Genomic DNA, 144,179 nt, shown 5'->3' with positions numbered 1-144,179 from the left:
CCACTGGCTCGCAAATGTTATCAAGACAAGTTATGCCTTAAAACCCAGGAGTGAAAGTTATTAAAATATGTATGTGGGTAAATCCAAGGTATCCTGAACTTGCTTGTTGCCCACGTGGACTTGTTTTAGATGCAACTGAGCCATGAAAGTAAGGAATAGTAGAAATGAAATCTCCTAAAATTCTGGAACACAAGATTATATCTTCTTTCCAGAATGAACTAAAAAATGACCGGTTAAACGAGTTCTGTATGCATTATAATAAGACAGGTACACTTACTCAAAGGAAAAACCATCAATACCATTATCAGATACATATGCAGATGGCTGTGATGAATGTTCCCTGGTGTGACTTTGTGGTTTGGTCAGATGTAGACTGCGTAATGCATTGGATCAGATTTGATGAATCTTTTTGCAACAGTATAATGCACAAGTTGATTAAATTTAATGACCAATCTATAGGCCATGAATATTCTTAGATGAAAATTCCAAGAGAACTGCCACCAGTTGAATTATCTGAATAAAGTGTTGTTATATGTGATTGATGTTGTGAACATGTAAAGAATGTGGAATGTACATGCAGGATATTAACTATTTCTTTTTTGCTTTGTGCATCAATTTAAACTCTGCTTAGTGAATGTTTCGTAATGCATGTAGGTATAAAAAGGTTTAATTAAATATGGCTCATGCATCATTCTACAAACTTTGCATATATATTCAAGATAGTTGATCAAAAAATATATCAATGTAGATTGTTCTGGTAATATGCATTAGTGATTTCAATACCCTTTTTATGAATCTCATGTGTAGATTGGTAACTGTTAACAAATGAGAGAAAATTTATGTTTATTTTCATGTCTTATATTTATGATATGTGCATAACACATTTGCTTAATTGTAAAAGTTTATAATGTTTGTCTGGAAGTATAATTGTATGAATGTACTGATAGAAACTGTAATACGAAAACAGCTGTCTCTAACAATGACAGCTAGCCTTAAAATGATTCACATTTTACATACAACAGGGAAGCACATGTCAAAATAACTTTATTGTCTGTATATCTATGTTAAATTTCAGAACAATACAAACTTTTTAGATTGTAATTACTGCACAAGAGGATTTGGAAAATTGACTAAACAACCTATAATAAATACACATTGAGAAAAGACAGGCTGAATACTGTATGGGATTACTTTCTGTAACAGTCTAAATTTCTTAATTTTCTCAATGGACCGTTCAACGTGCACCATATGCTTGGCAATATCTTTAGTTAGTGATTCTTCCTAAAGAGCAGTTTCATTCTACTTCTTAGAAATGGTAGGGATTATTAGGGAGATCTTTTTTTCATTTGGTATGTCATTAATAAAAAATCTACTATCAGCCATTATTTTATCACCCATCTAAAGCATGTCTAAAACTCCAGTTGTACTACAATTTCCTTATCCGAAATGCTTCCTTCAAATGCATCTGATATAAACATAATGGCACTATTTGGGGCAGCTACCACCCGAAATTTGAATGTTGTGTGACCTTTGTATGCCGAATACGTGTTTCCCTGTGATCCAAAGTTTCCTGGTTGCTGTACACGTATATTTATTAAAGCTCTTGGGTAAATGTTTTCTGATTAAATGTCTGCTTGCAAATATTGTCCTCTTCAATGGCTTGAATCTTTAATATAAGAACTAAGTCCACGTGAGCAAAATTGTGGATACTTTCCTGGTGCGTAGGTCAAAGCGGTATAAAAGATCTGTATTTAGAGGCCAAACCTAGGTCTGATCAAAGTGAGAAGCAGTTCACTTATGGGACTAATTATTCTCTTTTTCCCATGTCGCTTACTTGGTGTTTTCTCTCGGCATGAAACAGATGAGTTCCAATAATTTAGTTTCAAAGCAGAAGCACCAAGAAACTTCCCTGGCATAGAAACATTTTATACGGTAAGCCAGTGTTAAAAGGAAACATAATGTCATCATCTCTCACAAAATATTTGATAAAGTTTTACTCGTCCTTCAGGTAATTCATTTTTGTCGCTGGTCTTTGGTTCATGTCCTTTAGGTGGTGACTTAAACAGGTCAAGTTCAGTGAGTGTCACTTTCAAATCATTATCAAGAATCTTGTTCTGGACACTCAGTTGCAGTGTTTCAGATGCCACATATCTACTGGTCTGTGTTGATGCTTCGTATGTTGCACTTCTACTGTTTTCTGACATGAAAAATCATTCCCATTGTTACACCATACATATCTGTGCCTGCACCTTCCTCACCATCCTCTAAAACACTGTTCAAGGAAACGTCTTCTTTTGATCATTTTGATGTGGGTTTCACGCAACTCTTTGGTGGGTTTCTGTTCTGCTGCATCTGAACAATAAAAAGTAAAAGAGAAAATAACTAAAAAGGTTAATGATGAAAATAATAAAAAGCACTCACTTTATTAATACTGATGCTCTTCTTGATATTCCATAAATCTGTAAGTATATGCATAATGTGCATGGTAAAAATGTAAAGTGTGGTCAATTTGTAAATTTAAAAATAACATTTGTCTTCATATTTTATTCTAGTCACTGACTGCAGAACCAAATGATTTTTTTCTTCTTCTGGCAAGTCAACATTTCTCAAAATAATTTGTAAAATTAAGTTAACATTTAAATTTTATTGCATTATAAAATATATCATCTTGATATTTTTAAACAAAAATAGATGTATACCCCCTTCTGCTATTGCATTGTTGAGTTTATGAGCTTATTTGTAGTTGTTTTAATTAACTAATAAATAAATTTATTATTATTATTATTATTATTATTATTGATGGTATCCAGGTTGTTTGACTTGAGAAACTGTGCCGATTCCTCTAATGATACAAACTCTGTAGAAGAAATTACAGAGATAGAAAGAAAACAAATAATACGTACTATGAATCCCAGTTTAATTGGGTTAGGATGTTTCTTGGTGGGTCCATTTACACAAAGTGCAAGCTACCTATATATGTATCCTTCGTCACAATTTTTTATGGTAAAATCACGTCGGCTGCAATGATGTACCCGTCGCATTCACCTTTCTCTTTTCTTGTCAGGCTTTGGAAAACCGTTTCCAAATCCAGTGAACCAAGCACCATCTTTCTGGCATCTCGAATCACTTGTCCATGAACCATAGCAACAATGCTTAGTGGTTACCATATTAAATAATTACTTTTACGGAAGAATATATAGCTTGTTTATAACTTTCAAAATATTGCCAGCATCCGTGTTATAACGCGTCGCTAGCGGCTTTGTCCGAAAACAATATGGCCGCAGCCTGGTGCAATGATGTCATGGTTTATTTTTAGCACAAGGCTGAATTAAGTACAAGCTCCATAAACTATCACTGATAGAACGTCAACTCAGGCACTTCAGTCAAGACGGGTGGTATATTTCCACTTGTTGCAGCTATGCCAATGTTGGTAGCAGCTGCCTCCGAAGCTGGTGAAAAAGCAGCTGCAATTGGTGTTGTTGGAACTGATGCCGGGATGACATTAAAGAACGCAGCAGGTCACGGAATAAAGAGTTCCCAAACATTCAACAGGGAAAGGTCTAAGACTGCCAGGAACTGCCCACTCGTGGTACGGTCAAGGGCTGAGACCTTCCGGGATACTTCGCTGATTATTCCAATGTCACATTTCGATTTACTTAATGCCGCTAAAAATTAAGCATAAAAAACTTCAGAGGTGCTTTATGCGCGATCAATTACCAAAACAACCAAACAATGATGAAAACTTGTATCATTAATCTAGATGGAAGTTCTGCTAAAGGTAGTTATTGGGTTCATACGCTATTGATCCACGTGTAGTTGTTTGTTTCGATTCGTATGGACTGGCATCACCAAAAGAAATTTTAAAATAACTGAACACTAGAATACGTAGTATTCCTGCAATCTGGTGTTCAACATTACCAACACAGACAGTAACAGATCCGCCAATATGTGGCTGAGAAGTAATTGCTATACTCGACGCTGTGACATCATCAACAATACCACCTCATAAAGTCGTGCATGAGTATACAAGTAGACCATATAGCCGTCCACCGTCGTATTAAACAGGTCTTAAAGTATAATGGTAGATATTTACGGAAGATCTACTCTGACTGAGACTCAGGGCAAACCGCAAGGCGACTTTTCTAAATTGCGACCCGTGATGAGGTCAAAGATGAACTCGCTCATCTTTTGAGTCTCGCAAATGTGTCTCAGAATAAACAATGACGATTATAGACTAGCAATATCCCTTTGACAGATATTCTGCGGTTTCCAGATCCGACCGAAGATAACTTAGTGGTATTTGTTAGAAAGGCAAAAATTAAAAACTCGGAGGAATAACTCTTAACACTCATGGGAGATGTTACTGGACACATCAGAAGAACTGGATATATTACGTACGGCGATCTCAATATAATTGTAAATGTGAGAGAACCAAAATCAGACGATGATGAGGCAACAAAATGATGCGTTAAGCATCGCGCTGAGGTTACCGGCATATACAGGTTCTCAGTATTTGGTGTTACAACATTTACGATATCGACCACAATTCAACGGCGTTACCCAGTTAACGAATTTACTGTATGTGTGTTAGTTACGCTTGATCAAACCGACGAGGAAACAATCGTGGTGCAACCCGAAGAAAAAACATTCGGCTTGTTTTATAGTTGGTGTCTTGAATTAGTCGGTAAACTACCACCTACTTAAAATATAATAAACCCCAATCAACGTTCAACATTACATATACCATCAAGTATGAGAGTGGCAAACCAAATTGACAAATATCGTTGACGAGATTACAGTAAAAGTAAAACAAATATCACAGACGTGTAGTTGTCGTTCAAATAATTGTGTATTCGGCGTCTGCTGTTATCGATGAGACCGACGTATTGCTATCAACAATAACAATGACATCGCAGGCAGGTGTAACAACTTGTGATTCAGCTGTAATAAAAATTTCTGGTATTCTTAATATCATCCAAAAAAATATATACGTGCACAAATACAAAATTGCATACAAAATTGCATTAGCATATAATAAACTCCACGCGGCGACGTTAACAAACTCCAAATTATAATTGTTGATTTCATCATATTTCAGTGATGGAATACTATCAGATAGCGAGTTCACAGAAATGATTAAGATTGACAACGAGGCATTTGAAGTAAATATAGAAAACCCTATTCAATACTTAGATATGGAAATGATGAAATCATCGACGTTTAAGATGAGAACTGGAACAAAAAGCGATATTATACCTCCGATTTAACAAATAATAATGATGATGTCTTCATCGCAAGAATTACTGTAACAGATCGTCGCTAATACAACTTCGTCAAAAGCCACATGATATCAGCAAGCTCAACCAATCCTGAATTTAGCGTTAGCTTACAATTATAATTTCAGCAAGAGAAATAGCATTTTCACAATTACGAGTATATCATTGTTGGCCAAATATTAAATCAACGTCATTCGGTGGGTTGCAAGCAAATAATTCACTGGTATTTGCTTTTAAAAATAAGCCCGATGGCACCTCAGACTAGAATGTTGTTAGTATACCTACAGGCAACTATCAAATCGAACAGATAAATTATGAGTTTCAGCGGGGAATTAAATCCAAAATCGCTATTACGGTTCATAAGCCAACATTATCTGCCGGGATAGAAATAATTTCGCTAGAATACCCCGTCGATATATATAAGTTGTCGATCCGAAGTGTGTTATGATGGTCAGAGATAGCACCTGTTCATCAGAGATTACCACAGACTCACAAATCCAATTACACCACTGTTGGAAAATCGTAATTCAACGGAGTGTAACCGAACTAAGAAAAGTCCTATATCGAACCAACATTGCCAAGAGATGAGATATACAAGAATTAAACGTTAACTCGTTATCTAATTATATCAAGAGCGAACATGCGAATACAGCATCGAATCTACGCCGGTTATTCCAGAGCTACGGATAAGAATACCCCAACGACAAAACTGAATAACAAAAATCATCGAAACTATACAACATTTAAATCAAATTGCACTTGACATTTACAAGACCAACACAATTGTTATCCAAGGTGGTCTTGTGCTTGATGAGATGAAAAAGTTATTTCTAGTGCATTATAAAATTACCGAGCCAGATTTGTCCAATTTCACTTTACCAGGATTTAACTATAATGAACTTAAGAAAAACGTCAATGATATCATCGAGGAAAACAAACCAAAATTATTGCCGCATGGAGAAAAATAGCCCCTTTTGCAAACATTCTCAAGTACAACAATGATCAATACCGCGGATGCCGTCTTATTTCTCCAGGTGTTGTTAATATAACATCAACAATCGCAGTCAACCTTTTATGTGGCAGCTATCAAGTAGATCTTCAAAAATCCAGTCAGGCCCAGCAGGGATATATTTTATATACATTTACGTCTCAAGCACCCGCTGAATTTTTATTGTATCAGAACCCGTTAATCCGTTTTATCTGCGATGCCATAATCCGCTATTATCAAAGATCCATTTCAAACTTACTGACCAAACCGGACACTTGCTTGATTTAAGGGGATATTCTTTAATATAAATATGTATGTGCGGTCGCATGTTCGTAGAACGTCTATGCCGAAAACACCAAGATGAGTATTTTGTTATATATACAAAAATCTGTCAGTTTTTCAGATTATCAAACAATTTCATCAAATTGATGGGTATATTACCCTTAATTTTTCAGATTATCAAACAATTTCACAGATGTGACGGGTATATTTCCCATAATTTGTGGGATTATCAAATTATATCACAGATTTGATGGGGATTGTACCCATAATTCTTCGTATTATCAAAAATTTCAAAGATTAGACCTGTATAGTGCCCATAATTTGTAAGATTATCAACAAATTTTATCAAATTGATGGCGTAATTGGTACTCGAAATAATAAATATCTCATCCCATTAACTAAGTCAAGGCATAACATTTTGGTTACATATAATATTTTCACAAACAACACATAAATATAACACTATTTTTTACTGATTCTCGTCTAGATTACATAATTTATTAGGGAAAATGGTCCTCAAAATAATATAAATCTCACCGTCTTGACAACGTCAAGGCATAACATATAAAAAAATTATATATTAATAATTTCTCAAATAGAAAAAATATAATCTGAATCAGAATAAATAATAGACACATTATTATTCGGTATTAACACTTTCACAATCACTAATGACTTTGTCTAATGACTCTTGATTTCGTCAAGGACGTTGTCACCGTTTTTACAATGGATCGTTTCACGATCGGACATAATCTCTCTCAACTGCCTTACGCGCGTATTCACAGTCGTTTTTGTATCGTATTCGTGAGACAATTCTGATCTAATTTTCTCAATCATGGATGCGAGTGAAACGAATTGTTGAACTTGTGTATCTTTGACTGTCGCCAAGGATCGCAACATAGACTGCTGAATAAGCTTAATGAATCGGTACTCTGCTGGTAATGTATATCTATCTTCCAACTGTCCTTGTTGTAATGATTCAAAATCACAAATAATTTTTTCAGGATCGCGTTGATGAGAAATTGTTATACCGTCATATTTTAATTTTTTAATTGCAGAAATAATAACATTAATATTTTCGAAAATCATTATATATATTATTGAATTTATAATTTAAAAAAATATTTACACAGCACATAATCTTAACTATGGTAGAGTATTTACAGCATTATATCACGTTATTTACAGCGTTTTTATAATCTTAGATCTAAGGAAGACACAACACATAATCTTAACTATAGTAGCATATTTACAGCATTATATCAAGCAATTTACAGCATTATATATAATCTTAGATCTAAGGACGGCACAACATACAATCTTAACTATAGCAGCATATTTATAGCTTTATATCGTAACAAGCTATTTACAATATTCTATACAATCTTCCCTCTAAGGACGGTACTACCCCCATGCGAATCTCAAGCTTGCCGAAAGACAGTCTAGCAGGTCCAGAGGGTATAGATATACAGTATACATAATCTTAATTATGTGGACAACACAGCATTCAATCTTAACTAACTTAATTATATGTACCGCACAACACATACAAACGGGGGTCTTCTCTACGTTCTGCACACCCTCCCACGATCAACCCCGGAAAGTACAAAAGAGCACCCACCACGTGGTGACATTGTGGGAGGGTGTACTTTTTCTGCTGAGCTTCGAGATAATGGGGCGGACCCCACTTTCAATTAAAACTTGCGAAAGTTTCGCCACCGTTGACATTTGTCAGTCACGGGATTGGAACGCCAGACATCGAGTATGACAATCCGCCACGCTAACTTTGCACCACCAACCATCCTTGCAGATAGATGTTTCAGAAATTATTATGAAGTTACCTATACTGGATTCCTACAAATGATTATTATACTGCAATAAAATCATCATTTCAATTTCCAAATACACCGTATAAAATAATCGCACATACATTTCTGTCGACTTTTCATCTTAATGGAGCGGGAGTTCTGGTAAAAACGACACGTGTGGTTGAATTATTCCTGAGCAGTTGTTCAGAATTGGTTGTTTTGACACCTACACATAGACTCGCCAGAACGAGGAGTTAAATCTCGTATTTATCACAGCTTCTTCCGATAGAAGGGAGATACGTGGACTCCTGAACGAATGGGTGAAAATTATATTCCAGTGATTATCATCTGGGATGAAATATGTACAGTGTCGCTGGAGACATTAAAAATATTTCTTGATTGGATGTTGACAAAATAACTTGTGATAATGTGTGGCGATCATGGTCAACCACCGCCTTTTATTGGAATGTCTCCGCATGAATGGCTGAAATAATTCGTGGATTATTATGAGGAGATAACTGATGATCATAGAGCGCTTGATCCAGAATTAAGAAAGCTTAAGTAATTAATCAGACCACAGTCAGATAAAGTTCAGCGTGAAATAATACGCGAGATAATTTCAGAAACACATATGAGATTTTAGGAATATGTGGAGACCAGATGATTTGATAGTTGCAAGTAGAAAGATAGTTCGTGATACACTTTAATAACAATTATTTCTCTTACATAAATCTACCTGTACCATTGTGTTATCGCCCAGCATATACACGACGGCAAAATATCGAAGTTGAAATTCCAGGTTGCCGTAGTAAACAAAATCTTGTGTTAAATGATATTTTTTTATGTTCCTGTGAGTGTTGTTGAGAGTGTGTTAACAATGTAAAAAACTCCATGGACGTTAGGATATGCTATAATGATTCATTCGTCACATGAATTAACTATTTCGGATACTAATATTTGGATTGTTGATGATCGTATTGAATGGTCCAATTTAGTTTTTCTCACAGTATCTCGAGTCATAACAATATCTCAGCTGTGGACGGTTGTCATAGACTTCGCAGAAAAAAATCAAACTGCTAGAAATGGCGATGGTACACTTAGAAAAAAAGATAGTTATAAGCAGTGTGACAAACAAATTAAACGGACTTTGATCTCGATGCTGAATTTATCATGACATTGAAAAATAGAATAATCATTATGTGAGCTGTAACACGGTAATGTTGTGGCAGTATTCAAATAATAATCCAAGACAATTTACCTTAGATAGAAGTAATAGTAGTCTTAGTCACACAAGCAAAATGTGATGCTGACCTGTCTTGAATGATATCGACGCCAGTTCACAAAAGTGAAGGCGGTGGTAATTGTGTCTTAGGAATTACTTTTAATTGTTCTTGTACAAATTCACGTTGATGAGAAGTTAAATCTAGTCTGTAGATTGCAGGTCTACCTTAGATCTTACTACCTGGAACATTTATGTGTGGTTACACTTGTAAATCCTCTGCTAAAGAAACCAACACTCGACCAAAACGATTTAAAGAACTACCGCCCAGTTTCTAATCTCCCATTCACTTAAAAACTCTTAGAATGGTTATTCTAACCCAGCTTGTATCTCATCTGAATGCAAACAATCTTTTCAGCAATATACAATCTGCATGTCCTCCTTGCCACAGTACTGAAACTACTCTTCTAAAAATAGTAATGACATTCTCTCTGCTTTGGATAGCGGAAAGATTACAGTCCTCGACCTCCTTGATTTGTATGCAGCATTTGACACAATATACCATGATATATTACTTCACCGTCTCCAGATTGAATTTGGCATTCATGACACAGCCTTACTGTGCTTCAAGTCCTACTTAGTCAACAGGGCACAAATTGTGCCTGCAAATGGAATACACACCAGCCCAGTTAATCTATGTTGTGGCTTTCCACAGGGGTCTGTTCTTGGACCTGTTCTCTTTATTCTATACACTCAGTCGCTCTCAAATATCATATATCATCATCCAGTGCCTCACCAACTGTACGCTGATGACACCCAAATATACAAATCTAGCCACCCAACTGAAGTTGATACTACCATCCAAGGTGTAGAGAGGTGCATTTCTGATGTGAAATCATGGATGACATGTAAACAAGCTGCAGATGAATGATGATAAAACTGAGGCCATTCTGATCACAACACAAAGACTTTCTCATTTACATCCTTTGCATCAAACAATAAATATCAGCAACACCAACATTAAATGCACACAGTCAGTGCGAAACCAAGGTGTTACTCTGGACAGTACTCTCACACTGCGCCAACATGTCATGAACATATGCAAAGCTGTATATTTTGAGCTGAGACAAGGATGGTAATGCTATTGTTGATTTTATCACCGATATCGATGAAGCCCCATCTGTAGATGACCTCGATGGATTTATTAATGTGATGTTGGACGAACAATCAAATCCAGCTCGGATATTTTTCTCGAGGCAGACACAAAAACACAGGCGTGATTTCTCTTACTCAGTGATATACACAAATATCTAAAGTGATCAGAGATATCTGCAATATTTTAATTGTGTTTAATGGAATTGATACACATGCTCTGCGAAACATTCATCAGACTTGGTGTAGTTGGGACATGGATATGATTAAGTTTAAAAACTTCTTTCCACATGCGCAAGTTACCCCACACGGATTTATCACGATAAATTTACATGATAATCGGTCACAATGTCGCGTAGGTCTTGATAAAATGTTCTGTTAAGAGACAGCAGCAGGGACGATGACGACAAAAATTGAGTGGGCAGGTGGGTAAACAAAGACGCATTAAAATTTGAAAACACGAGTGTCAAAATAAAGTAACAAAATGCAAAATGAACTAACCAAATTAGAGAAATCTCGGTTGGTTAATAGCTCCGGTTAGGCGTTATTGACCATGTATTTTCATTTTTAGCAGGAAGCTTTATTTTTGCGAACTGGCCCTCCTAAAATGTTGTAGGGTTCATCGTCCCTGCTGCTAACGTTAACGTCTCCCTCTCTCTCTCTCTCTCTCTGACACACACACACACACACACACACACACACACACATCTAAATGTGCGCTATGTAAATTGTCATTAGCAGGGCCTGTGCGTGGCTATTTTGTGCCCTAGGCCAACATTCAACTGTGCGTCCCCCCCCCCCCTTCGCATCAGATCATCACTTATTTTAAAGTTCTCATTGTTATTAATAAAAGTTCGGTTTGGTAATTTTTTAATTTCTTGATTTATTCTATATTTTTAATAAATGATTAACCTGCTTTTAAAAAAGTACACACAAATGTACAGCAACTTGTCGCTTGAAATTTGACCATAGTTTTATTCTAGCGCACATTCATTGGGTATTTTGCACACTTTGAGTAAATAGATACATAGACTTTTGTTTTGGTGCCCTTTCAAGAAAAATCAGAACTCTTTGGAAGCCATGGACACCAAACCCGCAAACACGTGACCTCATCCGGCCCTGGGTTCTTCGGAAAGCTTAGCATGGGGGCCCCCCTCAGGGTCCAAAAATTCAAGCTACACCAAATTACTCCTTCCGTCTGTTATCATTAATTAAAATATAATGTTATGTTGGGTTTATTTTAAATCAAATTGCCTAAATACATGGTGTAATAATCAAAAAGAGTACGTAAGTGGAACTACTTGTGTTGCTCAGATGGAAGAACAAAAATATTTTGTAAATAATATCATTAAAAAAAGGACGGAGTAGAGGAAAATACAGATAATCACTAAAGCTAACGCAGTGTAACTAAGATCGATCTATTTTTTGAGTGAATAGCGTCAATGGTTGTGACCGTTGTGATGGGTGCGTCTTAATGTGGATAGCAGTCCAAACGAGCAAAAGTCCAAGGACGGTCAGTGACCCCAGAAAAGAACACACTACTGCTACAACCACGAGAACATTGCTTTGAATGAAAACCCGCATTACTCTCGTGACGTCAATGAACATCTGGGTATAAATACATGTTCGAGGGTTGAAGCTGATCAGAAGGAATCTTAACTCAATGAATGAACAATGAATGATCAATTGGATAATTCAAACAGGCAGGTGGATGTTTCAAACAGGGAGGTGGATGATTCAAACAGGGAAGTGGATGATTTAAACAGGGAGGTGGATGATTTAAACAGGGAGGTGGATGATTCAAACAGGGAAGTGGATGTTTCAAACAGGGAGGTGGATGTTTCAAACAGGGAGGTGGATGATTCAAACAGGGATGTGGAAAAGGAAGGTAGGTAACGATCTTAATTAGTGTAAGACATTGGTATGATAATGTACATTATGATACGCTTATTAAAGCTGTCCAATAGTGAAATAATAGCATCATTGTTTTCACCCATCGAATCTGCAGATGTAAAATTCGTGTATAAGTAGAACCAGAAACTGCTGTTGCAGTAATGGTAGTAAATCATACAGTGTTTTAATGATAAATGTAAACCTATGTATTACTGCTACTGATTGTTATTGAATTTGTCATCGTTGTTGTTTTCATTAGGATAACGATGACGACAATAATAACGATGTGTAAATAATACTGATTTCGAAACGTGTGTCGGGGACGTCAGAAGTTGTTCAATTCTTGTTGAAGAAGTGGATGAATTATTGTGAAAACTGGGACAATGAGGTAAATACCATTAAACTGAAATATTGTGACGACTGGGACAATGAGGTAAATACCGATAAACTGAAATATTGTGACGACTGGGACAATGAGGTAAATACCGATAAACTGAAATATTGTGACGACTGGGACAATGAGGTAAATACCATTAAACTGAAATATTGTGACGAATGGGACAATGAGGTTAATTACTAGCAAAAGATAAGGAATCATTTTTAAGGGACATAAATGTCAAAACATGTCATTTTTATGATTGAGTGGTTAATAAGTTTACTATATATATATATATATATATATATATATATATATATATATATATATATATATATATATATATATTATTTGACATGATGGTTTTGTTACGAATTCCTTATGGTTGAGAGATATGGGTTCTTTGTAGTACAAATGATTTGGACAATAGCAATCTGACATTTCTGTAAAATATCTATGCTGTGAAATTTAGATATTTTTCTCTCTAGGTTTTCTCTCAGTTTTTATCTTATAGATTGATATGATGGGTACGATTGTTTTTTTTGTTTTTTTTAAATGATTATAAGAGTTGAAAAAAAAACAAACAATAAACTTGGTTTTCTGATTTAGATATTTCGTCAAAAATTGAAGCTTACAAAGTATTAAATAGAAAATAAAAAAACAATTAACTTGTATTCCGTTAAGGAAATAAAGACAAGCCCTTGACTAGATTCTGATGCGTTCAAGCTTTATATTCTACATCAAATAGAGAATGAATACCAGTATTTAATTGTATGTCTACCTATGAGTTAATATATAAATTATTACCGCGATATTGCCATATTAATCCCATATCAGAAATGACTCAATAATCATTGATAAATGCATTAACTGGATTAATTAATGCTTAGTGAAATTTTTATACACTTGTATGGAAACAAGAAAAGCATAACTTCATAGATCATTGGTAGATAATGATGGGCTTTTACAATTGAAAATTGTACTTCTTCCTCTTCTTCTCCCTCATAAAATAATGAAAAATGTACTACTTTAATACATTAAAATTTGTAGCCATCTAAGGGTTATATATATATATATATATATATATATATATATATATATATATATATATATATATATATATTGATCTCTATTTGAAGACTTTCAAATTTTTAAGTACTTCTTTATTTTAAAAATATAAATATTCAACTATACATCTTTTGAAGCCTGGTCCTTGCAAACATACACCAATCTTGCAAATATACACCAGTCTTAAAGAAAACTTCCTGGCCACAATTTTAAGAAGCATGGTTAATCGTTGTGTTGCTGAGGTGAATGTTTATTTCGAGTAACAGCATCATGAAGAACGGACGGATAGTAGGAACATAAAGACATTAACAAAAACCAAGGTAGTGCAATTAAAGTTCGATCTATTCTGAGTTTATAGCGACAAAGGTTGTGACCATGGGTGCTCACATATAAGATTAGAAGCGGGGTTGGGCATTTGCAACCCGCCACTCCCCATCCCGCACCCATGATTTCACCTATAAACATATTTGGGCCTACATTATTAAAACGTAATAGCTGACCACTACAAGAAAATTATCCCGGGGGCGCCCCCTGGTTGTGACCGATTTTAAACATTAGATGTGTGCGGTCATTCGACCTTGTACGTCAAACGTTCTGGTGGGTGCGACTTAATATAAGCGAGCAATAGTCCAATGACCAGTCAGTGACCCCATACGAGTAAACAGTGCTTCCATTGATTACAATCACGCTCCAAGCGCGTGAAGGAAAATATGTGTCTATTCTCCATATCAACGAGCATTCAACTATAAATATATGTTTGAATGCTGAGGAAAACAAAATCAGTTAAAATAAACAAATGTACACATGGGTTGTTCACTCAGAAAAGTGAATAAGGATGGGGGATTAATTAATTAGTGTACAGTAAGATGTATTGTTCTATTAGATTCTTTCCTCAAAACGTTGTTTCATTTACACTTATGTACAATAAAATGTATATATTAGCAAGATATTTTAATCTGCTAAACATGTGCATCTGCAACCCTACCATGTACAATTTCCTAATTATTGTAATTATTATTGTAGTAGAAGTATAATAGCTGATTAATATAGCTTTCTATAATTATTTATCCATTTGTGTGTCGTACTAATTATTTTTATCAAATAATGTTGCATGGCTTACAATGTAGTTTTCATATATGTACACGTATAATGTTATGCTACCAGTATTTCTTGCATGAGTGTTATAATATTTGTCATATTGCTGTAGTATTAAACACAGTTAAATGCAAATGATTTGGATTTAACATATGTACAAGGGCATTATACTTTAATTTAAATATTTTAAAGAATAAAATGGTATTATTGTGGCGGTTTTATCGTTGTTGCTTTTTTTGTTGCTTTATTGTTGCAATTGTATTTAAGTTAGTCACTGTAGTAGTTGTCTCGTTGCATCTAATAATGTTGACGAGAACGAACTTGACGATGACGACAATAATTAAGGCCGGAATAAATGAAGAGCAAGCGAAGCAGTTGTTTCAGGGCCCCGCCCGGCTCTCTGTGGGTGGGTGTGCGCAACGTAGTGAATTTACTTCTTGTAAGGGTGAGGGGACGAATATTAAAATTTCTTGAGGGTTTCCTATTGCCGTTATCTGGTACGGATGGTAATAATGATGTATATTAAAAGCAAATTTGTATTTCCTAACACGCGCCGGAATGCGGATCCCCGACGACTCCATTTGACACAAAGCTCCAAAACCGTACATTGCTTGTAGTAGCGATTGATCTAAGACGCTCGCTTTTTGGGTTTACTCACCTAGGTACGATTGGGTTCGAGTCTCTGCTCGTCAAATGTTGCTACGTAAGAAATCTTGTCAGTAGACTCTCGTCGGTCGGGGTTCTTTTCAGGGTTTTCTCCAATAAATATACTGGACGCCATGAAGAGCCTATCATGTGTTGAAAATGGCGTTAAACTCGCAAGCACGAAACAAATATTAGTTCATTTGGACGCCAAACAGTCCTATTAGATTTTTCGCATGTGGAAGTGAGAGAGCGGTATACCATATGAGGCGCCATATAGGTCAAAAATGCAGGTCCAGTGAGAAAGTTGCAATTGAAATTTCGAGATATCGTATGTCGAGAAATCCGATATCACGCGTTAGATCAAACTGCATGTCCTTAAAGTTCCATTTTCAAGATCGAGATTTTAGATTTTATATGCTGTATATTTTTAATTACACAGCGGTGGTTGAAATTTTAATATACATCGAGAATCCCTATTTTACACGTCGTATGTAACTGTTGTTGAAGAAAGTTTCATTTCATATGGCGAGTATTTATTTTTCATCTGTTAAATTTCATAGGAATGATAAGCAGCCTCCTTGTTTAAAAATAACGCGGACCGTTCACGAGAGCGACGTCTAGCAAAGAAATTCATAGTAATTCTCGACATATAAATGGTAACTTTCAAACTGTAAATGCATGCAATGTAATGGCGCCTTATAATTGAGTACACATACAATGTATCTTTATGCTGTATATTATTTTGAATTGTTAAAGTGGGCATTGTGTAATGTTACTTTTAACACGAACACATCATTTCACCATATAAAACTAACAATTCTTACAAGCACAATAAAATGTCCAATCACCGCTGTGTAATTCAACAGATACAATATGAAAACTCAAGATACGAAACGGAACTTTCAGCACAATCAATGATTCAACATGTTAAATTGAAACTCTCGACTTGTGTAATTCAGAAGATACAATCATAAAACTCGACATGGGACATGGAATTTTCAATCAGCGATGTGTATATGAAATAAACTTTCAACATAAACTCGTTGAAGTAATACGTAAATTAGGAATTCTCGACGTGTGACATCGAAATTTCAACCACCGCCGTGTAATTCAAACAACACAATCCAAAACCTAGACAAAGGCAATATAACTTTCAACCACTACTGTTTAATTCAACAGATATATTCTAAAATCTCAACCTAGAAAATGGAACTTTAAGGACAAGCATTTCTGATACAACAAGTGAAATTGGAATTCTGGACATGCGAGTAAAATTTCAATGGCAGCATTCTGATTGGACCAGCTTTGGCCGCTACGGCGCCTCATAATACCCAACAAGAGGCCCAGCTCTAGGATGTGCAGGGCCCAATGCATCAAGCAATAAGCGCGAGGCCCCAAGCAAAAAATTGCATTGCTGAATAGCGTGAGGCCCAAAGCTGCCTCGTTCGCCTTGCCCTTGGGCCGGCCCTGCCCAACAAGAATAACTTTCAATCGATTATATCATTTCATATATCATACACGTACCATGCAGTATCACAAGGGAGGACATTTCTATCCTTTCACGCGGGACCTATTTAAGAATCAAAGCTGTTATTTCAAGCTACATTTCGCATAGCATAAAAGGTTATACCGGTGAATAACTGAAGTATTCGAATTTTTATGCCTGCACGAAGTTTAACTTATTACCAGACTTTTAAGGGATGCCGCACCATTTTCCCACGTTATCGGTCACCATGTTCATGATCGCTCCCGTTAATACGCAAGTTCAATGCACTGAATGGTGTGTGTTTACTGATGTGGACATATATATTTTAAGTACGTACTAATTGCCCTTCTTAGAATGGGAGCCATCCAAGAAAATTTCAGCATAAAAATCAAAAAGACGTTAAAAAGAAATAAAACGAAATTGAAATGATCAGTTTATTTTTAAAGTATGAGCATGAAGAAAAAAAAACAAATTTAAAAAAAATTAAAAATCAAACAAATTGAGCTCACTACCTCTTGTCATCAGGGTCACATGCAGAAAGAATGGCAAATGTGGATGTGTATATATAAAATTAAATGGAGAGCCAAGGTGTCTGTGTGGACTGTGACGCTTCACCTATCTCAGCTCGACGCGCATGAGTTATAATTTGAGAACGACCAATATGAGAATGTGAGAAAGGTTGCAAATTGTTCCCCTGAGACGGTACGTGGTTCTTATAAGACTAGCGGTACTCATTCAGTTCACTATATGTACACCTATGCAATTAAAAAGCTTACTATTGTAACTTTACAATGTGTTTTGAAACATGTGTTTCAATTCCGCATCATAATCAGGTGCTAATTTCAGTAACGAGTTTACCAAACTAAAGTCTGAATAAAGATTTTAAAATCCGTCAATAAAACGATGTCGCGACTTTTTTCCGTTACCGTTAGGATAAGCTCTAGTTCATTCCGGGATTTTCGGGAGTTCTTCCTCCACAAGTTATACTGGCCGCCATGCATGGCATATCTTGCGCAAAATCTTTGCGTTAAACCACATAAACGACAACTTTTCATTATCAGCATATCATGGCCAGCCAAACATATATATATATATATATATATATATATATATATATATATATATATATATATATATATATATATATATATATATATATATACTTGTTTTATCATCATCCATTTCTAGATTGGTTCCCATTCTTCAATATCATTTTTGCTGCGAGTCCCATTGAGGTCTTTCCGGGTTTTCCTCCACCAAATATATACTGGTCTCCATGTATAATCTATGACGTGCTGAAAAATGACATGAAGCCTATGAAAAGTAAACCAAATATGTTAAATCCCATTTCTGAGTTAGATTATGCTTGGAAATGAAACAATTTACGACATGGATACACTAATCAAATGGAAAACTTGCCTAATGACACTTTATTTCTCAAGTAAATTCATTGTTGCATAACAATTTTTGTTCTTATAAATGGCAGTTGAGGCACTGTGTGATTTATGAAGTGAAATAGAACGCCGCGCAAAGTTACATTATAAAGGGTTTAAAACGAGTCTTGTATGGGGCATATACGGATTTATATATTTTCAGTTTTAGAAAGGGTATTATATGTCCCGAATAAAAGCCTTATACGGCATAATAGCCTTTCCAACCTTGGTTATGTCTTCAGGGTAGTAAATAGTCTTACTAAAGCGAAATATCACACCTGCTCAGCATTAGTGTTATGTTAATATCATGTACTTGGTAAGCTAACGTTAGTACTTGATGCTTTTTTTGTACGCTAGGGATGGATAATAAAACCAGAACGGATATTCTTACGGAGATGACTGCGAAACTCAGCAGCCTCAAGTACACTGACCGGAAAGATATAGTTCAAACGTACAACAAGTGGGCAGAGACCGGTTATGAAAAGGTAATTAAAACAGAATTAGCTATATTGTGGGATTTTTTATTTTTTATTTTTTTATTTTTTTTTGTGCAAGTTATCGCTTTCAACACACATATGAGGACAAACATCTAAACTATCTATATAATTCAGTTATGTTTAAACGGAACTGATATAACACTCTGTGGCAATTCTCCTTTAAGCCATGAAATGACATAATTTACTGAGTTTGTCATTAGATTAGCCTTATTGCTACTTAAATAATGCATACATACATACACACACACAGGCATGCGTGCGTACGTACGTACATGCATGCATGCATGCATGCATACATACATACATACATACATACATAGGTTGTTACTAAAATCTGTAAAGCATTAGCTTTTAATCAGTGAATCAATTTAGTCTCTGTTGATGGGAGGCGGAAGGTAAAAATTATACTTTTTCTATACACCATTATTATCTTGACAGTCAACCGCCCTTAATTTTACAGGTGTTTAGCAGTGACGTGTTTAACGCCCCTAGGAGGACTGCTGAGGTTTTGGAAGAATTGTATCCCTTTGAGATCGATAAAAAGGGCGTCAAGGTCTTAGATGTTGGAGCTGGCACTGGTCTATGTGGAATCGAGGTATATATTTTATTTATGTATTTATGTGATTTTGATTTTGTTATGCGTATGTTAGAGGCAGCCACATGTACAAACTAAGATTTTGTTTGAAAAAAGAAATACAATATATGTGGCCGCCTATTCGTAACTGTTTCATGTGATTTGTAATTTTTATATATCAAGATTCCCTATATACCTGCTTGATTTAAGAAATATTCCTTGTCAAGAAAAGATTTGCCTAAAACAGGGAAGACTGCTGCATTACTACACGGTAGAGTGTAGTACTGATACCTCCCAAAAATGGTATCTTGTAAGAACCTAAAGCTTCGCTCATAACTGTTCATGATTACGATATTTAACGATTCCCAGGTTTTTGTGACCTGTCTCTGATATTCACTATCACAACGAGGTAATGCCATGAAAGTTTCGGTCAGACTTTCTGAAACCTTTACATCCCGATTCATCGCCTGCAACTTGGCCCACCTGCCAAAATACAATTGAATTCAGAAGTAACACTACCACAAAAACTGTACTGACTTAAGATTCTGTATCGACCTTGAAATGAAAATGACGCGTTGAGTTGGCCAATATAAATTCGCACGTAGAACATAGGGGTGGGGTGGAGAGATGATTCCAAGAGAAACATACACTTCCTTGCTAATCGTTTTCCTGGAATTTTAGACTTCAAAGACATAACAACACGGATTTTTGGATCCAAAATCTTGATCCAAAATCATGATCCAAAATCTGGATCCAAAATCTTGATCCAAAATCTTGATCATCTTGTACGCTCAAATGATTAGCCATATCAACATGGGGTTTTCACGAATAGACTTCATATGATAATTGGTTGGTCAGAAATAGGAATAGTGCTTGCCGTACGTACAAAATAGCGGCTTTGACTGATGTCGTGAAACTCTTGTTGTTACTATTACTCATGAATGGATGACAATTTGACGTGGAGGGTGTCTCCAAAAGACGTCGTGTGATGTCTTTATTGTCATAAATTAAATTGGTGCCAGTCTGACATCCATTAAAGCATTGATATGTATATAATTCTCATATTTGCAAAGCATCGATTTCCATAAATAACACAACAATATTCGTTTCATATTTCGGTAGATAAGCAGTCTGGGATACAAAAAATATGGAAATAGGTTTGTTTATCGAAAAATATTATTTTTCATCCCACAAAACATATATACGTACGTGCGTGCGTACGTACGTACATACATACATTCATGACATTCATCCAAATGTGTGTGCATATATATATATATATATATATATATATATATATATATATATATATATATATATATATATATATATATATATATATAGCAAAAATGAACCTTACTGCTTAACCCATTATAGCTTCGGAAGCTTGGATTCAAAAACATAGATGGACTTGAACCATCGAAGAAAATGATGGCAGAGGCAATGGAAAAGGACGTATATGATAGATACATCATAGAGTTGATCTCCGATGTCAAGCTTGGCATTCAGGATAGTAAGTATAAAACTATTGAAAAACATTCTGATACTTAAAGGAGTACTTTTACCTGTACTACTGTCATCCTACTATCATCTAATCCACATCCCCCTACTTCTTGAAAGAGCTAGGAGAGGGGTCATAAAAAATATTGGCTGCATGGTATTGCCCAAAAAGGTGTAACAGCTGGGCATTAAAAGCTTGCGTTTCTTTCATAGATAACCCTATGTGATCTCGGGTGAATTAAACATTCAAGAACATTGTCGATTAATTTGCACTTTGCCCTGTGTTTTATTTCCCACGGTAAGCATCTAATTAGTCCAAGAATATTCTAGACTTTTGCAATATTGATTTTAAGCACCCAGGTCGACTGGCCACGAGCGTTGTTATAGCTCTGCAAACAGGTGGGTGGGTGGTCCATTGAACAATCGTGTGCTCCAGTTCATCACCTTTGTTTTAATTTGCAATCATAATGTTTCTTAATAAAAAGTAATAATAAAACGTAGGTGAAAAACATTTTTTTTTGTTATGAAACGCAAACAAAACTATTTTAAAACCATTACTGACATTGTTATTTATTTGGAATTAGTTATGAGCTAGTTGCAAGGAGAAACAATTATTTGTTTGTTGTTAATTTTACCATTACGAGAGTCTTGACACTTTTTGAGCTTGTTAGCGGGGAAGATGAACGATACGAAAAAATTAAAGCTCGTGTAAAAGGAACTCCATTTCTAAAGTCTATGTTGCGTTTCCACGAGCAATGCCGTATGATTTTCGCTGCGGCAAATATCCGTGAAACAATGTTTTGACTAGAATTATCACCTTGTGTTATTTACCAATTACCGAGTTTAAAATAATACATCAAGACAAATTTAAAAAGTTGCAAAGTTTTTTTTTTTTTCAGCAATAAATTTATAGAATAGTAAATGAATAAAGACTGCAATGTTTATATTTGAATAATAATTTTCCAATTTAAATATTAAGGAACTATCCCGCGGCATAGGAAAGTCAACTTAATTTGTGTCGTGTTGGATTTACAATACTTATTTTCTAGATAACTTCGGAACTACTGTCTTTACAGTCATGCTACAGTGGAGGACGGAAGAATAGCGTTCATTCATATATACAAGGTACGATTTGTGAAAATGTTTTGAAACGTATCGAAAATTTTAGCAAATTTTAATAGTGTACCCCTTTTAACCTAGAGGCTGTATTACCAAACTTTATTCATTTTACAACTACAGTGATAAAATTTCATTGTCTGCGTTTTGACCTATTTGTGTTAATGTGCCATAAAAAAACTAAATCAAACCGCACCATTCCTTTTCAGATTACTACGATGTAATTACTGCTTGCAGCTGCGCCAGGCATTTTTCAGACGGCTTCCCAGAAATAGCCCGGATTGTGAGACCAGGTAAATTCTGATAGATTCCAATAGCAAACAGACGGACAGCATTAGGTTGTTGTTGTTCTACGGTTTAACGACATTTTGTTTAGCACAAAATAGGCTATACATGGCGACCAGTATCAATGGTGGAGAAAGGACCCGAAGAAAACGGGAAAGAACCACCGACCCACGAGAAGCTACTGGCAAACTTTCTCACGTACCCACAATGGCCGAGCCCGAGACTCGAACCTACGCAGACAGAGGTGAGACGGCAGTGATCTGTAACGGTGAGCGCTTTAGACCACTCGGCCACTAAAGGCCCCGAAAGGTACGGGTAATTTCTTTAAGTTACAATTGGCCTTCATAAGTAAGGTAGACGGGGGCAAAACGCCCCATTTAACAACTTTTGTTACTTTATGGCATGATTTACATGATTGTGTTCGCAATTGGACAATTTATTTAAAGTATGCGTTACGTCTAACTTAATGGAATAATGTTTGGTTACAATGAAGAAACTATTTACAATAAAAATGAAAAAGTTAAAACTTTATAAAGGGGCATTTTGCCCCTATGGTGGGGCAACACGCCCCCTCCGGGGCATTTTGGCCCACACTGTATTCGACATCTGTAAAAGTCTGTAAAACTACAGTGATACTATTGAGCTGTAAAATCAAGTAGTATTCCTATATGGACATTTTATATATGGCAAAGATGATAAAACTTCATACTGTTGTTTCATTCAAATTAGGGGCCCCGAGTGGCCGAGTGGTCTACAGCGCTCTCCGCTACGGATCACTGCCATCTCACCATTGTCTGTGTGGGTTCGAGTCTCGGATTCAGCCAATGTGGGTATGTGAGAAAGCTTGCCAGTAGCTTCTCGTGGGTCGGTGGTTCTTTCCGGATTTTTTTTCCGGGTTCTCCCTTCATCATTAATACTGGCCGCCATGTATAGCCTATCGTGTACTGAAAAATGGCTTTAAACCCTACAACAGCAACAACAAAAATTCAAATTAGCACAACAGAGCGGATAAGCAAGCAGCTACAACAATGCTTAAATCTAAATAGTCCCTAATTTCCATAGTTAAAGAAGAAAAAGACAAAGCCCAAAAGTCGTGAATGTTCCTGGTCAATTCTTTATTACTCACACTTAGCACAGCAAAATTGCATATTGAGGGTTCATGGCACCACCTTGAACATTCCTTGCACTGCGATCAGGAATCTTCTACTATCTTTTTGTCATCTCCAGATGTCTGATTCTTTTTCTTCTGCATTTCTTTCTGTTTTGAAACTTTGGTTTCATTCCGTTTGCTCTAACTTGCCTGTACAGTCCTGTCACATTTGCCTTTTGTAATTGTTATCGTCTTTCTTTGCTTTTCAATAAGCATTGTTTATACGGTGATGATGTTAAGTTCATGGCTGATTCTGCCTTTCGCTTTCTTGTGCGCTGACTGGATATTCTACGCTCTGGAGAAAGTGTAAGCAATATGTTCGTAAATGCTGAATCGTCTGCACGTTTGCATTCGATATGAGATACCCACAAGTTAGCACTTTCCGTTCTTCCAGCAAGAATAGCATCGTCAAACATTTTTCGATTGCCTGTCTCCTCGACAGTGATGGCAGAGTGATGTGTTTGTTGATTATCACATGACTGAGCATTATTTGTTTGTCTGTCTCTGGATTACCCGACCCATCCACAGTGGCTGTAGAACTACCAGTTAGCAGAAACTCAACCGTCTTGCTTGGTTCAGTCAGTGTTTCTGCATTGTCAGAAGGGATCATAACGTTACTAAGCGATTGATCATCAACTGACCTATTTCCATCATTCAGTGTTTTTGTATCGCCTGCCCCACCTGCAATAGCTATAGGAATGCCAGCTGATTTTCAGCTGTCTTGTCCTCTTGAACGGATGTTTCTGCATCACCTGACCCGTCCTACATATATATGCAGCTAGTAACCGACAGGTGATCAGCTGTCGTATTTGATTCAATCAGTTGTGATGACATAGGTAGTATTTGTTGACACGCATTAGGCCTATCTAATACTGGCTGAGGTTCACCAGTTACCACAGAAGGAGCGAAATCGTCATCTGTGAACTTATTTGGATTAAAAGCCAAAGTCCGCAGGCTTCAGAACCAGTGACAGCTTGGCAGATCGGTTATATGCTGCAGAAAAAGTTGTAGCAACTTCAAAATGCACTTATTCTCTTTCCTGGATTGCTTGTAATCCAGTTTCCAGACTCCAGATTGAAAGCACATTTTAGTGCCTTGAAAAATGTGACATCAAGAGGCTGGAGCCGATGTTTGCAATGGGGTGGATAGGTTATCAACACAATCCATTTCTCGCGTGCACAGCGAACAGCTTCCAACGTTTTATGGCTATGGTGCCCATCAAGAAGAAGAATGTGTGGAGAGTCATTCGTACATTTCACTAAATAAGTGAAATGTTCCAGCCATTGCAAGAAAATATGACTGTTCACCCACTTGGGCTACACTAACCCAGTGCTCCGGCTGGTGTGCCATTCATCAGTGACGGAACCATTCGTTTACGTGGGTAGATAAAAGCTGGCGGTGCAAAGGTACCGGCCGCATTCATGGCACATATTACAGTAATAGTTTGACCACGTTCACCGCTTGTAACTTTACTAACACCTTTTGATGCAATGATGTTTGCTGGCTTGCGGACAGTACTAATGCCTGTTTCATCCATGTTCCATATTCTGAGACCATCAGCAAGTGTTGCGTCAACAGATTTCTTATATACTTGGTACAAATTGACTACCTGTGACCGCTTAAAGCCCACGGCTCTGCTGCCACTGGTTGCTTAGGAGCTCTAATGGCTAGATTTGGATGCCTTTTTATAAAGCCTTTCAGCCAATCAATACATGCTGCATTACCTTGAAATGGATGGTTTTTAATATTCAGATGAACTGCTAAGTCGTATGCCAAATGCCGTACTTCAATTGTGGTAAGTCCAAATAATGCCTTTTCCATGGACAGGATCTGCTCAACTAGAAGTAACTCATAATCAGGATTGAAAACAGAAGTCTTACTTCCCAGTTTTGACACTCCAGGTTGCGAATCCATCAAATCTCTTTGTCTGCACAAAGTTTAATCTGGATTTACATAAGTCCGTCTTCAGAACATGTGTACGGGAGGAATTCATTCCGCAAAATAAACTAATGATGCAAGGGCGGATCCATGTTGGGGCAAAACAAATTCCCCCATCCCATTGATATTTCTCGAGCTGCCTTTAGCATGATGTATATGGTCTCTATACTTTTAAAATTATAACGCAATTAAATTATGTGTGTCATTGGTAATATATGCAAGGTAAATTTTTGTTCTGTGGTCTTATCTTTTAGTGTTTAAACACAGCGACATCATACATTTTAGTCTACGCTAAAAATGTATATACCTGTCAACAATAATCATGATTGCACTGAAAATGACGGAAAGGGAGACAAATCAGCCTGTAAAAGAAACGTATGTAAAGATCGACTGAGATCAATCGGCAATATGTTTTTATAAATGTTATTGTTGAAAGAAGATTGTATGACTAAATTTAAGTTATACACAAATGTGCCTTTCGAAAATTATTTGTCTGAATATTTTTATTTCATTTGTAAAGAGATTTCTTTACCACATGCATTAACAGTAGCTTCACGTTTCATAGATTAGGAAAACGTAATAGGAAAACCTTGCTAATTATACATTATTACAATTTCCCATGACTAATGTGTCTCCATAAAAGATAAGTGACGATAACGATTATATTGAAGAGCCTCCTCTATAGATGTAATGATGAAATGTATAATTGTATTATTTAAGGTGTTTGTTTCAGATGTTGTTATTGACTTGCATATCTAAGTTCTTGTAATACACATTGATTAATTCATTGATTGATAACGGCATATAATTACATAAAACATCACATCTACGTTTGTCAACAATCTTAGTACATACGCTCCACAAGGAAGAGGAAACTGCAGACTTTATGGTCCTTGCAAAAATATCAACTCTGTGTGGGATATACGGAAACGAAACTGAATCCGTTCAGCATGATTAAGAAGTTCGACTTACCGTTTCATTGAGATCCAGAAGGAGAAATGCAAGTTGATGACGTCTTCATAAGCTGGAGAGAATCCAATTCAGTTGGATGTTATCGAAATTAAGTTTAGCGGTGGTATGTCTAATTTTAACGAATCTATAAAAATCGACACTTCTAGATCTGGGAGATCGGGAATCATGCGAACATTTGTTCGTCTTGAACTGTAATGTTAACTGAATATCCGGGAAGCCGAGCATCTCAAGGCGGCAGTCGTCTTTACAAATCATTCACACATTTCTCATCTGTCGGATAAGTTCGAGTCTCGGTCGATGGTCCTTCCCGGTTTCTTCTCCCAACAAATATATTGATCGTCTTGTACAACCCAGTACGTGCTGGAAATGACGTACGATCCCACAAAATAGAACAAAAAACTTGATGCTAACAAGAAATGTCCAAAAACTAAAAGGTAAAAGGTCGAGCTTTAGTGCTAGCTAATTTTTCCCATATTTCTGATCGTAATACTATGGATGACGTTGGCGATAAAATAATTGATACATGACCTATTTTCAGGTGGACACATCGTAATCCTCAGCAACTTTGATGACCAGGAGGACAAGGAAATGGAAACCATGATTCAAAAGCTGGAGGATGAAGGACTGTGGAGGGTTGTTCGAATGGAAATCGTAGAGGAATTTTTTAGTGTCGCGAATCAACGGGGCATTCTCATTCTGCTAGAAGTTTTGACTGATGGAAATGGCAATTATCCAGAAAAATCCGTAATATCTAATAGAACAAAAGTATTGAGAAAATACAGTATCAGCAATTTGTGATCGTAACCACTGATACTTATTTATTAACATATCCAGTGTAAATCACCATGCGTTAACACACGTGTTACACGATAATTTTATGTATGCGTGTACATAAATGAATGTATGCATTGATTGCTGTATGGATAAATGCGAATGCTGTTATTAATTCGTTTCCTTTTGGATATTATACTTCTTGTTTCGCAAAAAAACTTGACACTTTTATTGGTGATTTTTGTCGGTAGTATTCTCAGGGGAAAATATTTGTTGTTTTGGGTCCTAAAACCTGAAAATCGTCATTTCTAGCAGCACAAAATCCCAAAATATTGGTTCTCCACTAAAAAGAGTGAACGTACAATAACCAAATGGACAGATGGATTTTAAAAGTATGTGCATTATATTTAGTGCGTTTTTCTAAGAATAAATATTTCAAATGCTATGAGACTTTACTATTTTCACTTAAATGTTATAATGACATGTATAAATAAATTTAGATGTATAAATCCAAAGATCCAATAATATTTCTGGTTTAAACTCCGTATCCGTATACCACTCGAGTTTGTAAATTGCACATGCCTTAAGAATAAGGTGAAAAGTTGGAAGAATTTATCTGCAATATTGTTCGTCTCACGAAATGTCATTGGCTACAACTGCTGTAATGTTACTCGTAGCCACAATAGGGTGGCAAATACATTTGTTTTTGTATTTACTGATGTGTTACAATAGGTTGTAGATTGTGTCTCAATAAAAAAACAACCAAACAAAACTTATATGTTAGCCTTCTCCGGCCCAGGGTTAAATGACGTATTTAAATCAAGCTAATTACCATACATAAATTGTACAACCTGGGAGTGTACATGTTGATAATAATAGTATATTTTGTCGGTTTCGAGTTCTTTACCAAAATATTAATTCCGAAAGGTATTCGCGATTCATTTTGTTGATATTATTGCTTCTGTTTGTTTGGGGCATTTTTATTATGTTTTTGATCAGTTATAAATTGTAAACACGTCATTTCCGGGAAATTTATTTGTTCAAGACCAGTGATCAATTGTAAAAACGTCACTTCCGGGGAAATTAATTTGTTCCAGACCAGCGATTTAAGGGAATTAATTTATTCAAGACCAGTGATAAATTGTAAAGAAAAAATCACTTCAAGGAGATTAATATGTTCTAGATTAGTGGCAAACTAAAATTTAAATCACATAAGGGGGATTACTTTCTTCAATATAAGTGATACGTTGTACAATAATTCACTTTGGTGGAATTAATTTTGTTTTAGACCAGTGATACATTGAAAACTAATTCACATCAGAGGAAATAGAATGTTCTGGAACAGTAATCAATTGTGTAACAAATTTCACAACAGGGGAATTAACATTTTCTTCAGTGATAAACTGTAACAAAATTTACCTCATGGGAATTTACACGTTCTAGCCCAGTGATAAATTATTTTTAAAACATCACTTCATCTTAAATTTAAGGGAGATTCATATGTCCTACACCCTGACCCTAACCCCACTGATAAATTCTACAAAAATTCACTATTCAGCCAATGTCGGTATGTGAGAAAGCTTGCCAGTAGCTTCTCGTGGGTCGGTGGTTCTTTCCGGGTTTTCCCGGGTTCTTCCTCCACCATTAATACTGGCCGCCATGTATAGCCTATCGTGTGCTGAAAAATGGCGTTAAACACTACAACAACAACAACAACAACAACAACAAAAATTCACTTCAGGAGGATAAACATGTCCTCGACCAGGCCTGTGATGCATTCTAACAGATTCTTCTTAATTAAGTGGATGTAGAAACAAAGTCGCACAAGTAGAAAAATCGGGCTTGATGATTCAATGCTTCATGAAATTCATTGTTCATCGTTGCGTTTTTGTAAGCAGCAAGCAAACGTACATTGTTGTTTTCCAGATGAGGATTGCTTGGGTTACATTATTTATTTACCTAAATTGGAGTGGATGAACGAATCAGCGAACGAAGAAAACAAAAATGAAATAGTATTTCATTAGAACTAATCAAAGAAAGAGAAGGGAAATGATATGATAAACAAGACATGTGCAGCCCGTCGCTCAATATTTACAAGCCAATGTACAGGGATGTGATAACGTTGATATTCGGACTATTGCTATCCAACAACCACACTTACAAACACACATGTGTATGTAGGTAATCTATATGCGATTACTGACGACAGACACTCGTTGTTACAAGCCAACAAGATTTACAATCTAACACTCATCCTTACAAACTAATGTCAACAGGTATGTTCTTATGAGATGATTACAAACACTCGTACTTCGAAACAAACACACGCTTGCAAATATTCGTACGTACAAACTAACAAGTTGCACTGAACGATGTAGATGTATTAGATCGTGTCTCTCTATACATATAGCGAATACGATGGAGTAAAGGGATGTCCGACTGATGTGGTTAGACTCTATACGAAACCCAATCGAACACAGCCGTATATTACTATATTCAGTCATCCTGAAATAATGTTAAAACTTTATAGAAAAGCCATAAGTGAAGCGACGGCGAAGTTGACTCCGTTTTCTGTCGTACTACACAAATAAATCAGCACAAGTGTACCCTACCGATTCTCCGATGAGATTTCTATGTCTCACCACAACCACTAAAACCACCAGCACCCCTAGTATCACCTCGACCGTGAGAGTCAAAATCGTTAAAGAGTGACATCACATTATTACCCGTGTATTATCCTCATATCCATCCCTCGAGCAAGTTGACTTCTTGACATTTAGGAACCACAGCATACACAAACACTGCTGGTTACAAGGATTTTTAAACTCAGAAGTCCCTGCATTCAAATCAGCCGCATTAGTAATTGATTCTATATCGATGAGTTGAAACGACATCGTCGGATTAAAGAATGAGGTTGTTTACGATGTTCGATCACACATGACAGTTTGAAGTATTTTGTATAGATCGAAATCCAGTCTTGATGAATCAGCGGATTCCAAGATCATCGAAAAGACTAAAAACGTGCAGCAACCGAACGGACGAAGTCGACGACACGGATGGAAATCGGCCTTTTATGTGACTCGTTATGATTTTTTCGGTCACGTGACCACGTTGATTAGCATTACCCGTGGGTCTGCTCCTGACCATCAAATCAGTATAGCCAGATTGAAAACGGCAAAAAAAAGAGTGTGTTTATGGCGCTATTATCGTAGCCAGAACTCTAGCTGAGAAAACGGATACATTAGAACGAAAACTATTGTGAAGTTCTATGTGACCCACTATTATGCGTTGGGGTGGGATGCTCCCAATATTTATTTGAATTACTGTGGAATTCCCACCCTGGCTCGTATTGTAGGAAGTGAAATTAGTGATAGAGAGATGTAAAGCTCCGAGCCCCCAGTCAGCAATACCGACAATTAAATTATTAAGAACACAAAGGTGAAATTCAAAGAATAACACTTTAATACAAATTAAACGATATTAATTTCTCAACCAATCTTCCTCTCGACCATGTAACAAGCTATTTCATCACGTGATTATAGTGTGAGATGGCTTTCCCCTGTACTTGGTTTCTACTCATCTGTTTACTCCGTCAATTCCTTTCTTCCTTCCGGCGTTCGCCGTACTCCGACTACTATCCTCTTCCCCTTTTGTCTCCTTTTCTCCTCCTCCTTCTCTCTCTCTTCCTCCCGCAACTAGGCTTGTTCTCGGCCTACTGCCTTGTTCTATCCTGTCTTTCTGAGACTCGGGACTTGACTACCCGGTAGTTCTGTCTCCAAAAGCTTCCTACAAAAAACACAAGGGCGTTAGCATGTTTTGTTAGCCATCTCGCCTCACACTACATCAACAATCAAGCATCAGATAAAGGCTATCTACATCTTCGGTCACGCATTCGTGCACATCGAAAATCACACACGTTCTTATAGAAAACAACGTTGCAATAAAGAGCGGTAACCTACTTAACATACAGACATCACTAAATTGCGTCACAATATATATATATATATATATATATATATATATATATATATATATATATATATATATATATATATATATATATATATATATAATCTCATTATCCTCAACAATATCACAACAATCCGACGCATTTCTGTACATTACACTGCCGCAAGTGTACACAAATATTCAAATATCCTTATTACTTAATTTTACACACTGCAACCGTTTCTAAAGTTACAATTTAATTCAACAATTGCAAATTCTAGAATATCACATAAATAAATACACTAGTTTACCACGAAGTAACTAAATAGCGAATTAGAATATTAATTCTGACGAGCGAGCAATCTACATAATCATAGCTCATTTCTCAAGTACGCATGTAAATTAAACAATGCAAAGGTAATTCTACGTACTAACGATTCTAGTAAGTAAATATACATACTGCACATAATTACAATTACAATGCCGTAACATTCTGCAACAATCGAGCAAATAACTCACTGACCTTTACGAAGCTTTCTGTCCTTGAATGTACCAAGGTTTCTTTTCCCGCCAAATCACGAGTGGCTCCCGGAGTTATTGCTACAACTTGTCAGCACGATGCTTCACAATGACTAATTCGTTCCCAGCCCAAATGACTGTTAAATTCTGGTTCGAATTGATGGCCCCACCCTTCCTCAGTTCCGATTGGATATCAATTCTACACCAGTCGGTCCAGATTAACAGACGAGCCTCAGGCCATCGGTCAAAATGGGGAGATTTAAAACAGCATCGAGGGTCCTTTGTTCTAGAACAAAGCTTCTAACGTCTACATGTTAGTTTTGACACCTAACGAAGAGAACTCTTGTACAAACACGAATCGCCACGACAGTGCAAGGTCGACATACTCATGGCGCTAACCCATTCCTTTGTTCCTGACTTACGTAATCGCGGGCAGGCAAATGTGACAACTATGGAGAAATACTAGATAATCATACAAACCGAAACAACGAATAAAAGCAGAGACACGTCGGAACAAGCAGCAGGAATTTGTACAGAGACCAAGTGCAGCAGGCCCAGCCCTATGATGTGCGGGGCCCAATGCACCATGTAGAACCCAAGCAAACAAAATTGGACTGCGGAGTTGATTTCCTGAAAGCGCGGGGCCCAAGGCGGTTACCTCGTTTGCCCTGCTCTAAGGCATGGCTTGAATTGCGAGAATCATGAGCTGCCGAAATTTCAAATGGTATTATTGTCGCTATACTTGTGAAGTACATCCACACGTGATGCGCGGAGGTATGTTTCGAGGGTCCAGTTTTCCAGCTGGAAAAATATCCACGTGTATCATCACCTAAATAATTTCCAACATCAAAGGATTTCTCAACATATATAGTATTGCGAATAATGTGACGAAGGATTCAACAACGAGGAAAAACATATACATTGTAGAGAAAAATTTCGTCACTACTGGGAGCCGAGTACACGTGTTCCCAAACGGAAAAGTATGACTTTGTGTTCCACAAGCAGACTCAAATTTGTGAGTCGAGCTATTTACGATCAAAATAGAATGTAGCAGTGTTATATTTCAGTTATATTTAAACGAACTAAGACGAAGGGTTGGATATCAACTAGCACAAAAAGAAGATAAAGAAACAAACCAAGAACTTCATAATATTTAACTTTGAATAATTCAACGAACAAAATAAAAGAAGATTAAAACGGCATTCGCATACCTATCTTTGTGCGCCACATTGGTTTTGCAGCTACAGTACAGAGTAACCTCTGATGTGAAACTTCTGCAACTATAGTGATAAGAGTTATTCGTGGACGCAACGCTTTTTCCGATTTCGCTGTGTGGCTACTCGATTCATTTAAAGACTGGGAGGACGATTTAGACTGTTACAGCAGTTGTCATAAATACGCTTCACCGATCGCTTACAATATGTCTGGTACGACGGACAGGTTTTCTTGAGATATTTACAGAAAAGTAACCGAATCCCCGCAATTGATCATCTATGAATTAAATCGTTTATATGGAAAAAGGGACGGTAGAGCTCAAAGATTCCAAGAGTTACTTGGCTACGCCATTTGGTAAAATGACTAGAATTTTTCAAACCACCGATATACATATATATATATATATATATATATATATATATATATATATATATATATATATATATATATATATATATATATATATATATATATATATAATATTTTGCTCTTTTTTAAATCGAGGAAAATCAACAAGTACGAAAGTGCTACCACATTCACCCAAGGCACGATACAATAACCCGAGCGGTAGGCGAACGTAGTGGTTGTGTTTTTTTAATACATATTATACTTATAATTATCATTATTCTGACAACTTTGACATTCAACAAGAAATACTCAATTATTGTCTATCTGACGTCGCCAGTGTATGAATTTCGTACTGAAAATGTGCATAATTGTTTATCAAGCACATTGATATCGATCACTGAAGGAAGCATCTACCATTCCCAACGCAATGTCAGTTTTTAATTAAGTTTTATAAACTATCAAAACATATATTGTTAGTTTAAATTAATATCTTTTATCAGTTATCAAATACTACCAGAAGTTAAAATTCCTTGCAATGTTTAGTTTTTGCTGTATACATTCGAAGTCATGCAGCAAAATTCCTTAATTGGCAGTTCTGTCTGTGCAACCAGTTGTTGAAGCTGCATATGTACGTGATGAGAAGGACAAAATATTTTAAATTCAAACTTCCCACAAAATTGCAACATTTACAACAGCACATGCCAGTGCTAGTATTCATGATCCGATTAATATAGCCTTTTAAATAATTAGATTTCGATGGTAGTATATCATACATTGTTTTAATCTTTAATGTAAGCACACACACACACACACACACACACACACACACACACGTATAAAGTTTGATTACGAATACTCATTTATTCCAATACAGACAATAGTTTCTTCAGCTTAGCTTTTCACTTCGGTGGCCTAGTGGTTAGAGTGTACGCCTCGGATGCGGAAGGTCGCGAGTTCGATCCCCGGCTGAGACATGCCACAGATTTGTAACACTGGTACTCGCAGCTGCCTCGCTTGGCGCCCAGCATTAAGTGGTTAATGTTAGGACTGGTTGGTTTGGTGTCACAACAATGTGACTGGGTGGGTCATCATGTTACATGGCTGAGGCATGATGCCCCAGTGCTAGACATCACTGTAAACTGACACACTGCAGACATCGTAGCGTTATGAGTGCAAAATATGATAAATCTACGTTAAAAATACAAATCACATACGCACACACACTTAGCTTTTGCTCTCCTCGTCGTTACCTTGGCATCTTAAGGGTACAAGAGACGGTATTTATGCACTAAGATGATGTCGCATCAACCTGTCTAAACTTGACATAAATACAATATGGGGTGAAGTCACAAATGTCCATATTTTAATAGATATAATACATCAAAGCCTAAACACATCAATCACGTGACCGACAAGTCAATCAAAGCTCATAGCATCGACGTTTATGCTCTCCAGCCCCAAATTCACACGTACATTCTTCATGTTTGAGGTCATTTTTGACACATATGGATCATCGAAAAGCGAATGCAAATCATTTCCCGATGTGATGGTTCAGAATCAAAAGTTTTCATCTAGACCGTTGTTTTCTAGATTTTCTACTTCCCTTGAACCCAGCGGGTCTATTGCTCAGGGGCCGAGCTCTGTTCCTGGTTGATTATTTTTATTTCAGTGTCTCTGCAGTGTGCTGTAATCTGAGGGAGGTGTACATGCCTCATCAGTTTCAAGAAAAGTCTGAAACACCAAATTCACAGATAACGATATGTCTATATATTTCATTATCAAATAGATAGCAGAGTATCTGCATATTAACCATAAATTGATAATATCCACAGGGGCCAATTTACGAAACTAACCTTTGATAACTAATGAATATAATGCTGAGAAGGTCTGTGTGCAATGTACGCATGCAATACACATGTATATATGACCTGGTTAAGAGCTAGGGCATCGCTAGTTTAGACTACATCTTGTATGTTCATATTATAGATACAGGCAGTTAAAGAGACTCTATGCCTGCTTCTCATATCAGTCTAATCTACCGCGTGAAACTCGCAGTGTTAATGCTTCTCGACGGGTTTTATGTAAGTTACAAAACAAACAAAAAATGAACATTATAAAAAGGCATTTGATGCACTTTTGGAAAACTGGGAAACGGAACTGTCTCGGACAAGAATAAGACGATATAAAATGTCGGCTGTGTGGAGCAGACGATAACCTGCTTTCGTGGAGTTTTTTTTTTTATGTAGCTCGAATTATCTCCTTAACAGCCAACAACAACAAAATCACGGAAACAGAGCTAATAGGATCTTTGTTGGCAAGATTTCGGAAAGCGGACTTTCAATCTTGATGGTGCACACCCCAGGGTACGAACAGGTAATGATTGAAAATTAGCTAGTAAGCACCATTGGCCTTTTTAGACATATGGAATATTTTAGATATGGAACATGCAAAGACGAATAGATATAAAGATATTTAATGTTCTACACGGTTAAGCTATTTACTGGGCCAAAGAACTGAACAATGCAAGAAAAGAAGTAAAAGTTGAACAGATTTCGCGTAATTCTTGCTGAAAGAAGAATATACTTTATAACATTGCTAATGACACGTTTGTTAGGTAAAATTATTGTTTTATCACTTACAAATATCATACGATTATCTATTATTGTGCGAACAGCGAGGATTATTTTCTTCATGTAATTGTATGGTATCGCATACAAACAAATTCACCGATAACATGACTTAAACACGTGCTAGGGACAGCCTTAATTTGGCGGTGTACGACTGGTTTGTATCTGTAGTGTATGAATGGTAGCAATTTTCTGTCCATTAGGAACTACTTGAAATGGGTTACATTGGTGTTATCTAAATTGTCAAGCATATTGTGTTTATACTTGTAACACCAAATGTTTGGCGGTCGTCACAACTACATTGATGGAGAAGATATATGATTGCGGAAAGTTGAGCATAATTATTTTTAGTGGAGTCGTGAGACGATTTTGCTTCATTATAACCCTTGTATGTGTCCAACGTTCAAAATGTGTGAAAACTCATAAGTCTTCAAATGGGCACAAAACGTAGCAGCAGGGGGGGGGGGGGCGAATCCGACATTTTGTCCAAACGTCATTTGGTTTAATTGTTACTTTCTGCACTCAGCGGATCCGGTGTCGTCAGCGCCCGGTAAAAAAAAAACGACGTCGTCGTCGTTGTCATCGTCGAGGGGCCAAATCGACAATTGTCCGGACGTCATTTGGTTTAATTAATGCCTTCTGCGCGCCGATCCTAGCGTCGTCAGCGTTCGGTAAACACATCGACGACCGCGTCGATGTCATCGCCCCCCCTGCTGCTATGATCTTACAAACAGAGTGATCACTAACTCCTCCTCTTGTAGATCAATTAGGTTATTTGACTGATCGGTAAGTCTGAAATTAATTCTCGTTAAAAACCGATTATGGCATCGCATATAGACCGGATTAATCGGACTCTCAACGATTAAGAATCCCGGAGGGGCTGTTGGTGAGAATGAATAAAGGATATACCCCTGTTGAGCCTGATTTGATTGCTTGGTATTCACCTGGTAACTCCCTTCGATAACATCGCACACTAGATTGATTGATATCACCGATGCGATATTTACGTTGTACGGGGCAATATGCCTACCACCATCTCCGTTATCGTGTCTGAGGATAGTTGATGGACTGAGAAAATCATTAAGAGACTTTCTTAGTTCTGGCGCGTTGTATCCTGGAAACTTGAAATCGGGTAAATCGGCTTCTGTGATATTATACTCGGTTAGGAATTTTTGTTTATTATCATCGCTGCTATCGGATATTGTTTTAACGATTCGTTCATTGATATATTCCATGTCTGATATAAGTTGATTTAACACCTCAACGTGTTTTTGTGCTTTTGTTTTCCGTAGCTGTTCTAGTTGTGATTGGCAAATACGATTAATCTCGGCAAACATATCAATGATATCATTTAAACTAACTGTGATCACGACGGATGATTCAGAAGTTTTCTCATGCTGAAAATACCATTGCATGGTATTTCTGTTTTGAAATATAAACCAACTGGGCAATAACGTGCTTTTCATAATAGACAAATTATCTTGATGCCGGGGGGTAATCTCATGATACGATTGCTCGTCCGCGGCGATTTCATGAGGTGGATTCTTAGGCCATCCTAGTATGGTTCTTATTGAACTGTTATAGATATCAACCATATACCCCGGTGTGCTTATTTCAATCGTTGACGATAACGTCGGTTCATGAACCGTAATAGCGATTTTTGATTCTTTTCCTGTGATCGATTTTATCCTGCGTTGAAATTCTTCATTGATTTGTTCTATTTGGTATGACCCAGTTGGTATTGTAACCTCCTTCCAGTCTGGGGTCCCATCGGGCTTATTTGTCCATGCAAAAACCAGCGAGTTATTAGGTTGTTGTCCGTTAAATGCGTCCGCTCGAATATTAGGCCAACTGTGATATACTCGCAATTTTGCCAGCGCTATTTCCTTCACTGGAACCGGCGACGGGAAGTTCACACTGAATTCTGGCTTCGTTGACGTTATCGATATCATATTTGTTTGTACCGGAGTGGTGTTCTCCGCGATCCGCTGAAGTAATTGAAACCCTTCGGGGTTCAGCGACATTATTATTATTCGTTGTTTTTAGTGTTTAATTTTGACACCGAATCTTGTTTTAAGCCATTGAAGTGGTTCCGGCTTCCAGTTGAAAATCCTCGATTTTTGACATCGCGGAGCTATACAACTGGACCATCGTGGAGAATTCAACATCGGATATGAACAAATTATCAATCGACAACGAGATCAACCCGGATAATTTCGAGTACGCGTCGGATACTATTTGATGTTTTACTGTATACTCGTCGAGTTTTTTCTGAGAACACGATGATATCTTTCTGGTGATTGCGTTGGCGACTCCAGCAATTGTTGTTGCCGCGGAGATAGCGATTGAAACGGTGATCGGGGCCATCATGGTCATTGTGGATGAAATGACACCGGCACCAGCTACTATACCGGACACCGAGTACACGGCCACGTCGATGGCGGTTATTCTTCGGCGGTATTTTTTTATTTTTGCGCGGTATTGTTCGGAAAGCGTTTTTAAGCTCGCGGAGAATTCTTTTGCGGTATCGAATCGATATTGATGTGACGTCGGTGATACCTCTGATTCAATTACCTTGGTGGTCATTTTTATTTTAAAAGAGCTAGTGTTTTTAATTAATTAGATTCGCTACAAATTCCACATACCATGTGATGTTTGCCTGGGCTAAATTTCTATCAACGGCATAAATTGTAAACTGTTCAGTTGCGTTCCTGTCTATAATTGTTGATATTGTATTGTTAAACCCGAATGAACTCGACGATAATATATTAAACTGCATCATTGAAACCAGTGTCAATCGATAAATGCCCTTAACAGTTGCGGTAATATTTACTGTATTCTGTGTAGGAGTCCAATCGAATGATCCATGCCGAATTGTGTATACTGTGTTGATGATGTTCTCATGAGGGGTTTTTATTTTTTCGAATTGCTCTGCTACTCTCGGTAGTCCGTCTTTAATCGCTTCAACATCAGTTTTGATTATTTCTATTTCCCGCCGACTCGCGTCTATATTATTCTTGTTCGCTGTAACCTTAGTAATGAGTGTATTTATTTCCCCTCCATACGCGTCTACATTTTTTTTGTTCGCTGCAACCTTAGTAATGAGTGTACTTATTTCCCCTCCATACGCGTCTACATTTTTTTTGTTCGCTGCAACCTTAGTAATGAGTGTATTTATTTCCTGTGTATTCTCGGTTATACTTTTTTTGTTCGCTGCAACATCAGTTTTGATCGTTCCTATTTCCCCTCCATACACGTCTATACTTTTTTTGTTCGCTGCAACATCAGTTTTGACTGTTTCTATTTCCCCTGTATTCGCGTCTATACTTTTTTTGTTCGCTGCAACATCAGTTTTGACTGTTTCTATTTCCCCTGTATTCGCGTCTATATTCCTTTTGTTCGCTGCAACATCAGTTTTGACTGTTTCTATTCTCCATCCATGCGCGTCTATATTATTCTTGTTCGCTACAATATCAGTTTTGATCGTTCCTATTCTCTGTTCATGCACGTCTATACTTTTTTTGTTCGCTACAATATCAGTTTTGATCGTTCCTATTTCCCCTGTATGCGCGTCTATATTTCTTTTGTTCGCTGCAACATCAGTTTTGATCGTTCCTATTTCCCCTGTATGCGCGTCTATATTTCTTTTGTTCGCTGCAACATCAGTTTTGATTGTTTTTATTTCCCCTCCATACGCGTCTATACTTTTTTTGTTCGCTGCAACATCAGTTTTGATCGTTCCTATTTCCCCTGTATTCGCGTCTATATTTCTTTTGTTCGTTGCAACATCAGTTTTGATCGTTCCTATTTCCCCTGTATTCGCGTCTATATTCCCCTTGTTCGCTGCAACATCAGTTTTGATTGTTCTTATTTCCCCTCTATACGCGTCTATATTCCCTTTGTTCGCTGCAACATCAGTTTTGATTGTTCTTATTTCCCCTCCATACGCGTCTACATTTTTTTTTGTTCGCTTCAACATCAGTTTTGATTGTTTTTATTTCCTGTCCATACGCAGTGATATCATTTATAGTTGTTGTAATCTCATCCAGCTTGGTATTTTTTTTTACCAAAGAATTTATCAAAGTTGTCATCGATCCTGTTAACATTTTTTCGTAACGTGTAAAATTGGCCCGACAGCGTTGTAAACTCCGAAATAGTAGTTTTTATCCCCGCAAGATTCGGTTCGGTTACCGTCGGTGTCCCAAAAAAACTAGCGGTAGTGAGTTGTATATCGGTGACAGATTTTTTCACCTGCGCGTTGAGTTCGGTCACCGATCTATCTAACCTTGTAAAACCGTCTTGGACTAATGTTACCCTATCCGTCACCGTCGACAGATGTTCACCCGGTTTGAGTCGTCCATCGCTGGTATACAGCGCGATAGCGTTCTCGGCGGCATCACGCTGTCGTGTTAAAACGTCATCCAGCGACACATTACTGGATTTCAATTTACCCTGGCGGTCTTGAAATACAACTATTTCACCTGGGTCAACACTTGTTAAATTCAACGTATCGGCGATTTCATCCTCGATTAGTTTTTTTATGTCATCGGTGGCGGGCGTTTTTGTGGATTCTTTCAGCGCCGAAACCGGTCGTCCCCAAATATCAATCATCGTTATTGTAAAAAAAACGGTGTTTTTAATTAACCCGCCGGGCCTCTACGACCCCACTAGTGTATTCGTTTACAACCACATGAGGTGGTTTCCGCGATGATGAAATCGCCGCGTGTACGTTCAATACCTCACGGCCACATATCGGTGGGTCGCTTAATCGCTGTGTTGGCAGCGTGGAATAAAAAACCCGGGCTGAACACGCCCGGGCTGAACACGCCCGGATATACCGCATGAACTCGTTCGGCGGGGCTAACCCGTATGAATCAAAATAGACGATCGCGCGCGGATCAATCACGTATGCAACCCAATGAGTTTCCGCTCCGGAGGACCCATCGAGGTTAATTATGCCTGTTTCAATATTCCTTGGTGCCGCCGGTAATTGATCCCTCATAAAAACACCTCTGAAGTTTTTTATCGCTAGCGCGTTTGCGGCGTCTATTAAATCAAAATTAGACATAGGAGTCATAGACTCTTGAGTTAATAAACGGTTCCCGGTAGTCTTAGACCCTTTCCCGAGTACCATGAATACGGGGTTCCCGGTAGTCTTAGACCCTTTCCGGCCACGGATCGTTTCTTTTTATAGCCTTTCCCGGTTGCCTTTTTCAGTGCCATTCCCGCCGCGGTACCAACGGCCCCCAACGCAGCCGCCTTAGCCACTGCTGGTGCGGCCGCGGCAATCAACGCTGGAATCGCAGCTAACAGCGGAAATATCCCACCGGTCTTTTCCATGTTTTTAATCGCTGCGGCCGAGAAATCTATCTGAACACCCTTTTTATTCTTCATCGCATTATTGAAATGTTTTATTTGACGCGCCGTCAACGATATCTTATGATTACCACCCGCCATCTGCGACGGCTTCAGCGTTATTGTGGTCCCGCATTGTTTAGCCGACTTTGATCGTAATTTCTTGACTTGACCATCAGTCAACTCTACACTGACGACACTATACGACATTTATTGTAAACGCGTTTGTGCTTTCAATTACATGTTTTCCACTGGCGCATCAATGATTCTCATTCGTCCGCCAACACCTTCCAACAGCATTGATTTATCGCTGAGAATGACAGCAACCGCTCTGTAATTAACACCACCCGGGGCTATACGAGCTCTAAAGTGTATATCAACGACGGATTGTCTCGTTAAATCAAGATGTTCCAACGAAAAATAATAAATCGGATACAGCTTTTTAAAATCAGATTGTGATATTTGCAAACCAGTGTCGACGTTTTGATCACGACCCATATATGACAGCAATCGATGATACACACGTGCGATATGGTTGTCGCCGTAATTAAGCTGTATATCCTCGGATGGTTCCTGTTGTCCGTTTATTCTCAGCGAAACATCCTTGACTCCTAATTGATCAAATATCATATGGCTGCGTTCTTGATTACCCAATCGTTCCCTATTCTGTAGCGCTATAAAAATATGACGCGGGGCCGAAACGCCTTGTTTTGATGCCAAGTGCCATGTAAACGTATCGGCGACGTTATCCTCTTTAGCATCAGTTGTTACCGCTGGCCAACTCAACAACGATTTCCCTCCCTGTTCCATAAATGCTAACAATCGTGCTTCCGTGGTAACTGATGGAGTCAGCACCGGCATCCACAATGCCATTTTAGTTAAAACAACCTTACCGGCAGCGACGCCAGCAGCACGCCATATTGCATTGTTATCATCGCCCCTTCGCGTCAGCGCGATTGTATGCTTAGCCCCATAGATAACTTTTCTAACATTTCTGCAGAATCCAAATATGTGATGGAGTGGAATCGCGCATGAAAACTTTCGGCGTGGTCTTTGCAACATTGTTACTCGTGCTGCGAATCCCATATTGTAATTATCGTTAAGACTTTTTATAACAGTGAAATCAGCGCCTGGTTTTGCTCTGCGATCTGGATTGGCTGCTTCAGCCTGGTCAACTGCGGTATTTTCTTTCGTCAGCACGTTAACATACTGAAGATGATCAGCGTTATCGGAGGAGTCCTTTGCGAACATCATAGATGGCCCCGCCAATCTTGTGTAATCATCCGAGTATCTCGCTAACCCAATTATCGTTGTTGCAACATCAACCTCGCGTTCTATTGATTCAATTTCTCGCCCGTCAATAAGATATCTGGCGCTCTCAAATAACGCCATGATACCGTTGTTGACGAAGCCAACTCGAACACGATCTTCATCTGCGTATGGTGCATTATCGGCAGCATTTGTCACGAGTTCTCCCTCAATTTCGATAAACGCTTCACACGGCAGAAAGTATTTACTGGTATCTTGGACTTGAAGTTCAATTCGCGATCGTAGGTCGGCTTGTGGTGGTTGATAGGAATAAAATTGATAATCGCGGACAGAATCATCCCTGCGCACTGGGGCATCTATATCAAACGCGGGATCAGCGGTTCGCGCAAACATTTCTATTATTATTCATGTCGATGTTTTCAATTGCGATTTTTTCGTCGTAAATTCTTTGAATTCTGTTTAAGACCACTCCCCCGCTATTGCGTTCATGGGCGCGTTGGTGGATGACTGAGCCGCCAACGACTCTAATTTTTCTTCCACGGCGTTATTTATTACTTTACTGACATTTGCAGGCATCACCGTCGTTGATGGCATCACCGGTGGTTTTTGTTTTTTTTCTTCTCACCAACGACATTAGTTTGTCCTTTGCTGCAGAAAGCGCCTTTCCGGCAACATCTCCAATAGCACTAATACCCTTATCACGAATAACATCAATAGCCTTCATTCCTAATTGTTTGGCTAACGGCGCTACTTTTGGAGCCATTCTTGTAAATAACCCCGCAATGGTATTATCGAGACCATCTCCATAGTACGCGCGGTAAACAGGCAATCGCGAGTTTACCACGTGGACGAGTACTGGTTTATCATGGTTGTAGTGTATGATCATCTTTATTATAAAAACATCAGTTTTTCAATTAGTGACTGTGATCACCAGTGATTGTGATCACCAGTGATTGATCACCCCCTTCCCTTCCCACCGAATCATAAATTCTATCAAAAACCGGAATAAATTTATCAAAATTTCCTTGGGTTTTTGCCCTCGATAAAAATCCGGTTTTTTTCTGGTTTTTTCTTGATTTTTAGTCATTTTTGGTCGTTTTTTGTTGCCTATAGTCGTTTTTTTTCGATTTTTCAGCAAAAACATCGATTTTCTCTAAATGATTTCCTGGGGTTTTCACCCGTAAAAACCGACCAAAAACTACTAAAAAACGACCAAAAACGACTAAAAAACGACCAAAAATTAACAAAAACGACAATTTTATAATTTTTTTAATCATCCACTAACTCGTCTATGAGCGTTCGATACGCACTAATATCCATGATACCGCCCGTAAATAACCGCTTGCAAATATCAGCGGCCTCATTGATTATTTCCGGAGAGTTATTTCCGGCTCGTTTTCCTCCGATTAGTACCTCTAGCCGTGATATATCACTGAGAACACTGTTAGGACAGGTAACGCCGTAGGATTCTTTACCAACAGAGTATCCTTTTCCTTTTTTTAGTTTTACCCTTTTTTCAACTTCGTTGTGGAATGCGTCGTAATCGGGATTACCACGATGTGGTAATGCATTCTCGTGTTTACTCGCTAAATACACTATTCTTGTCCAATCCTTTAACGTCTTTATATTTTTCTCGTAACCGCTATTGATATGCTCCTTATCTCGTATGCTCTTAGCAAAATTAGAGGCAGTAAAATCAATTAATTCTTCCCTGCTGCTGAAGCCTCTAATTTGATCTATTGTGCTCTTCTTGGGTACATTACGGGGTATATTCCCCCTTTTCTCTTTTTCTTCCGGTATTTCTTCCGGTATTTCTTCCGGTATTTCTTCTTCTGGTTCTCTTGCGGTAGCATCTAGTTCTTCTTCGTCGGCCATTGTAACATAAGGTTCTTGTGGGTCCATTATAGCGAGTGGTGGTGACCTCCGTGTTGTAGCAGCCGCTATTTTTGCAGGGAGTGTTTCTAAAGACCTTTTTGTTTGTTTTGTCTCTGCCGCTATCTTTTCAAGCGCATCGAGGACGGGTACAGTTGCCGCCGTAACATCTTTGGTCGCTTTAGTTACCGGGGCAAAGAGTTGTTCGCTTCCAACAGTAAAATCGGTTTGTAGTTGCTGCCGCGTTTGAAGTTGTTCTCGGACCCTGTCTCGTAACGGTATGAACTTTTTAAGCGCTGCTAGCCGCTCTCTGGCTAGCCGAGTAGTAAGTGATTCGCCTACCATTATTGCAATTGCTCCGCAATTTATAATTTCCCGCCGAGTGTACCATCGGGGGCTCCACGGAGTTTTCGTCTATAATCCTTCTAATGTTTTTGATCTTACTAGAAATCTCCCGGCGTCGTTCATAAACACGTCCGAGTTTTTTTCGTATTATTTCAACGGCAGTGAATAGTCCAATGAATGCATTTGCGTCATTGTGGTACAAGTTTTCATTAATCGTATGTTGTAATCGTTTTATAAAAAAGTACTCGCGGGCCAGGGTAAAACACCCCCGTTTCGATTGTTCGTTAATAATCTCATAATCGGATAATATTTTTTCACTGTCGAGACCATCAGATAATTCAATTCCTTGATTTTTTAATTTTGAAATCTCGGCTAATATATTATTGATGTCTTCGATATTCATTATTCTTATAGAACATCTTGTTTTTAAATAAAAAAAAATGAAACCCCGCGAATCAATCCCGAGGTGTTTAACAATTCGTTTTCTTTGAAACAGACGTGACCTTGTCACGGTGACTTCGTATCTATATACGAAAATCGAATTTTGTGTCCGGTCTTTTTTGAGATCGCTGTTTGATATACTCGTTCTGCAACAAATCGTACTGCGGGCATAGAAATATCAAAATATTTTCCTGCCGCATTCATGGAGTGAAAAGTTTTTTCCTCGTGAGTTATTGTATTAAATGACCTTACGGGTTTTGCTTTCTTTGGGTATTTACCAGTCTGGCCTTTTTTACTGTTTTCACTCTGAGAGATAGCTTGCAGATTACACAGTATGTTATTTTGAGGGCATCCATCAATGTGATCAATAACGAGACTATCTTTGATCAATCCGTGGAAACATTCATAGATGATTCTGTGACAGAGATATTTTTTTCCTCCAGCAGTAAACATCAAATACCCCTGATTATTTTTCCATCCAACTGGTTTTTTTAGTCTACAATTTCTAACAACACCGTCGTGAGATGCCTCGTAATTAACGAGCACAGGGTGAGGTCTGAACTCCTGGCCCATTTGTATAATAATACTACTTGTCTAATTCATTATTTGGTTTAATTATAAACCTTTTAACGTAGTCTTGGGGGGTTTTGATGACGGAGTCAGCGGTGGGGTCAATGACGGCGTTTTTAATTCGCTTGTCATAATAGCGTTTTAGTTCCCTGTATCGCTTTCCGCCACAATTAATACACAACTGCGATTTTCCTCTTACACCAACGTGACAAACCAAGCACGGGAGGGGGCCAAGAGAACCATTACGAACGCTTTGTAAATGATACCCGCAGAATTCACCTCTACATGATTTATTGCACGGGGTTGTCGACCCAATCATCAACCATTTGCAGTGATTCATTATACTATATTCTTTCATTTAAATACTTGTTTTAATTATATGGATGAGTTCGAGAGATTAGCAGCAATTAAGCCCTGGAAAAATATTAAGTTCAATCTCGATAGAGTCCTCAAGGACACACCAAAAGCGTTAATAAACGATAGAACCCTGTTGAATAAAATACGCGATTGTATCAATGAATTCAAGCGTGATGGTGCATCTCATAGTTGGTCAACATTTCGAATTGATGGTGTTGCTAATGCTACCATGAACGACAACCGCGCAGCAACGATAATATCACAACTTGGCTCCAGCAAGTATTTCTTCAGAGTAAAATTCATTGTCCGGGTGGAATCAGGTAATTGGATCATACGTGATAAATTTGAACCAGTTCTCAGCGACAAGAAAACAGTCATTGTCAGCCGCGACTCCAAGCCGGGGTTGTTAACCGGAATTGACAGACCATACTATGAACGAGCGTATCCTGAAACAGCAGTTGTTTATGGAATATACCCGTTAAATAAGAAACCTGATATCCGAAAACTGAAACCAATGAAACAGTCAACGGGGATAAATTGTGTAGCAGAACGAATAATAGAGCATTTTACAAATGCATGTCGAGGAAACAAATTGACTGATTTACGACGTAGCAAAATCAACCAGTGGGAACTAACCGTAAAAGAGCGTGGAGCAACCATCAGCGACATAGCGAGATTAGAAACGTCGTTGAGATTTCCAATAACCGTTACAACGATAACCGGTGAAGTATTACACGAATCAAAGTACAAATCAAATGGGGCCCCAATCAAAATTATTGATCATAACGAACACGCATGGACGCCCGCGATCACAATATTTCCACGGGATAGAACAGTAAAGTATATACCCGAAGAATTTATACAGGATAGTTTTCTCGCGGAGAGGAAACTATTTGATGCTATTGCCTACTTGTGTAAAAACGACCCTGTATCAATGTGGTTACTTCGCAGCGCTGATACCTTTGATCAGTTTGTAAGACCAAACGGTGAATTATATCGCACTGAAGCGTTTCACAATAAGATGAAAAAAACCGCCATGGAATTTGAAGAGCATGATGAACAACTGCTAACAAATTGTTTTACGATTCCATCGGTTGCGGCTCATGTTGCAGCAAAGAAAAATGCGTGGAGTCCAACGCGCAAGGAATTTCTACCGGATGTACAATCCAGTTGTTTGGAATATTATCACGGTGGACTATGGAACACTGAATACAACCGCGACGCTATGATTTCCGTTGATATGGATGCCTGTTATCCAGCGAGTTTTCTCGGGTATGGATCCGCCGCTGAGTACTTTAGACGATTTGGACACCCCAGACATGAAATGACTCGTGTTGCTATTAATGGACCACTGCCTGATTTTGATTTAACCGGATTCGCACGCATAGTATCATTTGAGTTCGCGGCAGGACTTCATCGCTGTTGCTATATTTGGATCGGTAGACACATGGCTGAAAAGAAGTGGCTGCCAATAGCGCTGCTACGGTATATGATTGATTGTAAAATGCTAGTTTCGTTGATTGTCAGTGACGCGATTATATCATACCGAGCGCAGACTGAAGTCTGGTTACCAGAACCGGAGCGTCTAGATAGCATAATTGACGAATCCAGAAAACACATCGATGCCGACGAGGAATATATCATCGAATGGTCCAGGAGGATATTCAACCAACGAAACCACGAGGCAAAAGATCTCGGTAGAAGAATAATTGGTAAGTTCACACAAGGTGGAAAAAACTGCGACTACAAACGATATTGCTCACGGCTGATTATAGATGACGCGGAATATGATTTCGTAATTAAGGACGCAGTGGCGAAAAATAGATACGTGAACTGCGAAACAGCTTTCTTGTCCAATGGAACAAGGTTGGGTACAGTTGTTACCTACAGCGATGGAGACAGCCCAGCATACCCGCATTTGAGGGCGTCTATGCTGGGTTATGCTTGCATAAATTTATTCTCGATGATAAATAAATTTCCCGACACCGCGGTTAGAGTAGCCGTTGATTCGTTTTATGTTGACGTAAAGTACAAGGAAAACGTAGCCGAGTTTACTAGTCCGGACGAGAGTTGGGGTACATGGAGAATTAAAAATGAAATACGACGCGATTATTCCCCGTCAGCAGATGTCACCGTTGAAAACAATTACCTACGCGGTGATAAATTGTCAGAATGGTCTAATGCACCACCGTGTTCTGATCCAATTTGTAGACACAAAACAGTTTATTTAAGCGGCTGTGGCGGGTCAGGAAAGACGACTCGGGCAATTGAATTATTTCGAACGCGGGCAAGTATAATCGTGCTTACACCGACCCATAGACTAGCGCGAGAGATTAAACAACGAAATGTTGACGCCGTTACTTATCACAGCTTTTTTCGATACAGCGGCGGTGAGTGGACTCCTGATCGAATGGGGGAAAAATTTATTCCCGAGGTTATCATCTGGGATGAGATATGTACTGTTTCGTTAGATGTTTTACAAATGTTTCTTGATTGGTTGCTGCTCGCGAATACAGCGGTAATCATGTGTGGCGACCATGGCCAACCACCACCATTTGTCGGCGAGGGTCCACATGATTGGTTAAAGGGTTTTGTGGACTATTATGAAGAAACCGATACTGATTACCGAGCACTTGATGAACAACTGCGCGAGGTTAAAAAATTAATCAGATTACAGCCGGATAGAATTCAATGTGAAATAATCCGCGAGGTGATTCCGGAAACGCCGTTAAATGAATTCTGGGAAACATGGAAACCAAACGATTTGATTGTAGCGAGCAGAAAGATAGTCAGAGACACACTTCAGCGGAAGTTGTTTACGTTGCATAAGGAAAAGTTTCCAACGCGTCCAGTGCCGTTATGTTATAGACCCCCGGATACACGGCGGCAGAACATTGAAGTTGAAATCCCGGCCCCGACAGCGTCAGGGACAAAAAAACAAATTCTCGTGCTGAATGATATTGTGCTCGTTGATATCAGCGTCGTTGAGGACGCGCTACGTGCTGATAAATCCCCGTGGACGCTAGGATACGCAACAACAATACATTCCTCGCAGGGACTAACCATCACCGACACAATTGTTTGGATGGTTGATAATCGCATCGAATGGTCGAATCTAGTCTATCTTGCAGTGTCCCGAGTACGAAGGATAAATCAGCTTCGAAGAATTGTTATTGACGGAGTCACTGACGGAGTCACCGACGAAGTCACCATCGATGCAAGTGTCATCGATAGAAAACTCTCGGGTTACCGCCAACAGGATAAAAAAAAACAGCGGCGTTTTGATATTGATGCCGAATTAATAATTGCGTTACGACAACAACAGAATAATCACTGCGCGAGTTGTAATTGTGTAATGCGCTGGCGTTATTCGGATAAAGACACTCGCCAATTTACCGTGGACAGGATCGATAACAGTCTCGGTCATGTCAAAACCAATGTGAGGTTGACATGTCTTGAGTGCAATAGACGCAACGGCGCTAGTTAAGACCACGCGGGGGCAATTGAGTATCGTCAGGTATCACTTGTAGTTGCTCGCGTGTAAACCCCCGCTGTGGGGCAGTTGAATCCAGTCTATAAATCGGTGGTCTACCAGTTGATCGTGTTATCGTTGATATGTTATGTGTGGTAACACTCCAGATAGGATCAGTAGCTCTTTTTTTACCGCCTTCAAGCTCTCCTGGTTCGTATAGATATCTAACAGTGACGTCGCCGAGAATCGGCTTGGAAACGCTATCTATTTTTGATCTTCCGGGTATATACTCGTATTTAATCGCGTCGCTGGGCTTCATGTTGATTGCTCGGGTAATCTCGTCATTTAACGCTGCTATTACGCCTGGCAACCTTTTGACCCGTTCACGAGATCGTTTTTCTTGGATGAATTCCTTCGCGTATTGATATCCAAATAACCGTTCAGCAACAGTCCGATTGAATCGTTCAACAATTGCCTGATCACGATGTAGCGCAGTATGACCTCGTCGTACCGCGACGCTATGGTGTTTCAGCGTTGATAAAACAGCGCCGCGAAATTCACTACCGGGATCAACTTGTAATAGATTTGGCCAGCGCAGAGGACCTCTTCGATAAATCCGCTCAAACGCATTGGCCACTTCAGTTGCTGACTTTGTTTTTAACGGCTCCGCTTGTTTGTATCGACTCGCAACATCAACTACGGTTAGCGCGTATTTGTAACCGTTGTCATGCGGCAGAAATAGTATATCAGCCTGATGAACTTCATTAGGTACGCTGACATCAAAGCGCGAGAAGTTGATTTGTTTAGGCGGTGGTAGATAAATTTGCCATATAGCCTGTCTGGATAACCAATTAGCCGCGGTGGCCCTCGTTACTTTTGCAGCGCTTGCAAGCTTACCAATTGCGGCCTTCCCCTTCCAGTATCCTCTCGGAGAATAATAGATGGATTCCATGTTGTTATTATAAACGCTAGCGTTTTCAATTACCAGCGCGAGAAGCTCCGCTTCCAATCATTAATTTACCTTTCATAGCCGATTTTACCAACCATGAGGCCAATTTTTCTTTGACGGATTTATCAGGAATAGCATTTAGCGCGTGAATTAATTTTACGTCCACGATATGACGCTGTTGCAGATCGCTACTTTTGTAGTAAGCAACATCATGAGCATGACACGCCTTATCGATAGCGTTTATTAGATACTCACCGGGTTTGGGCTGATTTTGATCATCGAGTCTGATATCTAATCGTGTTCCGGGGCCACAGTAGCTATATCCTGGGAGGTGTTTTTCTCCTGGATACTTTGCCCACGGGGTTCCGGGGAGTTTTGATAACTTGGCTGCAATATCACCTCCTCGCTTTTTTTTAAAACATCTCCGGGTTTAATAGAAATAAATCTAAATTTCTTTGTACCGCATTGTACACACTTACCAGTAAGCGCCGATCTGTTATTTTTTGTTGTAGCGGTTGTCATATCATTTGTGCCAGTACGTACTCTACACTTCACACAATATAGATCCATAATTTATGTATAGAGACATGAATATAATTGACTTTTCAGCGACTAAAACAAGAGAACCAGTTAAGCATGTTGCAGCGTTACCAAACTCGATCCGGATGATTATCATCGGACCATCTGGATCCGGCAAGACGCAATTGTTACTTAATTTAATAATGAGATGGATGAAGTGGGATAAGTTGTATTTAATCGCCCCTAGCGTAGATGATCAACGATGCTACGAGGTGTTGAAAGATTTCAACGAGAATGCATCAGCGATCGCTAAAAAAATGTCATCGAGTTTATTACAGATATCAATGATGCACCAGGTATTGATGATATTGATGGCGACGTTAACAATCTAGTCGTGTATGATGATGTTATGTTAGACAATCAAAAAAACCCAGCTAGGATATTTTCCAGAGGCAGGCATAAAAACACTGACGTGATATATGTCACTCAACGATACACTCAGATTCCAAAAGTAATCAGAGACAACTGTAATATTCTTGCTGTATTCAACGGCGTTGATACACACACGCTACGAAATATTTGGCAGACATGGTGCGGCGGTGACATGGACTTTAATGTTTTTCGAAACTTTTTTAGTCATGCTCAGTCGACCCCACATGGATTTGTAACGATAAATTTACATGACCCTCGGACACGATATCGTATCGGACTTGACCAAATATTCGGTTAAATTGTAAATAACCACTTAGCAGCGGGGGGGGGGGGGGGGCGATGACATCGACGCGGTCGTCGATGTGTTTACCGAACGCTGACGACGCTAGGATCGGCGCGCAGAAGGCATTAATTAAACCAAATGACGTCCGGACAATTGTCGATTTGGCCCCTCGACGATGACAACGACGACGACGTCGTTTTTTTTTTACCGGGCGCTGACGACACCGGATCCGCTGAGTGCAGAAAGTAACAATTAAACCAAATGACGTTTGGACAAAATGTCGGATTCGCCCCCCCCCTGCTGCTAACGTAACGACAGCTGGTTGCCATGTGGAAAGCGATCATCCTCGCACTCGGACATCCACTTGTGGTGGACATAGAGAATAGTGTGACTCGGTCGTCCTCCTTTAATATTTTTGTGCTTTATCATCCAATAACACGCATATATTTGTACCAAAGCTTTTTAATTTGGTTTGAGAATAAATTAATTTTATTGACAAATGTTTCAACGAAAGTTTCCTTTCAAAACCCACTAACGTCTGTGTAGAATTAATTCATTAGTACACATATATTTGTCGATTTTGTAACCTGTGTGTTGATTGTTTGACGTTTACTCCAAACTTTTACAAGTTAAAACGTTACTTGCAACTATACGAATGCTTGTAAAATAAATGATTGACAAGCTACGATAAACATTTTGACAATTAGGCTGAAGATCACTGTTTCTCATATGCACTGAACAAGACCGTTTATAAGTTGCAATGAACAAGACCGGTTGTCAATTCACCAACAAGACCTGTTGTCAGGTGCAGTGAACAAAATCGGATGACATTGGTTGTTTTTGTCAGATTTAGATTCAGATTCTTTATGTACATTTAAATATTCCATACTTATTGAATACAACACAAACTGATCGTGAATATGGGTAAAATATATCAATACTTGCTCAATAATAAAACATAATTCGCTTCCAATAGTACTGAGACTTTACGCTGAGAATGGAATCAGATTGCATAAAATGCCTTTAAATTTCAAAAACTTACAGTACATGTTTGACTAAATTACATATAATTATTTCTTACGAGTAGTTTACCGCGTTTACACATTCACTCACTTTATCACAGATCGTTGGTACCAACCATAACTTACACTGAGAGATTTGTCCGGAAATAACACAAATTAAAAACCAGTCAGAAGTGATATTAATCGTCAACCTCCTTTTGGTCTCTCAATAAGCATATCTAAGGTTTTTGCTTGCTCTTATAGATCTATAAAACAACATTGTGGACAGGACTACTATAGATTTATCTCAGTCTTAGTTAGACACATTAATCAGGACTTAAGCATCCGCTGAATCAGGGTATTTCCATTGCACACATCTAGAAAACTAAACATATTTAAATAGTGTTTCAGCAGTCATAACCAGTTAGAGATGTTATTTTGTGACTTTAACTGCAGTACTATATGTAGTGTGGTTACTATTATTCTCCAGCTACGTGTTACTTTTGAACCTTTATGATCCAATATTTATAGGTTACTGCATTTGTATGGGAAAATATGAACGAGTTTTGCGATGGAATACTGCACGAACTTGTGAGTTCAGTATATCCTTCCGACAAAACAAGTTCATATTTTCCCATATAAATGCAGTAACCTTTTTATTATATGCTCATTTCTTTCATTCTACCTAAGGGTTAATTATATAAACAAAATACACTACAAGAAACAACGTAAATGAATGAATGCCGTATTCCAAACTAAATACACAAGCGCAGATTTGTCATTACACAATGACATCATTATTAATGCGCACATAACTCCGCCCAGATAAATTTGAACTTAGTAACGCGCTCGACACAACTTTCGAAAGAAAATGGCGTGTCTAGTTAAAAAGGAAATTTGCAGTCATATTGTGAATGAATGCACATTGCAACAACTTTTCCATTTGATCTGGAATGAATATATTTTGGCATTTTGTTCCGATTCGACGAAAGTTTGTGATTTTGGACTGGATTCATCTGTGCAAATTATACATGAAATACATCGGATTGAAGTGGCGCTGGAGAAGCGTGTTTACGTCTGGAAATGTGTTTCTGTTTCTGTCACTGAATGTTTGAAATCATAACGTGGGGAAAATATGAAGTCTTTCAATTGCAATTATCAAAAAGACGCTATGGAATTTAATGCTTATTTCATTTTGAGTGCAGTAAGGAGGATGCAATTGCACTTATCATCAAAATTACAGCAAAATTTCGAAATGTGTAATACAGATTGAAAACCTATGACAAGGCTCATGTAATTTGGATTTGCAGAATTAAGAAAAACATTTGGAGGAAATTCAGGATGTAAAACTGTAAGTAAATTTTATTTTGCCATTCTTATCACCAGATAAGGAAGACACTATATGCCTTGTCACTTGTATGTTATTTGTAAGGACCTAATCTTCAGTCTTTTATATAATGTAGCTATCCTAAATCCGTAACATTGTATCAACGCGGAATGTGCCAAAACAGCTGTTTTTTTGCAGTCCACGAAACATGTTTTACTTCATTCAGAAACAAATTTCAACAACCACAACGTAAAGAGCCTCTTACGCCAGTGTACATGATTTGTTTACAAATCAAAAGTGCTGGCGTCTGCCTCATTGTTTGTTTAGAAAGTAGTTCCTTTATTCACGTGAATGCTATATGTGTATTGTTGCGCGCGTTCAGTATCGGGGAATATTGAACGATTCTAACAATGTAAAGTTAACGGGGAAAATTGAGCATATAATAATATCAAGTATTTTACATTTTATAGACAAGAGATCAAGTTCCACATACACAATATCATTTGATGTTGACATATTGTTTACATTCAACACATATTTCAGAAAATTAAAGTATACACTCTCAATGACATTAGTACTAGGAAATCCTCAAACTTCAAATACGCGAAAGAAAAGAAGTAATGTATTTGTGAAATAATTCCATACATTCTCTTGAGTTTAATGTAAGCTTTTTTCAAAGTGTAAATTAACAATTTTAAGTGCTTTTCTGCAAGTCTGTTGAGCTTTTGAAATTCACCATTACTGAAAAAGACAAAGATAATTCAAGATTTGTTTTATAGTTTCTACTACTTTTCCACGATAAAACAAGTTTTCAGAATTCAAAATTATATTTCCCAGTCTGAGAAGATTATTTTCGTTTTAACTTTATTTACTCTATTTTTTTTTCTCCACACAATACTATTAAAAAAGGTGGAATAAAAATAGTTCTGAGCGTACAAAGTTTGATAGTGTGGCTTAAGAATTATGTGGATTAGAGGATAGTTTAGCAGTGAAGATCGAATTTCGTTCGTCTGTGAGAAAACGAGATATAGTTTGCTTCATCATAGAAACTTTATAAAGGGGTGGAAGGATCTAATTGCACCCTGACATGATCTATGTCCCTGGTTGTGTTTTAGCTCAAACATCTGCAGGGACGATATGCCAGCGAAGTCAAGTTTATATCTTACAAAATGACGTATGTACTCTAAAACCGGTGTAAGGCCTTAGAGTCGGCTCTCAATTATATGTCTGCCACTGTCGAAATTGGTCGCCCATGATCTGCGCACTGCCACAAGTATCGAAGATGTCAATAACTTGTCTATTTTAACAAGGAGGAACATTTCCAAACATTACTGAATATGCTAACGAAGACTATCAAAGATGCTAATGATAATAATTTATTTTTAATCTCGCTCACTCAAACTTTCAGCTTCCACAACCTGTTTCGGAAACGTTCCGATCACGTAATTTAGACAGCGTTTGCTCGTCTTCCTGACAAGTGAATGCACGACTATCGCTGTTGGAAAGCAAGCAAACGGATTTACTAAGGTGACGAAAATTCGGACAGTTCCGTTTTATTTGATATGAAATTACAGTTGATAAAAATAATTTTACTTACAGCTTGAGATTGAATTTCGTGCTTTAAATGTTTGGAGAAGTTGAATTTCATGCATATTAACTGTTCTTATGAGTTACGTCAATAGCTGATGTATGTAACGTTATGTGCTCAGTGTTTACCAATTCAAATGTCAAATTACGTGATTAGGTCGGCGCCAGCTTGTTTGACATGTGCGATTTTGTAATGTCAAAGTGTCTATTTGGGCGTATAAAACAAAAATTAAAAAACTGATTACACAGTGAACAAACACAATTTTTCAGTTCAAATGTTTATCAGACATTCTTTTTGAAGTTTATAAGTCTGCCAAAATACACGAAAAGCACTATGAACCGTTGTGTTTTATGTTCCTGATGAAACTCTTGATCCATGTACCTGCACACGTTTAGACTTTGGTGAACCGTGTGATCGTCTAGAGAAACATAAAGCCAGTAGGAAACACCAAGCAGGTGACAAGTACCAACCCAACGAGGAACATCAAGCAAGTGAAAAATACATGATAACCGTACCAGCTGCCAAAATTTCAGTTACCAAATGGTTCTTCTTTAGTGAAAATTGAGTGGTTCAATATTTTTCAAATTCTTGAAAAACATACTTTGCAGTTCAAGTATCTGATACAAGTGGTTTCTCTTTAGTCAAAATGAGGTAGTACATTTTTTCTTCAGAAACATTCTTTATGAAAACATTCTTTTTCTATGTAAGTCATTGTCTTCCAAATTAACCTACAAATTTAATTTATCTTAGTTTGACGTCCTCAGAATCGTCCTATCACTTTATAAATCAAAGGATAACAGTGTTTCTTAGAATATTACGAACAAGATAATGAGCATGTTAATTATAGACAAGGTTTGATTGTTGTCCTCTCGTTCTAATTGTCTATAATTACCTGATCTCAAAATTCTGGGATTTTCTAGTAATCATTTTAATGCGCATTATGGGCACTGACGGACCTAAAACAGGGTGCACTTTGCGCATGTCTCCTATACTAGACAATTGGAAGGCGGCGTCAGAGATTTATTAACGTGTAAAGAAAGAGCCACAAGAGCGTGAACGTATGTGGTACAAATGCAAAGTCCCGTGCACCAGAATGACAGCTGATGAAACAAAATATTTATTTCCATCATAACATTCTGTTAGGACCAATTTACTTCATTCAGAATTTAAAGAATTAAGAGTTCGGCGAAACTAATGCTCACCATTAGAAACACCATGTTTACTAATTAAGGAATTATTACCCTGGTTGTTTCACTCCCACTTCCATTTTAGTCGTAATAAAATTAATCCTTAAAAAATGTATTGCATTTGTTCGACAAATGGTTATACCAGATTATATCTTAGATGCGTACACTGGTAAAGCTTATCAACAAGACTGGTAATACACCTTCCAAGTTTGTGAGTAACTATCATCAAATTTTCAATCACGTAACAGCTGAAAGTTCGTACGGTTTTGTACTGGGTTGGAGTAATGTAAATAAATTGATAAAATTATAGGTATTTTCCGAGAAATAACAACAACTGTCGTCGATCTAGATATTTTAGCGCTACAGTAAGAATAACATATATATTTATTTCATTTTATTTCCTTTAAAATTTCAGTTTGAGGTCAACGACAAAAGAAGCCGGTAGACATATACAGTACAACACAATTTGATTCACAGCAAAGGAAAACATCATCTCCACAGCTTGTGGCAAATAACTGAAAAACGAATTGTTTCAAAACTTCGTGGAATCTAAGCTGTGCATAATGTGTCAAACAAATAAAATGGAGAATACAACAAAAGAGAGATGTTGCAGAGGAAACGAATTGTTTGGTACAGTGATTTTATCCCTTTCCTTCACGTTCATATTTACGGCCTATCTTGCAATTCAGAACCTTCAGAGTAGTCTGAACCAAGTGGATGGACTTGGAATGATCTCTCTTTCTTGCCTTTACGCCATGATTATTGTGTCCGGTATTCTTGCACCTGCGATCATACGTATCATAGGTGTTAAATGGTGCATTATTGCGTCTTTCATCTGCCATGTTATATACACTGCAACTAATTTTTATCCAACGTTCGTCACTCTTGTTCCTTCATCAGTTCTGTTGGGAATAACTGCTGGGCCTATGTGGACAGGGCAAAGCGTGTATATAGCACACAAAGCGTATTCCTACGCGCAAAGAACATACAAAGATCACCACGCCATTCTGAGTATTTACAACGGAATTTTCTTCTGCATGTACGAAACCACGCAAATTACAGGCAACATAATATCGTCTCTCGTTCTACATCAAGGAGCTTATAATAAAACTAATAATACGTTGTGTGGAAAGGATGATTGCCCAGTAGTTACGAATTCTTCTCGGATTGTGGAACCCGAGAGATATATTGTATACACATTACTTGGTGTGTTTCTGGTTTGTGACGTCATAGGTTTACTCATTTCTGCGTTTCTTCTGCCACCATTAAATCAATCAGTGGACGATGGCAATCAAGGCAGTGTAAAGCAATCTTTCATTTCATGTGGCAAAGCCTTGGGCGACCTTGACCTTTTACTTCTTGTTCCACTAATTATATTCATGGCGATGGAACAGGCTATTTTATGGACTGATTTCACCAAGGTAAGCTATCCTTGTAATGTTACGTTTCGTCTACATTTTTAGCACGTATACCAATATAATCCATCACGTCTGGCCTCTTTACTCATGTAAAAGTTTATGTTGTGAAAATTGTTTTGCTAAGGATGACAATATCAATACATGTCGGACAGTCAGTTCGGAAAATCGTTGTTTCTTATGAGTATAGTGAGCAAAACGAAAGGTTTGTTTTATTACGTGTCATAGCATGCTACTTTGGGGTTTAAAAGGTCACATTCGTTTAACAAAAATATTTATTTTACGTATGCAGTTTGATAAAAGATTTACCATTGAAATTTGATCTCTAAATCCTCAGTCTAATATTTACATTTTGCAGGAGACTGGAGGGGATGGGGATTGCAGTTTGGACATAGGTCCACAGTCGTTTTCTAAAAAGTAGTCTTCACATATATTTTTGTTGTTGTTTGTTTCAGCTAAACCATTCTATTGAAAATTGGAAAATATGTGCTTGTAAAATTTTAGTATGTGTTTTACGCTAGAGTTAATCTTTCCTTATTACTCGATTTGATCCAATGTTACAATGGCATCCTGAACTAACGAACATGAAACCTTTAAAAAATAGATCCATTTCAGATTCAAATTTCAGATTCATAATTCAGTTCAAATAAAGTGTGCAAGTGGAATCTATATTAATATTTATGAAAACCATAATAATTAGTGTTAAGATATGTAAGTTGGGATTCCCAAGTCTATTCTAAATCCTTAATGTGAAAACTGTAATCATTCAAAAGCGTTTGCTATCACATTACTTTAATATAATAGTCCTCAAAACATTGACTATTTTCGCTTCCGTTTCATCTTCCAGATAAATATTTTCACCTCACGTAGAGATCTAGGCCGTCTAGGATATACAATTTTGTACGTTGACGTCAATGACATTGGTTAAAATTTAAATATATTCTTGCTTTTTACAGTCCTATATCAGCTGTCCATTCGGCATCCAGCAGATCGGTTTCATCATGGCGGCATACGGTGGCTCTACCACAGTATTTGCTTTACTCTTCAGCCGTCTCGCCGAGTACAGCGGCAGATATGTTCTCTTTGGAATGGCCGCAGCTATTAATATGGCCATTTTCATATCTCTGTTTTATTTTGATCCATCGCTAGCCGAGCAAAGTTACATATTCATCATTGCCGTCATATGGGGTGCCTCGGAAGGAGTCTGGCAAACTCAGTCAAATGGTAAGAATGCCATGTCATAACATTTACATTATACTCACTGTTCATTAGTGTTGATTTGAGACATCGTCATTGTCCATTAGTGTTGATTGTGAGTACCCCCACAGTCCATTAGTGTTGATTTGTGAGATATCCACTGCCCATTAGTTTTGATTTGTGAGTTATTCACGTTTTCTATTTTTAATGATTTATTTGCACAAGTTAAACATTTTTACTTGCTTACTATATGCATATATTATTGCCACAATATCTCAGTCCATAAAAGTTCGGAGGGATTTAACATATGTCGGATTGCCTATAGTAGCACTGTCATCAAATCAAGGTGTACTGTCTATAGTAGCACTGTCATCCAATCAAGGTGTACTGTCTATAGTAGCACTGTCATCCAATCAAGGTGTACTGTCTATAGTAGCACTGTCATCCAATCAAGGTGTACTGTCTATAGTAGCACTGTCATCCAATCAAGGTGTACTGTCTATAGTAGCACTGTCATCCAATCAAGGTGTACTGCACACAGGAGCACTGTCATCCAATCCAGTTGTATTGCCTACAGTAGAACTGTCATCCAATCAATGTGTACTGCACACAGTAGCACTGTCATCCAATCCAGGTGTATTGCCTACAGTAGCACTGTCATCCAATCACGGTGTATTGCCTACAGTAGAACTATCATCCAGTCCAGGTGTATTGCCTACGGTAGAACTGTTATTCAATCAAGGTTTATTGCTTACAGTAGAACTATAGTCCAGACCAGGTGTATTGCCTACAGTAAAACTATCATCCAACCAAGGTGTATTGCCAACAGTAGAACTAGCATCAAATCTAGGTGTAATGCCAACAGTAAAACTTTCATCCAATCTAGGTGTATTGACTACAGTAGAACTGTCATCCAATCTAGGTGTATTTACTACAGTAGAACTATCGCCCAATCTGTGTGTAATAACAGTAGAACTTTCATCCAATCTAGGTGGATTGACTACAGAAGACTACTGTCATCCTATCAAATGTATTGCCTACAGTAAAACTATCATCCAGTCAAGGTGTATTGCCAACAGTAAAACTGTTATCCAGGCAAGGTGTATATAAAATTTAAATTCCTCATTTTCTCGAAAATTTTGGATGCAACAATAGTGCAACACCTAGACATGTGTATGAGATGATCACGTCAAGACCACTTTTAACACAAAGAAGCACTCGACAACTCAGTGAACTCGAATAAAACTTTTCTTAACAGTCGTTTCCATGCAGTACCCTTTAACTACAATAATGTTGCAGACACTGAGTATGCTACATCAAAGATTCCATTCTATCTACATATCAGATACCTTCGAACATTCCTTAGCAGTTTATGATGTTCGTACTTGACACCATGTATACCTTTTGCCTAGACTTCCTCTCCCAGCAATATAGTCTTTAAAATTGATTTATATATTGTATACGTGGATTCTACAACACAGTCAAACACTTAGTATCACAGACTGTCGACGACACATATATCTCGTTGATCGGATATGGGAGTTGAAGTACATCTGATATCCAGGTTATGAAATTACTAAAACTGTCACTCTCATATTCAGACTCAGCTCAAAATTCTGACATCTCATATGCTGAACTTTGAATTCGAGATTTTTTTCTAGGCAGGGTACAAGAATTAGCTCAGAATCGTATATTTAATATCGGACTGCACTTAAAATTTTGACTTATGTTTGGAAAGTATTAAAATTAATGACCAATCAGAACTTTTGAGTTGAATCTTTGTGATTAATTTGTGTAACGTCGGGTGTTGCAGAAAGCCTGTTTCTTTAAAAAGGGAGACCTTATGTTCTGAAGCCGGCACGGAACGAGGACCGTGAACATGCATAGCGAGTTTGCTACCGTACTGCAGCGGTATTCAAGGCTCATAGTTGTTTTCTCCATTCTGTAATAATATACTATCGCATAGATTTATTTAACGGTCACTTTTTTTTCTTTACTTTTCAGCTCTGATCGCCTTTCTGTTCTCCGAAAAGAAGGAATCTGCCTTTGCGAATTATCATACATGGAAGGCCATTGGGTTCACCATCACGTTCGTCTATGGCAATTTTCTCTGTGTGTCATCAAAACTTTATATTGCAATTATACTCCTGGCGGTTGCCACGTTACTGTACGCCATTGTCGAAATCAGGGTAAGACGTCGTCGAGGTTCCCAGGACATCGTTCCATCTTAGTTGGCACAGGTCAGCTACGATCTTCCACACTGCCTGTTAACCCGGACATGCTACCCAGGACTGCGTTATACCCTGGACTTGTTACATAAGAATGGCTGTTAACCTAATGTGAATCCATGACTATGTACAAAAACACTGAACACTTTTGTTTGATGCCGAACGATGATAGTTCAAGTCCGAAAACGTCTAATCTATCTTATCACAGTTACTGGTCTAAGACAGGAAAATGACTATCGCATGCGCCTCCCCACTCACCCACCCACTTCACCCAACGTATCCACATGCCTCACCTCAGAATGTTTTTAAATAATTTCAGGTACCTAATTCGTTTCACACGAATTATTTAAAACTAATTAGGTACACTTAAATACATCTAATGACGCTAACCTGAAAATTTACCGAGTTACAGACAGGACAAAACTCGCGACGTATGGTGGGATGAATTATAAATGACGTAATGTTGATATAAACCGCCTATATCGTCTTACTCTTAACATCATATTACAATCTTGTATAAAATATTCTCTTACTATATTTGGATGATTCAATAATAAATTTGTTATAAACGCTAACATGACCAGTTCGTATTCTTTCACATGAACATATATATATATATATATATATATATATATATATATATATATATATATATATATATATATATATATATATATATATAGATGTGTGTGTGTGTGTGTGTGTGTAAAAAGCGTGTAAAGTTTCGCAAACATTACCGTTTTTCTCTTCTATTTGTTTGTCTTGTCTATGTTTTATATTTGCCTTTGAAAAGGACTCATTAAAGAGTCGAAAGCGCTTAGGCTAGCTAAATACTAGTTTCGCACTGTTCGTTGTCAGTATATTGCATTTATCTTAATCAATCCCTGACACACGTGATCCCTTGCAGGATCCAGAGCACCTGAAATGATTGCTATTCGCCATATGATTTGTATCATATATATATATATATATATATATATATATATATATATATATATATATATATATATATATATACTGTCGGTGGAAGAAAATGCGTACCTAATTAGTTGTATGCAGAGAATCAATCAAATAGATTTCATTATTAGATAATTGGACCAAATAATCGCAGTCGGGCAACATGAAGTACTAAAGAGTACCTCTCCCACTGCTGACCCGACTATTTGTGACCAAATATGCAAAAAAAAATATAAAAAAAAAAATAAAAGTGTGGCAACTTAATTTGCCGAAAGTTATAGATATTAATTTGTTAATAAGAATTAAAGCAAGATATTTTATGACTGAAATCTGCGTTGATATCTTTTCACCGGTTACTTCGACATTAATTTCTGTCATTTCCGCTCTGGTGTGCTTATCTTAGAATGATCTAGAATATACGCGGTCTGTCCTTAATGAGTGCATCAAATAGTTTGAACCAGGAGCACCCGCAAAATTTATTTACGAAAGGGTTGGGCAAACTTTAGTGATCAGCTATTACATTCTACAGATATTGGCCAGAAACATGGTTAGAGGCGAAATCGACAAGTGGGGTGAATAGTGCCCCCGCTCCCCCGCTGTCCTTAATTGTGGACACCCATGTTTGAACTTTCACTACATTTGTAGCATGATGCAGTCTTTCCACCATTATGAATTTATTACATTCTATAAGGTAGGATGGAGAGAAAAAGCAATTTTCGTTAGTAGAAGATAAAACCATACTGTCCAGAGTTCTGAGGTCTGAAAATGGACACAATCCTCGTTCCTCCCACTGACGTTTGACCTTAAGTGAGGTTTTCCAAACCTATACATATGATGGATGCTGTTAACATATTATTGTTGTAATGGTGTCAAGATGCATGTATGTTGCATCTCGCGCAACTGATAGGGTCTCCGGTATTAAACATATCTTTCGGCACTTGTGCGAGGGAGATGAGACTGCCATTCCTTATACAGATGAACAAATAATGTTATCTTGAGATAAGTTTTATCTCTGGGTAACTGATGTCATATACACACCACATCGGATTTATTTTGCTTTAATTGAATGAGATGGTGAATTTTGTTTTCAAGCTGTTTTTTGTCGTATAGGTTCAAAATATATGGGATTATTTTAGGCTTGTAATGTGTGACCTTACAACTTAAAGGAAGTAACAGCGGTTTTGGTGAATAATTTTCAAGTTCCTTTTACTTGAAAGGGTTGCTTCCTTGCGCTGGACAATATTAATAGTATAAATATCTTACGAATAAGAAATTGTCGGCAATATCACACTGCCTTCATCAGCGACTAATGTTGATCACGTGACTTATCGAAATAAAACATCGGAGGCCAACCCTAAATATGGACTAGGTGCTTGAATTATCTACACTAGTCTGATCGTATCACGTGACCATTATAAGTCATGTCACCAACATAAGTTACTGATGAAAGCAGTGTGATATAACTGAAAATTTCGGATTCTTAAGATATGTATGCTCTGAGTATGGGAAATTATTAATGATGATGTTCATTATAGTTCATTTTCCTGCATTTCTAGAGCTAATCCCGAGTAATTGTTTGATTCTGACATTATTATTATTGTTACTTTTAAGCAGCCTGTTTCCTCCAATTGCGTTATGTTGACCTTGTACAGCTCACAAGCGTCTCGCTCTTTTCCTCTGCTGCTTAAATTTTACAGTATTCTAAGCGTTATAGTTAAACACGCCAACGGAAGATGTATATTTGTAAGGTAAAGGAGACAGGTCCGTGTTACGATTCGTAATATTACAATTCACAACTGATCTCTCGTACTTTCATTAGTAAACGTATGTTTTTCGAACGAATTTTTTTTGCTGTTGCACTTTATACACAAGAGAAGAAAATGGGACATGTATTTGGTATTGAACTTCAGGTCACAGTCAGGCAGCATATGATATCAACGTAATGCATATACATATTATATAACAGTATATGCAAGAACTTGTTATTAAACGTATTAGGCTACAAACAGATATATGATAAAATTGTGTGCATTAGTATCGCATGATGTGAAATACACGTAAACAGTGCATCATGAAAATGTTTTTGTAAAGTTTTATATAGATACTAATACACACAGTCACACATGTACATATACATACACAACATATCATGCCAACGTATACATTCACTTATATTTCTACATATATTTATACATATACCTATAAACACCACTACACGCATACTCATATGTATACACCCGCATATATGCATATACATATACTATACCTTTACATATACATGTCCATGCATACACATAATTATACTAACGTACATATACATATAAGTAGATGCATATTGTCAGAGGTGGGGGATATGTGATCTCCCACACAATATGTTTTCGGTTATCGTAATCTAGGAGGTGATCGACAACGGTGTTATTGCCCGGATCGAGTAAACGGTCAAATAAAATATGAAAATAATTGATGGAACAATCTGAGCAGAGATATAGAATAAAAGAAAATAAGCCTGCGTATCTAAAGTGTAGTTTAATCAATTACATAAACAGAGTTTCAACATTTCTGCGTAATTCGATTAACCGCTCCGATAAACCGTTAAAACACATTTCCTCATATAATCAAGTAACTGATCGAACTCAAATTGCCGGGATGTCAATACCACCTGGTTGCTTCCGGTCTTTTCCAGATCACTGTTGGTGACAGGTGGGCGTTGCCGTATCTCTTTTCCTTTCCGAGGGAGATTACTATAAACCTTGATTTCCCTCGATTAGTTTAGCCAGTCATGATTACCTTCTCTAACCGTCAAAACCTTTTATCACTCCAATCAAAGTCAGAATAATCCTCTCTTGTCCAGCTTTATTAATAACTATTCTAGAAAATATCATTCTACGACACTTTTTTTAAAATGGCTCAAGATTTCCCAAAAGATTTGCTCTGGTTTGTCTCAACTCTGCCAATTTCCACTATATGACCTTATACTGACACACCTGTCGGACTGTTATAGAACCGACTCTAACTAAAATTCTATTATGCAACCTACCAGAGCAGATCCCATTCCTTGCAGTCAGCAATTTAATGCGAACCATGCCCATACGTCAATCTACGTCACACTTAATGATTACGTGTCAAGCTGACCACGACAGAATGTACTGCGAACATACATACATACATACATACATACATACATACATACATACATACATACATGTTTGCATGCATACATACATACATACATACATACATACATACATGTATGACAAAGAATTACACTCTTACTTGGCCGCATCAGAAATTCCAATGACGGATCTTGTACCACTGGCAAGCTATTAGAAAGTATCCACAGTACCCTCGAGGAACAAAATACTCTACGAAATATAAATAACGAGTTAAGCAACTTCGAAATCGTGACAATGGTGTGTGGGAAAAGATGAACCAAATCGACCTCTGCCAGCTTGCCAAGAGCGTGTTTCCACTTATACCAAATACGATGATTAACTCACAACAACGTAAACAATACACGACTTCAATCCACAAGCGAGCCCACCATGTAATACATTTCTTTTTTTACCATTTTATTTTTTCTGCATCCGTACCAAAGGTATTTCACTCTATGTTGTGGTACTTACAAGAGATAGTTGCATATTTCATCATGGTCGCACAGGAATGCATGATGCATATGGCGTTGCATATTAAATTCGTCTTCTGATAAACTTCCGTCAGAAAACGCAGCAGATAACTGACGAGACATGTTATCTTAAGCTCTGTCCTCACGAGTCAATAACACACTGCATTGTCTTAATCATTCGTTTGCACATTTTGTAATAACTTTAATAACAGATTGAAAACTCCTACCACAGCAAATACGACGTTAATCACAATAGCTACTAATAGGATTTTTTAGTATTAAGATTGAAATTTTCTCTAAATTGTATTAAAAGTAAATTTTGCATTAAATTATATTGAAAGTAATTTTCCACTAAAATATATTGAGATTAAATTTATATATTTCTGTATTACAACTGTATATTATTTTAATAAAGATTGTTGTTTACAAGCAAGTGCAAAAACCCATAAAAATATTTATATTGTATCCAAAGGTAAGCAATTTAGATTTGGTGGGAAGCTGCTAAACGGAAATTTCTAAATTCCTAATGGATAAGTAAGCTAGATGATTCACGAGTTTCCGGTGGGAAAGGACAAAAGTCTTGTTCTGATTAGAAACGAAAGGACACAAGCACTGCGTATAAATTGAGAGCAGGCTTACGCAGCAATAATTCGTTCATCGAGAGTCAAAACAGTTCTGTCTTTCCTTACAGGTAAGAATTATCTGCGTTCGTAAAATCCTTTAAAGAATATGCAATTTTTAATATTGAGATTTTAACGGTAACGTTCATATTTTGGCAACATTTATTTGCGTTCTTTCTATTTTATATTGTAATGGAATGTTTAATTGTTTCAAAAAATTTATATTCATTTGTATTTATGGTATGTGTTAATGGAAAAGACGAATTCGCTACCAACTTCATGTTTAGATTTAATTTGGAAATAAAAGATTGTTTAACGTAATAAAGAATACTATTTAGTGACCTATTCCAAATTAGTATTCTATTTCAGATTTAGTAACATACATTTCTGCAAAATGATTGTTGTATTAATCGCAGCTATTGAATTTTATGCTCTTTGGCTATCATGAAGTCAATCGAGATTTAATTATCTGTATTATATTCTAAAATGCAGAAATTATACAAATGTATGAAGTTGGTAAGCTCGAAAGAAAAGTGTAATCTTACTTGTATTTCGTGTATTTTAAATATAAAGGTTTTATAGATGTATCTCTAGAATGTAGTAATATCAATAATTGAAATAAAAGTCGTTCACTGACAGTCAGAACAACTCTATCCTTTCTTACATTCGCTCCCGTTACCTGTCGTTCAGCCTCACTAAAATGTAGCCGTATCTACACCGTTATGAGTGAGACCCTTAGTTAAGAGAGCCTGAACTCTCTCTCTCTCTCTCTCTCTCTCTCTCTCTCTCCACTGCTGGTCATTAAAAACTACATTGCTAAGAGTTTAATAGAAAACATTCTCATAAAACTACCACCGGGTCCACTTCACAAGAAGTCCCCACTGTGTAACAATCACGACACATTGCATTCACTGTTCATTACATTAGCTTTTGGTGTTATTTTAGTTTTTCTTTTTAAAGTGCCATGTTTTTTATGTAGAACTCTCCTTGTCCAACATGGAACTCTTCATCGATAATGCGATGTACTATTTGGAATTCTAAATCAGCACTAGACATTTATTCACATTTTGGAATCATAAGGAATTTTTTTGGGGGGGGGGTGGAGGTGGAGGGGTCTTTTTGTTTTGTTATTATGCTTCTGCCATATGACATGAATACGTAGCGTTAGGCTTTTCCGTCCATTCTGTAAGCATATTCAAACGTGACGTACATAGTACGTCCGGCTGTACACGCGTACCGAAATTCTAATGAGTGCAGTTACTCTCACATCTTTATTTAGACTGTGTTGAAATTTAGCAGATATTGATACGAGGTCAGCTTGCGCATATTATTCTGTCATCACGCTCTTATGCGTTTTCTAGAATATGAGTCCCATTTGACTTCTAACATGTGCAAACATTATGGGTGCAATTTAAAAATAAATATAAGCTAATACCAGTGATCATCTGGCAAACCTCATTGTTTCCTTCTACAGAAGCTGATGAAAGAGAGTTTCGATGATTCTCTCTCTCTCTCTCTCTCTCTCTCTCTCTCTCTGGTTGTTTCATTGGCATCAACTGTGATGCTTTTGAAATGGACTAAACTTCAGGTGACCTTGTTTGCATTTGCTGGGATTTATCTTCTACAATATATTCAATGTCATTTGTACCAAGTACACGATGGCAGCTCCAGTTTCAAGTTGTCGTCTATTAATTTCAACTTCTTCCTTGCCTGGCATGGATCATTTAATTTCACTGTTAAAATGTGTATATATTACCCATGGAAAAAATTTGCACTTTCAAAAGTTTTAAATTGCTCATCAAGATTAATATAAAGTTATAAAAATTATGAACTTGCAGGAAGTATTTTGTGAATTTTAGTAAATATTTTATATATGAATCCATCCAAATCTGGTAAAAATTGAAAACCACAAATCAGCTGTACGAGTCTCGCGCACGAGACGTTCAAGAATTGATTATATCAACGTATTTCAGATGTATCAAATGTGTTAACTAAATAATCTTTTCATGTATGTATAATGTATCACAATAATTTTGTTGCAGAACTCCTGTCTTTCCTTGTGTGCGTGTACTTTGTGAAACGAAAGTTTTGAGGACGAAGGGTAACACTTTGTTATAGTATGCAGAATTTAATGTCATTTTTCATAATTTACGGTAAATCAGTTATCGGTTTAATTGAAGGAATAGAAAACAGTATGGTACGCATCAGCAATGTAATATGCTGAGCAAACAAGACAGTGACCGGATCTTGGTGATCAGCATTTATTTTTCTTGACACTTCCGTCATGAATAAACTTCGCTCGGCTGACTGTAGTTCTCTCTTAGGACTTTCTTCTGGTATCACATAAACCTGAGATCCTGAATTTTCCTCGTCTTGGCGGTACAACCTGGTACCGAACAACTTTTTAGGCATTTTTACATAGGGGATTGGCAATGGTCACTCATTTCCCCCAAATAAAGATGGCGGCCTTTTAGAAATGATTGTCACGTGACAGATCCCCTTGATATTCCACTACAAGAACGGCCTCCAAAATGAAGAAGGGAATAAGGCACAAACATTTCGTGGGGGTATTTGTACAAATCCGATTCACATAAAGTGATAGTTTAACATGTTGACGTGTCAAAAATATGAATTTGCACACTACAGAGTGTACCAACTCGTGTGATAAATAAAGATAATAAACTAAAATGACTTATTCATTTTTTATGTAAGTTTGTTGCTATACGCATGCAACATTCTGTAAGTGTTATTATTCTTTCATTTTACACATATGTATATATTATGAAAGAGTTATTGCTCTTATCTACTTGGCAAACTCATACGGACGGAGAGAAGGGATGCGAGTCATGGTGATGGTGGTGGTTGTGGGTATTAATAATTATTTTTCAGAAAAAAATTGTATATTAATTGGCGTAAATTGGTGCAGTCTACTATGATTTAATAGTGTTATTATTTATTTCAGTTTTATTTTACTTATGTGTATTCCCTTTCCCAAATATTTGTAATTTCGACAGAGCCCTTAATATTTATTAGAGAGAGGCGGTAACTCAGTAGAGTGTAGGACTGGCAACACTAGTCTACAGCCAAAATGCTTCCTAAAATGTAATCAAACTGTACTAATTCTGGGTCACTGAGAATGAAGATGATGCTTAAAGTTGTTGATTGGCTCTAGTTTTAAAGATATGATACTGGGGCAGTATATACGACCCTTGACGGATGATAAGTGAGTAATAAAGGGAAGGGATCTCAATTTAAACCAGAAATGACTAAAATGCATCTTTGACTGGATCTATGAATAAATTTATGACTGGGTTTGGACAGTACTTGCTTTGTAGGCAAGACAATGAAAGATGCAAATCTTAAGCAGGTATTGCGTCATGCATGATATGAATTGCATCATGTTATTTCCTAGAAGTCATGGATGATGCAATCATAACTAAGCTTGCATCACTCTGCTGAGAAAATTGCCCTATATCAGCTCTTGAAATCATGCAGTGTAGTGCCATCTTATTTGTCAGTATTTGGTTTTGCAAAGGGACACATTTCTGTTTAGCCAAAGTGAGCAGAGATGCCTTGTACTTGTGTAAACAATGCAGGTAACTTCTGCTATGTTTGTGGTAAAGTGACTTTTACATCACAAACGCGCAGTATAACCACTATGGTTAAGAAAGTCTATCACCTTTATTATGGTTTCACAATCGTTACAAGAGGTGGGGCCCACACATATGCAGCAACACGTGTGCAACAAATCTTCGCTAGTGGTTGAACAGGAAAGGAACATCTATGCCTTTTGCAGCGCCAATGATTTGGAGAGAGCCAATAGATCATATCAGCAATTGTAACTTCTGCATGGTATGTCCAGTTGGGAAAGGTGTATCAAAGAAGAAAAGTGGACTGTGCATTATGCAAACATTCCATCAGCTATACGCCCAGTACCTCACGGAGAAAGACTGCCGGTTTCTGATGCACTAGAATGATTCTCACTTGAGTCAGACGAGGACGAGGAAGAGAATGAAACTTCTAGTCCTGAGCCATCAATGTCATATGACCCATACTTTCTCCGATCTTCCTCCTCTGAATCACACCTCATAAGACACGTTGAACTGAGTTACATTCTGAGCCATTTGGAACTATCCAAGAGTAAGGCAGAGATGTTGGGCTCCAGACTACAGCAGTGGCATCTCCTGGCAGGTGATGTTAGGGTTTCCATGTTCCGTGACCTTCACAATGATCTTGTCCCATTCTTCATCATGGAAGGTGTTCGTGTAACCTGTAACAACAATGATGGTGTGATGGCAGCCTTCAACATCGTTCATGATCCAGATGAGTAGAGAATGTTCATTGATTAATCAAAGACGAGTCTTAAATCTGTTTTGCTGCATAATGACAATGTTTTGCCATCAAACCCAGTTGGTCATGCAGTCCATATGAAGGGAACCTATGAAAACATGAAACAACTTTTGAGGTGCATACAATTTTACCGACATCAGTGGCATCTTTGTGGCGATTTGAAGGTTCCAGATCTTTTGTTTGGCCTGCAGACTGGATACACAAAGTACTACTTTTTTCTCTGCGAATGGTTTAGTCGTGCGAGAGATTCTCACTATATCAGGAGAGATCGGCCACTCCTACAATCATTGAAGCCTGGGAGGAAAAGTGTTCAGCATCATATACTTGTTGAATCAAGGAAGAGTTTGGTACCACCTTTGCACATCAAGCTCGACCTGATGAAGAACTTTGTCAAGCAGCTTTCAAATACCTCCGTGGAAAATTTACATGGTTAAGTGAAGCTAAATTAAAGGAAGGTGACTTTGTTGGTCCTCAGATTGTTAACTTCTTCGAGATGATGCATTTGGCCGTGCACTGCGTGGCAAGGAAAAGACGGCATGGAAAGCCTTCCAGTTAGTGGCAACAAATGTTCTCGGACACAACAAGACAGACAACTACAGTGAGTTGGTGTAAAACCTCCTCAAGGCGTAAAAAGACTTGGTTGTAACATGTCACTAAAGATAAAAAAATTGCACTCTCACCTAGATTTTTTCCACCGAATTGCGGAGCAGTGAGCGACGAGCACTGCGAGCTATTTCAACAGGACAATGGAGAGACGCTATCGGGGCAACTGGAGCCCACAAACGTTACAGACGATTGCTGGACAGTGACAAGAGATAATCCATTTAATGAATACAAGAGACAAGTTAATAAGCGCCAAGTAGACACTGAATAAGGACTACACCGTGTACGTATATATGCATAATAGATTTTTTGCCTTTTGTTTCATGATAAAGTTTATTTACATTACCCGTTTGCTGTTTTTAAAGTGTTATATAAACAGGACAGGTGAAATATTATCATGTAAAGGAACCATAAACACATGGAAAGACCTAGGTTTACAGTTTACGATTAAAACTCTACTATCTACACAATATGTATAGACATAACATCTTAAAACTTAAATATCTTGAAGACAGTAGCCAATCAGATGTTTTAATTGCCACATTTGAATTCGGCACATCAAAATCTGTAATAAAAAGTAAATTTTATCTCTGAAGCAGACGAGTTCTAAACAATTATAGACCAGTGTAATCTAAACGTCGCGACTTCGACACGAGTCGGCTGTCCCTGGGAAACGTATGTAGTTCCTCGGTATGATACGACCTAGAGTGTGTTAGAAGTGCCGTTATAACTAATAAGAACACAAAATAATTATTATTAAGGCTTTGTAATAAGAAATTCTCTTTCTTAAATTGGTGTTACATGCGGATAATGGATTAATATAGTTTCAGATAAAATTGAATCACTTCCACAACATTGTACGCAATAAGAGTTTGAAACACATAACCCCTGTATCGACTGTATCAGGTATTATTGTTCCATGACTCATTGCCATCTGCCACGGTTATGTAAATTTATCTGTCCCTTTCAGTGCTGAAAGCACAGTTGGTGCTCTGTATCTATCTGTCTATTGCAAACATATTGTATAGGTTTCCTATCCTTTCAGTGAGGAAATTGTTTCCGCTATTCATCTATGTATTTGTCCTCTACCTGTCTGCCTGTCTTGCAAACGTTTTCAACTGTTTATTGCCGAAAGAACCGTTGCTAATATATATAAATAAATCTATAAATGAATCAATATATCTGTCTGTCTGTATGTCTTCCCTCCATCTATATATATATATATATATATATATATATATATATATATATATATATATATATACACATATATATGTGTGTGTGTGTGTGTCCATAGATAGAGACTCACGGACGGACAGGTCCATTATACATACAGACATTCATTAGAACGAACATTTGTATAGACATACATCTGGCTTTTACTTTTTAACAGAGGAACAACACCTTAGTTTCAGTCACAGACAATTGTGAACAAGTCGTTTGCACACTTCGTTCCTACAATGGACGAGATGTGATATATTCATGATATTCAAGAGACTGAAGAAATAAAACATCAGTTACTCGAAGGGGTGATTTTAAATCACTGCACGCGTTCAATGTACGATCGTCTAAGAAGAGAGCGACAATGTTTTGATTTTACCATCAAGATGAAGTCCATATTAAAATATACCAATACATGAATATGGAATGTAAGCCTTAGGTGTGACTATCAGAGAGAACTTTATATATTTCACTAGAAACGGCTGTGTGAAATATGATATGCGTTCAATATCTTCGTTCTGACTGATTTGACTATTCTCTGTTGAATATTTTATAATATGAAACATTAATATGATGAATTTCTCAAGTACATATATATATATATATATATATATATATATATATATATATATATATATATATATATATATATATATATATATATATATATATATATATATATTGTTTTACGGTACAAAGTTTGTTTTGTAAGTACATTCGATATGCACAGCTGGGCGAAATACTATCCCAAGCAGTGACAGAAATAAATATTTCCAGATCAATAGAGGCTGGGGACTCAGCTTTTCAGGTGTTACAATTTTCATTTTATTTCAGACACGATACATCAACACATGCGATAAGATCGGGAAAAGGTTCAGCCGCACCAATCTACATAAGCTGAAAGGTGAGAATCTTTTATCTTGAAATCCTTAATGAATACTTGAAGGACCTGTTGCAGTTATGCGATCCTACATTTCCAAAATAATGGGAGGGGAACATGGACAATAAGAAATAACCAAGAAAATCATGTATCATTTTTTATTTTAATTTTGAACTCGTTTAGGATCTGAAATGACAAGAAACAATGATGCCAGCAGCGAGATTTTTTCAACCTTTGTGAGACTTTGTTCTTCAGAAATCGATTACTGATCAAATGGGATTTAATGGGTTTATTGGTTTACCATTGTCCTGTTGGTATCATGGGATAGAATATCTACGTCCTCTCTCAGTCAACCGCCTTCAAATAGTTTTCATTTTTTTTTTAAATTAACTCATCAACATGTTGTATACAGTGCTTTAAAGCTATTTGACACAGTGTTGTTGTTGCAGCTGTGTTGGGTTTAATGCCATTTCACAGTGCACGATTGGTTATATATGGCGGTCAATATAACTGGTGGAGGAAGAACCCGGGGAAAACATAGGTAAAAACCATGGACCCACGGGAAGCTATTGGCAGCTTGCTCACATACCCACATTATCCGAGCCCGAGACTCGAAACCACGCGGTCAGTGGTAAAGGCGAGCTCTTTAGACCAATCGGTCATCCGGGGCCCCTGTTTGATATGTAAATCTGTTCATAACATGACTCAACATTATGTTAATGATCTTCTAATTTCAGCTTCCAATGTTCAATCACACAAGTTGCGGTCTATCTCTTGCTTTGATAGTTATGTTGAATAATTTGGAACACTTCTGTAAACATCCTTTTTCATGCAGGAGCTGCATTACGGGAAAATCATTCACAATTACATTAAAAAATCATCAGCAAAATATTCTTTTAAGTGCGAACTTTACACATTTTTTTGCTGATCATGCTAATTCTCAGCCAAATTGCGATACCTAACCTGGATATCCCCACCAACTTCCTACCTCCAGGATCTACATGCGTAACTAACGTGTGCTTTAATTTAATGTATGTATATTTTATTATTATACGTGCGTGCGTTAGACGCTGTAGTAAGTAGAGGCATATTTCTACATGTGCGTAGCATCTTTCGTTTTACCACTATGGTGGCCTAGTGGTTAGAGCGTCCGCCTCGGATGCGGGAGGTCGCGGGTTCGAACCACAACCGAGTCATACCAAAGATTCATAAAAATGGAACTAAGTGCTGCCTCGCTAGGCGCTCAGCGTTAAGAGTTTAGTGTTAGGACTGGTCGGCCTGGTGTCATGATAATGTGACTGGGTGGGATATCATACTACATGTCTGCGACATGATTGCCCCGTGCTAGTTATCAGTACAAACTGCCACACTGCAGACATCGTAGCCATATGACTGCACAATTGTTAAAGCTGCGTCAAAAAAATCCAAATCACACACACACACACACACACACACACACACACACACACACACACACACACACACACACATTTATAGTTTAATCATTATATTACTGAGGACTACGTGTAAGACGGGATGGTTGATTAAGAACCAAATGTATGACCAACAGAAAATAACATTATTATTATCATTATGATTGTTATTATTATTATTATTATTATTATTATTATTATTATTATTATTATTATTTTGTTCTTGCATTGCACTAACTTCATATTTTGCATTTGGCTACAGTCCATAACTCAAAAGAATGAAAATATATGCTACTGACTGTAAATACATGTTCTTTTTTACTCCTCGTTTTAGATGTCATCTTTCGTTTCTTGCAGATTATCTGTTTGTTCATACTCATTTTTAGTGGATTCGTTGCAGAATAAAATGTCTGTCAAACGTTAACACTTTATCATTCAGCTTGCGTTTTTGTCAGCTTTATCAAGGTTTTCTTTCATTTAGTTTGTAGTTTTGTCAGCTTTATCAAGATTTCCTGTCATATAACTTGCTTTTTATCAGCTTCGTCAAGATTTTCTGCAACGTTTAATATTTCTAGGTGTTGTGTTTTATTTTGCTGTTTTTCATCGGTTATTGCAGGCAGTGACTATCGTAATGAATCAATCACCTGTTTGTTTTGAATTTCAAATGACTAGTTAAATTCCACATATCCTTTAAGGTGAGTGAGAACACCTCTAAGCATGATGTTTTAGTGCATAATTACCAAACAACACTAGCGAATGCCACAGCCTTTATCGTACTGGATAAAAGTAATAATTAGTGATCAAAAAAGTAACATTTAGTAAGCTAGCGTGTACAGGGCCGTAGAGAGCTATAATGTACTCTTGGGTAAGAAACCTCCGGACCTCTCCTATTTCTTCTTGAAACAAATTTTTTCTTTCATAATATTAAAAAGTGTTGTTCGGCCCGGGCCCCGGGGATATATCCCCGGTTGCCTCCCGCCCCCCCCCCCCCCCCCCCGTCGGCCCTGAGCATGTAACATTTACACAAAATATCGCACTTTGTATAAATAAAAAATCAACACTGATTAAATTTTTCCAGTAAGAGTGCTTGTATAAAAATAACGTTCCTCTGCATCGTGTACATGCTCATTTAATTATGCAGGACTTCGTGTTTTTTTTTTTAACTCATGGTATCACAGTCCACACGCGATAATATCAGCTGTTTACCGTTATGTTGACCGTGTTTTGGTACATTCGCACGGAAAATTTCAGTAGTTGCACAGCTATATTCGTGATTCAAGGCAAAACATAGCACATAAAACACAAAACAATTAAGCATGCTGTGGGATCTGAGCCTGGTGCTCTAGCGTGACAGTTGGCCATAAACATGACTAAACGAAACAAGTGACAAAATAATGTGTCAAATTTCATGGTCATAATGTTCTAAATATCTAGACGCAGTAAACAAACAAAAACAAATATTTCTTTGTATTCGCTCGAGTGAATTATCAAAATTATTTCTTTTGGAAAATCAACTAATTCACGGGCTGGCATAAACAAATGGTTCGCAGGAAAATGCGCACTTCTGCCATGGGTTTCAACAGCCTTAATTAGGTGAAACACGGATGCAACATCAGGATAACTCGACTCGAGTGCCGTCTATATTCGTTTATTTTCTTCGATCAATGTGCAAAAAGCTGGACTCAGATATGCCGTCGCTATCTGCAACAGCAAATCTGGGTCTATGGAGTTATAGTACCAGTAACACTGGTCATGTAAGCGCATTTACTGGTATAAGTTTAAAAAATAATTTATTTGTAAAATTTAATCGTAATATAGTTATAACAAAGTTATTTCAATCGTGATTTTTGAGTGATCTACGCATTAATTGTCGTAACAAAAATTCCAGACGAAAATTATCGATCGCTATGAACTTTTACAATGGCAGCTCGGCATTATACTAGGTCAAGAAAGTCAATATTGAATTGAACTATTACTAGTGCAGTGTGTGTGTGTGCGTGCGTGTGTGTGCGTGCGTGTGTGTGTGTGTGTGTGTGTGTGATTTGGATTTTTAACGTAGCTTTAACAATTTTTCAGTCATATCGCTACGATGTCTGCAGTGTGGCAGTTTTTAGTGATGTCTAGCACTGGGGCATCATGTCGCATCATGTCGCATCATTATCCTGACACCAGGGCCGACCAGTCCTAACACTAACCTCGTAATGCTGAGCGTCAAGCGAGGAAGCTTTTAGTACCATTTTTGTAAGTCTTTGATATGACTCGGCCAGGGATCCAACCCACGACCTCCCGCATCCAAGGCGGACTCTCTAACCACTAGGCCACCGGAACGGTACTAGTGCAGGGAGAATCAAGTTTACGATCTGGTGAACAAGAAGTCGCGTGCATCTTCAATCATCTCCTGTACTGATGTTCAACTATGAATGTGATAGAGGAAGTAATGTACAATAAATTTTATTCTTAGCATGTATATATGACATTTTGTCAAAAATGATAATTTAGCGAGATGTAAAATTTAACTAAAATAAAGCTGAATTGACAGCCCTGTTTCTAATCTTTTACGTGTATGAAAGCACATACTTGCATGGAAAAAATGGGTATTTTGTACGAATTGAAATAAAACAGATACCATACAGAAGATATAAACGAAGTTAAATAATTGCATCCAATTGATTGAACTTGTGTGCCAATTTTGTTCATGCCGGTGTTTCCCCAGGCTTTGTTTATAAATGGCGACATTTTCGCGTCTATGTTTATGTTCGTAGTACAACTTTTCCCTACCACAGGCGCATTCCCTCTTACGTCATAGCGTTTATCGAGGAATTTATACAATACTCTTCAATGGAATTTGGATGAACAAGGTGCGAAATTAAGTGAATGAATGCCATTTAAAGGTATGTATATTCAAATTCCCCAAAATGACATCTGTAACTGCAAAACGTGACTTAGACCGCGTACATGAACTATGTGACTTGTACTATAGGTGTTGTCAGTAGAAGAAACAATGTGACCTTGATCAGCCGGCGCATTATGCGACGGCAGATCAGAACCTATGTTGCGTGCTGTTGAACTCGACTTATAAGCGCGTACAAACGATAGGGTCTATTTATATACAGCTGGAAAATGTGCGCGTCATTATAATCTATATTTCTCCAAATTGTGTACTCTAAAATTTCCAACCGTTCAAGGAAATAAAATTAAAATAATCATCAAGGAGACTCGTACGTGCGCCTGTCTGTTCAAGCGTGGTTGGCATTTGTGTATTTTGAAACAATTCAAGTAATTTCATGAAAAATATAATGAACGTTAATAGAAAAGCAACAGTCTAAATCAATAATAAAAGAACCTTAAGAAGTTTTTTTGTCGTTGTCGTTCAACCTCCATTAGCTGCAATGATTGAAGCTGTAAAAAATAAACATATTTTCATTATTCTTCAAGCAAGATAAATTGCAAGAACTTTTTACGCAGCGATACACTTTCGCACAATCAAATAATACAAATGATAGCATAAGGTAGTAATGGAAAGATAATGAAGTTCTGAAATGAGCAGAGAATATTTATTTGAAAGCTGGGAGCAGCGCAAGTTAGTGGGGAAAAAAGATGTAAAAACAAATGAACAAATATTGATATAATTTCTTTTTAAGATAGTGAGATATCGATTCTGCTTGCATAATGTGAGCGGTCTGTCACATTTTCTTGATCTACATCTGTCATCTTAATTGACTGAACTATCCGGACGTGAGTTGCACAGAGATGCCCTCTTGTGTTTTCAAGGGGAGATACTAACCGTGAAATTCCCTATAGTATGGCTATACCAACCCGTTTGTTTGCACCTCCCCTACAGCAGCAGAGAGGGCGATCAGACCACTTAACGCGTCACGTACGCTTTTATAGACAAAAAAAGTGACCCTTCATAGAGGTCAATACCACGTCTACGATTATTGTTTGTCCCAAACAGAATTGTAGACAGGACCCTCTCTGCTGCTCAGTAATCCTGGGAATCTTCATCTGAATCTTGGGAATCTTCATCTGAATCTTGGGAATCTTCATCTGAATCCTGGGAATCTTTTGTTTTGTTCTTCAAGTAATATTCAAGTTCTGATGGTGGTTTTTCTATTTTTGGATTTATGTTCTTTCTTTTTCTGTAATATATCATCAAACTTCTGTATCGATCTCCACCGCAAGTTTTGCAAATCTGATATAATCCTCTAACGCCGTTGTTACATCCAACACAACTTCGTGAACCAGCATGAGGATTTTTCTTTAAAATATAATTATGTCTCCTGCAATATTCTCCACGGCACCTTTTGTTGCATTTATTAGTGGTTCCTTGACCCGGGCTTGTTTTCAGACAAATGAGTTTAATATCATCGCGGGAACAAAATAATGTGAAATCAGCCGCGCGGGAACAAGTAATAACACACAGAAACATCATCATGAAAAAAGATTCACGAGAAGACCGACGGGAAACAAAATAACGTTTAATTGGCGCTGGGGAAACAAATCACAAGGAAACAAAATAACGTTTAATTGGCGCTGGGGAAACAAATCACAAGGAAACAAAATAACGTTTAATTGGCGCTGGGGAAACAAATTACACGGAAACAAAATAATCTAACATCACGGAAACAACCGGCGAGGAAGTAAAATAATCTCATATCGCGAGATCATCATCACGACATGGGGGAACTCTCATAAATATATAATATTATAATGAATATGAGACTTCCCCCATCATCATCTTGCTGCAGAATCTTCCTTAATCCTATTTCTGGAAGTTTCTGCAGTCATCATGTCCTGAATCACGATGATAAATACTCCTCCAACGATGGTCGTTCTTGTTCGATATTCAACCATTAATCTTGGAAATCTTCATCAGAAATTCCACGTGGATTATTTCACGATCATCACGACATGGCTCAAGTCTCATAAATATATAATAATAATATATAATATTATTAAGAATCCGAGACTTGAGCCATCACCATAATCATGTGTGTTAAATTCAATAATTATTTTTTTTCCTCGAGATCATCATCGTGGTTTGTGGTGCAAGTGTCACATTCCTAATAATAATATGTTTTGCGTCAGTTGCACCAGTCATCACGGAAGGGCCGATTTACGACGATAAAAACTCCTCTAAGGTTGGAATCGGTTTATTTGTCCTTGTGTTGTATTCGACGAGACATCTATATCGAGACCCGCCGCAATCTATACAAAGTGGAATTTTACCATGAACTCCTCTATGGCAGCTAATACAACGTTGAGGACCATTAGAACCGTTACTTTTGCGTGAACTCTCTCTATGGTAGCTACAAAAATGACCTCGGCAGTTTCTTCCACATAATTCGGTTGACCCCTGAAGAAGCCAAGCACATTTGTTGACCATCTTATATTTAATGTGGTATATATTTAATTTAAAATATTAAATATTTTTATCCACAACGACACACGGATATCATGTACAGTGTAAATGTGAACCCGTCTCATTTGATACTCAGACAGAATTAATTAACAGCGCTGGTAAGGATAATCCAACATGGAAGTTAGATAAACAAGCTGGACTACATAGCATAAAGTTATCCGGGACAAAATCGAATAAAATTAATTCGGTTTGTAAAAGATTAATATCAGGACAAATCACAACCGTGCGAGATCTGCTCGTTTGTCCTACGTTAATACAACCACGCGAAATAGAATATATCAAACCACACGAAGATCTCAATAACATCATCGACGCCGGCATCAACGAGGAGGATTTCGTTCAGATATCGATGGCGCTGACAGGCGAACCAGACAATCTGTTAAGGGTAATATCTGGCACAAGAAACTGTTATAACGTGCGACGTCGACCTGGACACTTTTGCAATATCTGCCAACGACAGCATGGTATTAGTATTCATGGTCACGTAGAATTAAAATGCAATAATTGTATCGTCATCGTTGATATTTATCGTTATGTAATTATCTGCCCAAGCTCGATGAAAGAGAAAATAATCATAGAACGCGGAGATAGGTCTATCTCAAACGAGATTAACGATCTTTTATCAGGAAAAAAAATTAATAATCCAGTACTAACCGACATCGTTGAGAAATTACCACAACAACATCGCGACGCTAGATACATCAAATATCTGTTGCAACATAATTATAATCCAACGAAAGATTATTCTGCATCAGTAACACCAGATTATAGTTACACAAATAAACCGCAGCACGAATCCGGTACGGGATGTGAGATTATCGTCGGTGACTACGTCGATGGTTCGGCCTGTGGGTTAGGTAAGACAGAAGCAGCATGGAGGTCAATAAAACCACATCAATCTGTTGTTTATTGCAGTTACAGAAAATCATTGACAGAGAAAATAAAATCGGATTATGATATCGAGTCCTATCGAGATATTACAGGTGAGATTGTTATCAGCGGCAACAGAAAAGTAATAGTATCGATTGAATCGTTATGTAGGGTTAGCGGCAACGTGGATGTGTTAATCATCGATGAGTGGCACGGAATTCGACGGCAAATATTTAGCAACATTAATAAATACAAAAAATATTATTCGAGTTTATTGTCCTTGATAAACACCGCTGGTCGTGTAATTGTTCTTGACGCGGACATTAACGATGATGACGCTAAAATCCTTAAATTAATACGACCAAATATGAAATTCGTCAAGAACGAGTATAAGCCAGATCACGGTAAAAAATTCATCCTGGAAAATTCCCACAAGGACAATCTGGAATTATTATTGGAAAAAATAAAAACAGAAAAAGTTGCTATATTTACACACAATAAATCCAACACAGAATATTCCGTCGAAGGGCTAGCTAGATTACTTCAATCGCGTGGTTATCGAATAAAATACTACCACGCGGATACCGATCCAGAAGAAAAAGCGAAAGATTTCGCTGACATCAATAACGCGTTTAACGATTATAATGGTGTAATATTTAACCACACACTGGAAGCTGGTGTGAGTATCGTTAACGAAGATTTCAAGACGTTATTCTGTTTCTCATACGAAATAGGATCAACAGAAGCAACTAAACAAGCGCTTCACAGATTCAGGTGCGTTAATGAGATACATTACTCGTCGACGAGACGCAATTGTAACAAAAATCTGCCACTGACAACGGCAGACCTAAGAAAATTAATAGTATCTCGCGAAAACAAACCATCGAGATCACCATCAACGGACGAGCTTCATAACGACTGTGGACTGAATTTTCTCGTCGAGATCATCGAAGAAAACCTTTCTAAGAAATTCTTTACATGTAAACTGATGACGTCGATGGCCAACTCCGGATACGAAATAATCAAGAAACCTTCAGATGATTATGAAACGTTCATGGCCAAACAACAAATAAAGATCCAGCGTGGTGATGGTGTTATTGATGATTTTCTTAATACAACTATCGGAGAGCGGATTAAATATTCTGAAGTTGAGATTAAAACCATGGAACAACCTAAAGAACTTTATCATCGATACGATCCCGACGAGAACTTACCACCATACGTGGCCAAGAAGAAATATCTGAATTACATATTTCAGACTGATGTCGATAAATTACCCGCGGAAGAAATAGAATCGTTACACAAAAGATCCAGAAATTTATTATTAGCCCAGCAGGTCATCGTTGATAAACACAACAACGGAACATCTATAAACAGTACAAAACACAGATCAGACAAAATCTCACCACGGGAAAAGATCGACATGATCCTAGATTTACTAACGATGCTGAATTTACCCGACGTGGTACCTGACGACGTTGCACAACAAAATATAATCGTGTCACGGTCAGACCTTAAGATGTACATTGAAACGATGATAGCCGATCCTGACCAGTTGGCCAAGTATAATAAAATTATAAAGTACTGGAATGACATTCTGCCCGATGCGAGGATCTGGTCAAGAACAATTACGGTAAGAAATATCATCGAGAAGATCAAATTAATTTACAAGGAGTTCGGTGCGACATTAACATCTTGCGGCGAGAACCACCACTCTGGTAGAGAAAATTTCATACTAAAATACCCCGACTGGCCCGAGTCAGACTTTATAACAGACGATCATTGGAAAGCATCAGTTCTGGATCAAACTGGAATAGCAGGTAGCGATGTAACAATAACAGACAAAGCATCTGAGATGTTAAAATTTCATGTGTGGAACATCAATGGGTGGTTCAAAATTATTTGATCCTCAGGGATGAGTTGAACAAGATATGGATCAAGTCTCGAATAAATCTGATGACAGGGCCGCATCGAACAACAATAATGATAGATTAATCAACAAAGCCGCATCGAATAGTATTGAATCAAGTAACAGTAATGTCAGATTAATCAACAAAATCGCATCGAATAGTATTGAATCGAGTAACAAGACTGAATCAAGTAACAAATCCGAATCGAAAATCTTAAAATACAAAAATAAACTAAAATCAACCCAAACTTCATTGGATAATCTGACCGAGGAGAATAATCAACTAAAAAAGATTTAAGTGAAACAAAGGACCAGTGTAACAAAATTCTCGAGGATAATAAAACCCTGCAACAAGTTATCATAAAAATAAATAACAGCGCCAACGACAACATGAATAAATCATTAAACGAGTACAGCAGCGAGATCATCGCGAAGATGAACAACATAGCTGAGCAGCAGAAACAATTAGATAAAATGGCCCACGAGTATAATACGCGCTTAAATGAATTTAATTTCAGAAAGATCTCACCGCGTGTCGATAAAATCCACAATGACATCGTTGTTAATAAAATTTTAGGTCGATTTGATTATGTCAGACCTAAACTAATTGTTCCCGGCGTCTACAGGTGAAGATTGTTTTCTCGCGCGATATTTATCCTTGAGACGTATTCGCACAAGCTCATTACGGTTTAGTGGTCGTACTGTAGATTTTTGTGAAAAACCAGCACAACGTCGATCGGAAATACATAATGCAGTAATACCGTCTGGTAATACTCTATAAGATATTTTAGCAGTAACAGGTTTGTTGTTAATAAATCGATCATCAGATGTATCAACTATCCTTTTCCTAAATGGCATATTATATAAATTTAATTTCACTAAATGACGCTAACATCCAACAGATCTGTCAACGGACAATTTGTCAAAATGTGAGGCGAGAAAAAGACCCTTTGATAGATATTTCGATTATCATGCGAGTGTGGAAAGTGGCTTTTTCCATATATATGTATGTTTTGTGCCACTTTCCACAAAGATATCGGCCGTTGAATCACACAATGAGTATGAATCACACAATGAGTGAAGTATGAATCACATAATAATGTTGAATCTGTCGTTGAATCACATAATAATATTGAATCACACAATGAGTGAAGTATGAATCACATCGGCCGTTGAATCACATGATAATGTTTCAGTGAAGTATGAATCACATAATAATCTGAATCACACCGGCCGTTGAATCACATAATAATGTTTCAGTGAAGTATGAATCACATGATAATCTGAATCACATCGGCCGTTGAATCACATAAATGACACAATGAATATGAATCACATGATAATCTGAATCACACCGGCCGTTGAATCACACAAATCACACAATGAGTATGAATCACATGATAATCTGAATCACACCGGCCGTTGAATCACACAAATCACACAATGTCTGATTCGCACGTCGACTTAACTATAATAATCTCGGGTGTTTTGCCAAGAATGTCATCAATCGTTAAATCCAGATCAATCATCGCACTGAAATAATTAGGATATTTCATCACAGCACCGTAATAATATACGTAGATCATCGCTATTTGTTATTTGTTTCAAATTTGACACGCACGGTGACAGGTTCTGATATTTGTTGAATGAACTCTCATATTTCTAATAATATAATATATTTATGAGAGTTCATTCATAACTATGATATGTAATGTGAGAAAAATTAACCATGACGTGATGTGAGAAAAAAAATAATAATTATTTTTCTGATACGATATTATACGTAACGTCTTCGTGCTAGTTCATCTCGGTTCAGTGGTCTGAAAATCCAACACCATGACTATGATGAGATCCAGCAACATATCGATGAATATCTTCTTCGTTGAGGTCTTCAGTATATGTTTGAATCTTCCACAAGTCAGTGGTTATGTACTTCTATGATGATGATTTCTCCGTTGATAAAGTCCGAATGTGTGAAGTCATTAGATCTGACTCAAGTTTTATATTTTTTATAATATTATTTGACTTCCGCCATGACTGACATGTGGTGAAAAAAATTAATGTTTTTTGTGTTTAACTCATCCTTGAGGATCAAATCCATTAACGATCCATATAATTTCAGATGTTCTTTGATCCAGAAATGAATCTCTCTAATGATCAGCGAAAAAAGGTCCCTCGGATTATCATTAAGGGTATTAAATTTATTTCGCATCATCTTGCGACTGTGGAAAGTGGCTTTTTCCATACATATATATGTTTTGTGCCACTTTCCACAATCACATCAAGGATCAGATTATTGATTTTGTTCTTCGTATCGGCTGAACCATCTATTTATGATCCATACGTGATATTTCAACCACCTAGTATGATCATCAACGATCTTAATATCATTACCGCCAAAATAACCTTCATCAGGATTTAGCGTGTTTTTCCATATGTCGTTGTTAATAAAATATGATTCAGGCCAACTAGAATAATATATTGTATAATAGCCTCGATCAGCGTTTCGGCTGTCATTTGGTTTCATTTCCGCGGCGAATCCTTTATAGATCAATTTAATTTTCTCGATGATATTTTTTGTGGTCAATTTTGTTGATCTTACTCTGTGTGATTCAGGGAATATTGTTGAGAAATGTTTGATAAAATTATTATACTTTTCCATGCGAGTTGGATTGGCCATCGCGGCCTCGATGTCTGATATGAGTTTACCTCGATGTACCGTTGCAGACGTAACAGATAAATTGTCAGGAACAATATCAGGCAACGAAAACATTTCAAGGACGTCTCGGATTATTGTTAATTTTTCTTGAGGAGCTAATTTGTCTGATCTAAATGTTTCTGTGATGTCACCGTTGTTAAATTTATTCACATTTATCTGTTGTGCTCGTTTCATCTGAGTGGATTTCTTGTGGAGGTATTCTATTTCATTTTCGCTTAGTTTGGAACAATCGCGCTGGAACAAATAGTTCATGTACTTTAATTTTTTCTCATATGGTTCTAGATTATCATTTGCTCGGTAACGATAATATTTCGGTAAATCAGCATCGCCAATACTACCGGTATCATTATTATTATTACTACCGGTATTATTGGCGTCATTGCTAGTAATAGCATTTTCATTGGTAACGTTATCTTCGTTGGTGATAATATTTTCATCAGCAGCGTTTTTTATTCTTGTCCCGATTGACGTCTTAAGGAACTCATCAACGACGGGATCGGCCTTAATCTCATCGCGTGTTGCTTTTTTCATATTTTTTTTTTGTCAGCCATAGTTTGTATTCATCAGGTTCAGTTTGTACTATCTCGTATCCGCTATTTCTCATTGTCTCTATTAGTCGCGGTGTAAAGTACATCTTGGAGTTATTTTCTTCGATGATGTAGCTGATAAACGAATACCCGAACGGTGTTGTTAGTTCTCCTGGAGTCGACATTCTAAATGATTTTTCTTTCTCAGTGAGATTCTTCTCGTTGTTGATGATAACTGTTATTATGTCGTCTCTGGTCGTGGGTAGATTTTTAACGACCTTAGATGTTGATGAATAGTGAATCTCATCAACGCACCTAAATCTGTGAATGCTTGTTTAGTTGCTTCGACTGATCCTAGTTCAGACGAGAATACGAATAATACCTTAAATCGATCATCGACGATACTGACTCCTGCTTCGATGGTGTGGTTGAATATTACAACATCAACGTCATTGAATGCGTTACTTATGTCTGAGAAATCCTTTCCTCGTTCTGCCGCGTTGGTATCGGCGTGATAGTACTTGACGCGATATTTTAGATGTTGTAATTGTTTTGCGAGTTCCTCAACGGAGTACGACCCGTTCAGTTTGTTATGTGTAAAGATTACAGCTCGTTTTCCGCTTGATAAATGTTTCAGAAGATTAACATAATTATCTTTATGAGCGTTTTCCACGATGAATTTCTTACCGTGATCGGGTTTATATTTATTCATTACGAATTTCATGTCAACGCGGTTTAGTTTATCGCGAAATAGAATCAAATCCTCGTTGTTCGCGTCGGCATGGGCCACGATTACACGAGGAGCCATCGCGATTAGTCCGGCGAATTTATCGAATAAACTTTTGTTACAACCTGAATAACATTGACGCATTATTCCGTGTAATTCATCAACGATAATCACGTCAGGAACTCCTTCTACGCGTAACAAAGATTCCCACTGAACTATTACTTTTCTTGATTTACCGAGTACAATATCGCCTGTGATGTCCCTGTAAGATTCAAATCCGTAATCGGCCTTAACTTTCTCTGTAAAGGTGATTCGGTAGGATAAATACAACACAGAGTCGTCTTCGTTTATCGATGATATTGCCGCAATAGATTTTCCCATACCACAGTAAGATCCATCCATGTAGTCGCCGTAGATGATTTTACATCCCGGTCCAGACTCGTGTAATGGTTTACTCGTGTAGTTGTAATTGGGTGTCTTATCGATAAATGTTCCAGGGTGAGTTTTCTTCTTGTATTTGGCCGACATCAAATATTTCACATATTCCGGATTTTTCTGGTCCTGTGGTAATGATTGAACTACAACATCGACAACGTTATTAGTTGCCCCCGCGAAGTACTCGCGGATCTGTTTATCGTAATTGTTTTATATGATTATTTTTCCGTTACTACGAGGACAGGTAACAACAAAGTTATCTGCGTGGACATATATCAAACAGTTGTCGCATTTATCTTCAGGATGATCATTAATCTCATTCCAACCATGACGTCGTTGACATATATTGCAATAGTGTCCTGGTCGTCGTTGTACCGTTAATCTGTTTCTTAACGACGCAGTGACGGTAATTAATTGATCTGGTTCTCCAGTTAACTCGATCGATATTTTCTCGAGATCCTGCTGGGAGATCTCATTGGCATAATCACCAAGATCACTTTGAGGCGGTTTGATATATTCTATTTCGCGTGGTTGGATTGATGTTGGACAAACGAGCAGATCTCGCGCGGTTGTGATTTGTCCTGATATTAATCTTTTACAAACCGAATTAATTTTATTCGATTTGTCCCGGATAACTTAATGCTATGTAGTCCAGCTTGTTTATCTAACTTCCATGTTGGATTATCCTTTCCAGCGCTGTTAATTAATTCTATCTGATCATCGAACGATACGGGTTCACATTTATACAGTACATGATATCCGTGAGTTGTTGTGAATACAAATATTTTATCGCGGTCACAATTACACAGCCGAGAAAAATAATCAATAATTTCTTCGTGAGAGAGTCTTTCTTCTGAGTCTTTCGAGGTTCCCATGAAATCTCCGTAATTGATGCGTTCTCGGTATTGTTTGAAGAACGAGTCGATGTCGAATACAGGATATCTCAATCTGAATTTCGGTATAATTTCAGTAACGGATGATAGCCCTGAGAACTTATCCGCGACTGATTCAAAGTCTTCGTCGGACGGGAATATGTAAAAGTTTTTAAAGTGTTGAATAATCACACCAGGCAGATGATATGTTGATTTACACTCAGATTGAAGCGCCTGAATTGCTTCTTCTTTAGTTTGTATTGAGACAGATTCATCTAACGTTGAGACTGAGAAAATATTATAATAATCTCGCAACATAAAGTAATTCCTACTGGATAACACACGCGCGTCTTCGTTGGTAATGTTGTCGAATAGCGTGTCTAGAGTAAAAGTCGGGTCGTTCTCGAGACACAAATATTTTTCTTTTAAAGTTTTGTTTGTAATATATACTTCGGTTATATTACCCGCACCACAGAGTTCACTTAAGTAATTTTTTTCTGTCATTTATAATTAATATCTATATATCTAATTGATTTTTTTAAATCACCAATTAAATATATAAGATATTAAATATAACATGGTCAACAAATGCGCTTGGCTTCTTCAGGGGTCAACCGAAATATGCGGAAAAAACTGTAGAAGTATTTTTTGTGGTGACCACATGAAAATCTACCGAAATAGCGGCTCATGTGGACCTCGGAGTTGTATTAGTTGCTCTCGTGGAGTTCGTGGTAAAATTCCGTTGTGTATAGATTGCAGCGGAACAAGATATCGATTAATTGTCGAATATAACACAAGGACAAATAAACCGATTCCAACCTTAGAGGAGTTCTTATCGTCGTAAAAAATAATTATTGAATTTAACACACATGATTATGGTGATGGTGGAAGTCCCATATTCATTATAGTATTATATATTTATGGGAGTTCCCCCATGTCGTGATGATTGTGAAATAATCCACGTGGAATTTCTGATGAAGATTTCCAAGATGTATGGTTCAATATCACACAAAAACGAATAAACCAATACCATCGTTGGAGGAGTATTTATCACCGTGAATGGGCCCTTCCATGATGATTGTGGAAAAGTGTACATTTTCTATATATATATGTTTTGTACACTTTTCCACAACGACATAATGATGATCTCGGTATGTTGTTTCCCGCGCGGACGTTTCTCGTGTGTTGTTTTCGTGCGCTGATGACTGAGGAAAGTGACACAAACAATATTATTATAGGGAATAAGGAAATTTCCTCAGTCACAATGATGATATAATATTTTACCACCTCAATGATGATGGGGTCGAGGGACAATCAGTAACATAAGCCCAACATTATATTTACATTTACAGCTCTGTGATGATAATAAAAATAAAATCAGATTTATTAATCTGATTTAGAGATTGTTTCCCATGATATGAGATTATTTTGTTTCCTCGCCGGTTGTTTCTCATATCGATGTTAGATTATTTTGTTTCCGTGTAATTTGTTTCCCCGGCGCCAATTAGACGTTATTTTGTTTCCTTGTGATATGTTTCCCCAGCGCAAATTAAACGTTATTTTGTTTCCACACGGTCTTCTCGTGAATTGTTTTTCATGATGTTTCTGTGTGTACTCGAATCACTCAAACAGCAACGCAGCAGAAAAACCCTGGTTTTTCTGATGCAAGCAGCAGAGAGGGTCCTGTCAACAATTCTGTTTGGGACAAACAATAATCGTAGACATGGTATTGACCTCTATGAAGGGTCACTATTTTTTTTTTTGTCTAAAAAAGCGTACGTGACGCGTTAAGTGGTCTGATCGCCCTCTCTGCTGCTCCTACCGATTTCAATAAAGGAAACCTTCAATGTGATAAAAAGTGTAAGGAACTTAGTTAATTCATTCACTGATTTATAATTTCTAACCTGACTGTGAGTAGAGTGGCCCTAACACAGTCATCGTCTGCGCGTTTCATGCTTAACGGAAGTTTTAAATATAATAGACGGACATGCTCGAGATTCATTTCCAGTTCCTGGACAAGTCCATTTTCAAGCAAATGATGTGTGCACGACTACAGATGTACCTACATAAGTCGTCTGCTTCCTATATTTACAATGTCGAATCAAGCAAAGGAAAAGAATGACAACAACAAATTTGGCTTGCACGTGGATTTAACAAGCGGTTTAATTTCTATGTTCATGTGTGCAAAGGGGTATAATTCCAAACTCTTAACGTTATGTAATTTACGGAATTATCCGGCAGTTACCTAACGGGATGAACTACGTCATTGTGTTGTCTGATGGAAATAAACTAGCCCATAGTGTATGCAGTAGGGTGCCGTGTTAGCATGAAAACTCCGTCATGCATGAAAGGTGCGGGAGATGCCAGTATCAGTGCCATTCTGGTCACAGTCAGGTTAGAAATTATAAATCAATAATTCAGTTGATTTAGTTCTGTGCACTTTTTATCACATTAAACGTTTTCGTTATTGAAATCAGTAGGGGGTACAAACAAACGGGGATGTATAGTCAGAATATAGAGATACAATTAGATTTTCCTAGGACACTTTGCCCTCTTGAAGACTTAGAGTTTCTGATAGATAAATGGAAACAGGCTGACGAAGCTAACAGGCGAAGTATGTCGTATACATGAAGCATGGCAAGGTCGATTTTTCTTGCTGTATAAGCGATTCATATAAAACTGATTTTGCATACGGGTATTTTGTGCTTGTCCATTATTTCAGTGAGAAGACAACACGGTCTTCGTCATTTTAACATTAGAACTGCTAGTGTAATAAAGTGGTACCACCAAAGGTTAACAAGTTATTATACATGTATATTTTCGTCAGAAATTTGGCATCACGACTTATTTATTTTTCCTGCAACAATGTTGTGGTAAAGACCGAAATGTGTCATTCACCGCATCAAATATGGCTGTCAACGGTAAAAGCGTCTTACCTAAATTTGGTTTATCGATGCTATATGGAAAGCCAATTAAATAAAACAGTAAGATTTAGTTGCTCAGGTATAGATAGGTACCTGGACCTAATTAGCATTCTTATCACTTGACTAAAATTATCATGTAATGCGAATTTATCGAAATTTTTAAACATAAAAAATTCCGAGAAAATCGAAGTTTCTGATGAAAATGTTAAATATGGCTAGGTAAATTCATTCTAGTTTGGGTAATGTAGATTTACCTCTGACATTCACTCTAGTTTGCGTAATGTAGATTTACCTCTGACATTAACTCTAATTTGGGTAATGTAGAGTTACCTCTGAAATAAACTCTAGTTTGGGTAATGTAGATTTACCTCTGACATTTACTCTAGTTTGGGTAATGTAGATTTACCTCTGACATTCACTCTAGTTTGGGTAATGTAGATTTACCTCTGACATTCACTCTAGTTTGCTTAATGTAGATTTACCTCTGACATTAACTCTAATTTGGGTAATGTAGAGTTACCTCTGAAATAAACTCTAGTTTGGGTAATGTAGAGTTTCCTCTGAAACTCATTCTAGTTTAGGTAATGTAGAGTTACCTCTAAAATTCACTCTAGTTTGGGCAATGTAGATTTACCTCTGACATTCACTCTAGTTTGGGTAATATAGATTTACCTCTGACATTCACTCTAATTTGGGTAATGTAGAGTTACCTCTGAAATAAACTCTAGTTTGGGTAATGTAGATTTACCTCTGACATTCACTCTAGTTTGGGTCATGTAGAATTACCTCTGACATTCACTCTAGTTTGGATAATGTAGATTTACCTCTGACATTCACTCTAGTTTGGATAATGTAGATTTACCTCTGACATTCACTCTAGTTTGGATAATGTAGATTTACCTCTGACATTCACTCAAGTTTGGGTCATGTAGAATTAGCTCTGATTCACTCTAGATTGGGTAATGTAGAGTTTCCTCTGAAACTCATTCTAGTTTTGGTAATGTAGATTTACCTCTGACATTCACTCTAGTTTGGGTAATATAGATTTACCTCTGACATTCACTCTAGTTTGGATAATGTAGATTTACCTCTGACATTCACTCAAGTTTGGGTCATGTAGAATTAGCTCTGATTCACTCTAGATTGGGTAATGTAGAGTTTCCTCTGAAATAAACTCTAGTTTGGGTAATGTAGATTTACCTCTGACATTCACTCTAGTTTTGGTAATGTAGATTTACCTCTGAAATTCACTCTAGTTTGGGTAATGTAGAATTACCTCTGACATTCACTCTAGTTTGGGTAATGTAGATTTACCTCTGACATTCACTCTAGTTTGGGTAATGTAGATTTACCTCTGACATTCACTCTAGTTTGGGTAATGTAGAGTTACCTCTGAAATAAACTCTAGTTCGGGTAATGCAGATTTACCTCTGAAATAAACTCTAGTTTGGGTAATGTAGAGTTACCTCTAAAACATTAGTTGATCTGCTAGATATTTGTTTATTACCTGAATATAAAAGCATTATCTGCAGATAAGTAGTCTTGACAAGTGAATCGAAACTTTTCTATTTTTTGCCTGAGAATTTGCAGTACCGAAAATACATGGTCTTTATATCTCAAAATTAATTTTTTTTAAAATTAAAAACTAAAAAGCAAGGTAATATAGATCTCAGATAAACCTAACTTTTTTATGAGGTATTTAGATTTTACTTGATACCAATTCGAATTGCTTGCACGTAACTATATATCTTGATACCAATTCGAATTACTTGCACGTAACTATATATCTTGATACCAATTCGAAATACTTGCACATAACTATATATATTGATACCAGTTCGAATTACTTGCACGTAACTATATATCTTGATACCAGTTCGAATTACTTGCACGTAACTATATATCTTGATACCAATTCGAATTACTTGCACGTACATATATATCATGATACCAATTCGAATTACTTGCACGTAACTATACATCTTGATACCAATTCGAATTACTTGCACGTAACTATATATCTTGATACCAATTCGAAATACTTGCACATAACTATATATATTGATACCAGTTCGAATTACTTGCACGTAACTATATATCTTGATACCAGTTCGAATTACTTGCACGTAACTATATATCTTGATACCAATTCGAATTACTTGCACATAACTATATATCTTGATACCAGTTCGAATTACTTGCACGTAACTATATATCTTGATACCAATTCGAATTACTTGCACGTACATATATATCATGATACCAATTCGAATTACTTGCACGTAACTATACATCTTGATACCAATTCGAATTACTTGCACGTAACTATACATTTTGATACCAATTCGAATTACTTGCACGTAACTATATATCTTGATACCAATTAGAATTACTTGCACATTACTATATATCTTTTGTGAATTATGACACAGACGTATTTTATGAATTATCGCGGATACATTATTTATCCGGGTAAGTAATGTTGAATAAAACGCATGAAAAGTTCACCGAAATTCATGTAGTATATACTTACTCCGGACAGGGCCGGATTATCCATTGGGTAATGTGGGCAACGTGCTCAGGGCCCCCGAGGCTCAAGGGAACCCGTATATTATCGTCTGATTTCACAGGCATTGTTGTTAATAGCATTGTAACCAAGGCTATGTTGGCTGTGCCAAGGGCCCCCAAAGGCATTAATCCGGCTCTGACTCGCGATAAACCTAATTTGCCTAATTGGGCGTAATTCGTATGATTCGTGTAATTATATGTTGTATGACGTTTCGTGAATTTCGCTGTAGGTATCTATGATTTACCTTAGACAGGTAAGATTTGATCAGGTAATGCTAATAATGATGCCAGCAAAGTTCATAAAAATTCAGTTAATATAGAGTTAGAATTATCATTACATGGACGAAGTTCCTACCATTTTCTAAGTAAGTTATCTCATTTTTTTAAAATCAAAATATGATGGAACAAAAAAAAAAGAGCAACCATGTCAAAATTCATTCAAAAAACTTAATGTGTATTTATTGGTTTCCTTTATTACAATAACCCAAAGGAAGGGAATACAAGAAAATAAACAAAACACGATAAAAAAGTATTACATTTAGAAAACACAAGTGGACATCTCCAAGTCCTAGCCAGCTAGATATGCTACGATGTGGCGATGGGGTGCCTACATAAACAAAATCTGAGTCGATCTTACCGACAAAATAGAACATCATGAAAGATCCATTTTTAAAATAGTAAAGGAAGAATCCGTGTGGTATATTTCAGACACTTTTATATTATGAAGTGTATAATTTTAGGACAGTTTATTATGTTCACAGACTTTATTAGGAGAAATTTTCATAATGATTAAAAAAATAAGTGACATCAGTACAAGACCGATTACAGTGTTCAATCCACCACCCAAGAAATAAAACAAATTAAAAAAATAAGTAAAAACTATTGGCGCGAAACAAAAGGAAAGTTTCCCAGAGTTAATTTATTTTCAGATAATTTTTGAAACTGCTATGAAAACGCATAAAATGCAAGAGCTTCCGGTGACTTCGCCCTTAGCGCCACTACAAGTGGTTTCATTAACAGACCCAGTCAGTAGCGTACTAACGGGGCGGGGCTGGAGGGGAGGGGTAGAGGGTGGTTTCCAGAGGTCTTGAAGCTCCAAAACCATGGGCACCAGAGGTCTTGGTCACTTAGACTCCTTTGGGCTTTCATCATGTCCCTGAACGCCATTTACTCTCAGTACACCACTGGGCCCAGTGCCTACCTGTTTTAGGCACCCATCTCTCTCTAAGGTATTCTTGGATCCGCCTGCCAAAGTCAGCCATATTATGTTAATCAAACAAAATGGTGTCCATATCCTCTGTAACCAAATCATTCATTGCATTTTACCACACCGCACATTTAAAGGTTCGCCCATTTATTATTGAAATCGGGAGCCCTGCTGTTTTGGGTAAAGGAATTTAAACAAATCTTGCAAAATGTTTAATGAAAACTCGAATAATTTAATCCCAGACCGTTCCATATTGTAGTATATGCCGTTACTAAGGTTTTGTAATATAAAAAGAAACAGAAAACCACCGAGCTGTGAAACTGTGCACTGTGTGATATAAAAAAAATCAAGTTTTATATCAAAACATTATGATGCCATAGAATGCATCGATTAATAAAACGTAGACTCTTCTCTAAACCTTAAAATGAAAAATAGGAACAGGCAGTGCAGTTAGCTAATAATTTAAATGCGAAATAAATACTGTGACAGTTCGGGATGAAAGGCTGGGGTAAGTAGTGTATATGATGATAGTTCTGGAACAAAGTGTCATATAAGGCTTATGTGCTTTTCTTGGTCATTAAATGATGTAGTTTGGCTCTACGACTTCAAATGAGCACATCAGTACGTTCCCACTCTATCCATTTGCATGCCAGTTGTGTAACGACGACAACGTGGAAGAGGGCTGAGTCCCGAAGACCAGAAGGAGACGTTACACAACGGTATTCAATTCATTTCTTTGTAACTTCAGCATCACATTTGTTTACTCAACTTCTTTTACTGGATTTTAGTTTAAAAAAGTGATAATTCATTTGTACAGTTCAAAGATAGCCGCTTACTGATTATTGATATTTATTAATTATTGATATTTGTTAATTAATGATAAGCAATTCCAATATTCCACTCACTCCACAAATGACGTGTGGAAATATGTACAACGAAAAGATATACTACGGAGAGAAAATTTATTCAGCAAACTCAAAGCATAAAGTAGTTCGCATGAGACTACGAGATATCAGTTATATAAGCTGAGGAAAAACACAGAGTAAAGCAGGATGATCGGGGTTGATATTAGATTATAACGAAGATACTAAAAGTAATTTCGTAAATGAAATGTTTATTTATAATGTCATTTAAAAATAAATAAAACTGACACTAAGCTCGTGTGCATAAAACCCCAAAACGGATTTAACAAAATGATGCCCTTTGAATTCCTGATATAAGGAAAATGATATATTTCCTAACTGGAATGAATCATAACATATAACTAGAACGAGCAAGCAACAATAATAACCAAAAAGACATTGCACACAAATATGATTGAATTATTTATCTACCACCATTGATGATCAAGATTTAGATATTAAAGTAAAAAACGAGCAATAATTACCTATTAGGGTGATCGAAGTATGGACTGACTACTACGACTGTTGTGCTTATTGACCAGGGTTGGGTAAAGTATGGAACTTGTAGTTCCACAAATAAGATGTCTATAAAATGTATCATTTTCACTGAAATAGTGATTATGATTAATTATAACAAAATGAAACATAACTCATGGGGTATAGTTGACGATCACAAAGTATATTTAGCCCCACAGCTCTCTCGGATGATCAAGGAGCCACTAAGCATGGCGCGCCCCTCCCTGTCTGATGAATGATCCTTAAAGAGCCCATTGTTCACTGCAGGCCAGTTGGTCCCTAAGCTGTTGTCTCATACAACGAGACAACCACTACCTTCATCCGACCAACGTCATCACCGACAGCACATAATTTCATACTAAATTCCACCGAGTCCTAGGACTCTGCATCACAAATATCAGCACTAAGCCAATATCAAACCTCCAAATTCACACCTCCCAATCCAGATCCATATTCACACCTCCATATTCACACTTCCCAATCCATGTCCTTATTCACACCTCCACATTCACATCTCCCAATCCAGATCCATATTCACACCTCCACATTCACACCTCCAAATTCACACCTCCAAATCCAGATCCATATTCACACCTCCCAATCCAGATACAGCTCTATAGCTGATGATGCTCCCGTAAAGTGAACAGCTTCCTGATAAAACCTTAAAGTTTTGACGATCCATTCTAGCTCGAGTCTATAAGTATTCTGGCAATAGTGCAATCCACGGCTAGAGAGCTCAATGTTATCGGCTTTCTTACTACAAACATTTTGCTCGTGCAGCATGCGATGAATCGAACTCGGTATTTTGAAATAATCTAAGACGTAAACAAACCATTCTCGGGCAACGCTGTACGCGGAAACAAAACCAGAGCATATTTTAATTCACTAATAACGCATAAACTTTAGGAATGAACAGTTATGTGACAGAGAAGATATACAATAGTTGTAATTGTAAAACAAAGTGAAATAAGATTTGGCTAAATCAAAAAGAAATTAACAACAGAAGAGGCAAACAAATTACTGGCTTGCAAATTAACCGTGCTAAGAGTGAGGAAAAAAAAAACAACACTGTTTGAAATGCTACAAGATAAGGAGTCAAAATCTAGCAGATGCTTAGTTTTACAAGGAATTGATAAACGCAAAAATTAGATCAAGATATCTAACAATGGAGGAAAGATAATAAAAAGCAAAACAAACTTCAGACAAAGATCTGAAAGAGGTAAAAACAGAGTGACAAGTATTATTTAGAACACCCTTAATATCCAGCTCTCTCTTGTTAGCAGATACTGGTCACAAGTGAAATTCGCAATAGTAAAGAAATGTGTCAGAGGGGAAATACTAACCAAAGTGGACAAGTGTGTGTGTGTGTATGTATGTGTGTGTGTGTGTTGGTAACGTAGCTTTAACAATTTTTCAGTCATATCACTACGATGTCTTCAGTGTGGCAGTTTATATAGAAATGTCTATCACTGGGTCATCATGCCGCGGACATGAAGAATGATGTCCCACCCAACCATATTTTCCTGACACTAGGCCGACCAGTCCTAACACTAACCTCTTAATGCTGAGCGCATAGCGCGGCAGCTGTTAGTACCATTTTTATAAGTCTTTGGTATGATTCGGCCAGGGTTTGAACCCGCGACCTCTGGCATTCGAGGCGGAAGCTCTAACCACGAGGCCACCGGAGCGGTCCCAAAGTGGACAAAACAAACTACAAGAGAGGAAATATTCGAATCATCTGAAGATTACAAATGAATAATTGAATACTTTCAAACACTGAATGGCATAAAATAAATTTTATTCTTTTTATAACAGTGTACTGACTGATAAAAACTATAATAATAAAATCGAAAATTGCAGCAAGAGAATACATTTACAATACTCTGACACTGACTATGGTGGAAATATTGACAATTTATTGAATTGAGATATAAGACTGGCCATATCACGTTCATTGTTTCTAAATACATTGCTGATGGAAATCCGTGGAACAAACATTGATATGCTTCACAAAAAAATGTAAATTAAAACAGGACGTAGAACTTGTGCAGCATAAATGTCCTTAGAGAATGTTTCCATGGGTTCATATTATTTATAAATATTGGAGTCTGAAAGGACGAGCTTGTAAGTAATGAGGAAAGAAAAGCTTCGAAGGAGTATTATTAAATCCTGATTATAATCGATAGAGGAGGGCGAGAAACCAACAAGATATTTTTTGCGATACAGAAAATAGAAACAATGTGGATAAAATGATTACAAAATTAATTAAAGATTAAAACAAATATTGAAAGTCAGTTTGATGTTCTAGGGGAAGTGAAAGAGTATTACAATAGTCTGCATAATGAGGAGAAGGAGGTAGAGGATATGAGGAGAAAGAGGTTGAAGATATAGACGTAGAGGACCTTCTAAAAAAATATAAATGTCCCAGGCTTAACCAAGAACAATCTTTAAGATTAGAGGGCATATTTACAAATACAGAAGTATCTATTGTTTGAAAAGTATGAAAACAATAGTCCAGGATCAGATGGTTACTCAGCTGAATTTTCACAGGTCTTTTGGATTGACAATGAGGAATTTGTTGTTAGAGCAATTAATGAATCATATGAAACTTGGATCATTCTCAACTGTTTTGAAAGAAGGCATTATAACTAGCCTACCCAAGGAATATAAACTAAAGCAGTACATGAATTCTGAATACAAATTAGCACCAGGAAGCCAGAAGAACTGTCAGTACTGAAAGAAATAGTATCTGACGATCAAGTTGGTTTTGTAAAAGGAATATACGTTCGTGAAAATGCGAGCATCGTATATGATAGTATGCACAATACAGACGAGTTACAAATTCCGGTTATAATATTATTATTCGATTCTAAAAGCAATTTGATTCTATTTTATAGAAATGTATTCATAATGTGCTAGCTTTTGGACCAGGTATAAGGCACTGGGCCAAAATTAAAATGCTAGCATGTATGAGTAAATAACGTTAACAGATCGGAGAAATATTGTGCGCATCGAAAACGGTTTCTTAGAATTCTCATATGTAGAAAGCCTTATATGCAAAGTGGACTATAGCAAAGATATCGTGTTATCGGTCATACAAGTCAAAGTACGCTTAGAGTAAAGACCAACATGTTTTTTCTTATATGGTCTAATAGCTTTTTTGATAAGCCACACTTCCTGAAAAATATCACACTTCCTTAGTAGAAGATTTTTACTCTGTTATATTTTGTTTTTGAGAACAGTTTCTTTCTTGCTCCATTGCAAGGTGTAAAATCACCCCGTAGCCTCGACATTGGTTGATTCTATCATTACCAATACAGACGGTAGTATCATTTTGTAAAATGTCTATACCTGACGTTTTCATCATGACACCACGGTGCTCGACATTCACTCAAGTTTATACTGGAGCACACATCTTCATCAAACATGTCCCCTTACTTCACTAGATGGATTTTGTTTGATATATATCCTGGAGGGATTATATAATGTTCTTGAAAATACTATTTATCGACGAACAGCGAATTAAAGTGAATAATCGCCATTTATAGGCATGTCTAATCAAATTTTAATAAACCACTCCTGGAGCTGAAATAGTCCATACCGCACACCGACACGGTCTGAATGACTGGGAATTTAGTCCGAAACGTTCCCAAGTATCTTTATTTAAGTATTAACTTAATAGACTAACTGACAATTTTCTATTACGCCACTTGGACAAGTAATTCCATAAAACTATCGTAATGAGTTTTCATAGTTCTACGTTTCTTAGCGTACTTCAGCATGTGACTGAGTTCTTCGCCATTTTCTCAACAATTTCTTCCATCATGTACTATAATATTCCACTGAAGTATCCCACTGGTTGATTGGGCTGAAAAGTTACGAGTACTTTCGATTGGTCAATAACGTGAGATACGACTATTTTAGCCTACTTAGAATATGGAGTCTGGAGGGTTGCTATATTTAAAATTTTCGAAGAGTATAATGTGAAGGCGCCATGGTTCTTTATATTACCAATGAGGATATTTGAGAGAATGGTGATTGTGAATAGCATGTCATCTTTATGACAATTATTATGACAAGAATGTGAAATCACAAAATCAATATAAGTACCCCATAAAAGGATACTGGCGTCTGACCAATGACAACAAAGGGCCAGTGATCAGTAATGTTTAGATGGGAAGAAATCGACTACTGAGAGCAAAGCTAAATAGCTCTAAATTCAATAGGTAAACTGAAATGAAAACGGCCAACAAACATAACTGTACTCCATTTCATGTGTATATTTGTTTGCATCCGGGATATGGTGGTTGTGATGTTTTAGTGTTTTCAACTTCCAATATGTATAGGTTACTGCATTTGTTTTGGAAAATATGACAAAACGAGTTCATATTTTCCCATACAAATGCAGTAACGTTTTTATTATATGCTTATTTTCTTATTCTACCTAAGGCTTAATTATGTAAACAAACATAAACTACACGAAACAAAGTAACTGAATGTATCCCGTATTCCGAACTAAATACACAAACGCAGATTAATCATTACACAACAACATTATTAATGCGCACATAACTTCGCCAAGATAAAGTTCACCTTAGTCGCACGCTAGACATAACTTTCCGAAAAAAATGGCGTTTTGGTCTACATAAAATTGAAATTTGGAAACATATTGTTAATAAATGTGGATTGAAACAAATTTTCCATTTGACCTGGAATGAATTGATTTTGGTATTTTTGTCGTTTCTGCGAAATTTCGTGATTATGGACTGGATTTACGGGCCAATTCTACAAGAAGTGCTTTGGATTTCATCGGCGATGCCACTGAATGTTTGAAATCATATTGTGGGAAAATTATGAAGTCTTTCAATTGCAATTATCAAAAAGAGTATATGGAATATAATGTTTATTTCATTTTGAGTGCAGTAAGGAGAATGTAATTGCACTTGGAATATAGTCGAGATTACAGTACAGTTTCGATATGCGTAATCAAGTAGAGAACCCATGACATGGCTCATGTAATTTGGATTTGTAGAACGAAGAAAGTACATTTGGAGGAAATTCAGGATGTAAAACTGTAAGTATATTTTTGCCATTCTTATTACCGGCTAAAGAAGACATTTTGTGCCTTGTCACTTGCATGGTATTAGTAATGACCCTGTCTGGCGTCTATAGCTAGCCTAAATCCGAAACATTGTATCAAACAAGTTAACGCGGAATGTGGCAAAGCAGCTCGTATGTGGCAGTCCACGAAACATCTGCTTTAGTTCATTCAGTTGGTTTACTTCATCCACAGACAAATACAATATATCAAAAGTGTTGGCGTCTGCGTCCATTGTTTGTTTACAATATAAAGTAGTTCCTTTATTCACGTGAGTTCAACATGAATTGCACGCGAGTTCAATATCGTAAAATACTGAACGATTCAGACAGTGTAAAGTTAACGGAGAAAACAATGAGTATATAATAACACTTCTTATCACGCTCTTTATACAGAGTAGTTATCTTGTCATAAACTAACTTAGAACTTTCTGAGTTATATATCTCTTATATTTCCATGCACCGGGTATTCATAATAGCCACCAATGTGGCACTCTTAGAATTCTAAATGACGAAGAGCAGGATGAATTGGTACACGTCTAATATAAAATTCACCAAGGCTTCCAAATATTTCGGATGATAGTTCGGCAGCATCTGATAGCATTAGTCAGGAAGAGTGAACCAGACCCTGTGCAGCCTAAGCACATGTCACCTGATAGATCCAGAAAGGCAAATTAGAACGTATGGGGTTAATACTTTAAACATAGCACCATAACTCGGAAGGCTTAAACTTAGAGACAAGCACAATGGAAGGAACAAGAGGCTAACATACATACCAACTCGTTTTAACCTCAAAAGGCCATATTATTACTCATTTATTCATTTGTACTGTAGGTTGTGAACGAACAAATCATTTAACACAATGAAGTCGGCTTTAACGTAACGAAAACCTCGACTCTTCGATGGTGAGTTGAATAAATACTGTCAGCAGAGGTGGCCCTAAAATAACTGCCCGATTTAACTTGGTTCCCAGATAAAACTTGAAGACTCAGCAGCCGCCTGTTTCACCTGTATGTACGGCCCGCGCTTGACTGTCAGTGTTAGTTTAGAGAACAATACAATGAAATTATTAAAGCTATTGTAAATGGAACTTTATTTGTCCGTTAGTAAAGCCATTTGCCTTAATACATTTTTAATGCGGTACTAGATAATATTCTGCAATGCAATATGAAACCAAAAGCTTGCAGATTTTAGCGTGTAAGGCAGTGGTATTATCCGACGACCTGTAATAGATTGGAATCCACAGTGAGAAGTAAGCAAAACAGTAAGTATGAATAACATTCATTCATTGTTTGAAAATTTACGCATTATTAGACCTGGTTGTGATCTGGTATACTTTCAGTATGACACAAATTATATACGTAAATGATGTGAAATTCTGGTTGTTTCTTAACTGTCTTTCTAAAAGGTGAGAGCCAATTGCATAATTACTTGAAATTGTTATCTACTTTCCGTAGATTTATGTTCCAATCTCATGTCATCAATCTGTAAAAGAAATTGTATAAGATTGCATTGCCCATAGAACAGAGTACTATGCAATATCGGTAAGTACATGTAAAGCACTTGTTATCGTTCACCAATTACTGAGTGTTTTGTGATGACAAACTGTTATCTAACAAGAAGTTTGCTTCTTTTTAGCTACCAAATCTTCAAACCATCTCTGATATTCCTTATAAATTCTAATGTGCATATGGTGATACTACGTTTCAAGGTGTGTAGTATAGGGGCACAGGCGTCTCATAACATGCTGAATGTGTAAAAGACATTAACTATTAAATGTATGGCGAGTACTTGCAATATGTTTGCATTATATGACTTGCTTAACTTCCCCAATGTTAATGACATAGAATCGAAGAGAAAACATAAAGAACTAATAGGGGCTTTATATTCCTCATGAGGCATATTGGTGTGCATTAATAAGACATGGAAATTTCAATTAGATGAAAACTTGTGGTATATCGACTTGACTGGTTTGCCATTACCAATATCCATGTTATTTATATAGTGATTAATACGAAACAGTATCATGTTTTATTTCTTATTGGAAGTCCTTCCACCCAGCCATACTCAATATAACGGACAGATTCAGTTGTTATGCTTTATTATTCGAAGTCCTTACCTCCTAGCAACACAAAACATGACCTGACAGCTCAAATTATTATACCATATTAATCAAAGATCTTCATCCTCGCCATACAAACTTTGACCAGACGGATCCAACTATTACACTATATTAGTCCAAGTCCGTTCTTCCCAGCCATATACGATATAACCAGACAGATCCAAGTTATATCCATCAGGATCAGGCTAGAGGTGTTAAAACATGAACTGTTTATTATTAATTATGCATCCTGCTGTGATGGCATACACATTTATCTCAGCACACTCCAAATGTACTTTGTTAAAGCCATAGCTTGTTATTTATATCTTTTAATTCTTGTAATTTCACACGATATTATAAGTCATTACACCAACGCAGGCATTATTAGCTTAATGTACCGCACAATGTTTAGTCTGTGAAAATGTCAGTAAACACTATTTAGTATTCAGTACCTGTTTAGCCTCCACTTCTTATAGACGTAATGAAAATTCCATTGAAGGCAGCTGAAGGATATATATATATATATATATATATATATATATATATATATATATATATATATATATATATATATATATATATATATATATATATATATATATATATATAGACAAAGAGAGAGAGAGAGAGAGACAGAGAGAGACGGACAGACAGACAGACAGAGACAGACAGACATTTGGTCATTTCCATGCTATGGCTCAATCTTTGTTTTCTTTTGCAACAGCAGAATGATGGAAATAGTCTAATGGATGATCCTAAGTAAGTCATAGTTCAAACGACGGTGTTAGCAAAAGACTAACTTTTCTCTGCCGGGAAGGGGGGGGGGGAGGGGCAAATTTAGTACGGTTTAGTCATCAAAAGTCTTTTAGTGAACATTCCATGCAGATATGACCATATATTCAGGAGGATGAGTAATAACAATATTTTAAGATGGCCACTGTTTCGGCCGTGCTGGATTAATGATTGAAACAATTTCCATTTAAGACCATCTATAAATCACAATAGGTATGTTGGTAAAAACATTATATCAATATGACCACCTGTTTAGAAGTAGTAGTAATCATAATGGCTGCTTGACTTTGGGATGAGCGTGTCTATAAAGTGGGGTTGCAGCCCTCCCAATAGGTTAATATTAGTTGCTATAACGACGAAGAACTAAAGAGCATTGCATAAACTCTTCTGCTCAATGACCAAGTACAGCTACCTGAATGACCAGTACAGTCGGCTGAATGACCAGTTCAGCCAGCTGAATGACCAGTACAGTCGGCTGAATGACCACTACAATCAACATAGGAAGAGGAAAATATACAAGACTGATGACGAAAATAATACTCTATGATTTGATCTCCGCTCATGTCAGCAGGTATAACGGTGCCAATTGCACAAGTCCAGGTGGGCGGAGCTTAAGGTGTAGGGAACATTGTATTCAGAATTAAAGAACAACACTAGCTGTGATTGGTGCATTATGTAAGAGTTGTACTTTCTGTTTGGCTTAAAAAAAGTTGAGCCTCTTGGCAACACGTGAGTTTGTGTTAATTTCTATCTAGATCATATTTTGTATTTTTTATGATTATTTTTTAAATATGGTACACATGGCTGAAAATGTGCTTGCTGTGACTAGATAACTCTTACCGCTGTCTAGTTCCAGTAGAGTTATCTCTCTTAAATGCAATGGAGTACCTGGTTATGTCATTGTCAAATTTACAATCTAGCATTGTTCTATATGACAGTGTGTGACATGCATGCTCAAGTAGGACAGAAAGTATATTTGTTTCACAAAACATTAGCATTAAGGTATATGGAAAAACAATTGGTACCGTGATACCAGCACCACCGGCTGTTCCAGCTGCAATCATTCCAATACGTGAAGCGCATTCATTTCTGTGCTCGATTAGAGCAGGGCTTTTGTATTTCCCTGCCACTCACCAACGATATCACCGGGATTATATAAATGAATTTATCTAAGTTTAAAAAAGGCGGATACACATGTTCACCACTTTTTTGTTGTTGTTGTATAATAACAAGTCTGCCACACGCACATGCAACCAATCTTTACTTGCAGACAATTTACCATGATGTTAAGTACAAATTTAAGCACCCAAAAATTAGAACCATGTCAAACGCATAATATTTCAAATACTGTCAATAACACGTACTAGATATGAATTTTCTTCTTTGGCATTATGACACACGGTAATTCAAAAATGGTCTCACACTGACCCCATTGCGGGTACTATTGCACTTCACCAATGATGGCGAATGCAGCGCTTCATTCTGCAGAGTTAGTTGAACTTGTTAATGTCATTGATTCAATATAATATCTGTGCGACATTTGTCAGCTTATGTGCACCTATTACTATAGACAACTATAGTTGTTGATATTTGTGCGCAGACACCACTTGTCTTCTTTGAATCAGTGACCTTAACCTTTCACCCTTAGCTACCAGGGTTCTTCTGTGCCCCAAGTGAACGCCATCAATAAAGCTTGATAACTGTAAATGTTGGAGGACTCAATTCATTATACGGAAACGAAATATGATAACAGACGAACAATATCATAACATTATATGTTCCGCCTTAAGGTGGGTGTATATAAAAAATACTGCACATACGTATAAACAATATGAGTTCAATATAGGAATATTTGTTTTAGAGTGTAGACACGTGTCAGCAATTTGAATTACATGCATGATACCTGGCTGGGGACCGCTCCAGTGCCCTAAAAAGTTAGAATTTTCTCCTCGCGGGTTCGAACCCCGGTCGAGTCATACCAAAGAGTTATAAAAATGGTGCTTGCAGCTGCCTCGCTTGCCGCTCAGCATTAAGAGGTTAGTTTTAGAACTAGCTGGCCTAGTGTCAGGATAATGTGACAGGATGGGGCATGATGCTACGTGTCTGCGGCATGATGCCCCCGTGCTAGATACCACTTTAAACTGCCACATTGCAGACATCGTAGTGATTTGACGGGAAAATTCTTAAAGCTACGTTAAAAATCTATGTCACGCACACACACACACACACACACACACACACACACACACACACACATGGCTGGAGAAGGTGTTAGAGTGTCTCTTATCAACGGCTGTCCATAGATGCTCAAGGGAAACGAGCAGGGCTTTTGTTTGAATCTGAACACTGAAAATGTGTTAATGCTATAACTTCACTTGTTACAATATTCCAGTTCTAACGAATTACTCACACATGTCTAAGTGTCAAGATCTCTCTCTCTCTCTCTCTCTCTCTCTCTCTCTCTCTCTCTCTCTCTGGGTCCGATGAGAAATACAATTATGCATGTCAATACCGTCACTTTCAGAACTGTATGTATCCAAAGAAAATCATATGCTTAATTATCAGCCCATTCCCACTTAGACAACTCTATTTACTCAGTGAGAAGCCCATATTTAACTGATGTCCATCCCCAACTTGTACAACTGTAAATACCAAGTGGAAAGCCCATGTTTAACTGATGTCCATCCACAACTTGTACAACTGTAAATACTAAATGGAAAGCCCATATTTAACTGATGTCCATCCCCAACTTGTACAACTGTAAATACCAAATATGTCCATCCACAACTTGTACAACTGTAAATACCAAATATGTCCATCCACAACTTGTACAACTGTAAATACCAAATATGTCCATCCACAACTTGTACAACTGTAAATACCAAATATGTCCATCCACAACTTGTACAACTGTAAATACCAAATATGTCCATCCACAACTTGTACAACTGTAAATACCAAATGAGAAACCCATATTTAACTGATGTCCATCCACAACTTGTACAACTGTAAATACCAAATGACAAACCCAATCTTAATGATCAACCCATCTCGACTTGGACCACTTAATTTACCCAATGAAAAGCCCATACATGCAAATCAGTCCATTCACACTAGTAAAACTGGATTTCTCCAATGAAAAGCCCATGTTTATGAATCAGTACATCCTTGGCTTGTATAACTGTATTTACCCAATGATACGCCCATTCCCCACTTAAACAAGATGTTCATATGTATTTACCAAAGATATCTTTCTTAATAGTCAAAGCATACTTGTTGACAAACTGATTAGGCTGGCTTCGTGCTCGTATCATGGGTAATGAGTCATTTCCAACAGCATGCAAACAATTTCCAAGTACTAGTCACTTAACAATATTATGGTTCCACATTGGGCATTGGGCAGAGCCATTGGTGCTGGAGAATTCGACATATGACCCAAATGTCGGAGGATGAAACTATAATTACCTTGTGACATTTGGATACATAAATAAGAAACAATATTCCAAACTTTCTCAATACTAGTGACTCATGTTTCAGTGGAAAGGACAATGCAGAACTATGGGTACAAATTTTGTTTAATTTCCGTATGTCATTAGGTGGGAAAATATCTTGCTCTGATTCGTAGCAAAATAACACCATGTTTTATCTATAATATTATTTGGAGAAAAAAAATCATTATCCTAAGATAAAAATAAGAAAATATTTCAGCCCAAAATAAAATCTCAGCCTCCACCCAAAAATTAAATGGTCAACACATTATGATAGATGCATTTGCTATATGTATGTTTTATCGTTTTGTATGTTGCGTTCTAAAAGCTGTAACTAATGTGGGATTGATCTTAACTTGTAGCTGATATCATTAGAGAGCCTATTGTTACAGATATAACGTATTGATACTGAAGCCTAAAATCTTCAAGCTACACTGTTGAGATAATAGGAGGGAAACTGAGTGGTATGCCAAAAACCCGGGCAAGATATTTATCAGAGTTGGCCAAGAGATGCAAAACAAGCCTGCTGCGTTGATATACGTCGTATAAAAATATAATTATATTTGTAATATTCACCACTAATTTGTGACAAATGAAACCGTGTCTTAAAAGGAGATAATTGTTTGAACTATTTTGTCAGAAATAATGGCAAGACGCTGTTAATATCATTCAACTCGTAACAAGTTTCCTCGGGAATTTCCGTATATTACTTACTGACGGAAACTTCTGACGTACCGCTCCGGTGAAAAAGTACCGTGGTACGTATCACCGGAAAACAAATACCCAAATAACACTCATTATTTGCTGTCAAGCATGGATTACAGTAGAACTTCATTTTATTACAACCATCTCTCTTAAAATGACTTGGTTTATCAGAAATTATCTACTTCTTCATAACTTGTTGATACTAATAATGCAGTGTCAAAACCTCTAATAAAAACACGACTCATTAACCCCACCCACCCCATAAAACAAAACAAATTTGAAATGAAAAACTTGAACGAGGCACTACTGCCGCAAGATCGTTGAGGTATACTGCCTGCACAATTTCCGCTTTTTCCATAACTCTAAGATACATTCTGGAACTTGTAGCAGCAATTTCAGGAATTAAAGCTTCGACATAAAAGCCCGTAGTATGGCAACCATTACTTTCCATAATTCGGAATCATTTTAAATTCTTTATATGTGAATCTAGTAGGAGTTGAGTAGTTATATTCTGACACTGACGACGGATGAGATTCGATTCCTTTTCAGTCAGAACTGGTTTTCATTATCACATTCTAAACATAAGCTTGTAACACATTTTGTCTGCTTTTGTTAGAGTAATAGGATTCTTATGAATCAAGTTTCCTATTTCAATTAGTCCAGAGTGCGATTTATTTTTGCAACTTTTCCATCCTGACTTACAGCAAGGAACGTTTCATGTTTATCAAGGACAAGTTTCATATTAGAAATAGTCACATCGGCCTTTTTGAGTACATCTATTTCAGCATTCATTACCTCTGGTCCATACTCCAAACGATCCATCTTCATTTCGCTTTCTTTTATGTCTTTCATGTTTATATTTCATTTTCTGGATACTCCTTTTCATGTATTTCTAACTACTTGTTGGTCCCCTGTCTCTTCTTTCGTATGCTTCCAGAAGTAATGCCCACTGGTAGGAATAGTTCCCTTCTCCAAAACCTGTGATACCCACTATGGTTCTAGAGTCTGTATAAATGCTGCATCATATTAACGAGCGTTCCAGGCCCTAGGTTGGAAATGTTGTACATTTTCCCACTACGAAATTTACTAAGTGCATGCAACCATTCTTCTCCAACCAATATGTCGCTATTAATGGAGCGTGATTCAATAGGGCAGCAACATCTGCAAGCATATAGTGAATCGATTTGCCGGTGATATGAGCAAGATCTTTTGACACCCTCTGTGTATCAGTTTGTTGTGACTCCACCCTGGTTGCACATCCGATAGTACTAACAATTATGACTCGGGTTTACTCTTACAGTCTGTTTGGCCCTTTAGACATTTGACGGTTAGCTACAAGATGTGCTAAACGTGGCTACAAACATTTGCATACTGTATTAGTATATTCCATTGTCACCACCTCTCGCCTCGTGGATCAGAGCAAACACGAAGGAGTTACCATCCGCAGCCAACCTCATGTACCGTAAGCCAATCACCTGGTTGGTCTTGTTGAAACCCCTGATATATAATGTTACTTTCCATCACCCTGCTTAACTCCTACCAGTTTTGGAAGCAATTGCAGGGTTGATGCTTTTCCTGCGTTGTTTGTGCCCTCTACAAAATATAACAGTACTTGTTTCTAATTCCAGTATGTAACAATTTGACAGTTGCATATCAAAGGATTATAGCAAGCCTAGATGCACCATTGTAAATATTATTATGTGTGGGATTGCTCCAAATCCAAGCACTGACAACAGTATAGGCAGATATTACAACTCTTTCAATAGCAAGCTATCTCTTCAATGTGCTGGCAGTCGCCATTTCTTCAGGTGAAACATGCGTTCACAAATTTCTGCATCAAGTGTATGAAATGTATAAGGGTTCAGACTAGGTGAATTTATTGTAGCCATAATCTCATTCTGATGTGCAGATGTATTTACCGTCATTATACTACCACAAAACAGCGTTAAATTAATATCAGAGTGGTTCAGCTTTTGGATCTGCAGTCGAGAATTTGGTTTCCGCTTGAAGCACATGTATTTTTACACTTCACCAATACAACTGATGCGAAACCTTATGAGTTATGACAGCCATTCACACATCTTTTGCAGCCGACACATTATCTTTTAAATAATTCTCTAAATTTGCTTAATAGCCTGTAATTACTACTATAACAATGAAATATGACAGCCATGCACAAATAAAATTATCTTTTGCAGCCGACACGTTTTCTTTTAAATAATTCTTTAAATTTGCTTAATAGCCTATAATTAATACTATAACAACAAAATATCCGGGATATAATTTGCTCTTGCATTAATTTACATCAAAAAAGCAGATGTCGTTATGGCTCATCATTTCTAGGTCAATAAGAGTGTTTTCCAGCATCCGCAACGGGTTGAAATAGCCTAGTTGAAACATAGTGGATTTAAAGGTTTAATTCCTATTAGAAACAGCCATGTAAAGTTTTGCAAACACAACGGTTTTTGTTTTATTTGTCTTGTCTATGTCTTGTACTTGCCTTTGAAAAAGACTCATTAAAAGACGAAATCACCCAGGTTAGTTAGGTACTAGTTTTGCACTGTTCGTTGTCAGTTTATTGCATTTATCTTAATCAGTCCTTGACACTCGTGATCCCTTGCTGGATCCAGTGCACTTGAAAGGACTGTTATTCGCCATATGATTTGTATTCTTTGTTTATATATATATATATATATATATATATATATATATATATATATATATATATATATATATATATATATATTTATATATATATATATATATATATATTTATATATAGAGAGAGAGACAGACAGACAGACACATACACGTACACAGAGTATGTGACCCGATATTGTAATATTTAACCATATATGAAGGTTAGACAATAATAATAACTTTATTCATTATTCCTTTTTGTCTTATTTTATCCACTTTAACCATACATTCAAAACCGATGCTGTCAAAGAGTTTTAAACCTTAAGGGGCGTCATTGTTCACATGAAGTTGATTAATTTAATTTAAATCATATGACGGTCCACAAAATAGTGTTTTTATATTTTCATTTGGATTAAAGTGTATAATAATTATGTTCTTGAATTTGTTATAAATAATATTCACGTGGACTAACTGCTTTCACGTGCTGATTAGCAAGTTCGTTAGCGACTGACAAAATAATTTGTCCACACGAATATTCACAAATTCAATAACCCATAAATAATATCAATTAAACTTGAAACATGATGCTATCTCAGAGCATTATGACGTAAGGCATCACGTGTTTTTTCAGATGATGACATAACTTTCTCGGTTTTTGGGAAAGCATCATTTTTGCATCACCTTGGATGCTGTCATCTTACCAAATCCTTATTTGGTTTGTAGATACAGACTGATAAAAGCCACCCCAAAAAACTTAATTTCATAAATTTCATATATGAGCATATACCAAATTATGTTGTTTTCTTTTGGTTACTAATTGTAACCAAATCAAAAAGTTCTCTTATTTATTCGATCAGAAAGAGGGAGAAGCAGTATGGATGCTGATGAATTTCAAAAACACTTGCAAAGGCTGGTGGGAGGAGGTCTAGTGAGCCTTGCTCTTTCATTAGGGAAAGACGTGGGACTAATAGATGCTCTCTGTACGGTCACAAGTGGTCCACAGACTGTGATAGAAATAGCGGAGAAAGCCAAACTGAAGCCAAGGTAAGCATATTAAATGCGTGTAAATTCAATTCCGCAGACTTTATTCGCTATCAGTGCATAAACTAATAGTTATAAGTCAAAATGAAAGTAAACGTCAGTGCATAAAGTTTCATCGTATTTTTCCGCAGTATTTCTTCCTAGTTTTTCTCGTCGCTTTGGGAAAAAAAACGTAGCTTATGGAACGGAGAGTCGTGTACATGTTTATATATCGCCTTACCTTCATGAAAATATCTCTACGCGTCGTTTGACACGGTAACAGCTCCTTGGTAAATATTTGTCCAAATTGTAACGGAGTGGCATTAATGCAAATGCTAGGCAAATAAAATTCACAAGCTACTTCATTTTATATGTTTAAAAAGTCCTCCTCATACTTGATGTTATCGATGACTAAACATTCGATAACGATATAATCACGTGGCAGTCATCTTCTGTTTAAAACTTGATTTCAATAACGGCATGTATATTTAGAAAAGACGAAACGGCCACTCCCACAACCGCAATGAAAAATGAAGCATTTATAAGACTCGAAACCTTAGTTGAAGCAGGAGTCCCGATAATGGTAATACAATGGAATTACATTAAATGAATATAGTGTCAAATTATGACAGTGCCATATCTCAATATTTCCAGTACTTTGCGATGATTCGAGGCTTTTTTTTCTTCCTTTTCTCCACCTTTGTTTTTCTTTCTGCAAAAAACCAAATGATTTCACAAGTCTTAAAACGGTTTCAGGAAATGTTAAAATATTTATAGTTTTCATTATCCCCTTGGGATCAAGCATCCTTAGAACGAGATGTTATATATGCTGGCAAATAAAAGCCGAATCGTGTGTTACTATTCGAGGTTTTAAGCTCTGAAAAAGAAAAGTGAATCAAATAATTTAAGTAAAATCGACAATTTTATTTCTTTAAGGGACAAACTGAGAAATAAGCGGAACTAATAGTATTATGAATTAAATTACAAATATTATAAGCCCAGAAAGTATAAAACATTTCGAATGAATTACAATAGTCTTGAATGTGCAAATCTATCAAAATCCAGAATGTCTTTGAATGAGTCCTTTCAATCCCGAAATAGTGCTTTAGACTAAAACGTCGATGAGCACCTTGTCATTCCAAACATTAATTAAACTCAATAGTCCCACTCAGATTATATCAGAATGCAACTAAAACTATTGATAGGAATGAAGACTTTTTTTTACAAACATCTATTTATATACAAACTGTTATTTGACCTATCACACAACATAATGTTCTGGGAAACTGATCATTGCTAATGTAAACTTCACTGACTGGTAAACAAAGGTCAGATCTTGATCTTAAATTCAAGTAAATATCTTGTTTTTGTCATAAAATGATGACAAAATCTAGGTAGACAAAACCCTCAATCAGGGACAAATATAGGAATATATAGATTTACATAAGCTCATCCCCTCATAAAGAAAAAAGGTTAATACAATAAAGCTTTCTTTTACATATTAATCAGATATACAAATAAGACTATAATAATTAAAAATTACATTGAAGGATGTCATAATGAATGACAGAAAACTTAATTACACAAATTATATACAAAATACAACAATATTGTACTTCTAAACACGTAAGAGAATGCATCTGCAACCAACTAATCTTTCCCCTTGTTGTGCCTAACATCATTTTGTATTCCTGCAGCATCAAACTCCACCGAAACAATCTCTGATTTGATTGTTCGTTTTGTTAATGAAAGTAAGTTGCTGTGATCACTGAATATAATAGTCAGAGAAGGAGCTAAACGAATATACACTTCGATAAAAAGCCAAAGCATTCCTTCTCGGTCGTGGAATAATTTCTTTGTTACTTGTTTAGGTTATTTAGAAAATTAAGCACTGGATGAACTATACCTTTTTGTCTTCTTGAATCATTACTCTCCTAAACCCTATATCACTTGCATCAACATATATTTTTAATTGACTGATATTTGGAGCTGAAGAAACTCGTGCACGTTAAAGTATGGTCTTTAATTTATCAAAAAGCTCTTGACATTTGTTAGACCAGTGAAACTTGGATTTCTTACTCAACAAACTGGCTAGAGGTTCAGCATTTATGGAAACATTTGAGCAAAATCTCCGATAATATCCAGCTATGTCCATGAGTTGCATCAGTCGCTTATTACTAACAGTTATTGGGAATTCAGAGACAGCCTTGACCTCAACATATTCAGATGTAATTTCCCTATAATTTTTTTTTTACACAAACACGACAAGACTCACTTGTACATAAATTAACTGTCAGATTTTCAACACTGAGGCATCAAAGAATTTCATAATGGTTCCCAAGTGATCTTTTCAGGGTAGCGTTGTAGATCATATACGCGTCACAAATGTCTAGACCAGTTGTTATCATGTTAATTAAACGCTTGGATGTTGCCGGTTAATTTTTCATACCAAATGGAATCACTTTAAACTAACAACGTCCATCTGGAGTTTCAAATACAGGCTGTTTTATTCATTAGTGGAATTTGCCAGAATCCTTTTAAGAGGACAATCTTGGTGACACATTTTGCATTCCTAATTTTGCCAATGCAGTTCTTTATTCCGGGCATCGAAAGTGAATCTATTTTAGTGAACTGTTGGCTATTATTTGGTCAGTACTGTCACAAGATGAAGTCGGGTTGGGACTGGATTAGTAAAGACACCGAAAGCAACTGCTTTAATAAGATGTTTTTTTATAAACGCAAATTAAATATGAACAAATCTGACACCATTATAAACAAAAAGATAAGGACAATTATAACGTTCCTAACATGGAACTATCAACAACAAGTAACTCAACGAGAAAACGCAAAGATGAATTTAACGAATGCAATTTTAAACAACCGTGAATAACGTCCTATCACCGATCAACAAATAAAATTATATGATCAACATCCCCAATATAAACAAGGTCTTATTAAACACCAAGAGTGACCAAGACATGTGATTTATGCACTTATCAATATAATACTCATTTATTCATCAATCTATCAACTCATCAGTTTATCAATTCATCAAGCGATATTGGAATATGAATGCATTTATGAATCTATCGCTCATATAACGATATTGAAATGGGAATGCATGAAAATATGAATCTATCGTTCATATAACGATATTGAAATGGGAATGCATGAAAATATGAATCTATCGTTCATATAACGATATTGAAATAGGAATGCATGTAATTTTGCTCAGATAGCAATAGTGAAAATAACAGTAACATAGAACACGTAATTATATATATATATATATATATATATATATATATATATATATATATATATATATATATATATATATATATATATATATATAACTATCATGGCGCCCATTTGACATCCAAGGTGTATTTCCGGTTCCACCCGCTCTAGTCAATGGTCAAGGAGCCCCCATGCATGGTCCACCCCTCCCTGTCTGTTGAAGGATCCCTCGAGAGCCCTCACATTCAACACAGACCCGATGGTCGCGAAGCTTTGGTCCCTGGCATTGAGAACGCCAGTACACTCTTCCGAACTAACGTCACCAGACACAGCATACACGTCAGAAGAAACCACACATTATTTATGTTATGTGACTTCACATCACCAAACCATATATAATGCAGCTAAAAGTATAACTAAACCGTGTAGTACATATGACACGGTTAAGTACTTCAGCATTGATATATGTTGCGCATGCGCGCACATGAATTCGTTACCCATTACATTAATCGTTCAATGCATGCAGCGTATAATTAAATTCAATCTGTCTGTTCAGTTACAACAAATAGCTAACTCGAACCAGACTATAGTATTTCTAATATCATGGCGTTGTCTAACCTAGGTATTGACTCTCTGTAGAATTTAGAATAAATTCTAAAACATCTAATATATGAAACAATTCTTTCATATAAAACGAATAGTGATAAAGAATACAATCTTAAATTTCAATACCTCTACAGCTGAAAATTTGTTCCCGTTAAGAGGTAAGCCTTCTGACAAGACCCGTCGTAGTGTAATTATTTTTTATAGAGAATTTGTTCTATATGTATACTAACTGTGACAGATATGCGCAGCTAGGTACTTAGGTTTTCGCTGCAGGCAATTTGCACATGCAGCATGCATTGAGTTGCGCTCAGTATTTCGAAATAACTAGAGCCGAAAAAATAAACCACCCTCGGGTGACGCTGTACGCGGCAACGAAACCCGAGTACGTTTTTGATCACATATACATATTGATATAAATTATACACACTTCCGTGACAAGTACATATAATGAATGTAGTATCTGGTTTAAGAAGAAGACTACATTGTAAACTTCAGTTGAGTTTATCTGGATCTATAAAATCATACCCCAACAAGTACTGAATTTCTTTTCTCAAATATTCCTGCTTGAGAAGATTCATCCTGTAATGGTGCTATTTCACAGATGTATAATCTACAATCTCAACATCGTTTATTTTTTTCGTTTTGGATCATCACAAAACATGTGCTCATATTCCCATAATATATGTTTTAGTTCACTCTTGTGGTTATAGATGTTAAAGTTTGTGATTGTTTAGTATTTCTGAATTCCGAAGATTGGTTTAACCAGAGTCAGAACTGTCAGGCTGCATTTCATCGTTTATATCTTAACTGTTTCGGACACTTAAAACTAAATTGAATGCATATTTAACTTTGCAAACTCTACCAAAATACTACTTTGACATATTTGTATGACAAAGCTGTTTCATTTTTCGCTTTACATGAGTGTTAATGATATCATGTAAGCTACTGACTTAGCCCGAAGATGTTTTGGGGTATGGGCACGACACTTCGCTTTTTCACCTAAAAGCTCATTTCCTGTGTATTTCTGTCGTAACTTGATTTTATTTTGACTGAGTAGAGTGAAAATTAGTTCCTGCTGCTTCAGAAGCCTTTGGCAGCCATATATATATATATATATATATATATATATATATATATATATATATATATATATATATATATATATATATATATATATACATACATATATATATATATATATATATATATATATATATATATATATATATATATATATATATAATTTTCGGAAGAGAACTTTTACAAAAGTTCAGCCATAATCCAATAACTGAACACGCGGAAACGGTGTGCAAGAAGTTGAAAGACAAGCATAGGTCACATTGATGACAAATACTAACTTAGCTCCTACCAATAGACTCATCATCAAGGAGATTTTCTTTACTCCCAAAATACACAAAGACGGTAACCCAGGGAACCCATTAATCTCCAGAAACAGCCATCCCACTGAACAAATATCAGAATTTATTGATTTTCACATAGGGCCGGTTGTGGAGGAAAAAAAAGGCCTTCATACCGTGGGCTATCGCAACAAAACACCAAAACTTAACCTTTCAAGTAACACTCTCCTCGTCATTATTGTTGTATGTTCCTTTAACACCAACATCCCACAAGAGGACGTTATCGCAGCATGAGAGAGTTGATCTAATCCATCTCTTCCAACATCCTAGATGGTCAAACGTTTAACACAGGTTTTCTCAAGTTTAACAAGTTTGTATTCAACAACGAACATTTCCTACAAATTAATGGGACTACGATGGGTACTCAAATGCACCTTGGTATGCCAGTATTGTCATGGTAATGGGACTACGATGGGTACTCAAATGCACCTTGGTATGCCAGTATTGTCATGGTAAGACTGGAGCATAAGCGTTCCATCAAAGCACCATATAGACCCCTTAAACTGGTATAGATTCATTGACGAAACAGAATCAAAATAGATCGAAACATGCGACAATTTCCTTTTTTTTAAAGAAAATTAGCCAATAACTTTCACCCTAAGCTTATGTTGGAATCATCGAACAGGTCCAGTATCTTTTGAGATACTCACTGCACATTTCAAGAGGAGAATACAGAAACTGACTACTCTAATCTTACTGACTCTCACCAGTATATATTCCCGATCAGCTGTCACCACCCCCACCCCAATCACGTAATAAAAAATCTCCCTTAGTGTATGTTAGTCCTAAACAAACGCATATGCCCTAAACCTGCCACCTTTGAAAACAGACTCTGGGAGCTCAAGGGGCGTCTTTGAAGGAGAGAATACAAAATGAGACTCATTGAGGAGGCTATTGATGAAACTAAACTCCTCGACATGGGAACTCTCCGAAATATAAAACTAAGTAGACAACAAGCGTGTACCCTTCGTAGTAACTTTTCAATCAGATGTCCAAAAACCTACAACAGATCATACGTAAGCATATGGACCATACTGAATCAAGCGAATGTCTCAAGGGTACATTTCAAGAAGTTCATATGGATGTGTACCGTAGGTCTAAAGACCTCAGTGACCATTTGATACGTGCCATGGTAACTCAAACCAATACCACAGATTCAGGCACATACCATAGCAAAGACAAGTGATGCCTAATGTGTAAACATACGTCAAAAAATATCTTTCAGAACTCCGAAAACAAGAATTAACTACAGTGTAGTTACTACACGATCATTTAAAAGTTAGGATGTCGGCCAATATTACAATCGATCGTCTGTCATGCAGTATCAATGCCATTCAATATTTTGGCGAAACCAGTGATTTTAGAAAACGAGTAAATAATCACAAACGCCACATTCACAACAAAATCAACGCTAAAGTTGCCATTTTCTTCAACTCGAAAGGAACCGCTCCAAGTGGCATTGTTGTTAGAGCGTCCGCCTCGACTCGGGGAGGTCGTGGGGTTCGATCCCCGACTGAGTCATACCAAAAACTTATAAAAATGGTACTAACAGCTGCCTTTGTTTGGCGCTCAGCATTAAGAGGTTAGTGTTAGGACTGGTCTGCCTGGTGTCAGGATAATGTGGCTGGGTGGGACATCATGCTACATGTCTGCGGCATGATGCCGCAGTGCTAGACATCACTATAAACTACCACACTGTAGACATCGTAGCAATATGACTGCAAAATTGTTAAAGCTACGTTAAGAATCTAATTCACACAACATACACACACACAACTCGAAAGGACATTCATTTGAGACGGTCGAGATGTTTCCGATTGAAACTAACCTAGGATGGACAAACATAGAACGCACATGTAAGGAACGATAATGGATACTACAGTTGAAAATTCATGGGGAGTTTGGCTTAAATAAAAATAAAATCTAAACTTCCCGTTGCAGCCGTGTCAAAATTACAGCCAGCCATCAGTTTTGCACACGACACAAATTCTGTGCTAATATCTACAGAAGTAATTGTATCTTTTAAAGTTTTGTTATTATTATTATTATTATTATTATAGTTTGTATATATTATCCCGACACACATTTATCTTAGCATCATTCCTTCAAAACCTCCTTGCATAACTCTACCGAGAAGTAATTTCCATATATCCGGATTACGAAACTCCGTCATTTAACATGTGATTGAACTTAATATTTTATACTGATGATGAAATGAATATATATATATATATATATATATATATATATATATATATATATATATATATATATATATATATATATATATATATATATATATATATATATATATATATATATCTTCTGCTTAAATGACAAGAAAGATATAAAAGTACAAACAAAATTAATTCATGATGAATGTATTCAAATGAATTTGATACTTGTTTTGATTCAAGTGGAAGATTAGTCACTCGAATATCTTACCATATTTTGTGTACTTGTTTTCCCGATAGCGAAAGCGGAACCATGTATTATAATTAACAGTGTGATAATGCATCCCTGATTTAACCGTGAAAAGTCTTGATAATATTACAATAATATTCCGAGTAAATAAAACAAGAAGCCTTTGTAATAGTTGTATGCGCATCGCAATTGATAATTTTTAATAAAGAATGTTTTCCAAACACTATACAAATTTTCCAAGGTAAATGTAATGATTACCTTCATACGCGGCGTCTAACAATTAAATGGTATTATAAACTTTTAATTTTATATACAGGTAAAATTTACATTACATCTTTTTCAAATTAACTCTCTTATTTGAGCTTGCGTCTATAACAGAACCGAAAACTAGTATATTTTTCTGTCCCAAAGGTATGTTCGAGAATGGCTGTGTTGTATGGTGGCAGCAGAGATAGTTAACGTGCATGTGCCAGATAATGAGTCAGATGACAATGGCGATGAAGAACGATACTATATTCCTGAGGTCAATATGTCAACTGTAACAGCAGCCTCCCGACTGTCATCTGCTGTGTCAATTCTAGCCAAACGACAGGAGCAAGTTAAACAGTGTATGAGGGCAGATGGGCCAAACGGTAAGACAGTTTATTGGTTGTAGTTTCATATCAGTACTTCGATTGTTTTTTATTATTTTGTTCTGTATTCCATGGTCATGCAAATCGTTCTTATAGTACTAGTCTTATTTGTGCAGCACTGATTTGTTTGCTTTTAGTTTTACTTTGTACATGCAAATCTGAATCAAATGTTGTCTTTCTATGATTACGGGCGAATTCTACATTCACATACGATGGTAATGGATTTACTTTGTGTGAGAGAGAGCATTTGATCTTAATAGCCTCTGTAAACTGCATGTTGACAATGCTGAAAAGACTGCCACATTACTATATTGGCAATACTTACAGACCTCTCCGGTGGCCAAAGTGGTTGGAGCTTCCGCCTCAGATGCGGAAGTTAACGGGTTCGAACAAAACATATCAAAGACTAAACAATTATACTTGCAGTTGCCATTAGTGTTAGGACTGGTCGACCCAGTGTCAGGATAATATGACCGGATGGGACGATTAGCTACGTATCAGCGGCATGATGTCCCAGTAAACATCAGTATTATCTGCCACACTGCAAACATCGTAGCGATATAGCTGAAAAATTGTTAAAGCTATGTTAATAATCCAAAACAGACACTTACAATACTGACACGATTGTGATACAAAATTGTGTTGACAATACTCACAAGATTGTGATACACGACTGACTGACAAGACTGTAATAATATACTGTGTTGAGAATGCTGACAAGACTATGATACACGACTGACTGACAAGACTGTAATAATAGACTGTGTTGACAATAGTTACAAGACTTATACACGACTGACTGACAAGACTGTGATAATATACTGTGTTAAGAATACTGACAAGACTATGCTATACGACTGACAAGACTGTAACCATATACTGCGTTGCCAATACTGAAAAGGACTGTTATACACGACTGACTGACAAGACTGTAATATTAGACTGTGTTGACAATGCTGACAACACTGTGATACACGACTGACTGACAAAACTGTAATACTCGACTGTGTTAACAATATTGACAAGACTGATACACGGCTGAGTGACAAGACTATAATAGCATAATGTGTTAATAATGCTTACAAGATTGTGCTACAAATAGTATGTTCTTAGTTACATGTCTACATTGTATTTAAATAGAAAGCGTTATTTGATGAACTGTTGTATAAAAACGTAATTTGAAAGCAAAGAATGATAATTGCAGACAATCGGACACATATTTTCTCACCAGTCATCCAGTGGGAGAAAGAACCAAGTTCTCCTCTTTAGACAATTTGTATGTGCAGCAAAACTTTATTTTATACTGACTATACTATATTCGACTATTGATGTTGGTGAAGTGGCATAATTCAGAAACGAGTTATTTTCGCAATATGATTTCAAAACCTTAAATATTCGAATAACTTGCCTGATATTCATCGCTGACAGTTTTTACAAAAACTGCCACTAATTTATATTGGTTCCAGGTAATGGAGCTTGAAATAAATTTTTGAGACTTAATCTTTTTTCAGGCTTTTCTTATTCGGAACATCCTGAATTATTTGACTGGTTGTCGGACGTACAGCGTCATACTGTGCCCATGATTTGTGAAAGAGATGTCCTTCCTCAGGTTGATGAACTTCTGCCACATCTTAGTAAGTTTGACACGGCAAAATGGCACACTCTATTTCATGACTTACATGAGGTTTTGAGAGTAATTAAGTTTTGCTCTTTAAAAAAAAAGAAGAATGTACATGAATACATACACAAGTTTATGATGATGATTCATTTCCTGTCCCGTTTTCTTCGGCTGATTGTCTATTGATGAGTCAGTCCATATAAGTGAGTATGTAGACACATCCGTCGATACCTATCAAAAAAATCTTGCATTTATACTACTGCTTCGGGTTAAGTTTTGTAGTGTAAGTTATCCTGATAGCAAGTCTACTTCGGCTCAGGTTATGTACTGTGTGCAAAAGATTTCATTTCTAAGGTCAATCCCTGTCTCTTTTCTCAAAATCTGATTTGAATTCAATATAATTTGCAAATTGAGTTGGCACCAAACTCGTTGTAACTTAAACATTCTTCAAACTACTTGGCAGATTTTAAATTAAAACTATCCTTTGGTATTTCATTCGCGCGTGAGTTCTGTTAGAAATGTATATCAAGAATCGTGATAACATGGATGGCGTTGTATGCCAAACGGATGAAATCGTGATAACATGGATGGCTTTGTATGCCAAATGGATGAAATCGTGATAACATGGATGGAGTTTTATGCCAAATGGATGAAATCGTGATAACATGGATGGCGTTGCATGCCAAATGGATAAAGTCGTGATAGCATGGATGGATGGCGTTGTATGCCAGATGGATGAAATTCTCGTATAGGTTTCTGGTCAACATGAGCATGGCGCGAGATTACATAAGGGATGGCGAGAATACAAGATGAAGGAAAAGAACTCGGAGTGAACATAAGTCTGATCTTTTTATACCTCACTAAAAGTGTAGCTCAAATAATTTTGATTTATCTGATATTAGTATATAAAACCGCCGAGAAATATATCAGATGTTACTTTGTTGGCATGATCAATTAACAGTGTCAGTTTGCTCCAAACAATTGTTTTATATAACCAAACCCCTGCGTGAGTCCTACAATGCGTTGCTAGAGTATAGGTCCACTCCTCCTCAAAACGGGTGCAGTCTGGCGGAATTGTTTATTAGAAAACGTGGAACAGCTCTACCTCTCGCTGAATGACAGCTTACAACCAAAGTGACTAACTTTAAATACTGTGAGAAAGAAAGAGAACAACAAAAGTGAATCATAGAGAGAGATCTGATTGACGACATAGAACTTAGGTGTATCCTCCTGTATCAGCTGCGACCCATGCCTATATAAAACATTGTAAGAAAGAATAGATGTAGTTCAGAAAAATCCAACTACGCGGTCTTATGTTAAAAGAAAGAGCGTACACGGATAGCGGAAATAAGGCCCATATGGGGCTCTAGATAACTACGCAAGTTACTGTAGAAAGTAAGCTTTCAGACGTCTGAAAATACTGTGGGAGAAATCTAAAATGCACAAGGAGTACAGTTCAGTTGAATAATTTGTGACCAGGTACGTAGCGAGAAATGGTCGTTCTGACAAAAGACCAATCCGATCAAAGAGATAGATTTGTAATTATGTAAGCACGGGAATAAACTTGTAAATTTGTGTATCTAATAATAGCATAAATACCGCAGTGACTTTCCTCAGAAAGACAATTTCACTTGCATTTATCTTTTCACTGCAATCTTTTTGTATCCACTTGATGGTAGTATGTATTTATGTTTCATCGTTTTAATATGGTAATTCATTTTTGTCTGTCTTTATTTCATTGTATCTGCCCCCTGTATGTATGTATGTATGTATGTGTGTTAAAATGCCAACAAAAATATTATTTATTTTTTATGCAGAAGAAGGCTGTTGGGTAATCGATATTGGTTGCGGTACGGGTGAACTGATAACTACTTTGGCGCAGAAATTCCCACATTCCAGCTTCATTGGTGTGGAAAACTCAACATATGCTATCGAGAAAGCCAACCACTTAGTTCGAGATAAAGGTGTTATTAATGTTACACTAGAACAAATGAATGCTCAGAAACTTCCGGAAACTTGGAATGCTTGCTTTGATTGGGTGTTGATGTATGGCGTATTGCATGACTTATCCGACCCACAGATGGCTTTGAGCGAGGTTCGACGCGTGTTAAAGAACAATGGGCTATTCTCGCTAATTGAAGTAGGTGTAAGTTGCAAGCCAAATGAAAATGCAGGGAGCATGGAAGCAGCCGGAAGTTACGTTTATAGTCTTTTCAGTTGTCTCCCTTCCAGTTTATCAGAGATCTCAGACAGCAAGCCAAATCCGGGTATGGGTATTCAACACATGCAAACGTTGCTGGAAAACAATGAATTCGAAGTAATAAACTTTCAAAGAATGGTACTAGACTCGGAAAACGTTCATTTTGTTTGCAAGAAGAAGAATGTCAGTCTTGAAACTGAAGACGATATTCCTTTGTATGACTGCTCAGATGACGACAAGTATTAGATGACGATTAGTGGCCGTCTGTGACTGAAGTGTATAGTGTATGTTCATTAAACTAGTTTATTTGGGGTTCAACGATTTTTATATGTTGAATTTCAATTAAGTATTGTGAAAATTATTTTTCTCCGAGAATTTATTTTGCTATGTTGAAATTAAATTACGTTAGAAATTAAACTACAGTAACTTAAATGTGCAACTCTAGTAAGCTGAATTTTTCAAATAAAAAGTAGAATTCTATCATAGTAAGTTGAATTTCAGAACAGAAGCGAAATTTCAAGGTTTGTAGTTCAAATATCACATGCTTACATTGAACTTTCAAGACACTGAGGTACAAGAAAGATTGTTGGTGTTAATGGGCTTCCTCATAAAACAAGTTATCTACAACACGTTATTTTGATTGTACAACAATACTAGTCCGCATTTGTAATAAAGAATATGTTATTTATTATTGCAAGCCCGTGGCCCTCTATAATAAACAGACGAAGTCCGCATCCAAGCTAGATAATGTCCTTACTCCGCTAGATAAAACTTTGCGACCTATAGAAACGTATCATGACAAATGTTGTAATCCTGTTCAAACATCTGCATGTACATTTCTAAAAAGAACATTTATCTGTAGGTAAAATGAAGCATCATATCTGTGTCGTCTCATCAATACGGTTTTATTGGTTGCATACTTTAAATTCAATTCGTCATTTGCAATCCTTTTGAAATATTGACCTCTGCTAATTGGATCATATGTCATCTAGACATTACCCATCACACAACGTACTACGAGACCAAGAAGAAACTTTAGATTATATTGTTACAAATATGACCTAATGCATACAATTCAGTAAATTAAATCATAACTACAATAGAAACGTTTAGAGTATTAGAGACATACAAGACAGAGGTTAATATTTATGAAAGCATTCCTCAGTTTCAAAGTCTTAAGTATATAAACATCTAAGTTGCGTAAATTGTATTATTGTTAGAAGGTAGAAAGTTCGATAAATTTAAAGATCTATGGTCTTTGTGATAACCCATATCTAATTAATTAATCCCTAACTCTTTGTATGACTGATACTCTGAAGTAAAACGATACTCATCATCCAGTATATCGCATATCGACACTCTAAAGTAAAACGATACTCATCGAATACTTTGTACTGTCTTTGATATAATAGCTTCAATTACAATCTTTGCGATGGCACACACAACATAGTATATCCATGAAATATGACGATTGGCCACGTACACTTTAAGCTGATATAGAGCAGTATGTACGTATAAAGAAGACCACTTCGGTGGCCTAGTGGTTGGAGCGTCCGCCTCGGAATGTGGAGGTTGCTGGTTTGAACCCATGCCGAGTCATACCAACGATTTATACTAATAGATGCCTTGCTTGGCGCTCGGCATTAAGAAGTTAGTGTTAGGACTGGTCGGCCTGGTGTCAGGATAATATGACTGGGTGGGACATCATGCTACATGTCTGCGGCATGATGTCCCAATGATGGACATCACTATAAACTGCCACACTGTTGACATCGTAGCGATATGACTGAAAAATTTGTTAAAGCTACGTTAAAAATCCAAATCACACACACGTAAAGAGAAGCGCTAATGCTATTCTGTATCCTTGATTTCCAATTTTTAATAAAATTATGAAACAAGTGCATAACGGTTACATTTCATCGAGCCGATGAAAAAGAGCTTCATGCTCAAACGTATTGGCTACCAAGATTTACTGTATAACTGATTGAAGTTGCATATTTCTTAGTGGATCCCCTGCGATGCCCGAGGTTTACCATTTATATTTTGTTGTGTTTTGTAACATAAACGCAGAAAATATAAACAGATAATTCTCCTTCCCCATTCAAAATAAAATAGCACATTGGAGAAAAAAAATAATTCGCGCCTTGTTGGATTTGAAATGGATTCGTTTGTATCGGTAAGCGGTCATCTTAATCACTCGCAGGCTTCGAATTTCAAGGTTATTTTGTCCACACGGCTGTCAACCTTTTTCTCTTAAATCATTCCAGTGGATTATCACAATTATTTTCGTTCTAAATTTTCTAATAAATTCACGACCTAGCATAAAATAGAAGTTAATCTTTGTTCGGAAGTACCTAGAAATATGTCAATAATACTTAAGCCTTTGGTGCTCCAAACCTTATGGAATACCAGTATTGTAACATTACTTAATTACCCAGCATTAGAACTCAAAGATCAGTAGGCCTTTAATGTCTGGTTTGACAGTGTCCTGTAAAACTCAAAGATCAGTAGCTCTTTAATGTCTGGTTTGACAGTGTCCTGTAAAACGTTTGATGCTATATAACGTTATACTACATAATCATCTGACAGTAACGGGTACATAACAAACTGACCATGTCATTTGAACCAAAATCGTCTTGAAGATTCCTGATGCTGTTCAAATCACCAAATATCATTACTTTGCTTTTACCACTTGATATATTATGTATATGCTAATATAGAACGCAAACTTACATTTTTTTTATCTTAACCAAACTTGCCACCACCGAATTTAACACGTAACAACATCTTGGAAGACTGAAGTATAATCCTTACGATTTTTGTTTCGAATAAATATGTCTACGCCACCATAATCTAAATTACATTTTTTAATTATATTTACGATGCAATGCAAAACTTGCATACTTTTAAATAGTTGATTTGCATAAATTTTGGTCGAAAGTACTCGTCACTATTTTGAAAATATCTCAGTCAGTCCCTTGCTTTCAAGATTATTGACTGTTTTTTATGTTTTTATTCTTGTTGCTGTTGTTGTTATTTTGTGGGGTTTTTTTAATTAAAATTTTGATTGAAAATCCCTTCGCCATTCAACGGTGAAAAAACGCAAATTCTCTTTTTTTCCATCCTACTCTAACTCTTGCCTTTCCGTGTATCAAGTTCGTGACAATTGGTATCAGGTTAGTAATTTATACCACTGTTCTCATGATACAGCCTTGACTTTAGAATATGATCACCTCAAGCTTGTACTCCGCGAAATACTAGCTACCACTCTCAGACGCACTCATCGAAACATTTTATTTGATACAACACCTATTACACACTGACTGAAATCCCTTACGTCATGTTATTCACTGCTGCAGTAAGGGTACTATCGTTTGTTGAAAATAATCATTTTGTGCAGGAGTCCGATTCTGAATATTGGCTGATGAAGAAGATTGATTGATTTCCTGGACTAGGTAGGATACATATTGCAAAACGGCTGACATGATGTAACGTTTCTTTCGCGAGGCTTTCGTGTATAAGCTATGGGAATATCAGATAATGCTGCGCTGTACTTGTGCCTCTGTGTCTGCACGGAACTATTGGACTCAACGTTACTGCTGTGAACTTTGATATATTGATGAATACCAGAATTTTGGCTTACCACGCTATTGTCAGACATCAGTTGGATCTGAATTCAAAGAAGCCGATATCAAGGACAATGAATTAAAAATTTTAATTCTTTTTTCTAGAATATGATCTGAAAATGTCAACTTGAAGACAAATAATATGATAGGCAATAAAGAGTTTAATAATATTTCCTCAGATTTAGTACTTCACGTTCGCGGAATATGATTTGTATTTGTGCCTTCATAATCGGATCATATGGTTCACTTGTCACAGAGGTAGCAATGGCAAAAGAGTGTTGTGACAGTGCAAAAACAGGAGGGATCGGATTTATTTGCAGAAAAAGTGACAAATCACTTACACACAAAACTGGTAAAGAGTAGGTGTAAATCTGCACCGCACCCCCCCCCCCGTACACCTCTACACCACTCTGAGTGAATGTTCGTATGGAAATGTGAAAACACCAGCTAATAGTTATTACAACCTTACTATCAAAGCAATTAGTGTTAGTAACTGACTATAATAGTTCGAGTCTACTTACTAAAAGCACTACCGTCAATTACTGAAAAAGATATTTTTATATAAATGCCTTCGATATTAAAAATAATGTAGCTTATAAAGCAAATTTATATACCAATAGTATTGTATGTCAAATTGTGATCCGACCATTGCGCATTAATACGCATATAAAAATATTGTTTCAACATTAGGTTATATTTCAACAGTGGGCTATCGCTTTTATAGCTTCTAAATCTGTAATGAATTTCCACTGATTAAGCATTAGCATTTTAATGAAATAGAATCCACGTCTTTTAAATGAATGAAATTACTGCAGAATTTAATCTCTCTCTCTCTCTCTCTCTCTCTCTCTCTCTTGTGCATAAACTAATTAACTTGCAATAACCTGGGATTCGTAATGGTTATGTGTTCCATGAGATTCTAATACAGTGTTCACAGTGTCAATGATACAAAGTTGCAATAGCCTGTCAAGCTTTGCACGGTACATTTATATGTAAGGAGGAAATCAAACAGTGTAATATATTTAATAATTTTGTTTATTTTTATTTCTTTCTTCATGTTTTATGAAACCGATTAATAAGGTTCTAAAGCCATAAAGTGTCTGAAAGCCGCTCTATCCCCTTTAAATCGTTCTCGTTCACTGCATGGGTTGATAAAGCAGCAGACTAATCAACCAGTAAAGAAACAAAGGAATGGGCAATGAATGAATGCCTTTCTAGTAAGTATCTCCAACCCCACCACCATCACACCTCTCTCTCTCTCTCTCTCTCTCTCTCTCTCTCTGGGTCCCTCATATAACATTACCAACGGAAATCTGTTTAAAAAACAAGCGTGGAGGATTTTCATCTTCGGCATGTGACAATGTCTCTGGACCTATGAATGATGGAAAAATGTAGTCACACGAAGCAATGGAAAGGGGAAAGTTAGAAATGGAGAAAAGAAACAATTTTAATAATGGTGCCAATGTTAATTAAATTATAATAATGACTTAGATAAAGTGCAGATGCATTTAAAGGTTTAAATCACCTCTTGCGGGTTCCTCGTATATCTTAGTTTACATTTCCAACTCGTTGAAATATGCAAGTCGCTATTTGAATTCCAACTCGGTGAAATATGCAAATCGCTATTTGAATTCCAACTCGTTGAAATATGCAAGTCGCTATTTGAATTCCAACTCGTTGAAATATGCAAGTCGCTATTTGAATTCCAACTCGTTGAAATATGCAAGTCGCTATTTGAAAGCCAGCGCATTCAATGTTCAGCAAGTTAGCCATGCTGTGTTGGTATTGCTCTAATTTCTTCGTTTAAACTATCTTTCTTGTTTAAATCATAAGTGTGTCTTATATTTATTTAATTAATATGAATGAAGGTAAAGTTGAAAAATTAAAAGAAGCAATTCTTCCATTTGCTCCATTTGCAATGGAGTTCGCGATTATTTGCAAAAGGTTAAGAACTTTCTTTTAGCAGACATACTCGACAGGTCTGTGACGAGTCCATTCCTCCATTCCTTCAGTCAATACACAGTTGCTTTAGTCAATCTTAAATGCGTTGCAAATACAAGTATATGTATTTGTTTGTGATATAACTAAAATATATGTATAGTATGTACGCTCAGAGAAATACCACTCGTTGATAACTTTTTCATAAAAAGAAAACTCTGACATCAATAATGCAGCGTACATTATATATATATATATATATATATATATATATATATATATATATATATATATATATATATATAACATGAACTGGATATGGTCAAATTTAAATCCACTATTGTTTAATACATAGTGAACAGACTCACATATCATCAGACAGACAGACAGACAGGCAGAGGAAATGTTTGATGTGGCAAGCCTGAAAAACTGATCAAGCACTTTCTAGATATACAAATCATTTTTCAGGACGAGCAAATGAAGATTATAATCACATAAACCAAGTCGATATTTGCAAACCATTATCAAAGAATGTATTCCTAATGTATCCTATGAAGGCATAGACTCCATTATCTGAATTAATTACGTTTTGGCAAATCGGTTATCCGCAAGAACACTCTTTTGCGTTGAAGTTGCCCACATTTGAATTATTGGACGGAAACAAAGAGAAGATACCATGATTTGGCATTCATACCGATGATGGGCGAATGAAAATGTTGTCCCGTATTATATTTATTTTGTAGTCATCCTATAAAATGTAAAGAAAACGCGCTTCCAAAATTACGTATGAGATTTTTATTAACATTCATGTATTAGCAATTAACGGCATCTCAGCACCATAATGGCTATTAGGTACCAATTAAAAGTAAAGTTCCGAAAATGCAAAACTCAAGAACTGCGCCAAACCTCTAGAAACATGAACCTTGTAACAAAATGTAAACATTTCGTGGGTTCCTAACCAGCTTATGATTATTGTTGTTGTTGCTATGTGATTAACGCTATTTTTTCAGCACATGATATACATGGCGACCAGTTTATTTAGTTGATAAAGATCCCGCCGAATCCCGAAAAGACTCATCGACACACCGAAAGCTCTTGGCAAGCTTTGTCACATACGCATGTTGACCGACTAGAAACCAACGCGGACAGACGTAAGATGTCAGTGATGTCTACAGGCAAGCGCCTTCGACCACTCGGCCACACGTATCCCCGTATGTATGTATGTATGCATGTGTGTGTGTGTGTGTGTGTGTGTGTGTGTGTATGTGTGTTGAATTGGTTGCATGGTGCCACTTCAAAGCCCCAAACCAGTAACAACAAAGAATAGCACAAACCCCAAAGAAGATAAATCTTTTCAGAGAAACGCAATCATGAAAAGCGGAATGGGTTTCAAAATGGAATAAGGTGATATGTCAGTAAGCATAAGCTCTAGACGGCATATCGGCACAACAATCAAAAGTTTCAAAGATGTCAATACAGTAATACAACAAACAATTGAGGGAGTTTAATCGTTCCGAGTTAATGCAAACCTGAAGAGGGAAACGGATTTATACTTTTTTTTCTTGTTCCAATCTTCCTGTGTGGGAGTTATGAAGAGTTGAATCTAGTAAATTTATTTTTTCTCCTCAGGTTTTGAGGTTCAAGCTTGATTCTGGGGTTTTCCTGTCAGGATAATATCATTGAAATATTGGCCAGGAGAAGAAAAGTATTATCCAACATGGATTCTGCCTAATAGTTGGTTTGCCATTTGAATGTGTGTAGATTCATTCCACTGTTTAGTTTCTTGGTACCCCAACCCACATATTGAATTAAACAATGTTTATATGTTATTAAGGGTTCCATATTTATTATTTTGCATATGATGATGTTGCTGCAGATACTGAGTTTGGTTCGATAAGAGTCCAAACACAACTGCATTGTATTCGATATTTCTACAGTTAGATAGATTGAATGATGGAATTCGTACGCGTCATTCGTCCGGCTTTTCGTTTCCGTGGTGACATTTAATTTCTATGTCGCGAATGTACCGCACCGGGGATAAAAATGTGATTTCCGGTTGAGCAGCAGAGGAGGCGAACAGACCGATTTTGGAAGCGTCCAAAACCCGAAATAAGGCTTCTAACTAAAAATATTTCGAGCTGAATATTTGCTTGAAATAAATGATTATCTAAACAAATTGAGGATTCTCCGGTTAATTAGACCATTTATTTTCGTAAATTGCTTTCCTGATCTGAAAACTCGTGAAATTAAAATTGCTATTACAAAAAATGAACCAACTTACGGTCATAGCCCCCTCTGCTGCTATTAATTTATCCAAATATTTTATCAAGTCCAATACGATAACTTGTTCTAGGATCGTGCAAATTTATTGTTATAAATCCATGCGGAGTAGCTTGCGCTCGTGAAAAGAAGTTTCTGAATTTAATTATATCCATGTCACCGCGGCACCAGGTTTGATGAATATTTCGCAACGTATGTGTATCAACTCCATTAAACACAACTAAAATATTACAGTTATCTCTGATCACTTTTGGTATTTGTGTGTATCGTTGAGTAACATAAATGACATCGGTGATTTTATGTCTACCTCGAGAAAAAATCCTAGCTGGATTTGATTGTTTGTCCAGCATCACATCATCGTATACAACTAAATTATTAATAAATCCATCTATGGAATCAACTGATGGTGCTTCATCAATATCGGTTATAAACTCGATAACATCGCTATCTTTATCTATTCGCGCGTTTTCATTAAAATCCTTAAGTACATTATAACATCGTTGATCATCAACTGACGGGGCTACCAAATACAATGTATCCCACTTTAACCATCTCATTATAAGATGGAGTAACAACTGTGTCTTTCCACTTCCAGATGGTTATATTATTATCATTCTAATTGAATTTGGTAACGTAGGATGGTGCTTGACAGGTTCTCGTTTTCTTGTCGTTGAGAAATCAATTATATCCATGCTGTGTAAAATATCTATGGATTTATATTGTGTGAAGTTCAGGACGCGTACCCCGACGGATACACTAACAACTATTACCACAAAAAATAACAGATCAGCGGTTACGGGTAAGTGTACGCGGTGTGGTACAAAGAAGTTTAAATTTATTCCCGGTGATAATTCAGGGACAAAGTCAGCGTTAAAAAAAAAAAGCAACACGGGGGTGATATTGCAGCAAAATTAACAAAATTACCCGGGACTTCGTGGGCTAAATACCCAGGAGAAAAACACTCACCAGGATATAATTATTGCGGTCCTGGTACTCGACTCGATATCAGGCTTGATAATCAGGATCAACCAAAACCAGGCGAGGAACCAATAAACGCTATTGATAAAGCATGCCATGCTCATGATGTTGCGTATAAAAGCAATGACCTACAACATAGGCATATTGCAGATGTGAAATTGATTCATGCGCTAGATTCTATAAAAAATAAAAATATCAAAGAAAAATTAGCTAATTGGTTAGTAAGATCCGCAATGAAAGGTAAATTAGCATTAGGGGCTTTTAATATATAAATGGAACCTCTTTATTATTCACCAATTGGATACTGGAAGGGTAAAGCAGCAATTAGTAAACTCGCTGATGCAGCAGCGGTTAAACATTCTACTGCTAAAGCGTGGTTATCCAAACAGGCAATATGGCAAATTTACCTACCGCCACCTAAGCAAATTCGATTTGCACATTTCAGCGTCAGTGTTCCTAATGAAGTTCATCAAGCTGATATTCTGTTTTTACCACATGATACTGTGCGTAGAAAAACGTACAAATACGCGCTAACTGTTGTTGATATTGCAAGTAGATATAAAGATGCAGAACCGCTATCAACGAAAATAGCGTCTGAGGTAGCCGATGCGTTTAAACGAATTTATCAACGAGGTGGTCTGCGATGGCCACAGCTGCTACAAGTTGCTCCTGGCAAGGAATTTCTTGGTCCAGTATCATCGTTAATGAAACAACATAATGTCAAAATACGACGAGGACATACTGCAATTCATCGTGATCAGGCAATTGTTGAACGATTTAATCGAACACTTGCTGAGCGGTTATTTGGATATCAACACGCGAAGGAATTGATTCAGGATAAAAGATCTCGTGAATGGGTGGCAAGATTACCAAGTGTGATAGCAGCGTTAAATAATGAGATCACTCGAACAACCAGCATGAAACCTATTAATGCAATTACAAAAAAAATATACCTACACAACAACGTGATCTTTCAGCACAGCCAGTATTAGGTAATATCACTGTCAGGTATTTATACGAGCCCGGTGAACTTGAAGGCGTTAAAAAAAGAGCGACTGATCCTATTTGGAGTGTTACCACACATAAGATATCCACCGTGACAAGATCCTCAGGTAGACCCGCAATCTACAGACTGGATTCAACTGCTCCTCAACGTGGATTTGTACGTGAACAATTACAAGTAATTCCCGAGGATACACAATTACCACCCAAATCACTTAACTAGTACTGACGTCGGTTACATTCAAGACAGGTCAACATGATATTTTCTCGTGTATGACCAAGATTGTTATTTTTTCTATCTACGGTAAATTGTCTTGGATTATTTTTTAGATACCGCCATAACATTATACAATTGCAACTTGCACAATGATTATTCTGTTGTTGTTTTAGCGCATTAATAAAGTCAGCATCAAGATCAAAATCGCGTGTTTTTTTTATCACACTGTTTATAACCAGATAATTTTTTTCTTATTATATCGCTTTGACATTCGTCAATATCATCACTAGTCACATGATGATTCGTCTCAATTGAGATATTTTTCTAACCGAGACACTGCAAGATAAACTAGGTTCGACCATTCGATACGATCATCAACGATCCAAACAACTGTATCAGTAATAGTTAATCCCTGAGATGAATGAATCGTCATCACGTATCCAAGCGTCCACGGGGATTTATCAGCACGTAGAGCATCTTCAACAACATCAACATCAACTGCAACAATATCATTCAACACAAGATTCTGTTTCCTTGACTCGGTCTGTTCTGGTATATCAACGTCAATATTTTGCCGTCGCGTATCTGCTGGTCGATAACAATGGAACTGGCAACGTTGGAAACTTTTCTCGTTGTAACTGAAACAACTCCCGTTGAAGTGTATCACGAACTATCTTTCTACTTGCAACTATCAAATCGTTTGGTCTCCACGCGCGCAGAAAGTCTTTCATGGGTGTTTCTGAAATTATCTCGCGCATTACTTCACACTGAATTTTATTCGGTTGTAGTCTGATTAATTCTTTAAATTCCTTCAACGTTGCATCAAGTGCTCTATGATCATCAGATACTTCTTCGAAGTGGTCAACGAAATTTTTCAGCCAATCATGTGGAGATGGTCCAAGTACGGGTGGTGGTTGACCGTGATCGCCGCACATTATCACGGCAGTATTTCTTGTTAATAACCAATCAAGAAATGTTTTTAGTGTTTCTAGCGGTACAGTGCATATTTCATCCCATATTATGATCCTTGGAATATATTTCTCGCCCATCCTTAAAGATGTCCATGTATCACCCTTCCATCGGAAGAAGCTGTGATAAGTACATGATTGTACTCCTCGTTGTTTCATTTCTCGCGCGAGTCTATGTGTAGGTGTTAGCACAATCATATCTGAATTCTGAAATAGTTCGATAGCTCGAGTGGTTTTACCAGAACCGTCAGGTCCGTTTAGATAAACTGTTTTGTGTCTAGTTATTGCATCGTATGCCGATGGTGCAGAAGATATCTGATTATTTCTGCCTGATTTTATCAGGTAAATATCTTTAACCACAACATCAGCGGATTCGGAATAATCGAGTATATATTCCTTTTTTATTCTCCACGAACCCCACGATGCATAAGTGCCTATGCTTAATCTTTCTAACAGTATTGAATATTTTTTACTTATATAAAACGAATCCGTAGCGACGCTGACAGCGAGTGTAGAAACTTTATTTATCATCGATAATAGGTTTATTGAAACGCACGCGAGCATCGATGATCTTAAATGAGTATACTGAGGTGACTCACCGTCCATGTAGCTCACAATTGTACCTAGTTTAGTTCCATTTGACAAGAAAGCTATTTCTCGACTTATAAACGTATTTCTGTTCGTTGCATCAGCGATTATAAAATCTAACTCAGCATCATCCATAATCAATCTTGTACAATGTCGTCTGTGATCATATGCTCCTCCTTGGGTAAACTTGCTGATTATTTTTCTACCAAGATCTTTTGTAACCTTGTTCTCGTAATCAGTTTCATCCGAATATTCCTTTTGTTGTGGTAACCAAACTTCGGTTTGTTTCCGGTATGATATAATTGCTTCACTTACAATCAACCGTGTTAACATCGCACAATCAAGCATATACCGTAATAGTACTATTGGTGTCCATATTTTTTCTGAAAAATGTTTTCCAAACCAAACATAACAAATTAGATGAAGTCCTTTAGACATTTCGAATGACTCGATACGAGCAAATCCAGTCAGGTCAAAATCCGGTAATGGTCCATTTATTGATACTCGCGGCATTTCGTGCGTCGGAAGACCGAATCTTTTAAAGTACACAGAACAATCTCCGTATCCAAGAAAACTCCCGGGATAACACGCCACCATATCAACTGAAATAACATCTCTGTGATTGTATTTAGTATTCCATAGTCCGCCGTGTCCATATTCGACACAACTCAGTATTATGTCATCAAGAAACCTAGTTGGTTTCCACAAATTTTTCTTTCTAGCAAAATGAGCCGCAACTGACGGAACAGTAAAACAGTTGCTCAATAGTTCGTCAGTGTCATCAGTATATTGCAGTGCAAGATTTTTTATTTTCTCGTGAAGATCTGTTCGATAAATAACGCCATTTGGTCTCACAAACTGATCAAATTTATTTTTTTCTTCCACGCAAGACTGAAATAACCATACTGACACAGGATCGTTTTTACTTATTTCGTTAATAAAATCAAACATGCCTCCATCAGAATTATCTGTGGGATAACATTTAACAGTTCGATCTCGTGAAAATATTGTTACTGCGTTAGTCCACGCGTGTGCGTTATGATCAATAATGTCGATCGAAGCTCCTTTTGATCTATATTTTTGAGTCATACAAAATCTCTCCTGTTATCGTCGCTACGGTTATTGGAAATTTTAATCTTTTTCCTAACTCAGCGACATCTTTGATAGACGCACCGGTATCTTTAACAATTTCTCCCCACGTGTTTATTATTTTACGTCTTTTATCCGTTAGACCGTTTCTACGAGTCGAAACGGTAAAATGTTCTGTTACTCGTTCAGCCACACAATTTATTTTTGAAAATTTCATCGGCGCCAGTTTATCAACGCTGGGTTTTTCATTTATAACATAGATTCCATAAATAATCGCTGTCACAGGATATGCTCGTTCATAATACGGTTTGTCAATACCTGTCAATAGACCTGGTTTGGAATCTTTACTTAGTATGACAGTTTTTTTATTACCGTGGACAGGATCATATTTGTCACGGATAATCCAATCATCTGTTTCTGTCAACACGACAAATTTTATTCTGAAAAGATATTTGCGATTATCAAGATAGTTAATGATAATTGCTGCTCGTTTGTCGTTCATCATAGCGTCGATGATCTCTTTGTTGCGTATAATCTTGAACGTTCACCAGACATGAGATGCACCATCTGTGTAAAATTCTTTCTTGGCGTCGTGAATTTTATTAATCAAACCTTTGTTTTTCGGATCAACCAGATCTTGCATCAGTAGGTTAGGAGATATTCTGTCGAGATTAAATTTGTCTCCGCTCAGGGGCTTTATTCGGGATAATCTATCGAATTCGGTCATATTATATTTCAAGCAAATATTTAAATTAAAATATTATGTATACAATGTCTCAATGCAAATGGCTCATGGTGGGTTCATTGACTCGTTATAATAAATCCTGTAAAAAGGAATTCTGTGGACCACACATGCAAAACGTTCACCGTGGAAGCATAGAACCAATATCATGTGTGCGATGTGGTGCTGGAGTGCGAAGAAAAACACAGTTGTGTGCGTGTTGTGGTGGAAACGATACAGAGAGCTTAAAAGATATTATGACAAACAAAATAACGTCAATAACAACGCTATAAAATTCGTGGAGGATTATCTAAGTTTTCAGACAAATTATGATTTAAACAAATAATATTATTGTATGATGGAGCAAAATATGAACCACGAGTTTATAAAGCATCCTACAATAACAAATTATGAATCAAATATTGATGGTATGATCAGAAATTGTCAGAGGAAAGTACCAGTTGGTTTTGTCATTAATACTGGCTATCTGATGTTTACTGCTGGGAAGAAAAATTATTACTGTCATCGTTTCACATACGATTGTCACAAGGGGTTGATCAAAGTCGATCTTGTAATCGATCACATTAACGGCGTGAAAACCGACAATAATTTATCCAACCTTCAGCCTGTTACACAGCGCGAGAATTCTGCACGGGGAGGGACTGGTAAATATGACAGAACAATTGTAAGGAGGGCGGTAAAATCCACAAACATAGAAACTGACGAAGAAATTATATTTCAATCAATGTATTCAGCTGCGAAATACTTTGATATTAACTCGCGTGTGGTAAAATACGTCACAGAAAATATAACCAGATCTACTCTTTCCAGTAAATATAAACAGAAAATCGCCTTCCAATATTGTTAATGAGATAAACTATCATCACTACCTTAAATTGTATATATTAAACATTTATTTTTGGGGGGACCTAGTATTGCATAATCGTATACTACTGATTTTTCGATTTATGCGAAAGGGAGATTACTTCTGTAATATATAGTTTTCTTCGTAGATTTCCGATTTTTTATGGTCGTAATTGGTTAACTAAATATCTACGTAGTAATTAATATCAATAATTATTCCAAAGAAAGATATTTATGGTTTCTAACTTACAAAATAGAAAAATAAACGTATTTCACATCGTACAATATAGCGAGTTATTTTTAGATCTGTTATGAGAAATCGAGGCAAAACACACTGTATTTAATGCAGATATTTACAATCTGTTCAGAAATGCACAAGTATTTAACCGATCTGTAGGTGGTAAAACGTTTGATGGTGCCGTGGTAGTATGTAAATAGACAGAACACGCTGTTAATTCAAGATATTTACAATCTGCTACGAGAAATCTTGGCAGAACACGCTGTTTATAATACAAAAATTTACAATCTATTAGAAACGCTGTTTTAATACAGAAATTTACAATCTATTCAGAAATCGCTGTTTTAATACAGAAATTTACAATCTTTTCAGAACCGCTGTTTTGATGCAGAAATATTTAAACCGATCTGTAGCTATATAATAACCTTTGAAACATATAGTGTTAGTTGATTCGATAGCTCACTTGGTAACGTATCTGGCCGTGATGTTCACGGTCCCAGGATCGAATCCCATGACTGACAACCGTCGGTGGTTACGCATATTAGCGCTTTTTATAATTAATTGGGGCACCGCCAGCCCCTCTCCGCCCAACAGAACCCTCCAACCACACGTCACTGGTGGTTGATACATGTTTTGTATCACCCACGGGCTGATTATTGGGGGGGTGTTCTGTTGAGCGTAGAAAATGGCCTCATTTATGTTTGTGCCGTCCTTAATTAAGATTTCATTCATTGTATATATTTCATTTCATTCATTCATTTGCATATATTTCATTGCAAAATACTGAACCTGCTAAAACACTCGAATAGAGGTTCATTCATTCATTTATATATGTGTGTGCCGTCCTCCCTCTTGGGCCTCTAGACCGTTGTTTGACGGGTTAGGGGCTCTCATAGGGGGTAGTATTTCGTGTGCCTGTTGAACTTGGTGGAATGCGGTGGCAAGCTACGAGTTCTGGGTTGTGCCGTCCTTAATTAATATTTCATTCATTGTATATATTTCATTTCATTCACTCATCGCATACTTACAATCATTCATTGTATATGTTGTGCTGTGCCCATTCCTGAACTTGCTAAAAGATTCGAATAGATGTTCATAGGTAAAATAATTGTTTTTATTTTAAATATATATATTCTAAATAATGAACTACGAAAATATTAACGATGTAATTGTTGCTATTAAAAAATTGGAAAAAGATGGAATTAATATATCCGATGAACTAAATCCTGAAAAATAATAATTTCAGATTTTGAAATTTTACAAGAACGTAAAAACCAAGGAATACACACACTATCGTCTGAATACAAGTTCATGAAACGGATTCAGGCGGCGATGTTCCGGTCACTAGCTACTGTAGAAGATAATCAAGTGAAGGAATTCGTTCCTCTCCCTACCGATTAGAGTTATCCCACGAGTACGAGGCAAAAAAAAATAATCAGTACTCGCATAAGACAATTAAGACAAATTATGCTAGCGAGTAACCTCGTTGGTGAAGTAGAACAAAATAATTCTGGTGAAAATGAAAATGAAAGTTTCGGTAACTGGGGTCCCTGTCAACGTTGACCACGTGTACATCTTTGATCTTAATATTTTATTTTATCATAGATCTTTGATCTTAATATTTTATTTATTCTGAAATATTATATATTTATTCTGAAATATTATATATTTCTTCTGAAATATTATATATTTATTCTGAAATATTATATATTTATTCTGAAATATTTTATATTTATTCTGAAATATTTTATGTTTATTCTGAAATATTTTATTTATTCTGAAATTGATGGGCTAGCTGGTACTCAGAATCCTGTAAACCAATCAATTTCGTAATTTTGAGGGCTAGTTGGTACTCAGAATCATGCAAACCAATCAATTTCGTAATTTTGATGGGCTGGTTGGTACTTAGAACTATGTAAAATGATCAAATTTTCAGGAAAAATAAAATATTTCAACATTTGTTAAATTTAGTCGATTTGTCAAGGAAAATTGATGAATTTTCCAATATCATTCGGGTCAAACTTCAAGCGGTTCTCTAATTGATTTATCTATAAATCGTTAAAAATCAGTAAAATTGGCTCACAAAATGAGATTTTTCATGCGATTTTTGTTAATTTTTCTGGTAATTTTCGAAAAAAATGAGGATTGTTAACGATTTATCGATAAATCAATTTGAGAACCGTTTGAGATTTGACCTGACGAAAAACTGTAATTTGACGAATTTTCCTTGACAAATCGACTAAAAGTAACAAATTTGACTAAAAGTGTTGGAATATTAAGATCAAAGATCTATGATAAAATAAAATAAAATAAAAATATTAAGATCAAAGATCTATGATAAAATAAAATAAAATAAAAATATTAAGACCAAAGATCTATGATAAAATAAAATAAAATAAAAATATTAAGATCAAAGATTCATGATAAAATAAACTAAAATAAAAATATTAAGACCAAAGATCTATGATAAAATAAAATAAAATAAAATATTAAGATCAAAGATCTATGATAAAATAAAATAAAATAAAAATATTAAGACCAAAGATCTATGATAAAATAAAATAAAATAAAATATTAAGATCAAAGATCTATGATAAAATAAAATAAAATAAAAATATTAAGATCAAAGATCTATGATCAAAAATAATTACGATTAAAGTATTTAAGACTTTACATGTAGATTGACAATCAATTGCTCCCCACGCAGGTCATTTAATCGTCCTATGTGGTCTGTGAGTTTAAAATTTATTCGTGACAAATACTGATTATGTGTGCGTAGGTAAACAGGATTGGTTGGTACTTGCACGATTAAATCCTCAGGGGGAACTTGTGGTGTGAACGTGTATAGGATATATCCTTGTTGAGCCTGATTTGATTTTCCAAGATCTATTTGATAACTGCCTTCGATTACGTCACAAACTAGATTAACCGCGATTGTCGATGTTATATTAACGATTCCCGGAGATATATGTCTGCCGCCGCCGTGTGGATCATTATTATATCTAAGAGCAGTTGCTGGTGGGGCTATTTTTCTCCACGCATCGAGTATTTTAGGAAAATATTCATCAATGACATCATTGACAGATTTTCTCCGAGCGTCCGGGTTATAATCGGAAAATTTGAACGTCGGTATATCAGATTCCTTGATTTTATATTTATCAATAAAAACTTTTCTGAAGCAGGATATGATATTAAAATTAGATATATAATTTTGTTGTGTCTGTGTTCCATAGCTTCTGCGATATAATTCAGAATTTCTATTTGTTTGATAATTTCCCCTCGTGTCTCGTGGGATGTTATATCGAAAAGATACTCAGTGAGGCGTTCACGTAGTTTATTTAGTTGATCTTTATGATCAAGATTGGAACTGTCAATAGTTCTTTTAATTTCTTCTTCATTAATATGGCCACGGAGTTCAATTTCTGGTAAAGCTGAAAATATGCTGCCACTATAACCAATTAAGTCATCCAAACTAATATCCCAAGTTTGAGCTCCATGCCACCACCACCAAATATCTGTCATTGTAACTTCGTGACGAGAGCTATTTGTTGACGTAAAATCAGCTCGTTTTGGTTCAGGTGGCCCTTCATGCACTGGGGGAACATCCGGCCAACCTAGTACGGATCTTATCGTGGACTGATAAATATCAACGGCATAATCAGGAGAGTTTATTTCAATTCCAGAAGACAGCGTTGGTTCATGAACATTAATCGATATTTTTGCTTCTTTTCCTGTTATTAATTTTATTCTACGAGCAAATTCATCATTGATTTGTTCGATCTCATAACTGCCAGTTGGTATTCCAACAACAACCCAGTCAGGTGTTCCATCTGGTTTGTTTTTATTAGCAAATACAAGCGAATTATTTGCTGGTGTACCATTAAATGATCTCGATCTGATATTTGGCCAACTATGGTATACTCGTAATTTGGCTAGTGCAATTTCATTCGCGCGAATCGCAGTTGGAAAATTGATGTTAAATTCAGGATTAATCGAGCTTACCGAGATCATCGTGGTCTTGTGCGGGGTTGTGTTTGTCACGATCTGCTGGAGTAATTCCGTAATTATTAATACTCGTACCTTTAATACCAGCGCAGTTGTATATTTTAATCATCTCTGAAAACTCAAAATCGGATATAATTCCATCACTGAGACTCGCTGATAACAACGACGATAACTTCGAGTATGCGACAGTTGCTATGTGTAATTTTATCATGTAATCGGATAATTTTTCATTCGTGCAAGTACATATTTTTTTGCAATGATATTAAGCACACCTGCAATCGTTGTTCCAGCTGAAATACAAATAGTCACAGCTACTGGTGCCATCATTGTTACCGCGGATAATATTATTCCAGCTCCAGCAACAACAACGGATACCTAATAAACAACAACGTCAATGATAACTAATCGTCGT

The 144,179-nt window shown here is 36.7% G+C and overlaps 3 protein-coding genes and 1 pseudogene across 4 annotated transcripts; 3 read left to right on the top strand and 1 right to left on the bottom strand.

The window, feature by feature from the left end:
* The first annotated feature begins 12,134 nt into the window (after positions 1-12,134).
* LOC149776808 (uncharacterized) lies at positions 12,135-28,162 on the top strand. The gene is made up of 6 exons (XM_089942634.1): positions 12,135-12,613; positions 19,079-19,206; positions 19,679-19,813; positions 21,170-21,305; positions 22,618-22,701; positions 27,292-28,162. The coding sequence occupies exons 1-6, from the start codon at positions 12,400-12,402 to the stop codon at positions 27,549-27,551; spliced, it is 957 nt and encodes a 318-aa protein (XP_089798760.1). The 5' UTR covers positions 12,135-12,399; the 3' UTR covers positions 27,552-28,162.
* Positions 28,163-35,505: 7,343 nt separating this feature from the next.
* LOC149776807 (N-acetylglucosamine transporter UNC93A-like) lies at positions 35,506-62,563 on the top strand. Of its 2 annotated transcripts, none has more exons than XM_089941506.1 (4): positions 35,506-35,927; positions 57,564-58,569; positions 59,520-59,787; positions 61,765-62,563. In XM_089941506.1, the coding sequence occupies exons 2-4, from the start codon at positions 57,712-57,714 to the stop codon at positions 61,989-61,991; spliced, it is 1,353 nt and encodes a 450-aa protein (XP_089797632.1). In that variant the 5' UTR covers positions 35,506-35,927; positions 57,564-57,711; the 3' UTR covers positions 61,992-62,563. The 2 variants fall into 2 exon arrangements, with proteins under 2 accessions (XP_089797632.1, XP_089797633.1); XM_089941507.1 differs by lacking the exon at positions 35,506-35,927 and adding an exon at positions 54,004-54,397.
* Positions 62,564-74,143: 11,580 nt separating this feature from the next.
* LOC149776805 (uncharacterized) lies at positions 74,144-128,105 on the top strand. Its single transcript, XM_089941505.1, has 5 exons — positions 74,144-74,265; positions 112,953-113,139; positions 121,215-121,435; positions 122,947-123,069; positions 124,871-128,105. Exons 2-5 carry the CDS (start codon positions 112,970-112,972, stop codon positions 125,497-125,499), a joined length of 1,143 nt encoding a protein of 380 aa, XP_089797631.1. The 5' UTR covers positions 74,144-74,265; positions 112,953-112,969; the 3' UTR covers positions 125,500-128,105.
* LOC149776806 (uncharacterized) lies at positions 109,533-112,136 on the bottom strand (annotated as a pseudogene).
* Positions 128,106-144,179: the final 16,074 nt, after the last annotated feature.

The sequence above is a fragment of the Sinohyriopsis cumingii genome, chromosome 18 (genome assembly GCF_028554795.1).
Source record: "Sinohyriopsis cumingii isolate HCF-2022 chromosome 18, ASM2855479v2, whole genome shotgun sequence".
In the NCBI taxonomy this organism is placed as follows: domain Eukaryota; kingdom Metazoa; phylum Mollusca; class Bivalvia; order Unionida; family Unionidae; genus Sinohyriopsis; species Sinohyriopsis cumingii.
This window is presented reverse-complemented; position numbering and strand designations above follow the sequence as displayed.

Coding starts and splice junctions, on each gene's coding strand:
- LOC149776808 (XM_089942634.1), top strand. CDS start 12,400: ATGAATGATCAATTGGATAATTCAAACAGGCAGGTGGATGTTTCAAAC. Junction 21,306..22,617: donor CAAGCTTGGCATTCAGGATA/GTAAGTATAAAA, acceptor ATTCCTTTTCAG/ATTACTACGATGTAATTACT. Junction 22,702..27,291: donor AGCCCGGATTGTGAGACCAG/GTAAATTCTGAT, acceptor ACCTATTTTCAG/GTGGACACATCGTAATCCTC.
- LOC149776807 (XM_089941506.1), top strand. CDS start 57,712: ATGTGTCAAACAAATAAAATGGAGAATACAACAAAAGAGAGATGTTGC. Junction 58,570..59,519: donor TATGGACTGATTTCACCAAG/GTAAGCTATCCT, acceptor TGCTTTTTACAG/TCCTATATCAGCTGTCCATT. Junction 59,788..61,764: donor CTGGCAAACTCAGTCAAATG/GTAAGAATGCCA, acceptor TTTACTTTTCAG/CTCTGATCGCCTTTCTGTTC.
- LOC149776805 (XM_089941505.1), top strand. CDS start 112,970: ATGGATGCTGATGAATTTCAAAAACACTTGCAAAGGCTGGTGGGAGGA. Junction 113,140..121,214: donor AAAGCCAAACTGAAGCCAAG/GTAAGCATATTA, acceptor TCTGTCCCAAAG/GTATGTTCGAGAATGGCTGT. Junction 121,436..122,946: donor GAGGGCAGATGGGCCAAACG/GTAAGACAGTTT, acceptor ATCTTTTTTCAG/GCTTTTCTTATTCGGAACAT.